We start from the raw sequence: 137,030 nt of genomic DNA, 5'->3' as shown, positions 1-137,030 counted from the left end.
TGTGATCTGAGCCATTAGTACTAGTGTGAGTTGCATGGATTATCTGAAAATACTAGATTTTTGGATAAATTTAGCATATTTTTGATATTATTTATTGTAAAAATCCAAAAAAGTTAGAAAAAGCTTCTAGATTAGGATGGCATGCAAAAAGCTAGTTGCTTTTTTAGCTAATTAGGGGATTTTCACAAAAGGGACAGATGGACGAAATCGCGTGCATCGCGATCGCTGTAAACAGGCTGAAAACTGCAGATTGAATTGAAAGAATAAGAAAGAGTGATCTGGGAGATCCATGAGCAGGTGTCCTGCGGTTTTACCCCCCTTTTGGAGCCAACGGAGCCATCAGATTTGGGTTTCGAGCAGTAGAGAAGGAGCTGTAATTTTTATGCACGTTTTGTTCTACGAAGAAGCTCCCGGAGATGTAATGCGTGGATATTGCTTCTGAGTAGTACGAAGATTCGAGGTTCTTTCAATACATATTGATTCAATTCATTGTGATTTGTCTTTGTAGTGTTTACCACTTGGGTATCCTCTATCTTCTCTTCCATCTCCTATCTCTACTTCCTTCTACTTCTGATCCCCGGCAGATTCGACATTTCAACAAAAATCCCTCCAACATTGGTAATCCCAATGTGAAAGGTCGTCAGAAGAGGAAAGACAAGATGGGAGAATCTTTGAATACATTCTCGAGTGATGTTTTGCAACAGTTGGTGCAAAATATGAATATGCTTATGCAGGTACAACAACAACAACAACAACAACAGGTGATGGAAGCTTCAGCTCAAACAAAAAGTGTTGTGATGAATGCTTTGCAAGCAGTTGAGCGTGAGGTGAAGTTATTCAATGGCAGGAATGTATCTGCATATGTATATACCTATGCTCAGAAGATGAAATTCTTTGGGGTGGCTCAATCTGCATGGAGCCAGTATTTTGTACGTGTTACTGTTCATGAACTGAAAGCATGGATTACTGAATTATACTTGCAGGATGCAGACTGGGTAGCCTTCAAGAAGACACTCAGGGAAGAATTTTACATTGAGGACACCAGTTTGATTACATGCAAGAGTTTTTAAGAGTGGGTTTTACAACCCAATAAGGGTCTTGTGGCTACGGAATTGTTAAGAGAATTTGAAAGTCGATTTGAGCAGTTGGAACTTGCAGAACAGCAAGCTCTTGCGAGTCAAAAAATTGAATTGTTTCTACAAGCAGCTGATCCTAAGCTTCACGAGAAGCTTGATGATTTGTTGGAGGATCAGACTACAGAGACATGTTTGAAAATAGAGTGGAGACATGTCAAGGAAGCTGTTACTACACTTGTGAAGGAGCATAGAAGAAGAGAAAGATTGCATGTCTCTAGCTTGCCCACTGTTACGAGCAAGACAGTTGATGTATCCAATAAGTCACCTACTTCTATGGCTAACCCTATGGCTGTACCTGCTATTGTTCCCTCTGTTAGGGAAGTTGTCTTAGATGAATTGGTCAAAGGCATGCGGGATCTTCAATTGAAGGTTGCAAAATTGGACGAAAAAGGACAAGAGGAAAGGGGATGGGTAGTAGCCTCTAAGCCTGGAAAAAGATATATGTGGTGTGACAGTTTGCAGCACGAGAGAAAGGATTGTGCTGCCTATCAGGAGGCCTTGGCACGACAGCTTATCTTTTGGAAAGATGGCAAGATCCATGCACAAGAAATGGGATTGCCTCTTGCTTTGAATTTTGGAAAGGGAGATATGCAGAAGTTGTTGGAAGACTTGGCTGTTCGAAATGCTTATGCGGTGGTACATGCTTCTACTTTTGGTCTACAGTTGGATAGAATGCATGGCCAAGTGATGGTTGGTCCAAAGACTGAAATATGGACACATGCTTTACATGCATCTAAAAAGAGAAAGGTCACTGATAGTGAAATGTCTCATGTAGGGCAAGACATTCGTGGCATAACTGGTTGGGAATCACCGGTAGATGCATATTCAATGTATGCATATTTAGAAAAGGTACAAAACACGGATGTACTTGTGGAAGAAAAATGAAAAAGAGATGAAGATATTGCAGGGACATCTAAAAGAATGACAAGAAGAAGTGTGGATCAGCCTAAAGTTGCAAATTAGCCACCTCCCAAGTATATATGGAAGAGCTCAGTGAGGAGAAAAAATAGGATAACAAATAAGAGGGCAAAAAGAAGGGCAAGCAGCCAGGATATAAGTTGCAATCTGACATTGAGACAGCCACAGATCTTAAGAAGGTTCTTGAAGAACATATCTTAAACAGTCGGGTGGAATTTACCTTGGGAGAGGTGCTTGACATTGCCAAGCGAGAATTTCATGATGAGATCATTGACATAATTAAAAGGAAGCCTCAGTTTCTTGGTGATACCACTAGTGCATTGCTACAATTTGAAGAGGAAACAAGTTTGTTGGGTATTTGGGTTGAATATGAGCATGAAGTAAGTATAGGATTGTCTATGCAGGATGCTACTAATCAATGGACAGCATGTGGAAAAGAGAAGAAAGTGGCTGAAAATGCATTGTCTTGTAGCAATATGCACGGTGGAGTAAGGCAAATATGGAGAAGAGACTCTAGGATTTATTGCTCGAAGTCACTACACAAGAAATCATTGAGCTAGAGCTACCACTGAAACGATAGTGAAAATAGGGGAATGTGAAACTCCTTGTGTTGCTTTACTTGACCATGGGTTTGAGATAAATGTCATTGAGCGGGGATTGTATGAAAATAGTGCATGGCATGTAGACAATGGCCTGTAGACACTGATCATGGTTGGCAAATGAGGGCTACAAATAATTCTTCAGGGGAGCTCTATGCTGCATGTCCTGATGTAAAAGTGATGATTGGTGATGTACAAGAAGAGCAACACTTCTTTATGCAAGATAATTCCTCATATGCAGTGATTTTGGGACAGCCCTATATTACAGGTGTGCGTATGGAAACAAAGGTGCTTGATGATGGTTCTGCTTATGCAACAGTCAAAAGCAAGGATGGAAAAAAAGCAGTCCAATTTCTTACTGTTTGTGTCAATCATCCTAGAAATTGGGATACGCTTCGAGAGTCTCCTTTGGTTCCAAATGCAAGGGAATTCAAAGACTTGGATTTTCATTAAGCACTGCTGTAATGCGGGGCTATAGTAGTGCTGTTTAGTGGGTGTACTCGTCTCTTGATGAAATGAAGCATGCATTTACTATTGGTAATTCTCAGTTTACATTAAACAGTTCATGTTGGTTTAAGCCTATGGAAGCTATGTGTAGGGCTGAATGCATATCTATGAAATGGGCTACTAAGAAACTGAGAGCATTGGGGTTGTTAGCTGAAAATGATGGCATTTCAGGCATCTTTTATGGGCTGAATATTACTGACACTATGGCTGTAATTTCAGCAACTATACATGTAGAAAATGAGGCTGAAAACAGAGTGTTGTCAGTATGTTCTTTGGATATGTACGATGTTATAGCATTGTTTGCTTAGTAGGAAGATTACAATGGGCTAAAGCACTTGTGGAGACAAAGTATAAGATAGTTGACAAAAAGATGAAACCAATTGCTTTGCCCCTTCCACCAGAGAGTGAGGGTGTGTATGAAAAAGTGTCAAGGCAGCCAAGCTTACGGGATCCAAAAAAAAGATATAGGTCATTAATTTACATCTAAAACATTACAGGAATTGAAAGTTGGTGCAGAAGGGTTTCTTTTGCCTATTGAGAGAGACTATTTTATGCGGATGTTGGCTAGACATGGGAAGGCATTTGCATTTCAGCCAAGTGAAATAGGTTGTGTGGATCCAAATGTTGTCTCTCCTATGGTTATATTTATTGTGCCACACGTACCATGGAACTTGAGGCCTATTCCAGTGCTCAAAGCTTACTTGCCAAAACTGATGGATTTGCTAAATGAAAAGATTCCCATGAAGATCTTGAAGCCTTCTTCAGCCCCGTACTCAAATTGTTGGTTTATTGTGCCCAAAAAGAATGGGGCTTTGAGATTTATTCAAGACATGCAACCGGTCAATAAAGTGACCATAAGAAATGTCGGTGCAGGTCCTGTGGTTGATGAAAATGAAAAGGCTTTTGCAGGTAGAGCGATCTATTCTTTAGGTGATCTTTACTCGGGTTATGATCAGTTTCAGCTTGTAATTGAAAGTAGGGATATCACAACCATGAAGACTCCTTTGGGGTTAGTATGGGTGTGTACTCTCCCACAGGGTGCAACAACCTCAGTGGTGGCACACATGACAAATGCTATGAATAGGGTACTCAGGGATTTTATATCACAATTGACTATGCCCTTTTTGGATGATGTTCCAATCAAAGGGTGTGTAGTGGATGAAAAGAATGAAGAGATGGATGCTCATGGATATAGATAATTTGCTGCAGACCATATTGTGGATTGTGAGAGGATTTTGACACGTCTAGAAGAGGTGCATTTAAGTCTTTCTGGACAAAAGTTTGTCTTTGGAGTTGCCATCACCAGCAAAAATAGATGGGATTGATAGAATGCAAGATGTATGCACGAATGTATCAGAGGTGCGTAGATTCTTGGGTGCATGTGTGTTCTATTTGATATGGATTCCTCACTTTGCACATGTAGCTGATGCTCTTTATCAGCTTCTAAGGAAATGTCAAAAATTTCATTGGGAAACGAAGCATCAGAAAGCAATGAAGAAATTGAATTAACTCTTAAAATCAGCTCCTACATTGAGAAAGGCCGACTATTCACATGGAAAGCCTATCATTATTACTGTTGATAAGGAGTATTTTATGGGTGCTCATGAAGTCATTGAGACCAATTGTTTACCGGTATTGGGTATGATTACTAGTTGTGCTACTCTGGACATGGCTATGCTCCGATGGATTGCATACATAAAATCTTTGAACCCTGAATTTCAATATATTGTAGGAAGAGATAACCCAGTGGTAGACATGTTATCTCGAGCACATTATGAGAATGAAGATGGGATGATGGATGAGGAGGAAGAAGATGACTTTCTTATGGTTGAAAATGATGTTGTAAGAGTGAATTTAGCAATGCAAGGTGTTGCTTGCCCAACATGGCAAAATAATAGGTAGCACTATATCTTGGTGAGTAAACTTTCTTATTTCCACTTCCTTATAAGAGGCTGCTTATGCATGCTCTTTTGCTTGAAGATCATATCATTAAACTATGGAAAATCTTTCCATCTTCTCAATCCCAAAGGTGAAAACCCACCTTGTGTGCCCATAGTCCAAAAAGATACATTTATTGGATTATTGCTCTAACTTGTTGTGCTTTTCCTTTAGTAAACATACATAAGCTTCACCACCAAATACTCTCAAGTGATCATAAGAGGGCTTTTTGTCTGATCATGCCTCTTTAAGAATGCCATCATCCAAAGTATTCTAGGCAATCTATTCATCAAATATACAACAAATATAATAACCTTAGCCTAAATCCTTAAGTAAGTCTAGCACTAGATAACATACTCAAGATCTTTTATCTATTGTCCTATTCATACACTCTACAACACCATTTTGGATAGGATTACTAGGTGTAGTGAGTTCTCTTTTTATCCCATATGCTTCACACAAAATTTTGAACTCATGAGAGACATATTCTCCACCATTATCAATTTTGAGATACTAAGTTTCTTGCCAAATTGATTTTTTGCTAGTGCTAGAAATTTATGAAAACAAGACAAAGCCTTATCTTTCTTACCCATCAAGAAAGCCCATGCTTTTCTAGTTGTATTGTTAATGAATATGATAAAATAGGATGCCTCTCTCCCCTCACATAGACTTTGTAAGCATAGGCCCACAAATATTGTTATGCGCTAAGTCCTTTTTTTGTTTAAGTTTAGGTAAGTAATCCAAATGAGATAGCATTTCCATTCCTTTTCTAGACATATGTTCCAATTGGTGATGCAAAAAATATACATTTGGCTACTCGGGTATTGGAATTACGCAATTTTTTATAGAAGATACATGAAGGGGATACACAATGCCACATTTGGCTCCTTTAGCAACAACAAATGGTCCCTTGTAGACTTTCCACGATTGACTTCCAAAAGGAGTAGAGTATCCCACTGACTAGTACATATCAAGCTCTTATTAAGCTTGGATACATGGCGTACATTCTGAAGAGTAAAGGTAGATCCGTCCTAAAAAGAAAATTGCACATCACCTACACCAACCATGGCATATGTATAGTTGTTGCTAAGATGGGTTGATCCACATCTACTACTATTACATAAGCATAACCACTCCTTATGAGCAATTATATGAAAAGATGCACCAGAATCAAGTGTCCAATTGCTAGATTGTCAATGTGTTGTAACTAGCATATGTAGAAGAAGAGTAGAAGTAAAGAGATTGCACCTTCATTATTATGCATGGTCTTGCATTTCTTTAATCTTGACATTTTCTTTACTTTCTTTTTTGTCAATATTCTTATCCTTGTTCTTTTTTTCTTTTTACTTCTGCTTCCATTTATAACGAACATTCTTGATATGACCTATTTTACTATGGAAGCATTCAATGTCTTTCTTGGACTTGGATTTTTTGTGTCACCACCCATGATCCTAGCTTTTGCCTCATACTATTTTTTGCCTCTTTCTTCTTGAGTTACCAAAGCCTAACCTTTTTTTTTTTTGATCCATGGATTTTCTACATGTCCACAATATTATTCAACCTCCATTCACCATTAGGAGTTGAATTATTGATGGCTATCTGAAAGGTATCCCATGATGCATGCAACGAGCACAATAAAAACATTGCCTCAATCTCATATTTGAACTTCAACTTTCTACATCTGACCAAATATGATGTTGATTTCATTAAGGGGGGAAGCAATGGTAGTATCCTTCTTTATTTATATCTCAAACAACTTTTCAATGAGATACACCTTATTAGATGTAGTTTTCTTTTGATAAGTGTCACATAGCTTCTTCTATAAGTTGTAGAGTAGACTCATTTACAACTATTAAATACATAGATTCTACCATTTGCAACATATTAGTGGATTTGGCCAATTATCAAGCTTTGATCAATGCTCTTTAAATATGTATGTTGGTTTTGCCTCTATGCCTCTTATGTGTCTCAAATGCTTCTTCTAAAAAAGAACATCTTGATCTCCTCCTTTCACACACTAAAGTTAGTAACATCAAAATTCGTGATATAATAAATGTCCCTATCCATTATATATAATGAAGTCATTTGCACAAAATAGCAAGTAACTATCAAGTAATAGTAATATAGAACCAACCAACTATATAGCAAAACTAATAGAATTTTTGTAGCACTTATGCAATATAAGAAAAATTGAAAGAAGATAGCAAATAAATCATTGCTTAGTAGTAATACATATATTATTGTCCAAACATTATGAAAATCACCGTATATAGTTAAAACATTATATTATTGCATTAATAGTTTCTCACAAATATAGTAATATAGTATCCAAGTATTTAGAGTATATTAGTAGACCAATCTCTCTAAAACCATTGCATTACATCAAAGAAGGACATTCTTGCTCATTCATGAGTAAATATGTATAGATGGTATGGTAGTACACATAGTTCAAAATCTCTCCTTTAGTAATACTTATTGTACATAGTAGTAGCTAACATATTAATGGATTTAACTTGAAACTGCTTATTTCTAAAGTCTATCACTACTTACCAATGCTTGATAACCTATATACAACATCTCTATAGGGAACATTGCAAGCATGCGCCTATTTTGTAGGTTCTCAACAATCTATACAAAATTGCAAAAAAAAAAAAACACAACAACTCGTAAAAGAGAATGGTGATTAACACACGCACGCACGCACGCACGCGCACGCACGCACGCACGCACGCACGCACGCACGCACGCACGCACACACACACACACACACACACACACACACACACACACACACACACACACACACACACACACACACACACACACACACACACACACACACACACACATATGCATATACAAATAGAGATGCTAGGTTTGTGGTGTCTCCAAAATTGTGGAGTTAAAACTCCCAATACTGAGCAATGTTTTGCTTGAACAAAACCAAAATATAATGTGCTTTGACGAATGCTTAGGCATGGGAACTTTGTGGATTTCCTATTCCTTCAAAAGCTATCACTCTACTCTCAATTATCTTATACCTCTCACTCAAGATGTAGAATCCTACTTGATCTATTTCTTATTATCCTCCTTTGTCTACAAGAGACAAAAGTAAAAGATGATCAAGAGATGAAGAAAAAACTCACCATCACTTCCTTGCATTAGGGCCAATTTTGAGGCCAAAAGGTCCTTGTAAGGATTTGTATTAATTCTTAATCACATTTGAATTAGAAAAAAATAGGGGAAGAAGGATGCCTGATTAATTACTTATTTTTCTCTAATTTTATGACTAACTAGCATTAAAGAATGGCAACACCCTTTTCTTTTCTCTCTCTTCTTTTGTTTTTATGTTTAATAACCTCATTTCCAAATATTTCAACTAAGAGCTTGATAGTGATACCACATCTCCCAAGACATTTGATAACAACCTCTAGATACCTATTTTTCAAGTTTAAATTACATTTTATTTTTGAACTAATACTAATTTAATTCTTTTACTTTTTTAGGCTGTCTTTGTGTTCCACATATTCTTTTATTACTTTGTTTATTGTTTCCTTTCCTTCATCCTCTTAGCATTCCCCTTCTTTGTGTTTGTCCATGCCATTAGAAGAACCTTGAGAAATCATTTTGCATGCCCTATTGAAAGATGAAAGAAAGTTGGCAAAGGTAATTGCAATGTAAACATTTTAATGGTTTTAGAAGTCATTTTCATGGTAAAGGGCCTTGCTTATTACCTTGATTCTTACTTAGTGTTACTTTTGCTCTTTTTTTGTATTGCTCTTTTACTTTTTATGTATTCTTATGTTTTCTTTAAAAAATTGCTATTTTGCTTTTTATGTATTCTTATGCTCTATTGGTAAAATCCTTAGTGTGCCAATTAGATTAGATGAATCAAGGAATTTATTGAGGTAGCAGGGATGCTAAAGTATTTTCTATTCACGTTCGCCCTTGCATTAGTTAAGGAAGTCACTTGTAACCATGTCTTTCAATATTGTAGATATTCCACTCTCTTTTGCTTTTGAGAAACATGGACGAAGCTCCAATGAAAAAGAGGAGTCATATTCATATGTGTGGAAGAAGAATATTCCACATGGATAGGAAATAACCATAAGGTGCTTTGTGATGAAGTTGAGAGACCGAAAGGTTGAGAGATGAATTCAAGAAGTACATTGATTTGTGGGTAAATGGAGGCTTATATCCAATGGATCCATTAACATGTTAACCTTCCAAAAATTGGATTCTTCATGACACAATGAGGTTAATTGGAGATGGAAAGGATGGCTTTTTGGGGGTTGTGTAATCCTTTGGAGTCTCAACATGTAAGTGAGGTTCAAAATTTGAGGCAATTACTTTATCACAACTATTCTTCTTGGGAGGTGAAGTATGGATAACAAGCAAATAGATAAAGTCAAAAATAATAAATGAGAAAATGGAGAAGCTCAAGGAGGAAAATAAATCACAAAAGGATCAAGTGGAAAAATTGAAAGCCTCACTTACATTGACTGGTTTTAGGTTTAGGTAAAGGCATTTCAAAAGCCTTAACAATTTAGCATCGAAGAGCAAAGGTTTTAAGTGAAGAATAAAAAATAATATAACAAGTATTGACTTTAAGAATTTTCATTTCATGAGGCAAATATCACAAAAAAATAAAGAGGACATGATCAATTTGCTATGGAACCCGACTTCAATCTCAATGTGGAAAGATGTGTGGAAGGAGCTAAGCAAGGATTTTTAGAACATAGTTGTACTAGGGAAAGTTTTGGAAGCATGTGACAACGCTTTAACATTTTAAGGTAGTAATGAAAAACCTTCATCAACATCGTTAGAGTGGTTTGTTTTTTCTTGGAACATATATGACTACAGAAGAGAGGCAAAGGCAAAACATGGCAAACAAAAGGCTCTTAGGTGTCTACAAGTATATTAAAGATTCAGTGCATTTTACAAAGGGAAAGAAAAAAGATATGTTGACTTTTCAGTATAATAAATTTAACAATGTATGGGTGGATCTAGAGAGTATTTAGGTTGCAATGGTACATGCTTATGTTATGACCATAGAGAATACAAAGGGTAGACTTGTATTTGTATTGAAATTAGATGAGGCACAAATATTAAAACACCAAAAGATGGAACGCATGAGTATTGCACTTATAAACATGGCTTTGTAACATGCAAGGAATCTGCCATCATAGTAGGGAAAGATTAAAAGCACTCAATCAAAAAGTGACCTATGGTGGCTCAGTATTGCTGTTTGCACATTGTAGAGTCTGATTCTTGAATAATTGGCTTTTGAGAAAGTTGATAGGAGGGATAAGTAGGCTTTGCATTGGATTCATTTCGTCAAAAAGTACCTCATTGGACAAGTGCCTTGGTACACTACATTCCATCCCTTTCAAAAATAAATGCCTACATTATGTTCCATCCATGTACTCGTAGCAACATGGCATGATTGTTTATTAGTCAATTAAAGCTTGTATCTATAGTTTGGAAGTGATGATAGTGGTCATGTTTAAATTGGAAGGGTCAAGGAGGCAACATTCTAAATGAATGGCATATATGATTGACTGAACCACATAAGACAAATCTTAGAGGTTGAATGCATAGCTCACATTGACTAGTCATGCAACATATATTTTCATCCTCATTTTTTGTTTACAGTGAGTACTATTACCCCATTAGGAAGCATGACACATAAGCACGAGAAAACATCACGAGAAGGAAGGACCTCTTATAACTAGCTAAATTTTTTGTAGAGTGAAAAAAAAATGTTCTTATCTTAATAAAAACAATTGGGAAAAAATGTCAAGGAGCATAAAGAGATTGGACCTCATGGTGTGCTTGAGGTTGATTGGATAAGGAGAAACTTGATAGTTGTGTGTCGTGTGGTTTGAGTGGGTAAAAAGGACTTATGCCATAGATTGTGTATATTTATAGAGTGTGGTAAATGTGATGAGGTCGATGGCCTAGAGTTCCATAAACTGTGGGATGAGTGCCATGTGGACAACGGTTTGTTGAGATTTGCCACGTGGACAATGGTTTGACATGTAGTAAACTGAAAAAAAATGACATGGTTTGCCACATCACAACCTAGGATTTTTGGCATGTTTGCCACATGGCAATCCATGACATCCACTTTTCTTGACATGTGGCAGAGTGACGTTGTGTAGCACATATTGTTCCCATGCATAAATATCAACCATATTACTTTTTCAATATACACTTGCTATTCACATTCAAGAATTCGTGTCTACTATTCAAACTATTCACATCCACTTTTCAAGTAAACTTTTTGTGAAATATAGATATTGTTCTTTCACATTCTCTATGCTTGTACAAGCCAGAGACCCAAGTAGTGTAAAATGGGGTTTTATTTCAATGAAACCAATGTTTTGCGCACCATGTGGTACAAAAATTCGAATTGTCTTGTTAAGGAAAAGTGGTGATCACACACAAAATGAACACCCATCCACTTTGGAAGTCCCTCATGTGTGTCCTTGAGTTCGAGTCATCAAGATACTTAGATCCTATGATGCACAAAATGACTTATTGTCCACTTTGGAAGTGCCTTTGAGCTACTAGACCCTACGATGTAAAAAAACAATCATGCCATCCACTTTGGAAGTGTCTATGCGTTGTTGAGTTTGGGGCATCAAGATACATGAACCCTATGGCACGCAAAATGCTTGCCCATCCACTTTGGAAGCACCTCATGCACATTGTTGAGTTCAGGTTATCAAGACACCTGGACTCTATAGTGTGCAAAATGATTGCCCGTTCATTGTGGAATTCCCTCATGCATGTCATTGAGTTGAAGTCATTTATATCCTTTGTTTTCAATTTTTGTTAATCATAGTTCCTATACAATCATGTCCAAGTGTCTTATTCTTACACTCCCAGTTGATAAGATCAACAAGGTTTATGTTGTTGATCCCCTTATTGATCTTGCAGGCCATACCTTAAAGATCTGGTTGTCAACTCTAGCTTCCTTTTCATTCTCTCCATTGAATCCTCATGAAAGATGAAGTTTAGATTTGTAAACAAATGCATTGACATTGTTTTGGATGGTTACAAACAAGGAATGCATTCTATGACATTGTCTGTTGAAGACAGAGTGTCTATGGTTGTATGTATGGTCATGTATTGATCCCTACATTTGATAGCACATGTATGAAGTACTTTGAGGACATTTTGGAGCTGGATAAACCTATTTTGACTGAGTATTGACTAACTGCAACCTGCAAGCAAGGTATTTAACACTTCTACTTGATGTATATGCACTGAACTGTGCGCCCATGATCATGTATGGACTCCTACATGTACTAGCAAATTTGCAACCAAGCTCGGTGCGCTTGTCTCTGATCAGTTGTAGGAGTCCTCTCTAGGATTTTAGGTTCAGCTTCAACACCTATCACCAAGTCCCAATATCCTTTACCTATCAAGAAGTTCTCCATGTGGAACTTCCATATGTCATAATTATTGCTATCAAGATTTCCCCCCACTATTTGGGTTATGTTGTCGATCTTGTCTGCATTGGCCAAATTGTAACAGACAATGGGTAGTTAGTGCCTACTTCCAGCAAGCCAACAAGTCTAACTGACCTACTGCAATCTTTCACTGTTTATGACCATTTTTTGCGATTAAATATCTATTGTAATCAAGATATTTCGGCCAATTAACATCTCAAAACCATCCACAAACATGTGGCATAACGTGTAGATACATCAGTCAACACATAAACCATGTAGTTGTTGTAACTCTATATCATGCAACCTTATTGCAATCAACCAAACATGTAGTCTGAAATCTACAGATTATCAATGACCACCAACTCTTTCAAGGCCAAAACTAAGATGTATACATGTCATACATGCTCCAAAAACTCATTCTTGTCCATTTTATTCTCATGCAAATAAAGTGTTTACTCATTGCTAATATATCATGCTCAAATATCTTTCAATATGCACTTCACACTGGAATACATTAGTTTTGGATCTCAAATTCAAGAAAATTTACCTTAGGAATTCCCTCAGTGGTTTCCATGGTGAAGTTAGACTCTAAGTATGAATTGAATTTTCTTCTACTAGTGTTTTCCAAATGAACTTCTAATGATTGCCAAAATGGGACAAAGTGGTATTCCTCTACAACTTGTAAGTCCCACACCAGCATTGACACCTCTTCTTATGGATGGAGGGTTATTGCAAACGCATGTAGATTTCTTCAAGCAAAGTTCATGCTTGAAAAAAAGTCAATAAATGTAAGTGAAGTTCAAGTTTTTAATTGTGGTATAGCAAAATTTGTTGAGTATTGGATACTCATCCATTTTGTATTTCTGTACAATGCAACAAATAAAATACTTGATTGCCAAATATGCTCACAAAGCATTCAATTAGTTATAGTATAGCATCAAAATTCATATTATAACTACCTTTTATCATGCAATTGATGATGCAACTAGCATGCACATAATGTCTTCATAAAAAATGGCACACCAAACCAAATCCATTGCACATAGTATGCCAAACATGCACAATTTACAAAAATCTAGTAGAAATCATAGATAAGAACCAACTCCAATGTAGAAATTAGGAAATAATATGATAATTCTTATCCCTTTTCTTTATTTTTAAATCTATTCTCCCACACAAATGAAGATTTTCCTATTATCTCCACTAAGAAAGTATTATATCTACTTAGAGGATTGGTTGATGTCTTGCCCCACTTTAGGTGCTATACAACTTGTGCTATTGCTACGACAGTCCTTTTGGTGTAAGGCTCTTTGCATCTATTACTAGGTGTTTTTCTCCCCTTCATTTGGAATTGTTGCTTTGTAGTGGCTTTCAAGGCCACCCTAAGTGTGCATTTGCACATTGGTGTCCTCATCTTAGGTGGTAAGGGCTCACAAGAGTAATGAGCAAGTGCAACCCTATAGAAGGACCCATCAAAGTCAAGGAGGTCAATCTAATTGAGGAAAGGGAGACGCCCGACCTATTTTTATGGCCGAAGACTTGACTGAAGGAAGAGGAGAAAACCCTTATTGCCCTCTTATGAGAGTACATAGACATATTCGCCTAGTCCCTCAATGAGCCAAAAGGGATACATCTGAGTGTAGTGACTCATAATATCCTGATGACACCCGGTGCAATGTCGGTTAGGCAGTGATCGTATCCGATAAATCCCAATAAGAGGAAATCGATAAGCTACTAAGAGCAAGATTCATTTATGAAATCAAGCACATAGTCTGGTATCACCCATAGTGATTATAGTGAGAAATAATGGAAAAATCAAAGTGTGCATCAATTACAAGAAAGTCAATGCTACCACGAAGAGAGACAATCATCCACTACCATACATTGAGCATATGCTCAAGAGGGTGGTTGGTAAACAGGCCTACAGTTTCTTGGATGGCTTCTCTGGATACAATCAAGTGCAAGTGCATCTCAATGATAGGCATAAGACCGCATTAGCTACCAAGTGGGGCATCTTTGTCTATGTAGTCATGCCCTTCGAGTTGACGAATGCCCCAATCACATTTCAAAGGCTCGTGTGTGCCATTTTCAAAGACATGCTTAGACGAGAGTTAGGCGAGAGTTAGAGGTATTTGTTGATGATTTATGTGTCCACTCTAATTGGAAGGCACACCTAGGCAAGCTCCAAGCAATCTTTGAAAGATGTAGACTGTATCAGTTAAACCCCTTGAAGTGCCACTTTTGGGTTGTTAACCCCAAGTCGAGATGGTGGAAAAATGGAGGAAAAAGCAAAAGGAAGATGGTAAAAGAGCAAAGACACGCAGGCGGCCTCTAAAGATGAACTGGGGCAAAAAGTGCAACCTTAAATGAAAAGGCACCTCAGAAAACTCAGAAAACTCTTGTAAAAGAGCGCCAGGCTCCTCCTGTGCCAATTGTAAAATATTAGATGGGTGTAGGCTAGAGGCACAAGGCTAGAAGAGGGAAATGAAAAAAGGACCTTGCCACAATGGCCGATCATGTAAAAAAAGGGATGAGTGCCCATGGGATTTTAAGGTTTGTATATATAAAGTTCAAAAAGTGAATAAGAGATCATTCTTTGGTGTGTGGCAAAAAGAGTCTTCTTCTTCTTCTCTCCTTCTCATCTTCTTTCTTGTGTGTGCTCTTGAGAGAGGGAGTGTGAGAGTGTGAGGGAGTGAGTGTGTGAGAGTGAGGGATCAAGAGGGTGAAGCTCTTCACCATCTTCTCTTCTTCTCTTCTCTTCTCCTTTCTTGTGCACACGACTATGAAGGATGGAGCTTGGAGGTGGAGGAGGCTTGAGGATGCTTGAGCTAACATCTAGGATCGTGGAGCTACCGGCATGTGTGAGAGAGGAGGATACTCATATCGGCACTAAGGTAAGCTCACTACACTCGTAGGATCGACGGCGCGTCGGCTAGATGAGAGATAGCCATTAGAGCTCGCTTAGAACGCTTGAAACAATAAGCGGTCCATGGGTCTTGGCGGTTGAGCGAAAGCTCCCACATGGGTAAAGTACGAATGCATCCTAGGGCAGGTGGTGTCAAAGAATGGTATTGCCACCTACTTCTCAAAAGTTAGGATTATCGTCGTCCTTCCACCACCAACCAACTGCAAAGGAGTTCAGTGCTTCCGCGGCTATATAGGGTACTATTGAAAACTTGTGTCAAACCATGCATTAATTGCTAGGCCTTTATACAAATTGCTGGTGATATTTGAATGGATCGAGGAATGCCAATGTGCATAGGAAGAGTTGAAGAATGCTCTAACCACGACACCAATCCTATGAGCCTCAGACTGGATCATAACCTTTTACATTCACATTGACACCTTGAAGTTTTCCATGGGAGTTGTGTTGTGCTAGTCACGTGAACACAATTTAGACTATCTAGTGAGCTTTGCTAGCAGACAAGTCGCAGACACTTAAATGAACTAGTCCACCATGGAGAGAGAAGGGTCAGCCATGGTGTTTGCTACTATAAGGAAATTTTGGCATTATCTTTTGGCCACACATTTTGTCTTCTTCATTGACCATCAATCCTTGCTTTATCTTGTTAAAAAACCTTGTGCTATGGGACATATCGCTCAATGGTTACTTTTGCTTCTCGAGATTGACTTCTCTCTGGTTGTACACAAAGGGAAGTAGCACTACATGGTTGACCATATGTCTCGCATACCCACCGGAGAAGCTGCTTGACACAGGGCATCACAAACAACTTGTCGGATGCATGTTTTTAACCTGTCTAGTGAAAGGGACTTGTTTAGAACTGACTTGTTGCCATATTGGACAGACGACATAGTCCAAGTACTTGAGCATGGACTACTTGAAAGACCCATCAAGATGGCCGGATTTAAGCAACTCATCCTTAAAATACAACCCTATTAGTTGATAGCATGATAACTTTATAAGTTAGGGCATGATGACTTGCTGTGTAGATACGTGTGCAAACGTGAGATACATGACCCGCTTGCTGAAGCACATGGCAGAACTATAGGAGGGCACTTTAATGGAGACACGATGGCCCGCAAGGTGCTACAGTCGCAATTGTGGTGGCCTACTCTTTTTCGAGATGCAAAACAATTAGTAAAGCACTGTGATAAGTGTCAACGGACCAAGGTACCCATTCTCAAGGACAAAATGGAGCTAAGTCCAATCATTGCAAGACAACCATTCGAGAAATGGAAATTTGACTTCATTGGATCGATTAGTCCTACGACACAGTACTCGCAGGCCAAGTATATCATCGTTGCTATAGACTATCTCACAAAGTGGGTAGACGGGCGAGCCACAAGGAGAAATGATGTTAGAACCACTGCTAAGTTCCTTTAGGAGCAGGTGATCTCACGATTTGGCCACCCCATTGAACTAGTTAATGATCAAGGCACGCACTTCATTAATGAAGTGGTCGCTCACCTCCTGTCAAATTTTCTAATCATCCATAAAAAATCCTCACCATACTACCCTGAAGCAAATGGCCAAATTGAGTTTACTAATAAGATCTTAATGAACGTCCTTGTAATAAATGAAGTTGAGAGGAGAAAGGAGAAGAGCTGAAGAGAGAGAAAGAGAGCAAGAAGAAGAGAAAAGAAGATTAGAAGAGAAGAGAGAAGACAGAAAAGAGGAGAAAAGGAAGGAGGAAGCCATGGAAGCTAGAGGTGAAGGTGAAGAGTATGTTCTTGATAATAATTGTTGCCCTAATCTGGGACTCTTACACCTTATATACCCTAGTCAGTGTGACTAGGTGTCTAACCCCTAGTCAGTGTGTATCTCGCTTGTTACAATTCATCCTCACCCTAAAGGTTTTTACCCTAAAAAACAAGGAGAAGTAGAGGGGAGTGATGGGTGGGCTAAGGGAGGGTTGCAAAGTACTACTCTAAGCCCTTTTACAACGAAAAATGGGTGGGTAAAGACTAGGGATGGCATGTAGGATCGGCCTACTAAAGTAAATGGGTCATAACTTTTGATAGGTTTCTCCAAACGGGGCATACCGCATGTCAAAACGGAGCTTATGACGAGTACTTTCAGGCTATGTAGGATGCACATGCTGTAGATTTGGATAAGTACAAGACTATTCTAAAACAGTGCGCAGTCTACAGGCAAAGGGTGGTCAAATGGGGCATGATCGGCTAGTCTTTAGGTTGTGGGGCCTCTTGGAGGTAGGAAAATTCAATGACAATGGTTTCCAGGCGCCAAGAGGCTTCTTCCAAGGGTAGGCCTTGCCATTTGATGATGTATTCTTTAATGGATCGAGACCGTAAGTGCTTATCTTGCTACCCAATGATTGCCTCAAGGATATACGGAGTGATGCCTTCTTCATCTATGGAGGGAAGTTCTTCCACATAGTCCACTGAGGAGCCTATGAAGGGTTTTAGCTAGCTAGCATGAAACACATTATGGATTTTGGTGGTAGGGGGAAGTTATAAGCGGTAGGCCAAGTCACCAACTCTCTTCAGAATCTGGCATGGGCCATAGAAGCAGTGGGCTAGCTTGTTACTGTTGCCCTCTTTGAGAGTTGAGTAGCGAGACTTAGGCACTTTCAAAGGACCAATTCCCCTTCCTGGAATTCCAAATGTCTTCTTTTCTCATTAGCATAGAGTTTCATGTGCGTTTGGGCCTTTTGAAGGTTCACTTTACATTGCTAAAGTAAGGCTTGCATGTGATCCACTCAGCCTCTGTGACTTTGAGGGTTGATCTTATCTTTAAATAAGGTTGGGAGGAGGGGAACCTTATACCCATATAAGGCCTCAAAAGGGAAAACTCCAATACTAGAGTGTGTGGAGTTATTATATGCAAACTCAGTCAAGTGGAGCCACGTATCCCAACTATGTTGTACATCATGGAAAAAGTGGAGCCACGTATCCCAACTATGCAAACTCAGTCAAGTGGAGCCATGTATCCCAACAACTGTGTTGTACATCATGGCAAAAGTGCAAATATTCGAATGGACCAAGGAATGCCAATGTGCATACGAAGAATTGAAAAGGGCTCTAACAACTGTGACAATACTATGAGCCCCATACTGGACCATAACCTTCCACTTCCACATGGACACCTCGAAGTTCGTCGTGGGAGTAGTATTGTGCCAGCCTGGCGAACACAATCTAGACTATCCCGTGAGTTTCACTAACAAACAACTCACAGACACCGAAATGAATTATTCCACTATGGAAAGAGAAGGTTTAGCCATGATGTTTGATGTGAAGAAATTTTGACATTATCTGTTGGCTATGCCTTTTACTTTCTGTGTTGACCATCAAGCGTTGCATTATCTTATTAATAAACCTTGTGCTACATGACGCATTACTTGATGGTTACTTCTGTTGTTAGAGTTCGACTTCTTTGTGGTTGTGCATAAGGGAAAACAACATTACATGGCTGACCACATGTCTTGCATATCCACAAGAGAAGTCGCTAGGGACAAGGTATCACCGATGATTTGCCAGACGTGCATCTCTTTAACTTGTCTGGTGAGAAAGACTTGTTTAGAGCTGACTTGACACCATATTGGGCAGATGACATAGTCCAAGTGCTTGAATACGAACTGCCTGAAATACCCTTCAAAAAGGCCCGACTTAGGTGACTCATCCTCAAGATGTAGCCCTATTAGTTAATAAAAGGATAGCTTTATAGGTTAGGGCAGGATGGCTTGCTACGTAGATGCGTGTGCAAGCATGAAATGCATGATGTACTTGCAGAAGCACATAGTGGAATTGCTGGAGGACACTTTAGTGGAGACACGACAGCCTGCAAGGTGATGCAGTCTCAACTATGGGGGCCTATACTTTTTTGAGACGCAATATGATTTGCAAAGCACTGCAATGAGTGCCAACGGACCAAGGTACTTGTTTGCAAAGACAAGATGGAGGTAACCCCAATGATTGCAAGGCAGCCTTTCAAAAAGTGGACGCAGCACAATATTCGCAAGCCAAGTACATCATAGTTGCTACCGACTACCTCACAAAGTGGGCAGAAGCATGAGCCACTAGAAAGAATGATATTAGAACCACATCTAAGTTCCCGTGGAAGTAGGTGATCTCGCAATTCCGCTACCCCATTGAACTAGTTAGTGATCAAGGCACTCATTTCATCAATGAAGTGATTGCTCACCTCATGTCTACATTTCTAATTGTACATCGAAAATCCTTTCCTTACTACCCTGAAGCGAACGACCAAGCAGAATCCATGAATAAGATATTAGTGAATGTCTTGACCAAAGTTGTCTCTACTTCATGCAGCAGCTAGGACAAGCTGATGGCAACCTTGTGGGCCTATCAAATGGCCTATAAAACGGCTACAAGACAGACTTCCTTTAGGTTGACCTACGGAACTGATGCCATTTTACCAATGGAGTTCTTTGTCCCTAGCCTCACGGTGGCCATTCATGAGAGATGGGATGGGAAGGAGGCATGGATAGAACGCCTATCGGAGACTCGACTTCTGGCTACCCATCCACTGATTTGTGAGAGAAGGCGCGATCTAAGAGCTGGTTTGACAAGCATGTCAAGCAGCGAGACTTCAATCAGGGTGACCTCGTGCTGTTATACTCAGTGAAAGGCCACAAGCAGAAGATGAAATTTAGGGGATTGGGGCCTTTCCAAGTTTGCACCATCAACCAAACCGGTAATGTAGAGCTCGAGACCCTAGATGGAGAGGGCATAGGCTTCTTCAATGGTAGCTGCATAAAGAAGTATCACCCTCCCACACATCCACTACACGAGCCTCCCATGCTAGAATCCCCTGTCAAAGTTGAAGTTGCCGCAATTATGGAAGTTGAAGACAAGGATGAAGAAGCAGTAAAACCTGCTTACCTCTGCATAACAGTCACTATCCAACGAGCACATATTTTCGATGAATTGATCGATGAGGAGCTGATTTCAATATCTTAACTCACGATCATTGGGCTCAAATCAACTGACCACAACTATATCCCACAAGCACTAAACTCAGCCCTTTTGGGAGCCAATCATATGCACTTTTAGGAAAGTGCAAAGTCACAGTCTCTATTGAGTTTGAAAGCATACCCATAATCTTTTATGTGTTGCCAAACACAAAAGCTGTTGGTAAGGAATTGTTGCTAGGGTGCGCCTTTAAAAAATAGGTGCATCAACTATGATTCATAGTGCATTCACCTCGCCATAAACAATGTACACATCATGGCAACTTTTAGCAAGGGTAGCATGGCTCCATCCGAAAACCCACGAAGCCACCCATAGAGGGATCCACCACCAAGTTTAAGGAGGGGGGTCGTGACTTGTCACAACCCACCAAGCCTCAATGTTAGCGAATCATAGAGATGAAGGACAAAGCCTGTGAACCCAAGTTTAAATACCTAAACATCAAGGACTGCCACCAAGAAAGCAACCAGCCATGACCTCGCAAGGCTAGGAACTCATACTTGAAACCTAGGAAATAGAGAAGAAGCTATAGGCATTGACAAACGGTCCAAGACACGCTGGGTCCCCAAGACATTATTGCAAGTGCAAGGCTATTACGGGGGCAACACTTGGATATGGATACCCAAACCCACGACTACCAAGCAACCCTCGAGCTTACCCACACAAGCTCGCATGGCAGATCAAAAACTGAAATCCCAAACAACTCAAGCTACCAAGCCCATAGAGCCCAAACCCACTACGCTTGCAGAACCTCAACAAGTCTCTCGATCGAAACTGCAACTTGATGCCTCCACACCACCTCAACCTAGCACTGCTAGTGCCCCCAAGGCCTCCCAAGCATCTGTTGTTGGCAACACAACATCTACATACCAACCCTCGCCTAGTGCGCAAGTGATTGTACCACTTCCTCAAAAGTAGCCAACATCGATAGTCTCAGCTGTAGACTTATCTAGCCCAGTCAGCCAAAACCTCGACCTCCCATCGGCCTAAAACCCTCTTATGAGCAACGATCAATTCTTACATTGACCTTGGACTTGGTTGAAAATACGGATGATGATGTGGTCACTTGCCTTCGATGCTTGGCTGCTACATTTACTACACTTGCAAAAAGCTATGATCGACTAGACCTAGGCCTTTTGGAAGAGCCTTTAGCCACGGAGGTACGTACGTTGCATTGCTCTTGGAAAGAATTAGAATTCGCATTCGTTAAGGCTCCCCAAGAATTTGAGGAGCTAATTGCCATCGAGATTTCTCACGAGCAAGGGTAGAAAAGATGGCTCATCACCTCACATAATAAGAGCACAACCTCTACCACCACTGATCGGGAAATTGAAGAGTTGAAACAACTTGCTGACAACCACTCCTCTTTCTTGCGAAAATGGTATGCTCTCTAACTTCAATGGGAGCTAGAGGGCTGTCAAATAATGACCAACACTAAGCAGAGACCTGCCATCAAAACCTCAGGATACAACCCAACTTATATAGCTCCAACCTCCTATAGTGTTTTGACCACCATTCACAACCAACCCCTAGAAGAGTACATCATGACCCACCTCTAATTAGATCGCATGTTGACTGAGGAAGAGCTACACATTGCTAGCCAAATAGACTCCATTGACTTCCTAATGGATGTCCTCACTTACCTTACCGACGTAAGCATTTGACCTATCGACATGGACCACTATGCTCAAATGGAGCACAACCCAAACTTCTACGCTTGGCTCATGCGGAGATGAAACAACATGAGCATGCACTGAATAGCCTTCATCCTTCAACCTCTAATCCTAGGAAGGATTCTTCTCATCTCCGAGGGGGACGGGGTAAGATATGGAACATAAAAAGAAACCCTAAACCTCAATCAACATCCAAAAGCAAAAAATAATGGATAAAAATCAACTTATGATTGAGGAAAAGGGTCATAAATTTTTTGAGGAATGCATGGACTATTTAAAGGAAATTTTCCTTTCTATATTTGAGCATTTTAGTTTTCATAAGCATTTTCTCCATTTCCTATGTGTCTTTTCACAAAATTACCTGAAGAATACTGATGGTGAGTTATGGTTTCATGATACGCACCTACAATGGCAAGATATGAGAAAACCAGCAAGTTATCATTTTTCAGAGGAAGAGTAAGCAAGGTATGGCCTCTTGGTGGAGACAAGGGCCTACAATCAGTTCAAGTTTGGGCACATCCTGAATTTGGAAGACATAGTCATGGAGGAGCAAGCCATCAGGCGAATCGTGAATCAATGCAAGTTGCAAAAGTATGTGGAGAAGGTTGGCCAGGCCATGGATTATGAAAATTGTGTGGAGTTCCTCCGTACCTTCAATAGGAATTGTTGCATTGTGACTATGCAACAAGGAGAGGCCGCCCGCCAAGTAGAAGTTATGTTGATCCCAGAGCTGGCGGAGAGAGCATTGGGCCTAACCAACAAAGTTGAAAGACGGTGAAAAAGGGACATGTATAGCATGTTGGGAATGGACAAAGTACTGGTACACACCAATGATGGCATCAGCTTAGCTAATATCCTCGACCCCGAAGTCCAGCTATAGACCAAAATGGTGCATGCCTTGTTTTCCAGCCAAAGGTACAACACATTGATGACAAGAAACAATGTCAATGCTAGAGCATTGCAGCCAAATCTTTCGATGAAGTGAACTTGAACAGCTTCGTGTAGAAGACCATCGAGACTGCAACTAAGTAGCTAGAGGTGGAAGACTCGCGGGCGGAGAGTCCCTGGCCTCCAAGGCAAGAAAGAAATCATCATCTAGGGCCTCGACCATTGGATTTGGTGGGGTCTTGACTGCCATCCTTAGGGAGGCATTAGGGGAAGCACAAGACAACAAAGGAGTTTGCGAAACACCAAACAAGTCCCCTCTCCACCAAGAGTAGGAACAATCCAGTGAGAGAATCGTGAGTGATGAGGAAGGACAACATGAGACACGGTCACAAAAGGGCCAAGAAGTCGAAGAAGGAGACCCCCAAAAAGGAGAGCAGAAGAGGAGAGAAGGAAGAAAGAAAGAGATGACTATCTCAAGGCCCAAAGGGAGTCCAAGGAGGTGGAAGAAGAACGAAAGAGAAAAGCAATGAGGCGGAGGAGCTCAAAAGGAGAGAAGAAGAGGACATAGCTAGGGGCATCCTCCTATCAGTGGAGCAGCCCTCCAAAGAAGAGGAGCTGGCTACCATGAGCTCACACGGAAAAGAACGCCCGGGGACAAGCTACCAAGTACCGAAAACCATGCCAGTCCTAGCAGCAAAAGGCAAGGGCAAGGGATTGATTGACCCCATTCCACTTGTCCTAGTGCCTACCACCCTAGTCGCCGCACCCACAGTAGATGCTAGTAACCTTATGGCCTGGGTGTAGTTCTGGTCAATAAAGAGATAACTCAAGGTGCAAGTGGAGGAACCCCAGTGATGGGAACAAAGAGATCGACAATTGCTACAAATGCAAAATCATGACAAGATCCTAAGAGATAGAATTAGAAGCATCCACAACAACTATCCCTACAGCACTGTCGTCTCTACAAATTATGATGATTATGTTAAGGAACTCATTTCCCAATTGGAGAGAGCAAAGGAGGAAAAGAAGATGGTTGTGGCTAAGCTAGAAGCAGAGAAAGACACATTAGCGACTTTCCAGCTTAAGAAAACCAGCCAAGTAGCCGAATATCAACGAGAAATAAGTGAGCTAAAGGCGTCGCTCAAAGCTAAGGAGGAGCAAGAGGACAGTTGGTTTACGAAACTTGAAGATGAGAATCAGGAGCTAATGGGACTTGAAAGGGAGTGCAAGCTCTTGATTCTACAATAAGAAGAGCTGCAAGGACAGATGAAGAGGGTCCAGGACACCATGGAGGAACTTGCAGCCGAAGAAGGAGAGGGCCCAAAGGTACCAGGAAAACATGGACAAGTTGGAGAAGAGGGTGGATGTGGAGCTAGAAGAGCAGAAGAGACTAGAAAGAGAAATCGAGGAACAAGAGCGGAGAATAAGGGCCTTAGCCTAAATGCATAATGAAAGCTTGGAAGAGATGAAAAGAAGAGTAGATGAATGGGTGGGTAGGAGTGAAGGAAGGGTAAGAGACTTAGTGAGCTGACTAGCCCTTGCAGAAGGTGAGAAGGTACTAGTAGAAAGTAGGGCGCCAGAGGCTGCGCAAATAAGCTTGGAAGCCCAACAACATGCCTTCCTCAACACTCTCTTAGATGCCACATAATCTGAAGAGGAGGAGGCCATTGAATCATTGGAGAAAGCTTGAGATCGCCCGTAGGCCTCTGAGATACGGGCTGCACATCCAAGCACAAGCAATAGGGCCCAAGGAAGTAGAGCCACAAGAGCACAGGGGAGAGGAGATACAAAGGCCGACTGAAGAAGTAGGGCCAAGCCTTGAAATGGGGCAACAAGACGAGAAATTAGTCCCACATTCCCCCTCTCCATGGCTTGAAGTATAGTAGGAGGTAGATACCACTGCTGAGAGAAAAGCAGAGATCAAAATGAAGAGAACAAACATGCTAGACCAAGCACACAGAGGAGGCTAAAAGCTCAACCAGTAGTGGCTCCAAAAGTGCCCATCCCTCCAAGTGAATACTATTTTCCACTAGAATGGAATGAAAAACTCATAGTATGGGAACAAAAAGAGAATGGCCGTGACCCCTTCGACTTTTCGATTCCCCACTACATTGAGCAGAGTGTTATTAACCAAGGTGGTGGAAGAGGTGATTAATGTAGGAAGAAGGTTGGGAGACAGGTGGTTGACCAAAAGAGAGAGGAATCCCACCTTATGGAGGAACGGAGACTCGTGACTATTGGGAGAAAAAGTCATGGAGGTACCCAAAATAGGGAAGGGCTACGAGTGCCAGCCAAGATGGAGAAGGCGCATTTGGAACATCAACATGGATGTCTGGATGTTGTTATGCAACACCCTATCCTTCCAGAAGAATAACCCCACCTACATGCCATATCCTAGAAGGGTAGGATTGGACTTCAATCCAGACGTCCATGGCCGATATGACTTTCCAAAAATTTACAATGTCAATGTCACTAAGCCCGAAGAAGCACTCACCTTCTCTGAGCAGGACTTTATGCCTCCATTGATCACTTTCTCAATGAATTTAGCTCTTGCTCAGTACCGCCTTCCTAAAAACTTGTAATTACCTTATGCTCCTTAGAATATTATTAAGGCAAGACCCTACTCTGCAAGAATACCGCCTCTTGCTACTCTTTTTTTATCTCAATGCCGGCATAGATAGATGTGCAATGGCTAGGCTAATGATGTGTGTTGCCCTCTTGCCATCTTTTTACGTAGCTCTCTTAGAGGACATGAGCGACAACTATTTCACTAGGTGCAACCATCCCTTTTTGTCCACCACCCCTCTCAACGTTCGAATGAGCCTAAAAGGGCATATGCATGGGAAAAGCTTTCTTAGTAGGTCCCTTAAACCCCCCACTTCTCCCTCTCATGTCCACGATGATGAAGACTAGCTTCTCATCACAATTTGTTTCAAAAAAAACAAAGAGAAAAAGAAAAAAGAGAGAAAAAGAAGAAGAAAGACAGAAAAAGAAAGAGAAGAGAGAGGAGGAAAGGACAAGAACAAGACAACAAAGAAGAAAATCACAAGAAAAAGTAAGAAACTCATGAGGGTTATGATCACTGCACCTAGGGGTCCTCAAGTTGGGTGCGCCCGGTGTGTGGCTTTGGTCGCTCGGCTCTGTCCTAATCCCCTAGTCCATTTTGATCCCCCACTTCACGCTTAGGGTACATCAAGGGCAAGGCACACCTAGGGAGGTTAACCTCGCCTATGGTTAGACATGTCTCCCTAAGTTGCACCCATCGTGCCTCCCTACCGCCTCAAGTGTGGGACATCACCCAGCCCCTCTGGTTTCTTGCATACATTCGAATGTTCCTAACCAGCAACATCAGAGGCCCCGCCATCCACTCGACATCCCCTCAATCTCCACCACTACCATCAATTGACAAGCTTCTCTCCCATGACCAACCTCCACAAGGCCCCATCATCAACTCACACGACTGCCCTTCAAATCATCGAGCCTCACCAACAAAGGCCCGTAAGTGCCATGGGACTGGCACTTGACTAGGAGGGGGTAATGGTATCCCCAATGTGGGACAAAAAATAATAATTCAAAATAAGGAATAATGCTGAAAAAGATAGCTCATCAAACGAATAAGAGAGGAAAAGCCAAAAGCGCAAAAGGTCAAGTCGAAGGTAAATGCACATTTTAAATTACAAAGGTGTTACCAATATTTGTAAAAGAGCACCAAGTTTAAGGGATAAGGCAACTAGAAGGGAATAGGGAAAGAGAACCTTGGTAAGATGCCCGGTCATGTAAAAAAGGAGATGGGTGCCCAAGGGATTTAAGGCTTGTATATAAACTCAAAAAGTGAATGAGAAGCTCATTCTTTGGTGTGTGGCTAAAGTGGCTTCTTCTTCCTGTCTTCTTCTCTCCTTCTTGCTTGTGTGGGAGTGTGAGGGAGTAAGGGAGTGTGTGAGGGTGAGAGACTGTTGTGGAGAAGCTCTCCATCTTCTCCTCTCTTCTTCTTCTTCTTCTTCTTCTTCTTCTTCTTCTCTTGACCTATGCACGGCTATAGAGGATGGAGCTCGAAGAAGGAGGCATGAGGTTGCTTGAGCTTGTAACTAGGATCGTGGAGCTACCGGAGTGTTGGCAGGAGGAGGCCACTCATTTAGGCATCAAGGTAAGCTCACTATACCTTTGGGATAGGAGGTGTGTCGGCTAGGTGAGAGTAGCAATTAGAGCTCGCTTGAAATGCTTGAACAATAAGAGGTCCGTGGATCTTGGCGGTTGAGCGTGAGCTCCCACTACACTTCTCCTCTCCTAACCGATTTGCCTTTAGCCCTATTCACACTATACTAGATCAAATTTAAGATGTGTTCACATTGCATAATTTGAACTAATGGTTTATTATAAGGACTTTTACTAGTAAAATGTCTATATTCACACTTGTCTCAAATAAAATATTATAAAAGCATAAAGGGATATTTGTATGCAAGTTTCCTCATTAATTTGTAATCTCTTGAATATCCTCACTTCTATTTGTAAATCGGAGCTAGACATTTCCATGTGAGTCACTGTTAAGACCTCTCCGTTTCCAAAATGTCGGAAATAGAAGTAGTGGGAAAATTCAATGGCAATGGTTTTCACACTTGGAAATGAAAACCATGTTGTTGGGGTAAAATGCCCTTGGGCCTGCCCATGTATAGTGACCGCACATATTCTTTATTCATATATATATATATATATATATATATATATATATATATATATATATATATATATATATATATATATATATATATATATATATATATATATATATATATATATATATATATATATATATATATATATATATATATATATATATGAGATAGTATAATAAGGTTGTCATATCACTCTTGATAGCACCTACATTGTGTGTGCTCTTCTCTTCCGCATCATCCTCTTCTCCTTCTCCACTGTCATTGCATCCCCTTCAACTGGTATTTAGAGCTTGATCATCTTTGGAGTGCGATCTAGCCTTCCACTCGAGGTTTGAGACCATCTCCCTCAATCACATTTAGCTCAGCAAGAACTTGGAGCAAGGCAGCCATGGCTTCTTCCACTTAGGTATGTTCATATGCTTCCATTGCTTCTCCCCTTGCACTAGCCTTGAATACGCTTGGTTTGCCACTTGTGTGGGCTTCTTTGAGCACCATTGGTGCCTCCCATATGCCCCATAACCCTCAGCATAGGTGGCAACAAATCTAGCAACAGCAAGCGTGATTGCGCCTGTTTGGGCTATCGACTCCACCTGTCAGATTTCCTCACTCCTAGGCTTCTCTACAGCTTGGCAATGGTCTTTGGCACCTTGGCAATGATTGCTAACCACCCCGGCATTCATCCTTCGGATTTGAGCTCCATTTTGACATGTTGAGCTTCATCCCTTGACTGTGAGAATAAGGCAGATTGTTGTTACTCTTCTAGGACAACATGTTTTGTTATACCCACAGCTTGTATTATGCTACGGGGATGCTATTATTGTGCATGGACCTTATTGAATGCTTTGGAAAAATTGTGAGATTCTTTGAGCCTTGATAGCTCATTTTTTCATAGGGTTTATGGCTGTATATAGTTTTGGAAAGCAAGCATTTACAAGGGAGTTTATGCCTAATGCCTATGGGTATGGTTTGGGAGCTTCATGATGTCCCATGTATGTGGAGTATGCCACATGTTGCCTATGCCTTTGATATTTATTTGAGCTTGGATTGAGCACTGTTTAGATTAGTTTTTGGATAGTTATTTGCTTGACATTCTACTTGTTTTCTGCATCAAGAAAGAGGTATTACCCTCATTGTCCAACTCTACATCAAGTCAAACATGTATTCTGTCTTGAATAGCCATTAAGGCTCAATTCAGGGGCTTCTATTATTAGATTTGGATGCATTTGGGGAATAGTGGTGTCTAAAAATCAAGTCAAATAGCTTGGTTTTAAATGCTTGCCATGTTTATATCAAAGAGAGAAAGAGAGGAAATATCTCAACCATTATATTCATTTTGGATCTTTGAGGCTATCTCACTTCGATTGCATAAGAGCAGAAGTCAACGCGTGCAAATTTGAGGCTTTGAAATCCATTTTACCCTCCTTTAGAAAATGTGTGACATCGTTGCAATATTGGCCATGTTTTTAAACAATTAAGATCTTGAGCCTTTATCCTTAAGAACTAAGGCTTGAATAAAATACTCGTTACAGTTGATAATCTCTGTAATTATCTTTTGGACTTTATGTGCGAGAGATATTCATGTTGTATCATGCTCTTCTTGTTGTGATTATGCCAGTTGTATTGGAATTAAAAATATAGTTTACATGTGTTTCATCCTGGGTGGCTATTTCATGCTCAAAAAATAATCAAAAAAATATGAAAAATTTGCAAGGAATTCATATGTATATAGGAGTGTTGGAACATCAATTTTGCATCAATTTTGGGTTGGTTTGATATTGATTTAGCCGTTGTTTACATTTGTGGGGTATTCCTTTTATAATAAATTGATCTTTTTCAGCTTACACTAGGGTACATCTCCCTATTTTGGTATGCATGACAAAGTGTAGCTATTATGGCTCTTTCATCCACATTTGAAAATGTATTATTTACTATCAATAAACTAGATGGCACCAATCTCTCTCTCTAAAAAGAGAATATCTATAATGTATTAGTTTAGAAGAAGTAGATAAAGCTAATCAAATGCAATGGGGTTAAGCTTGAGGGTATGGATGAAAATGTATATGAAGAAATGGATGAGTTGGCATGCTCCACTATCATGTCGACATGCCCAAAGTTTATTTTAATATAAAAGAAACAAAAGGTAGTGCATTTGGTGTATGGAGGAAGCTTCATGACTTGTATGAGAAAGAAAGTGTTGCTTCATAAGTTTATTGGTTGAAACAAATCATCAGTCTTTTGCATAAAAGAGGGGGCTTCTATGTCCAATCATTCAAAGTTTTTAATACTATTTTTAGTCAAATGACATCATAGAATATAACTTTTTACATTATAATTGAGGCCATGTTCTTGTTGGTCACCTTCCTTGAGAGTTGGGACACTTTCAAGACAACCATTTGCACCTATAGGTGGTTTTATGAGTGCTACTGTTGAGAACACTTTCATTAAGGATATGTACACAAAGAATAATATTGGGTTAAAGAGCTCGAGTACAGTCATTGTGAGAGAAAGGTCAAATGCTTGGGAAACTCTCCTAAGAGAGGCAAGCCAAGAACTCAATGTTGCAAAAAGAAGAATTTAAAATGCTTGTTTTGTAATAAGAAAGGACGTATAAAGAGACATTACTATGAGTAAAAGAGCAAGCAAATGGGCAAAAAGAAAAATGAAGATGATGGCAAAAAGGAAGACAGTGGCAAGCTAAATATAAAGGAGAGTAATACATGTAGCAATGATGATGGAGATGTTTTATATGTATCCTCTTTTGGTGATGCATTCTTCTTTTCCATGGACAATGGCATGTCATTGAATTGGCTTTTGGATTCATGAATAGCACCATTCCAATTGCTCCACATAGAGAGTGGTTCACTACTTATGATACTAGAGATGAAGGATATGTTAGCCTTGGTAATAACTATGCATGCGGAATTATTGGTATTAGGAATATACATTTGACACTTTCTAATGGATCTTCTTTTGTCTTGCAAAATATATGGCATGTTCCAAACTTGACTAAGAAGAGTATAGGACATCTTAATGACTATGGTTATAGAGAGTGATTTTTGGAGATTATGTATGGGAACTTTGTTAAGTGTCTCTTGTTGTTGCCAAAGAGTCTAAATCTGGTACTTTGTATTCTTTGCATGTTTCTTGAATTAAAGGCCATGTTGTAGGTATCATTAAATAACTATTAATTTATTTACGGCATTGTCGTTTGGGATATGTTAGTTATGGGAACGAAACTTTTGTGTCTTTTGAATTATCTTCCATGTTAGAACTTCTCTAATCTAGGTTTTTGTGAGAATTGTCTTTTTGGTCAACAAACTAAATTGTTATATAAGAGAAGTGATCGTACTAGAAGATTAGTCTACCTTGAATTTTTTCATAATGATTTGTATGGGTGGAAGGTTTGGGCTTACCCTCTTTGCAAGAAGAATGATGTGCTAGATATATTTCAAATTTTATTAACAGTTGTAGAGAACTAGTTTTAAAAAAAACTCAAGTGCTTAAGGATTGAAAATGATGGTGAATATATCTTGCCTTCATGAACATTTGTGGTAGCCACAATATCAAAAGAGAGTTATCAACTCTTGAAAATCCTACTCAAAATGGTATGAATAAGCGGTTGAATAGGACCATGTAGGAAAGGGTTTGTAGAATGCTCTCTAATGCCAAGCTCATTAATGAGTTTTAGGCTAAAGTTGTTAAGATTATAGTATAATTATCAACAAGTTTCCTCGTAAGCCATTGGATGGCAAATTCTAGAGGACTTATGGTTTGGAAACATGCCTAGTAAGTCATTGGATGACAAAATTCTAGAGGAGTTATGGTATGGGAACATGCCTAGGTATGATCACTTGCATGTCTTTGGCTGTGAGGCATTTATGCATGTACCTAGGGACAAGCAGAGTAAACTCGACCCTAAGTCCAAGAAGTGTATGTGTCTTGGACATGGGGAGCTAGGAGAAATGGACTATTACATACACAATCCTCGGTCGAAGAAGATAGTACACATCAATGTTGCCATTATTAATGAGGATAAGATGCATAGGTAACCTATTAAAATACTTGAGATCTATAAGGTAGTGTTCCAAGAGGGTGCACAACCATCACATGAGTTGTATGTATGGTTGATTCCACATGATGAAAGGCCTAGATAGCCAACTAATGTTGACTTGACAGGGTCCAAGTATATGGACAGCCTCATGTTTTATAGGATGGAAAAGTGGAATAACTTCCATAGGCTCTTATTGAATCAAAGCCTATATGAGGGTTTCTAGACCACCAAATAGATACACTCCACCTCTAGACTGTGCCATGGTTATGAATTGCAGTGAGCCTTATTGTTATGCTTATACTATGACTAAGAATGATAGTCATAAGTGAAAGAAGGATATGCAATCAAAGATGGATTCTTTGGTGAAAAATGCTACTTGGGAGTTAGTTCATTTGCTTAAGGGCAAACATGCATCGCCATGCAAGTGGACTTTAATGAGATTTTCTCACCAATAGTTAAGATAACCACCCTTCATATGGTACTTGCACACTCGTTACCAAGGAAGACATGGAGCTTCTTCAAATGGATGTAAAGACGCCTTTCTTGCATGGAGATTTACATGAGGATATTTATATGCAACAACATACAATGTTTATGTGGAAGGTAAGGAATAGGTGGTGGTGTAAGCCACATAAGAGCTTATATGATTTAAAATAAAGCAAGATCCACTAAAATTGTTATCATAAGTTTGATGCCAGTATGCAATCTTAAGAATACACTAGAATTTTGGCACCTTTATGCAATCTCAAGGATATACTAGAAAGGCTGGAAATGCCACCCTTATGATTTTTGTCCTCTTTATGGATGACATATAGATTGCTATAGGAAGTCAATCATGGATGTGGGTGCATTAAAAGAAAAGATTGTATGACACCTTTGACATCAAGGACTCTATGTGAGATAGAGATAAAATGATACTCTATTTGTCTCAAAAGAAATACATTAGGATGGTATTTGAGTGTTTCAATATGGAGAGGGAAAGGTAATGAGTGTTTCATTGCCTCCATATTTGAAACTTAGCCAAGAGGACAACCCCAATTAGCAAAAGTCTAAATTGACCAAGGTTTCATATGCATCCGCACTTGGTAGCTTGATGCATGCCATGGTTGCTACATGTCTAGACATTATCTATGTTGTGGGAATGCTTAACAAGTATATAGCAAATCCTGGCAAGAAGCATTGGGAGACAGTGAAGAGTATCATGAGGTGCTTGAACGGCACTAGAGCTATGTACATATGCTTCAAAAGAAAGGATGAAACTGTTCTTGGATATGTAGATGTTGATTTTGTAGGGAGTGTGGACGCTAGGAGGTCTACTACAAGTTTTGGTACATATGCTTTGAAAAGAAAGGAGGCATCTATTCTTGGATATGTAGATGTTGATTTTGTAGAGAGTGTAGACTCTAGGAATTCTATTACAAGTTTTGTCTTTCAGGTGATGTAGTCCCCTGGGTCTCTCAATTGTAGCCATGCACAACTTTATCTACCATTGAGGTTGAGTATGTTGCAGCCACTAATGCATGTAAGAAAGCTATATGGCTTTCACATTTAGTGGGATACTTTGGTATCACAAGAGCGGTGCCTATATTGTACTACAATAGTCTAAGTATCATTTAATTGGCAAAGAATCTCATCTTTCATGCAATACAAAGCACATTGAGGTGAAGCATCACTTCATCAAGAAGGTGCTTGAGGACAAGCGCATTGAGTTTATCAAGGTCCATGTGCATAATAAGCATGTAGATCTTCTCACAAAGAGTTTACCTTACGAGTGCTTTGCACACTGCAAAGTGAAAATGGGGATTGAATAGTATCTTCACTTTCTTATTATACTCCCATAAAGGCACATTGGCCTTTTAAGTGGGAGGTAGTTGGAGTAAAGACCAATGGCCAATACCCAATAGCGGACACCCCTTATATAAGTATACACTATGCAATTATATATAAGTGAAGATAACAAAGACTAAGTGTACCATTCAATATACTCACTAAATTCTCTCGTGCACTCCTCTCTCTTAACCCTCATACACTCCATAGCTTCTATCATCCCACCATTGCTTCCATCTCACTTTGGGTCCATACTTTGGCCATAATATTATATGTTCCATCAATCATTGTCAAGGGGCATTATTATTAGGGGAAACCATTAAATGATCAATTTCGTATTTGCAAACTTCAAAATAACTTGATCATGCATATATTCACCTTGCTTGCAACATATCTTTGTTTCTATAATGATTTAAGAAATTTCATCTCTCTCAAGCAAGCACCCCATAGTTCTTGAAATATCTCACTTGGTAACCCATCAAGGGTTGGGGCTTGTTAGGTTTGTTTATCCTTGTGTGTGAATACACATTGTTGTGTGTAAACGTGTGTTTAGGTGTGAATACCTTTTACACCACTTAGCATTAAATAAGGGTCAAAGGTGTAGGTGGATACCTCAACCTATATATTCAAGCCCTATCACTTGTACTTTCATCTTGCATATCTCATTTATCATATCAATCCTTTTCTTTCAGTTTGTGTACATGCAAGAGCTCTCTCTCTCTCTCTCTCTCTCTCTCTCTCTCTCTCTCTCTCTCTCTCTCTCTCTCTCTCTCTCTCTCTCTCTCTCTCTCTCTCTCTCTCTCCATGGAGTTCCATCTGTCATAGCCTGTTAGTCACATGCGAGCTCCATTATCCAACAATGGTATTAGAAAGGGTTCGACCTCAAGTTCACTTGTGGCTATCCAATCTTTTGCCAATTCTCTTTTCCCATCTTTCTACATGCCTTGCACCTTGTCCATTGACCAAGCCCTCCACTTGCTACCTTGATTATAAGCATTGTCCACAATAATTGACCCATGTAATTTTTTAGTATCCATGTCAAACAAGTTGTTATCATATGTTATGCATCATCTTGCCTCAGCTATCAATGCTTCATCCTTGATTAAGGTGTCCCATGATCTAGTTGTCTTGTCTCACACATCATGGCCATGTTATCAAATCTACTTCACATCAGCACCTAGTTGGTCTATCATTATGTGTTACGAGGATGTGGAATCTTTGAGATTCTTTATTCTTGCTAGTAACATGTGATTAATTTAATTATAAAATGTGGAATGTTATAAAGTACGTGTGATGCGCATGGCAATTATTCCATGGTAACACAACAAGAACCCCGAGAAAGCAATGGGGATTTGAAAGGCAAAAGTTGTAACAAGTTATACTAGCTAGGCTTTAAATGTCAATTGGTATCAATTTTGGCCCTCAGATAATTAGTTAGCCAATAAGTGTTAGTGGTGACACAAGGGACTAGGCATTAGTTAATTAAATAATGTCATTCTAAAGGTCAATTAAGGTAAGGGCCCAATTAGGGTTGCAATTTTCCTAGCCAATTAAACTATGACCTTAGACACGAAATTGTTTCACACACAAATAGATATTTTTTTTCCAAAGCAAGCTTCAATCCCCTGTAGAAGGCTACTACTTTGCACAAATGCCCATGCAATGTGAGAAAAGGCTATATAGCAGTTGGGGGAGACTCATTTAGTGTGTATGTTAGCTCAGAGAGAGAAGGAGGTATTGTTGATAGGTTTGGAGGCTATAGGCACCTACTCAAGGTAGCATGCCATAGCATTTATGGCACCAGGGCCTGTTGGTGACAACATTACATGCAAGCGAAAGCTGGTTTGAATGCCCATGCAATATTTGATAACATTAAATGCTAATCATGTAGGACAACAATCAATTTTGAAGAATTTCTTATGAAGAAACTCTGATTTTCCTCACATCTCAACAATCCCTAACCTTCTCCAATCCATTCTCTAAAAAACACAATATTTTCTTAGCCAATTGAAGGTACTGTCACTCAAATTTGGTGGACAGCAATGAGAATTTTAGTGTAAATCCTAACTCTTTGTAGAAATTAGGGTCTAGCAACCACCTCATGACCCATGACAGTGGATAAAGGCATCACCCACTAAAATCAGCACGATTGAAATTCAAGGAATTATCAAAGATTTTAGTTGCCAATACATCCCATTTGATTTGGGGTAGCATTTGGCTTGTTCACAGTTCCATTTATACAAGTCCTACATGAAAATCAATGGGAAAATTGCTTGATTTGATTGCCGGTCGGTTGTGACAACAAGGGGCTTTTGGATCAATGGAGAAGATTGTGAAATCTTAGTTGTACTCTATCCAAAACCAATACAAATTAAAGAAATACCACAAGGAACACCAGTTTTGGAGCCAACAAGGTATCCAATATCCAAGAATGTTATGGTAAAGTGTGCATTTCAATCTATGTTCATTTGTGAATTGATGTAATTAAGTGCTTGATCAGGTTTTACCATCCTCTCCAAGAAGGAAGCCTTGTTTCATGGTTTCATTGCTAGAAAACCACTCAATCCTTTGATTTGATGGGCCCAAGGTACCTGATTGCAATTCAAAATTTTATCCTAGTATTGTTTTTGTGCTCAACTCAAAAATTACAACAAGATGTCTTCATACAATGAGATGGAATCAAGCAATAATGATGTGTCTTAGTATGGGCAATCACATAGGAAAGAAGGAAATGCAATGCCTGATCTTGGACACGGCTCACACAATAAAGAGTAACTTGAAAATATTGCTATTAGGCAAAATGATGTTGATTATAAGCATAAGGAAAAGAGGAATTCGATGACCAGTTCAAGAACCGAATGAGATCAGTAACAAATCTCTTTGCTAAATTGGCAAATAATCATCAATTTGTTCAATTTTTAAATGTTCTTACGAAGGATAGCAAGGACAAGAAGAAAAAGTCATCTTCTATACATTTGAGACAACAAGGTGCACCAAAGATGATGCCAAAGCGTTCACTTGAAACTCCCAAAGAAGCCAATGAAGAAAAACAATTGGTTGTCTACTCAAAAAATGAGGTAGAGCATAGAAAGTATTTGGGCATTGTGTTCAATGAGTTGTGTAAGCACAAGTTGGTCATTAATGATGACAAAAGTGAATTCATTTTGCATAAAATCTACTTTTTGGGGCACATTGTATGGGTTGATGGTATTCGTATGAACCGTGCAAAGGTTGAGGCAATACCCTCATGGCCACCATTGAAGAATATACATGAAATCCTCTCTCTCTCTCTCTCTCTCTCTCTCTCTCTCTCTCTCTCTCTCTCTCTCTCTCTCTCTCTCTCTCTCTCTCTCTCTCTCTCTCTCTCTTCGTGGAGCCCCATCCGCCATAGCTTACTAGTCACATGTAAGATCCAGTACCCAACAAGAACTTATCTCTTTTTATCCTATGAACCATATATTCCAATTCCTCCTTAAAGGAGGACCTGGCTAGGAGTGATATCCCAATCGTACTATAAAGATTGCTCAATTGAGAAAATGTCAACTTAGTTTTATACTCCTTGGGTTGTAAATGCTAATTGTCAATGATGCCATTAGTATACTTACTGAACATATTGTCAATGATGGCAAAATGCTTGCAATGGTATTGCCATTACTAAAGACATTTCCATAGGTGTCCTTAATTTGAGCAACATTCTCCTTCTTATGCTTTAATTTCAAAACATCAAAGTAGGAGGTAAGAGCATTAGCAAAATTTTCCAATTAGCCCTTAGTTATACCTTTGGTCATAGCTTGAATTAGATGCTCCTATTAGTCTTTAATGTAGTCTTTTGCTTCTTATAAGATACTAAGAAGAACCATGTCGCTAGGAGTAAGCACAAGAACATTAATAACAATATCTACACATCCTACACACAATTAGCACCCAATCTTCTCTACATGCACACCTTATGTTTGTCATACTTCTTGGCAGCCCGATTATTCGCACTAATACAAAAAACCAACAATTCCTTTTAGGGTAGGCACAATCTTTTTTAATGTTAAGTCTCTTGGTATTGAATGTAATCTTTAATGTTAAGTCACTTGGTATTGAATGTAATCTTTAGCTACTTATAAGATCCTAAGAAAAATCCAATCACCAGGAGTAAGCACAATAACATTAATAATAGCGCCTATGCATCCTAAACAATTAACATACAATCTGCTTTCGAATGCAAGCTTGATGTTCGCAATAATTCTTAGCAACTTCAATGTCTGAGACGTTCCTTTTTGTTTTAGTCCATAACGACTTCAATCTTTCACAACTCCTCTTATTACTAAAGAAATAACCATTAAAGTTTGAAACATTGCTCACTTTAGCTCTCAGCCATAACCCTTGTCAAACCCTTTTCAAGACACAATCAAGCCTTAAGCAAGTTTCATACTCATCCAAACGAGTTGTGGCTACATGAGCATTTGGCTTACGTGTCAACTATAGAGCTCCCAAAAAATGTCCACCATGTTGAAACGTAAGCAATATGGGGCATTTCACACTCATCTAGACGTCCAACATACCCACTTAAAAAGAGAAGTGTGCTTCCATACAGTCCAGATGGACAAACTAAATTTAAATGTGAACGTGTTTCAAACACATAAAGCTGATTGGCAAGTCGTGTTGTTTTCAAGACTTCATATCCATGTGGCTTAAGCTCAAATCTCCCCAAGCCAAACATGTTAAATGCAAAGCTCCTTTAAAAAATGTTCACCATATTAAAACCTGATCAATATGTCCCCATGACCAAGTGGGCAGATTTCTTGAACATGTGTTGGGGGAGGTTTAAACTCGTTCTATGCGGATATGAAGTCTACAATAAAGCAACTTGCCAATCAGCTTAATGTGTTTGAAACATGTTTGCATTTAAATTTAGTTTGTCCATCTGGACTGTGTGGAAGCACGCTTCTCTTTTTAAGTGGGTATGTTGGACGTCTAGATGAGTGTGAAATGCCCCATATTGCTTACGTTTCAACATGGTGGACATTTTTTGGGAGCTCTATAGTTGACACGTAAGCCAAATGCTCATGTAGCCACAACTCGTTTGGATGAGTATGAAACTTGCTTAAGACTTGATTGTGTCTTGAAAAGGGTTTGACAAGGGTTATGGCTGAGAGCTAAAGTGAGCAATGTTTCAAACTTTAATGGTTATTTCTATCTCCCCAAGCTAAACATGTTAAATGCAAAGCTCCTTTAAAAAATGTTCGCCATGTTAAAACGTGACCAATATGTCCCATGGCCAAGTGGGCAGATTTCTTGAACATGTGTTGGGGGAGATTTAAACTCCTTTAGGAACTTGCCAATCAGCTTTATGTGTTGAAAGCACGTTCACATTTAAATTTATCTGGTCAATCTGGACTGTGTGGAAGCACACTTCTATTTTCAGGCAGGTCTGTTCGGACGTCCGGATGGGTGTGAAACGTCCCTTAGATCGAAATGATCTCGAGAGCCTCACCCGAATAGCTGCCGAGGCTGCTACAGGTATTCCATCTCTCCCGCCCACTCTAGCTCAGGCTGTATGGATTCCTCCAACAGTAATAGGCCTCTCTTTCCATTCCTACACGGGTCACCGAATGACCCATAGCCCGATACCTGTAATTTTTGCCTGTTACGCAGTTTTCTTGTTAGGCAGTCACGTTAGGCTTCCGTCACTTAATTACTGAGATGCATACCACTTCCTTCCTTTCAGACCCCACGCATCTAACCTTTTAGCATACCACATTGAGGTTGCCCAAAGGCATCTGCATGTAAATAGGGCAAATCAAGATCCACAGGCTCTTTGCCCCCTCACAGGACTCCATAGAAGTTCCTGTCAGCCAACAGTGCGCATGCCAGTTTGTGGAGGAATATCCTGCCCTTGTCCTCCTTTGGCAGCGGATCACCATGGGCTTGGCCTTGTTGCCATCAATCTCTTCAGAGGCTTCCTCCCTCCCTCAGCTTTAGGTGTATCCTTCTGAGTACCACTCTTGCCCTCATTGGGGTCTTTAGAACCAGAAGACTATCCACCCATCCTAAGGCCTCAGACTTGACGCACGAAGGGAAAAGGAAGATGATAAGTATCCTAGGAATTGATGGTTCAATATTTACCCATACTAAAGGGAAGGTAAAATTATGGAGGAATGGGGCAATACTCGTGCTCAAATAATACCATAGAACGAAAAGTATATGAGTAGTAACTCAAGCCTATACCACATGTGATAAGTTATATGATATCTATTATCTTATTTGACGCTTACAAAGGTCTACATTAGTAGTTCCATCAGTAGAAGGGAACTGCACACTGATTGGCAATGCAAATTTTGCCATTTCTAGGCGACAGCTAAGCTCCGGAAATGCATGTCTAGAGAAAATTGAAGGTGCATGTCAAATCCACCATTGGTGCCAAGGGCTCCCAAAAACACGACCTAGACTTAGCAATAATCATTCGTGATGCAAGATTTGAGATATTGGCATAACTCACAATATAACTTGCAAAGGCCAATTTGGAAATGAAAGTTTGCTAAGACACTCGAGCGATTGATATAAACTTTTCCTTGATTTATCCCTTTCTCTTCATGCTTTTATTGAACTTCACCCTTTGCATATTGAGGGATGCCCTTGTAGATACTATTATCCTTTTGAAAGAGAACATTACAATGTTAAAATCTCCTCGGTGAACAGGTATAATATACATTGACATGCAGACAGAGATTCAGATCAGAGAAAGGACCTGATTCTCAGTCTGGCTTTGATGTCGAATGTCATGGCAAAGAAATCAAGATTATTCACAAAACGTAAGGGCAAGGATGAGTGAATCATTGAATAAGGAAATGATTCTCCGTAATTCTCATATTACAACGGACTACGCGACTTGTGTAAAGAAGCACGAGCCTGGTGTGCTGCTGCCAATAGGGTTAAGCTTTTATGTTACTTCTGATGCCCCAACAACTGACAACCCGATCATGTAAGTACATACATATCCTACAGATCAGCAGCTTTTCTCCTCAGTTCATTCAATTCTCTTTCTATTTCTGAATCTTGGAAAGGATTTGAATTACTTCTCACAGTTGTGCGCCCAGGTGGAAGCTCCCCAGATGTCTGGATATAGCAGTGGCACAAACGAGTCAGGTTTGAAGTAATGTGCACAGCGGCATAGGTGTGAATTTGGTCAATCACATCCCAAAAACTGCTGTGAAGTTTAAAAGCTCCTAGTGCATTTCTGGTGAACTTCGATAAGCGTTTTCACCGTCCAGCATAAAATGGTACGGAAGACACTTGGATGCTGGCTGTTGACGAGGACAAGAAGAAAGATACATATGTTTTAAGTACTTACTTTTGTTGATCCAATCATCTCTTGTTTCAGAGCAGCAAGGTCATCATCCACTGAACCACTCTCCAAAAGAGCAAACTGTAAAAGTAATTATGCAAGGGATTGGTGATAGAGAAAATTCCAGTTTAATATGATTACTGTACCCCAAACAACTAACTGCAGTACCTTCCCCGCAAGGTCATCTGTATTGAGCTGATTGATCGATTCAGCCTCTGCCTCCAAGGCATTCACTGCACAGTCGTGCAATTTCCATAAATAAGAGAATAACTCCAAAGTGTCATGCTTGTTGGAATGAGACAAAACCAGTTTACAAACAACTGGTTCATTTTAAACCTGGAAGCGTCCCTTTCTCGTAAAAATAAGGACCGTAAATGATCAAAGGAAAGCTTCCATTCAGATATGGGTTTGATGCTAGTCAAATGGATCAAGTTAGGAAAAAAGAGCTTACATTAATCGATTTCATACCACTACAGATACACATTTCTTATCGAAGAATTATAACATCAGATATTCTATTGACCAGATTCTTTACCCTGCCGAGTTTGATTCTGTGTCTGCCATAAATCCTCCAAACATGGAAACAAAGTGGCAATCAAGCTTTCTCATACACATTAGTCAATGTTTGGAAAGATGCACCCACACAATCCTGTTCAAGAGAGAATGATGGAACTTGCAGTAGCTTGAAATGAAGAGAGCATCCAAAATGTGGTTCTTCAATATGCAAAACTCAAACCCTACATGCGCATATGCTTCCCTAGCAACCATGCAAAAAAAGCCATTGAGAGAAAAAATCTCCATGCACTACAAAAGGCCTGCATCCACCCAATCCAAATGCTCTAGAAGCCCTAGACTCTACCACCCCCTCACAGTACACCATCATCAGCATATGAAGTCACCAGCAATGCTCCCATCCTCCTCTGTAATTTCGTACCTCGTTACAATACATTCTCCAAGGATGCCTCCTTTGATCAGCAACCACAAGAACCTTGAGACAGGTCTACTTCCTTGCAATGCCAAATGACTAGAGAATGCAGGATTGAACCATGACCATTCCATTGTACAGGACACTAGATCTCTTCAGATTACCAACATCTCCCTCATATTTCTAATTGTCACAGACCCTCGTAATTGCTGAGGCAGCCCAATCATCCAATAAGAAGACCGATGTCATCCATCGTGGGAAATCAGATTCCATCAGCACCAATTTGTCCACTCCAAAGCTTGCATAACCATGTAGATGTCAGATAGAAATGAAGATATTGAAGTTGATCAAAGCAGTTTGTGGCAGTACCTGCACAATAAAATCACTCGCCCAAATGTATAACAAGTGGAACCACTCACCAAATGCAAGTGGAAGAAATGGGCATTGGTCTCCATCATGTAAGAATGGGGCGAGGTGATTTTTGACCTAGTCTTGTTGCTAAGGCAACTGCATTTTTTGTTGTTTCCCGTTTCCTGGCTATTGTTTAGGTTCTGGTAGAATTCAAGACTGCATGAAGAAAGGAATGTACTGTACATATGATCCTGGAAGCTGTTCCAGGTCAGTGTAGGATTGTGATTTCTTGGCTCTGATCTTGGATCCCTCCCTGTTTCCTCGTGCAGCTTTTGTAAGTGGTAAGCATTTCATGGGTGTTAGGCTCTTTACTAAGCTTGTTATGGGTTCACTTAGGGTTAGTCCATTTGTTTTGAGTGTCATCCTGAAGTCTGTATATACCACTCCTCCATTCTTGTGCTATCACATCACATCCACTTGGAGACTGAAAGTACTATTGGAAATCACACGAGCCATCACCTTGGGTGTTAGAAATCAAGCTCACCGTCAGTGTGTCTTCATCTATGACAGCTAGTGTGTACAGTTGTCTACATGTGACTACATTAAATAAGTCGGGTTAGTAGTCAATCAGTGACCTGACTAGAGTTAGTTAGTCTAGTCTACATTTACACTAGGTCACTTTATCTTGTAGTGTGGGTGTGTGCTTTTCAGTTTAGTGTGTGGAAATGAAGGAATGAGCTTGAGAGCCTGAAGGCTCATGGATATGGAGTCTTTCCCTTTCTCTCTCTCTACTCTTTGAACATGGTATCAGAGCTTCATCCATGAGGCTGTGGGAGAATGGGCATGACAACCTGCAAATGAAGCCATAGTCAAAGGAAGGAATCAGCGTGGACTGCCTTCTGAAAATCGTGGACTGCCTCCTGCAAATCAGCAACCTGTGTCTGAAAATCGTGGACTGTCTCCTGAAAATCAGCAACCTGTGTCTGAAAATCGTGGACTGTCTCCTGAAAATCGTGGACTGCCTCCTGCAAATCAGCAACCTGTGTCTGAAAATCGTGGACTGTCTCCTGAAAATCAGCAACTTGTATCTGAAAATCTGCGCCTGCTGATCTGAATGGACATCAACCTGTATCTGAAAATCTGCGCCTGCTGATCTGAGTGGAAAGCAACCTGTCAATCTTCAGTGGGGCACCTGGACAAGGTTCATAGAGCATGTATGCTCACTATTGAAGGTATTTGAAGTGTGCAAGGAGTAAATGCTTGTGTGGGAGCTCTGTTATGAGCTGGAGTGACAGACACAGACCTGTAATCATTTCTGAACTGCTGTAAACATGAATGGACAGCATGCATTCAGTCATTACTGACACACAGGAGCCTTGTACTACACTCAGAAGGCATCTTTGGAGCACAAGAATGTGTCAAAGCATGTATACATTGAATCAAATGTCTTGAAGCTGAGATATCTTGCTCAGAATACTCAGATCTGAAAATCAATGACAGGCTGAAAACTGTCATACACAGTTGCTCAGAATACTCAGATCTGAAAATCAATGACAGGCTGAAAACTGTCATACACAGTTGCTCAGAATACTCAGATCTGAAAATCAATGACAGGCTGAAAATTGTCATACACAGTCAATGACAAGTACTGTGCATTACTGAAGCAATACAGGTCATCTTGGGGGTTCCATCATCTATATGAACTGGCCTATACATGCTGAATGCATGGAGAATTGAAGCAAGCAATGAGCATCATTGAAAACTGAATTTTGAAGCTGAAATAAATGCAGTTACACTGTCCTGGTTAATTACAAACAGCTCATGAGGTTTATGCCATTGGTCAATGAAGACAGGTGGTCTATGCCTACTCAGATGCTCATGTATTGAACTTGCCACTACAAAGTAAATGTATGACATGGTCAAAAGACATTTTGGAGCTGCTTGGAGCTTGGTATGCTGAATTCTGGTTGACTGCAACCTAAAACTGAATTTGTTGACACACTCAGTTTTGGACTTGAAATTGCTGCTGGTTACTCACAATTTACAGTTTTCAGACTGCATGTATGTACCCTGGCAGTGAGGTTACATAAGCTTAAGCTTAAGCAAACACATAGCTTATGTATTGACAGTTATATCTACAGTTGAGACCACTTGTTTGAGGGTTGTTTTGGGGTGTCAGTGGGCTGAAATACCCTGGTTTTTTTCTGCAATTTAGTGCAGAAAACTGTCATAAACTGTTACGGACTGAACTTAGTCAGTCATACTTATTGGACTGTAGGGAGTCAGGCACTTGATAGACAATCTATTGCATCATGGCTAATGCACATGGAACTGACAATATCACTCAGATAGTTGGAGAGAAGTTGGATAATAAGAACTTTACATTATGGAAATTCAAAATGAAAAACTTTCTGGTTGGCAGAGGTTATTGGGATTTATGTACAGGAGATGAAGTTGCTCCTGAGTTGCCTGCACACAATCCAACAAATGAACAGAAAAGAGCCTACAGGCTATGGAATGAAAGAGCAGCAAGGTGTTGCATTGGTTTTCCTTATGTATATCTGATGCTATGGTAATTCAAATCACTGGATGTGAGACTTCGAAGGATGCTTGGGACATACTGATGAAAAATTATGGAACCATGACACATGCAAGAAAGATCCAGTTGAAACAGCAGTTCAACAACATGTCTAGGAATGGCAAGAGCATCCAGATGTATACCACGGAGATTAAGACCATAGCTGATCAACTTGCTACTATTGGCTCAAGTGTATCAAAATATGATATGATTGCTGTTGCTTTGAATGGCTTGGGCAAAGAGTACAAAGCTTTTGACACTTCCATTTTTGTCAGAGAAGAGCCCCCTAGCTGGGAAGAGCTAGTTGCTTTGTTGCTGCATGAGGAAGTCAAACTTGGTTTGAATACAGGTTCTAGTGCACCTCAGAGTAGAGACAGTGTGCTGTACTCTAGCCAGAGAGGTCGTGGTTCATTTCGAGGTCGTGGTGACACTCGTAATACTTATGGACAGCAGCAGCAGCAGAGTAATTGGCATGGTGCAAATACACAAGGCCAGCGTGGATCTGGTGGGTTTAGAGGCAAGGGGAGATCACCCCGAGGTAGAGGTGGTGGTTCTGGTTCATGGCAGTCGTCTGATCAGTCCAACAAGGACAAGGACTGCCATTATTGTGGCCGGTATGGACATATTGCAAAGGATTGTTACAAGAAGCAAGGAGATATGAAGGCAAAGGGCAGACAGCATGGACACTATGCATCTTCCAGTGGTGCTCATGATGAGTCAGTTGATAGACTCTTTGCCATGCAGCATGTATCTAAAAATGCATCGAGACATGATAGAGATGATAGATGGTACATTGACTCTGGAGCGTCAAACCACATGACCCCGCATGGAGAGTGGTTTGATGAGATAGTTGCAGATACACATGGTCATGTATGTACTGGGGATGATACCCAACATGACATAAAGCATAAAGGGATTGTTCCATTGATGATGCCTGATGGCAAGAAGAAAGGCCTGCATGATGTCTTACATGTACCGACCATAACAAAGAATTTGTTGCCTGTGGGTCAAATGGCAGAACAGAATCTGCAAGTGAGGTTTAACAAGGATGGATGTTTCATTGAGGAGTATGAAAATGGCTGCAAGCTAATTGCCAAGGGCAGAAGGGATGGCAGGATGTTTACTTTGGAAGCGACCATTCCTGAACTTAAAGCAGCTATGTTTGCTCATGATGAGAGTGCCATCAGAGATGTAGAGATCTGGCACAAGAGAATCGGACATGTCAATGTACAAAAGCTGAAATCTATGCAACAGAAAAAAGTAGTACTTGGATTACCTAAATTCAAGTATAATGATTTTGGTCATGTATGCCCTGCATGTCAGTTTGGGAAGCTGGCATGGTTTCCTTTCATGAGACATGTAAAAAACAGCACTAGGCCTTTACAGTTGGTACACTCTGATGTCTGGGGTCCTTCACATAATGCTTCTTTTGGCGGTGCACGATATTATGTCTCATTTATTGATGATTTCAACAGGTACACTTGGCTTTATATCTTGAAACATAAGGATGATGTGTTTGATGCATTCAAAGACTTCAAGAAACATGCTGAAAATGAATTGGGCTGTTACATATCATGTTTGAGATCAGATGGAGGAGGTGAATATGTCTCAAACTACTTTGACAGGTATCTTGCTAAACATGGGATCAGAAGACAGTTCACATGCAGTTATACACCGCAGCAAAACGGTGTTGCAAAGAGGAAAAAAAGGGTTTTGATGGAGTCAGCTAGAGCTATGCTGAATGAAAAATGTCTGCCAAATGGTTATTGGGCTGAAGCAGTGGTGACTGCTGTATATGTGCTGAATCAAACCCCTACAGCAGGGATTCATGATGTCACTCTGTATGAACGGCTGTATGGTCATAAACCTGATATTTCACACTTGAAGGTATTTGGCAGCATTGCATATGTGCATATACCGGATGAGAAGAGGAAGAAATTGGATCCTAAGGCAATGAAAAGTGTGTTTATTGGATATGCACAAGAACGGAAAGCTTATAAGTGTTATGTACCTTCTACGCATGAGATACTCATAAGCAGAGATGTGGTATTTGATGAGTTAGCATCTTGGTATGGGAATCCTGTTGCAGTGCCTACTGATGGCTCACCCAGTATAAGTCATGCTGAAAATACTCCTGCAGAGAGTACTTCCATGACTGGTCAGACATGTGATGTATCATCTACAGTGAATCCTTGGACAGGACGATTACGGAGTCGCACTACTGCATCCACTGACACGGATATGTCAGTGAGGGGGAGAACAGATAAGGGAAAAGAAAAGGTTTTTGAAGATGTAACAGGTCCACTCACTGCAGGTTATGATTCATCTAGCAGTGACAGCTTAGATAGTGAATTGGGGATTCCGTCTGTTATGACGCCAGGTGCTAGATAGAGCCGTTATGTGCCGCCTTATGAGAGGCAAGGTCACAGTGAGCCACAGCTCAGGAGATCAGAGAGGGTCAGACGACCTGTTGACAGGTATACTTACACTGGATATTCAGCCCGTCATTATGCTTATATGACGAAAGTAACAGGTTTTAGAGAATCAAGTAAGTTTGATGAGGCAGTTTCAGATGAGAATTGGCGTGCTGCTATGGATGAGGAATATTCAGCTTTGGCTGAAAATGGTACATGGGATTTGGTACAGTTGCCTAAGGGCAAAACACCTATTGGATGCAAGTGGGTGTATAAGGTAAAATGTAAATCAGATGGATCATTGGAAAGATATAAGGCCAGGCTGGTTGCAAAAGGGTATGCGCAGCAGTATGGTCTTGATTATGAGGAGACTTTCAGTCCTGTAGCAAAGATGGCTACTGTTAGAATTGTGATTGCTTTGGCAACAGCTAGAGGCTGGAAACTATGGCAGATGGATGTAAAGAATGCATTTCTCAATGGAGAATTACAGGAAGAGGTTTACATGGAACAGCCTGAAGGCTATGTACATCCAGAATTTCCAGCACATGTATGTCGGCTGAAAAAGGCATTATATGGGTTGAAACAGGCACCCAGAGCATGGAATGCTCGCATCAGCAGTTATTTACAGCAACATGGTTTCCGATTGGGAGATGCTGATCATAGTCTGTTTGCGAAGAAGACAGATAGTGGCTATGTTTTTCTAGTTGTCTATGTTAATGACTTAATCATTACAGGAGATGATGAAAATGGGATTGCTGAAATAAAGACATGTTTACAGACTGAATTTAAGGTCAAGGACCTTGGAGAGTTGAAATACTTTTTGGGGATTGAGGTTGTCTCTACACCTCAAGGCATATGGCTGCTACAGAAGCAGTATGCTCATGACATGTTACAGAAATATGGTATGGCTGATTGCAAGCCTATGGATACGCCTTTGGAGCAGAATGTCAAGCTGCAGATTGATGTTGGGACAGAGATTGAGAATGTTACTATGTACAGACAGATGGTAGACAGCTTGATCTATCTCACGATCACTAGACCTGACTTGAGTTATGCTGTGGGACTGATCAGTCAGTTCATGCAAAAGCCTCGCAAACCACACTTGGATGCAGTCAGAAGAATTCTGAGATATGTAAAGGGTACCACAGATCATGGGCTGTTTTATGCATATGGGAAAACCCTTGACTTGATGGGGTACACTGATGCTGACTGGGCTGGTTGCACATATGACAGGAGGTCAACCAGTGGCTATGCATTTGGATTGGGTAGTAGCATGATCAGTTGGCAGAGTAAGAAACAGCCTACAGTTGCATTGTCCAGTACGGAAGCAGAGTATCGTGGTACGGCCTTAGCGGCCTGTGAAGCTAAGTGGTTACAGAAGTTACTGAATGACTTGGGAGTACACTTGGACAGCAAAGTCAAGCTGTACTATGACAATTTGAGCAGTGTTATGTTAGCAAGCAATCCTGTTTATCATGCAAGATCAAAACACATTGAGGTTCACTACCATTTCATCAGGGAAATGGTTTTAGCAGATCAGATTGACTTGGAGCATGTGAAGACTGAAGACCAGGTAGCAGACATCTTTACCAAATCACTTGGTAAAGATAAGTTCATTCACGTTAGACAGCTACTTGGAGTGATGCAGATGATTTGAGTTTTGTTTTTGAGCTTGAGGGGGAGTGTTAGAAATCAAGCTCACCGTCAGTGTGTCTTCATCTATGACCGACATCTATGACAGCTAGTGTGTACAGTTGTCTACATGTGATTACATTAAATAAGTCGGGTTAGTAGTCAGTCAGTGACCTGACTAGAGTTAGTCAGTCTAGTCTACATTTACACTAGGTCACTTTATCTTGTAGTGTGGGTGTGTGCTTTTCAGTTTAGTGTGTGGAAATGAAGGAATGAGCTTGAGAGCCTGAAGGCTCATGGATATGGAGTCTTTCCCTTTCTCTCTCTCTACTCTTTGAACATTGGGTTTATAAGGTACATCTCATGTATTGTGTTATCCATTGCCCATTATTCATTGTTTTGAGTTCCTGTATTCTCTCTTTCACAGTTCATTCCTCTTAGTGTTCGGCAGTTGTGTTCCTCTGCTTCCATTGCTCTCTCACATGTATTGTGTTATCCATTGCCCATTATTCATTGTTTTGAGTTCCTGTATTCTCTCTTTCACAATTCATTCCTCTTAGTGTTCAGTAGTTGTGTTCCTCTGCTTCCATTGCTCTCTCACATGGTATCAAATGACTTGTATTGTTAATTTTTGGTGCTTTGTGCTTCTGTACTTGCTGTGAGGGGTTTTCCACAGGCTGATCTACTGCTCAAGAGACTGTCAATGATTGTATTCTGCTGCTGTCATAGTTTGACTTGGGTTACATGCTGTGCATGCTACGTTTTGAGGTGGGTTACTTTATTCCTGCTGGATGACATGCATTTTCACCAAAGTGACCTGTCTTTGAGCTCAACAAGCTGTTTCCAGTTTTTGCCTGGTACAACTTCTTAATGCTTTAGCTGCTCATAGAGTTTCCTGTGCAATTGCCAGTCGTAGCACGGATACATCTTCGAGCAACTTCTTTCGGAGTTTGGTATGGCCAAGTATTGGCCTATTTCATGCCCCATGGACCTACAGTCCAAGCTTTTGGTAGCAGGCGATTCCCTTAGTGATGCCACCCGTTACAGGTGCCTCGTTGGCTCTTTGATCTGGTTGATCCATGCTTGGGCGGACATCTCTTTTGTGGTAGCTTTGTTGTCTTCTTTCATGAAGACTCTTACTTAGGCTCACTGGAGAGCGGCCTTGTGCATTCTCAGCTACCTATAGGGGACTCGCCCATGGAATCATATTGTTAAGTATTGAATTGTGTAAGGACATTGTGTGCTAAAGGTCAAAGCCAAGATGGATTGCTTTGACACGGGCTCTTTTGCATTGCAACTAGATTGCCAATACACATGAGCTAAAGCTTAGATCAATTGCTAGAGAAGCGTAATTGGCGAGATTGTTTGGAGTGGAGGTGACGAGGCCAATGCCTCTCTATGTTGGAGGATATAGGTCTAAAAAATGCATCTCAAGAGTGAGCTTGAGGATGATGATCTCGGGAAATCATGGAGTGACTTGGATTGGGCAAGTGATGTGGGCTCACCACAATTCACTATTGGTTATGTCTTTTCTCTTGAATCAAGTGCTATTTGTTGAAGCAATAAGAAGCAGCCTACAGCGGCTCTTTCCTCTACAAAGGATGAGTACCGTGCCCTTTGTTCTACAGCTATGAAGATAGTTTGGCTCTGTTGTTTGTTGGCAGAGATTGGCTTTCCATAGACAAGACCTATGGAGTTGCACGTGGACAACTAGAGTGCCCTTGCTCTAGCAAAGTACCCTGTGTTTCGTGCTCGCACAAAGCACATTGAAGTTTAGTACCTTTGTGTTCGAGAGCGGATCGTGGATTCCGAGTTAGTGGTGCCTACTGTCCTATTGTGGACACTGTGGCGGATCTCTTTACGAAGCCTTTGCCCAAGGCTTCTATGCTTCATCACATGAGATTGTTGGGTCTCCAAACACTCCCGGGATTTGAGCGGAGGTGTTGGCATGACACTTTTAGTGTTATCAGTCTATCATCTCCTGGTTATGAGCTCTTGTCAGAGTCTAACAGAGACATGGAAGCTCTAGCATTTTAGTGTGCATTCCCCGAGTTTTGTGAGCATTTTCAGCATTCCCTAGCTTGGACCACTCTGTCAAATTTTTCTCTCCCCTTGAATTTTTGCCACGCCAGCTGTATTATTTGATAAAAATGCCTTGAGCCATCTAATAGATCTTCAATCCAAGGAAGAAGTATAGGATCCTAAGATCTGTCATGTTGAACTCCTAACCCAATATTTATCGAGTATGATAAACCTCCTATGTCACTCCCTGTAATGATAAGGTCATCAACATAAAAGATGGCCAAGACGCGCCCATCCTTAGCAACCTTGTAATAAAGGTTGGGTCATGATCCGATCGATGGAAGCCATTGTCCAAGAAGAATCGTTCAATCCGTTGATACCAAGTCCCAAGAGCTTGCTTTAGGTCATAAAGGGCCTTTTGCCAACCTATAGACATGATCCTTCTTTCCCTACACAAGGTTGTGAGACATAAAATCTGAAAGATAGACTTCACGGCCATTTGATAAACGGGCCAACGATGATGGACAGCCAAAGCCACAATAGCTCGAATAGTGGGCATCCAAACTCTTGGTACGAAAGTCTCAAAATAATCCAAGCCTACCCTCTAAGAAAAACCCTTGGCAGCAAGTCGTGCCTTATGCTTGTCCAAGGTTCCATCTACAAGATACTTGGTCTTAAATACCCACTTCACACCAATCACCTTCTGCTTCTTCGAACGAGGAACCAACTCCCAAGTCTGGTTCTGCTCAATAGAATCGAGCTCAAACTGCATTGCATTGTGCCAAACATCCTGTGCAAGAGCCTCATCAACAGTAGAAGAATCATGATCCTAAAGAATCTAAGACATAAGAGCACAGTTCACACAGAGTAAACTATCCCATCGGCCCTATAACCTGGCTAACCTCCAAGAGACATCTCAAGAAACTAAGTAATCCTTGAATCCTGCATGAACTACCAATACCACCAAGGAATGGGGATAGGGTTATCCTACTGCGAAGGAGACCAAGAAGCCTATGATACCTATAAAGCACCAGTCCGTGGAAGGGACTCCCCCTCACTAAGGGAAGGTGGATACTCCTCACCCAATGAAGAGAGCTCCCCCTCTAATGACTCAATCCCCCCAGAGGAAACCTAAGGAGATTGAGAAGGGATAGGAATACTCGATGAGGAAGTAGTCAATGAAGGAGCCGTCAAGGCTGGAAGGGGAGAGGGTGTGGGAGAAGGAGGGGGAGGGGTAGGTGTTGCAAACGAAGAAGGGGTGCCAAGGAGCAACCTAGAAGAAAGAGGAGGAGCTGATCGTGAGGGGGATTAGTCAAAGACAAAGAATCACCTGTAGCTAAAGCACCATCAATAGAATCCTCGGAGGCTATAGCCTTGTCGAAGATCGCATCCCTGCTCACCTCGATCTTTTGTGTCATCGGGCCATAGAGCCAATAGCCCTTCGTGGTCTTGCTATAACCAATGAAGATAAGCTTCTTCAACTTGGAATCAAGTTTGCTCCGCCTTTTCTTCTTGTCAACATAGACATATGCCTCACATCCAAAGATACAAAAGTGGGAAACAAAAGGCTTCTTCCCAAAGAAAGCTTGGTAGGGAGTCATATCCTACAATGCCTAAGTAGGTGACCTATTGCGGATGTGAATTGCAATAGCCATAGCCTCATCCCATAAGCAATGGGCAAGACCCTTGTGCTCCAACATCAAGCGGACCATCTCAAGCATGGTACAATTGGCATGCTCCACCACATCATTTTCAAACGGTGTGTTCGGATGAAAATATTCCATCCGAATACCTTGATCCCTACACAACTCAAAAAAGAGATTAGAACAAAACTCACCATTGTGATCAGCTTGAACACCGCAAACTTTAAAGAAGGTTTGCTTCTCCATAGATACCTTCCATTCGTAGAAACGGGAGTACGCCTCGCTCTTGTGCTCCAAGAAATAGGGCCACACATAACAACCAAAGTTGTCAACAATCAACATGAGGTACTTGGTCTTCCCAAGGGAGGCCGTGCCCATAGGTTTGCAAAGGCCAATGTAAACCAACTCAAGTGTGTAGAAGCCCTCCAACTAGCAATTTGTGGATGAGGCTGCTAATGCTACTTGCCCCTCAAGCAACTGGGACAGTGTGTGTACACGAGAGGGAAATTTGAAAGTTCCTCAATCATCTTCTTCCTCAAAGCCTACCGAATAGTATCAAGATTCAAATGCCCATAACAACCAAGCCAAGGTAGTCCAAGCTCTGTGAAGATCGTGCAGCAAGGGCTATGAGTGTGTAGAGTCGGACTGTACCCATCCAAATAGCAGCACATGAAAAGCATCCTCCACCATAACTGCATCCTCGGTAAGAATGACTCAAGTATCTAGCTATGTAAGACCGTAAACAAATAGAAGGTTAAAGCCCAAAGCTGGTAGATAGAGGACTTTGGCTAAAGAAAAACACCAATTGGGCAACTAAGGAATGGTTCCCACTCCACATACAAGGACTAAAGAATTATCTGCAATGGTGATAGATCCCCCTCTAGATCACATATCCTCAAGCCAATCATGTCGGTAAGCCATGTGGAAAAAGGCCCCACACTCCATGAGCCAAGGCTTCTCCTCAGAGGAACAAGTAAAAGTTGTGTCCTCCACCTCAAACAAGTGTACAAAGACGGACTCGATGATAGTGAGTGTAGCCTTCGAATCCTTGGACCCCACCTTAGGCTTCAAATGGGCGTACTTTGCCATCACTTCTCCTCAAGATGAGTATCCTTCCCACAATGTGAACACTTGGGCTTTTTCTTCTTCTCATCCTTAGAATCATCCTTCATATCCTCCTATTTCTTAGCCTAAGGTTTCCCCTTCTTCTTCCCACCCCCAACACTTGCAAGAAAAGCCTTCGTGGAAGCTCAACCCACTAGTCCCCACCTCTCTGAGACGCTCATCATGCTTCAAGGCAGGCGGTAAAAGCTTCTCCGAAAGAAGAGTATCTCAAGTCCTCGAAGTCAAACGGCTAGTAAAGAAGACATCATACTTAGAATATGGTGGTTGAGTCAATAGAATCATAGCCATACCCCCTCTGAAGATACCATCCTCCCGAGAAACGCAAGCTCATCCCTCATATCCTTCAGTTTGTTGATGTGATCCTTTATGGAAGGAGAGTCATCAACTCTAAGCATCTGAAGCTTTTTCTCCAAAGAGATCTTGTGGGCAACGTCCTCTGAAGCTAAAGAGACAAAAGTTTCTTCCACACCTCCGTCATAGTCTTCAATCAACGAACATGAACCAAGACAAAATCCTATAAACTCATAAAGAGAAAGCATCGGGCTCTAGAGTTGAGTTGATCCCAAAGGGCTACAAGATCCATTAATGGCCCAAGGGAAAGGTCTTCCACAAGCCACAGAACAGTGAGAGAAATAAACTCCCAGAGGTCAAACGTATCGAGAATACACTCCACCTTGCACGACCAAAGAGAATAGTTGGAACCATCTAACTTGTCTTCTTTAGGCAGGGAAGGAAGCATCGGTACCTATACAGTGGGTGCCATGTAAGACATCTTCACACCAATAGACCACACCTTATGAGAAACATGAAGAGGGAGAGAAGAAGAGGGGCACTCCAAATGGGGAGTCCACACACAATGGACTCAGACCTCCGCTAATCTTGTTGTCGCTGAGAAGAATGATTGAGAGACCTCATCCTCAGAGTCAATAAAGCTAAAAAACTCGTGTTGAGACATCTTCAAGTGTCAAAAAAATGATTAACACAAGAAGGCTCTAATACCATGTCAAAAAATGACAAAGAAACTAGAGAGACAGTAGGGTTTGCATGGAGAAACATAGTGTGTTTACGGCAAACACTAAGAGAGAAGAGAAACTCAAAAACATAAGAAGAACATTGTGATGATGCATTGAATCATGCTATGAGAAGAAAAGCTAATATAGTGGAGCCGAAGCTCATCACCTGTGAAGATCTACACACTGAAGGGAGAGGGAACGCAGTCCTCCGGATAGTGGGATATGAAAGTAATCACTGAAAGATGAAAGACAGTTGTCGACCAAGTGAACTGCACTCCTTGGATGCTGTTGGAGATAAAGAAGATAATCACCTAGCTGCCGAGGGAGTGAACTACAGTCCTCTGATGCTAGGGAGATAGCTAGGTAGCAAAACACCAAATGGAAGATAACGCTAGAAGCCTGGGAGCTACAAATATAGATGTCTAGGAGTGATGAGCTACAACCCCAAGTGTCTAAGCCCTAAAAAACTAATGTCAATGATATGTGAGTTGATGCCAGGCAGGAGAGAGAATATCCATGCTTAAAACACAGATGTGGACAACATTGGAGATTATGCCAATAGCCTGTAGGAGTGCCACCATGTGGAGAATCCCAAAATGCAAGTAGTATGGTTGCTGCCAAGTGGGAGATAATGATGAGAGTAGTCTAAAGATGATGCCAACAGGGATGGAAACCTCCAAATGTAGCCTGAAAGGTGATGGGAACAGGGCGCCTGAAGAAGGAGGAAGGGTGACCATGAACTGCAATGTCCTCCAATAGGGGTACGGGCAGCAGTAATATTTCCGCACAAAGTATTAATGACCCTAGACCCCACACATCCCGCACAAGAGCAATTTCGAGTGATCTCCTGCAACAAAAAAACTTTGGGCTAAGTGTTCCCTCTGTGTGCATCAACAAACACCAGCCCCGCGTTGTGTATAGGAAGCCGTGGCTAAAAAACCGTAGCCCACGCGGGAACACCCCTTCATGGGATAAAGAGATAATGAATTAAGTGCAAAAAAAAATTTATTAAACCCTCTCCCCTTCAGCCGTTGCATGGCGGGGAGAGGGAGTACGAGTAATGTCATGGAGGGGCATGGGGGAGGAAGGCATGCAATTGCCACTTGTGTGGCTACCCCCCCCCCCCTTCTACCTATATGAACCCCCTCTCCCAAGCTTGAGGGGAGGAGGGAAGAGGATCGTGCTGCCCGCTGCCCGTCGCCTGTCTACCTACCGCCGCCACGCTGCCGCTGCCGCTGCTGCCGTCATCGCCTTCAGCATCATCATCATCATCACCATCAATCATCATCGTCGTCATCTTCACCTCCATTGTCATCATCATCTCCACCCAATCATTTTTTTTTCCACGTCATCTGCCTGTAAACAAAGGCTTGGAAGCTTCTATTGAAGCTTCCATAGGCCTTGTTTACCCGTGCCTTCCCCGGTTTTTAAAAAACCGTGTCTTGCCAGGCCCAATTTCTACGCAGGGAAGAAATCTTGGCCTAGTAGGTAGTTTTGTAAATCGGATAAAGGACAAGGAGAGTTCACGGAGTCGAAGTCTACTGAACCGATGGCTCCTAAGCAAAAGTCGAGAGGAGCGCATGCGGGAGCTTCCACCCCGAGTACGCGAGTGGACAACGCCCCGATTCTTAATGCCCAGGTTCCGAAAATTAATTCCGCATGGAAAGGATGCATTAAGCATGTTCTAATTCTCGTAGGCAAGATGCACCGGGAAATTTATATACTCATTCGATCTACAAAAATTCAGCTGCATGTCAAGTATTTGCAATTGCTTGCACTTCCGTGGTTAAGGGTGGTTGAAATTCTGAACATATGATGCATAAGTAAAAAGATGGGATTATGCAAAGGCATCCGTGTTGCATCTCGCAAAGGATAGGGCTTATGACACATAATGCACTTATGAAATAAATTCTTGGTTGTGACTCATGTAGAAGATAATCGTAGACGGTCATTAAATGATGTCCAAAAAGTCGCAATGCATGAAAAGGAATTATGAACTTTGCAAATTGCATGCGATGATAGTTACATTTTAGGTCGGGTTAAGTGGTAAAGGAAGGTTTAAATCGGTGATGGACTCATGGCATTCGCTCATGCATGGAGTTCTTTATCAAAGTTTGAATGCATCTTCATTAAAAATATTAAAGCTTTGATTTCATTGCATCAACGTAGGGTTTATAAAAGTTAGCTCTGAATGCCAATCATTATAGTATAGGGCAAGGAAAAGAAAGATCTCTGTAGATCCTTTAAGCTTCATAAAGGCAAAAAGGTCTATGGTCTCGAAATTGCATGGAATGATGCATCTCACCTATCTTGCAGTTACTTGCATCTTTAGGAGAAAGTACTTGCAAATTTAGAAGAAAGTATTTGCATCTTTAAAAGGAAAGATCATCTTAAATCGTGGGTTGGTTAGATCAACTAAGTAATTCGCGTATAATTGAATAGCTTACATGAGAATCATAAAGGTATGATTAGTTAGTATATGACGATCACCTCAATGTGCTAGGTAGGGTTAAGCTATGATAAAATTCTGCCTAGTATCGCACTTGGGTTGCCGACTTAATACTTCCAATCTTAAGGGTCCTACCCACATCCACGAAATCTTAGGATTATCTAAACGCCATGCAAGAATGAACTAGGGTTCTCACCCTAAGGATCAATTAACCAAATACTAGACTTCCGTATGAATTTAGAAACCCTAGGGCCAAAGCGTTATCGGCCTAGTAGGGTTAGGGTTGGGTTGGGTCAAGAGGACTCCCAAGCCCTTATCTTGATCAACGGTATTCTTGATCAAGAAAGACCGCACGAAGAAAGATATAATCCCACAAGTCAGATACTGTCACCTATCTCGTGCTACGAGCTGCAACGCCGTATGATCTTGTGTCTAAATCACAAAATAGTATTGTTACTCCTTAGACCAAGTTTGGCAAGTTCTAATAGCAAGTCAAATTTCCTAAGAATTGAGAAGTCGTCCCGCTTCAACACTCTTCTTTGAACACTGATTTGTCAAGCCAAGGTAGCAATGAATTGCCAAGGAAAGCAATTGACCAACTAAGTTAGGGCGACGAGGTTGCCCAGGATTTATTGTCTATAATTTAAGGATACCTAAGGTAGTGACAATTTGGGTCAACAAGGTATAAACCCTAAACCAAGGAAAAAGGGGTAAACAAGCAACTTAGCTTAGGAAACCCTTGGGATCTTGCCAAGTCGCGATTAATCCAAGATCGAATGCTGGAAGTATTCGAGGAGACGGAATTACACCTTAGCAATTGGCCGTACAAACGACCACTGGAATGCTCGTGATTGTACACTTAGGAGCACTGTTTGTACTTCTTTGCTCAAGAAACTAACGCTTCAGGTTGAAAGCCTGGAGGGAGAGGCAGCATCAGTTACCTCCGACTGTCTGCCTAACCCTATCCAAGGGGGTTGTTAGCATCCCTCTCATTTCCCTCTTGTTTCCCATTCTCCTTGAACCAAGTGCAATATAAATCCACTTCGACCCGGACGTTTCTACGCAAAGTAGTTCGCCTAGGGCTCGACGCTAGCTACCTCCGAGGAACTTGACCATTAGAAAAACCCTGATTCAGGTCGGTCCTAAGCGGGAACGGTCGGAATGTTTCCGCTTCGTGGCAGACTTGGGAAGACCTAGATCGCAAAACCCGTGACATTCCTTGGGAGTGCCGGGCGGCGCTTTCTAGACTCTCTTCCCGATGGGCTGCTAAGACGTGTCCACAAGCGGACAGGGAGACACGTTACAGTTGGTATCAAAGCGAACCAACGAAATCTAATATTTACAAGAAAACTTAATGAGGGAAAGTAGAGCAATGTTGCCGTTAAGAACATTTCCTTACTTACTTATCGATGCTAGCCTACAGAGTCACGAAGCATGAAACAAATTCTTGGTGTTCCAGGTTATGTTTATGACTGCAATGGATGCTTCGGATTATCGACGGAGGCTAGGCGTGATGAATATTCTAGACCATATCTACAATCCTTCACCCCTGTACGTAGAACGGAGATGGACGGGTGAATCAGGAATTTATTACATAGCTGCCCACCGACTCGCGTACCTTCAAACCAACTTGAAGAGAATCAAGTGAATGGAGGATTTAAAGATCGTGAAGCTGTTCATCTTTATCGAGGCTCACGCAAACATAACCCTACATGTCGGCGGTCCAAAGGTCAAGCAGAATAAGTATGTGCATGAGGAAGTGACTCGAGTAATCCCTGCCGACAGAATCAAGGTGCTGGGACGTTATGAGAAAAAAGGGTATCAAAGGAAAGGATACCCTAAGCTTCCTATGACCTATCGATTCCTGAAAATCCATGACCCCTCTCCATATTATTACTCAGTTCCCGTAGCTGAATGTAACACAATCTTATTCTCCCCAAATTGATGTGCCAATCAGCTTGTTCTACCTTCTCAAAATAAATGTACTCGAAAGGGCTATGCCCATATGAATGAAATAGACTTTTTATCACTGTCAGTCATGGCTATAAGTGTTGGTAAAGGAGTTAAGTGATTAGGTCACTTGGCTAAAAGTTGAACTGGGCATGTAATGTAATATGAGAAACGTCTAGCAAGTTTTAACGTAAAGAATTTTATTTCCCAGGTGTAACCTCAAGTGCAGATTCCTAGTCCGATCCCTGCACCAAGTACAGCCGTAATTCAGGAGAAGAAGTTTCTTCTCAAACAAATCAAGCCACCTGAATTCGATGGAAAGGGAAAGACTGTCCAAACTGACGCCAAGGTCTGGATCGAATCCATAGAGGATTATTTCGAAGCAGCAGGTACTGCACCCGCTAACCAAGCTATGCTCGCCAAACTGAAGCTTACCAGCGAAGCAAGACTGTGGTGGAAACAATGGTGCAGAGACCGGTCTATCCCTTAATGCATATTATTCAAAGTTCGTCTCTCTTTTAAAGTACGCGCCACAAATGGATATGACACAACAGGTGTCAAAGTTTTGTGCTGGGTTAAATCCACCTATAAACACCCGCCAGGAATCAATGCGACCAACAGACCTTCAAGACGCGCTCATTCGAGCTGCACCCATAATACAGGAGGTGCAGGCAAAGCCAAGAAATAACAGGACTTGGTCTTACAAGGATCTGAACAAGGGAGTGTATAGGTCTCAGATTAAGAGAGCGCAGGGCCATAATCAGGGACAAAGAAAGAAAGCTAGGGCCAACACTGTCAATAACTTCGTTCCTACCCAAGGTAATGGCTGCAATCTCCGTTGCTTCCATTGCAACGAGCCTGGTCACTTCAAAAGATAGTGTCCCAAGCTTAGCAGAGGACAACATCAAGGGCCATTTCAAGGAGCCGTCCATGGCCAAGGAGCCACCGTCATGGCCAGAGGGAGAACCTCCAATGTTACCAACAAGGAGCTGGGTGATGAAGAAGATCCAACCATGGAAGCCGACATCGAGAGGGCAACGGTTCATGCGGCTCTTCACAAGAAAGACCCGAATCGCCAATTCTCGATGATTCAAACACCATCGAATTATCAAGGTAAAAGCTTCAAAACCTTGATTGATTGTGGCAGTACACATTCCTTCATTTCACCAGCCTATGCAAAAAGATTAGGAATAGCCACAATAGATGCACCTACCTTACTTGTGGAATTAGCAAATGGTCGTGAGGTCTCTTGTATCAGGCAAACTGCTAAGGTGAGATTCCTACTGGGTGGAAAGTCGACTTCGGTCAGATTCAGGGTAACGAACCTAGGTGTCCACGAATGTTTGCTCAGAATGGATTAGCTAATACCCAATGACGCCCACATTTACTGTGGAAAGAGCCAAGTCTCCTTCTGAAATTCTAAAGGGGAACTAGTCACAACTCAAGGAGAGACTGGGAAGCCAAAAATTCAACTGGCCAAAGCAACACGGATAATAAAAGGAGTTAGAAAGGGGCTACCTGTCTATTTGATTAAACTAAATAAGCTAGATCAAAATCAGGAATTTAGGGAAGAAGCTTCACGGTTAAAGGAATACGCAGACGTATTTCCTGAAGAGTTGACAGAGCTTCCTCCTCAAAGGGAAGTCGATCACGAATTCAAGCTGGTGCTAGGAGCTGCACCAATCGCAAAGAGACCATATAGAATGTCCATCCCGGAAGCGATTGAGCTGAAGGAGCAACTCAAGCAACTGTTAGACCAAGGCTACATCTATCCTAGCAGTTCACCCTGGGGAGCTCCAGTGCTGTTCCAGAAGAAGAAAGATGGAACGCTTTGGTTATGCATTGACTACAGAGGGTTGAATCAATCAACCATTAAAAACAAATACCCCATTCCAAGAATAGATGAACTTCTTGACCATCTTCAAGGTGCGAAGATCTTCTCTAAGATAGATCTCAGGTCTGGATATTACCAGATAAGGATCAAGGAAGAAGATATTCCAAAGACGGCATTCAGCACTAGGTATGGATACTTTGAATTCCTAGTCATGTCATTCGGGTTGACAAATGCTCCTGCTATCTTCAACAGGCTAATGCAGGATATCTTTAGGCCCTATCTTGATGACTTCGTACTTGTCTTCTTTAACGATACCCTAGTTTACTCCAAACAAGAAGAAGATCATGAACCCCAGCTTCACATTGTTCTTGAAACAAGGAGAGCACACAAGCTTTATGCCAAGAAGAAGAAGTGTACATTTTTCAAGCAACAGATTGAATATCTGGGATTCATTGTATCAACGGAAGGAATTTCAGTAGATCTGGCCAAGGTCAGAGACGTTTTGGAGTGGCCAACACCAACTTCTGTCAAAGAAATACAAAGTTTTCTTGGATTGACAGGATGGTACAGGGTCTTTATGAAAAACTATGCTTTGATTACAGCGTCTCTGACTGATCTACTAAAGAAGTAAGTATCAACTGTATGGTCACCTGCTGAACAGTCCAGCTTTGAAAAGCTAAAGCAAAGCTTGGTATCAGCACCCATCCCGAAACTTCCGGATCTTGGCAAGGAGTTTGAAGTGATAACTGATGCTAGCGCACTTGCCTTAGGATGTGTGCTTATGCAAGAAGGTCCTCTCGTAGCATACTCTTCAAGGAAACTGAAAAGCCATGAAAGGAATTATGCTACCTACGATCTGGAGCTGTTGGCTGTCATCCATGCTCTCAAACTTTGGAGACACTACTTGCTGGGTAACAAATTTACCTTAGTGATAGACCACAAAAGTCTTGAATGGATTTTTACCCAGAATGAGCTCAATATGAGGCAACGTCAATGGATTGAAGTGTTGGAAGAATATGATTTTGAAATCAAATACTGGCCTGGAAAGGAGAATATAGTTGCTGATGCACTCAATCGCAAGGCATTTCTGAATTCTCTAATTTTGCAAGATCCATCAACAACCAGATCTCTAGCCACAAAGGTATCCATGCCAAACAACCCAATTCTTGAGCTAGCTAAAGAAAAGGCATGCCATGACCCAACCTATCAGAAATTGCTAAGGGAGATCCCCATCAAGGATCAAGCCCCAAAGCTACAAACAAAGTATCAAGAATTCTCTATCAATAGTGGACTTGTCTACTATAGGACGAGATTATGTATACCGGCAAGCCAATCACTCAAGCAAAAGATACTTTGGGAAGCCCATGATTCCCCTTTCTCAGGACATCCTGGCTATGCCAAGACCCTTAATGCGATCAGGAAGAGCTATTATTGGGATAGGCTTAAAGGTGACGTTCTCAAATATGTCACGGAATGTTTGTCTTATCAACGCATTAAGGCCGAACATGTCAAAATGCCAGGGAAATTGCAACCACTTGACATTCCCCAAATGAAATGGGAATTCATTAGTATGGACTTTGTCGTTGGCCTGCCCCAAGTTCAGGGAGGATACAACTCCATTATGGTCATGGTAGATATGCTTACCAATGTTGCACATCTTATCCCTGTTAAGACAAACTATAAAGCCTCAGACATCGCAAGGCTATTCATCAAGGAAATATTCAAACTACATGGGTTACCCAGAAGAATCATCAGTGATCGTGACTCTCTCTTCACATCACACTTCTGGAGGGCTATCTTCGAGGCCATTGGGACTCAACTCTGTTTCAGTACAGCTTATCATCCTCAAACTAATGGTCAAACAGAACGAGTCAACCAAGTCATTGAAGATATGCTTAGGGCACACTGTAGTCGCGAACCCAAAAAGTGGATTCAATATTTGCCACTGGTTGAGTTTGCCTACAATGCTTCTTACCAACAAAGCATTCAGATGACCCCTTTTCAAGCATTCTATGGGCAGGATTGTCGCGCTCCTTTAAGCTTTTCGGATCCAACCTTGAGGGTTGAAGCTTCAAAGCGGATGCTGGAAGACATAGATGACCAAATCAAGTCAATAAGACAAGACATCCAAGCCGCCAAGGAATGACAGAAGACTCACGCGGACCTAAAACGGCAAGACAGATCCTTCGTTGAAGGTGATATGATCTTCATTCGCGTACGTCCAAAGAAGAGTTCCCTATCCTTGGGTAAATGCAAAAAGCTAAGTCCAAGGTATTGTGGACTCTACAAGATTCTCAAGTGCCTAGGGCCCAATGCTTACAAACTTCAACTCCCTGAAAACCTAAAAGTTCATAATGTATTCCATATCAGCCTGTTGAAAAAGTATGTGCCTAACCCTAGTCACGTGCTTAATGATCAACAAGTTGTAATGTCTAGCCAAGGAGTCCTTGAGCTACGGCCTGACAGTATCTTAGATGTTAGGGAGATGCATTTGAGATCCAGAACCTTGAGAGAATACATCGTCCAGTGGAAAGATTACCCTGAAGAGGATGCTACTTGGATGGATGAAACTACTCTCAACCAACAATACCCCCATATCTTCTCGAGATGAGGACATCTCGATTCCTCTAAGGGGGAGAGAATGTAATATTTCCGCACGAAATATTAATGACCCTAGACCCCGCACATCCCGCGCAAGAGCAATTTCGAGTGATCTCCTGCAACAAAAAAACTTTGGGCTAAGTGCTCCCTCCGCTTGCATCAACAAACACCAGCCCCGCGTCGTGTACAGGAAGCCATGACTAAAAACCATAGCCCACGCGGGAACACCCCTTCATGGGACAAAAAGATAATGAATTAAGTACAAATTTCTTTTTATTAAACCCCCTCCCCTTCAGCCGTTGCATGGCGGGGAGAAGGAGTACGAGTAATGTCATAAAGGGGCATCGGGGAGGGAGGCATGCAATTGCCACTTGTGTGGCTACCCTCCCCCCTTCTACCTATATGAACCCCCCCTCCCAACCTTGAGGAAGGGAGGGAAGAGGATCGTGTTGCCCGCTGCCCGTCGCTTGTCTGCCTGCCGCCGCCACGCTGCCGCTGCTGCCGTCATCGCCTTCAACATCATCATCATCATCATCATCATCATCATCATCATCATCATCATCATCGTCGTCGTCATCTTCACCTCCATCGTCATCATCTCCACCCAATCATTTTTTTTCCACGTCATCTGCCTGTAAACAGAGGCTTGGAAGCTTCTATTGAAGCTTCCATAGGCCTTGTTTACCCGTGCCTTCCCCGGTTTTTAAAAAACCGTGTCTTCCCACGCCCAATTTTTGCGCAGGGAAGAAATCTCAGCCTAGTAGGCAGTTTTGGAAATCGGATAAAGGACAAGGAGAGTTCGCGGAGTCAAAGTCTACTGCCCCAATGGCTCCTAAGCAAAAGTCAAGAGGAGCGCACGCGGGAGCTTCCACCCCGAGTACGCGAGTGGACAACGCCCCGATTCTTAATGCCCAGGTTCCGAAAATTAATTCCGCATGGAAAGGATGCATTAAGCATATTCTAATTCTCGTAGGCAAGATGCACCGGGAAATTTATATACTCATTCGATCTACAAAAATTCAGTTGCATGTCAAGTATTTACAATTGCTTGCACTTCCGTGGTTAAGGGTGGTTGAAATTCTGAACGTATGATGCATGAGTAAAAAGATGGGATTGTGCAAAGACATCCGTGTTGCATCTCGCAAAGGATAGGGCTTATGACACATAATGCGCTTATGAAATAAATTCCTGGTTGTGACTCATGTAGAAGATAATCGTAGACGATCATTAAATGATGTCCAAATAGTCGCAATGCATGAAAAGGAATTATGAACTTTGCAAATTGCATGCGATGATAGTTACATTTTAGGTCGGGTTAAGTGGTAAAGGAAGGTTTAAATCGGTGATGGACTCATGGCATTCGCTCATGCATGGAGTTCTTTATCAAAGTTTGAATGCATCTTCATTAAAAATATTAAAGCTTTGATTTCGTTGCATCAACGTAGGGTTTATAAAAGTTAGCTCTGAATGCCAATCATTCTAGTATAGGGCAAGAAAAAGAAAGATCTATGTAGATCCTTTAAGTTGCATAAAGGCAAAAAGGTCTATGGTCTCGAAATTGCATGGAATGATACATCTCACCTATCTTGCAGTTACTTGCATCTTTAGGGGAAAGTACTTGCAAATTTAGAAGAAAGTATTTGCATCTTTAAAAGAAAAGATCATCTTAAATCATGGGTTGGTTAGATCAACTAAGTAATTCGCGTATAATTGAATAGCTTACATGAGAATCATAAAGGTATGATTAGTTAGTATATGAGGATCACCTCAATGTGCTAGGTAGGGTTAAGCTATGATAAAATTCTGCCTAGTATCGCACTTGGGTTGCCGACTTAATACTTCCAATCTTAAGGATCCTACCCACATCCACGAAATGTTAGGATTATCTAAACGCTATGTAAGAATGATCTAGGGTTCTCACCCTAATGATCAATTGACAAAATACTAAACTTCCGTATGAATTTAGGAACCCTAGGGCCAAAGCGTTATCGGCCTAGTAGGGTTAGGGTTGGGTTGGGTCAAGAGGACTCCCAAGCCCTTATCTTAATCAATGGTATTCTTGATCAAGAAAGACCGCACGAAGAAAGATATAATCCCACAAGTCAGATACTGACACCTATCTCGTGCTACGAGCTGCAACGCCGTACGATCTTGTGTCTAAATCACAAAATAGTATTGTTACTCCTTAGACCAAGTTTGGCGAGTTCTAATCGCAAGTCAAATTTCCTAAGAATTGAGAAGTCGTCCCACTTCAACACTCTTCCTTGAAGACTGATTTGTCAAGCCAAGGTAGCAATGAATTGCCAAGGAAAGCAATTGATCAACTAAGTTAGGGCAACGAGATTGCCCAGGATTTATTGTCTATAATTATCTCCGACTGTCTGTCTGACCCTATCCAAGGGGGTTGTTAGCCGCGCCGGGTACGTGGACCGAACCCACCACAAGAGGTCTCTCCGTGGGCGCTACTTGGAGCAGGAGGACACTTGGGTGCTAGGGGAGGCTCTGGCCGTAAATCCCTTGCCTCCGGATCCTGCACAAGAGGCAGACGTGACTCGAGATGGGATCTCGAGGCCCGCATATTAGTCAACGGACGGAACTTGGAATAGCGATCCCTGAGGATTGCTAGAATAGCCTTCGAGCAGATTATTTGATGTACTCCAAAGACTGATAAATAAAGATCAAATATTGAAAAGGAACTTGCTTGACACTGTTTTTCTATGTCAGTGTCTAAGTTACGTGAAGGAACTTGTGATTAATTAGTTAATTAAGGAAGCTGTTTTTGCTTGTCAAACTAAATGTGGTAGGTAATTAGATAACTAAAGCAACCTGAGAAAAGTGCGTGGATGTGACCCTGGGTCCATCCTACGGAAGGGTGGTCTCGGTTGGCCGGAAACTTTTCTCAAAGGAATTGACAGCGAGGTAATAATGACCTAGAATCTAGAAAGCTAGAGTCCCGATTTATACTGTTTGAGGGGAGCGGAATGGGACTATGCCTTGCGGGCAGAGAGGTCGAGCTTTGCATCCCTCTCGTTTCCCATTCTCCTTGAACCAAGTGCAGTATAAATCCGCTTCGACCCGGACCTTTTTACACAAAGTAGTTCGTCTAGGGCTCGACGCTAGCTACCTCCGAGGAACTTGACCATTAGGAAAACCCTGATTCAGGTCGGTCCTAAGTGGGAACGGCCGGAATGCTTCCGCTTCGTGGCAGACTCGAGAAGACCTAGATTGCAAAACCCATGACATTCCTTGGGAGTGCCGGGTGGCACTTTCTGGACTCTCTTCCCAATGGGCTGCTAAGACGTGTCCACAAGCGGACAGGGGGACACGTTACACCAGCAGTGGAGTGAAGAGGAAAGAGTGTCAAACTGACGAAAGAAGAGGAGTGGAGAATGATTAAAGTGGTGGTGGTGACCAAGAAAGGTGGTGATAATGAATGAAGTGACTATCTATGTATATACAAAAGTTGTCTAGGGTGCCACACCAATGTGTAAGCGCCCACTAAAAAGTAAACAAAAAATAGACACCAGTCCTTTTGGGGCTATCATTGCAAAACCCTAAATAAAGTGTCTAAACTGAACAAGTGGTTTCTCAATATCAAGAATCTACAAGCAACCCCAAAACTGCGTTTGACGAGCAAATAATAGAAAAACAAGAAAAATTAGCTATTGCCTGCACCCAAATAGTATCGCTTGTGTCTATATGGTGTTGCCTATGTCTAGGAGCAATCGCCTATATTGAGAAGCAGTCGTCTACAATCAAAGACTGTCACCAAGGGGCAAAAGAGCAAAAAAATCTGTGTTTTGCTACCAAATGATGTCACCTAGCTTGGAGGAAAGCGCTTGGATAGCAAAGAAGACCGGAAGCAGGGGAAGCAATTGTCTAAACCCTTGAAGGCTGCGTTTGTAGCAAACACAAATCTTGGGAAGTATGCCAATCAGTTCGGGTGGTCTTCGCAATGAAAAGCTCCTCTGTGATCTCTCGTTTCGCAATGATACTAGGTGCGAGTGTGCAACCGAAGAAGAGACTTGGACAAATTGATCTACTTCATGTGAAGACAGAAGACCAGGTAGCCGATATCTTTACCAAATCACTTGGTAAAGAGAAATTCATTCGTTTCAGGGATCTACTTGGAGTACAGCAACTAGTCTGAGCTCAAGAAATGGAGTTTGAGAAGGGGGAGGATGAGCTTGATTCTTTTGATCTTAAAACACCTCCATCCATTGAGATTGAGGGTGAAGACAAGAAATAAGAGATGGAAGATGACTTAGATGTAGGTAAAAACAAAAAGGAAGAAGTAGAGCTTAGAGACACTACCACTCCCTATATAAGTGTTTTTGGCTCCAACACCATGGTATAACTCTTACAGATGTCCAAATGCTCCCCCAAAAAGACTTGAATAAGTTTGGAATAAGCTAGAGTGAGCAGAAGATCAATGGGACTTATTCATTCCTCAATGTCCTAACTATAATGAAAGCTTGAAGTGAAGCTCTTCTTCTTGGGCCTAACAAGTGATAAAAAAGCTCCTTGAGTAATACTTTTTTGAATTGATTATATCGACCTTTTGCAATCACAAGCTCTTTTTCTTCTCGGGCCTAAGCAAGTAATGAAAAAGCTCCTTGCAAAATACCTTTTTGAATTAATTATATCGAGCTTTTGCAATCAAAGGATTCAGTTTTTTTTTTAAATCAGCAAGAAGATAAAGGGAAAAAAAAAACTGCACTTACTAAAATAAATGGTGAATACAAGTAGATGGATTGATCAGACCCAGCAAGCAACCTGAGGCATCAGTGTGAGGGCACCACATCTAGCCTAAAATGATGACAGCAGCAGCACCACTAAAGAGTTACAGGCTAACAGGTACGGAACATAAATTATGCCAAACAAAAGAGCTACCTGAGGCAAATTGCAATCTAACATCCCCAATGCCAATGATATCCAATGCAATGTCATTTCCCAATCTCACAAAACCTGTAATGCTACAATAGATATGAAACCAATCGTCTTGATGCAAGGTAACATGGAAAGAAGCCCCTAATCAAGCATAGTTGTCAAGTACAAAAGGTACGATACGGTACAATACGATAAAATACAATACTAAATGGTACCTTAAGTTTTTATAAGGTACGGTACGATATTAGTATTTTTTAAAAATAACTTGATTATTTTGGACTAAAAATAATAGAATAGATATTTAAGGTTTAAATAGCAATGCTATTAGAGTATATAAGATGAATATTTAAGGATAATATGCCAAAACCTCATGCCACATGCACAACATGTACTACTGTTACCTACGAGTTACAAGTACATAGATGGAAGTGGATACATCATATGTGAAGGATCATACAAATAAAAGTAGGCATGAGAAAGAGAAGATTGAGAAAGAGAGAGGCTTGAGAGAGAGAGAGAGAGAGGCTTAAGAGAAGGGGAGAGAGAGAGAGAGAGAGAGAAGAAAAAGAAAAAAAAAAAAAAAGACAGAAAGAAATACATAGGCTTGGGAGAGAGTGGCCAAAAAGGACCGATTCTTTCATACTAAATCATATGAATACGTACGATACGATACATAGATAGGGGTGGATATATCATATATGCAGGATCATACAAATAAGAGTAGGCTTAAGAGAAGATTGAGAAAGAGAGATGCTAGAGAGAGAGAGAGAGAGGCTTCAGAGAAGATTGAGAAAGAGAGAGGCTAGAGAGAGAGAGAGAGAGGCTTGAGAGAGTTAGAGAGACTTGAGAGAAAAAGAGGGTGTGAGAGGCTTGAGAGAGAGGGAGAGAGAGACTTGGGGAGAGAGAAAGAAAAAAGAAAGAAGAGCAAAAAAGAAAGAAAGAAAGAAAGAAGGAAAGTTTTAGTCTTAGGGAAGAGTAGCCAAAAAGTCCCAGTTTTACCATACTAAATCATACAAATACGTATGATATGGTATCATACAGATTGTACCATATGAATTAGTACGTACTATCTACAGAGACAATAATGGTATCAAAGAGACAAAGCAGCTAAGATATAGTCATCATCAAATTCTGGGTACACTACATTTATCTCTTCAATCTTTACATGGACTTACTAGGGATAATGCTATGATTATCAACTTTGCATTATCCTCTGCTTTCCCCTAGTCTTTCCCATTGTGTGTTTTATGGCACTGCGGCCTAATATAATCTTGTTGCCCACAATAATGATATATCAAAGAGGACTTACATCCACAATTTACTACGAGATTGCCCACAACACCGAGACTTACCCCTATTGGACTATGAGTCTCTACCACCGTTATTATTGCCATTACTACCATTTCTGTCTCTAGTAGCCAATGCATAAGAAGTGCGGGGCGCATCAATGTTCTTGTTTACCTCTTCTATTAGTAGAGCACCCTCTACATCATTACATTTAAAACCACCTTCACAAGGATGAGCACTCGTAGCAATACAAAAGGTATCCTATGACTCAAGCAATGTAATAAGCAAGAACAAAGACTTGATATTATCTTCAAATTGAATGTCGTACGATACAAGCTGGTTGAAAATCAAATGAAACTCATTCAAATGAGTAGACATAGCCATGTGAAGAAATACCCTAACACAGAAACACAAATAACACCATACAACAAAGCACAGACTGATAGAAGGGCACACTTAGGGTTAGGGTAACTCAGAGACAATGAACACGAAGAATGAATGAGATGATATGACTATTGAATATACAATGCTTATGCAACAAATACACTATGTAGTGAATGAATATTGTACCTCGAACTCTTGTATCTCAAGGATCAAGGCAAGGGTAATGAGCTAGAGAGTGTGTCATACAGACGGCAATGCAAGAGAGAGAAAGACTAAAAACGCAGGTGAGGAGAAAAAGACTTAAAAAGTCTACTCCAAGAGAGAGAAAACAGTAAATGCAAGCTGCAGGAGAGAGAAATACTAAAAACGTAGGAAAAACCAACAGCAACAATCAGCATGCCCGAATCAGCTCTAAACAGTGTGTGATAGGCTGGAAACAGGCACCAAACTGTTGTAGACAGCAATGGCCAGCATGCCCGAATCAGCTCTAAACAGTGTGTGATAGGCTGGAAACAGGCACCAAACTGTTGTAGACAGCAATGGCCAGCTTGGACCGCAATGTCCTTCGTTCCGAGGTGTGAGCAACAAGCTGATATACCTCAAATCTACAAAAACGAGGTTATGGTTGAATGGAGGACAACATGCCTATTTATAGAAAATTTGGGCCCTCCCAAGTGGGTTTATGCTTATGGGATACAGACACTCTCTATGAACACATTTATTTTTAAATAAACAAGGTTTCTTACTTAATTAAGCATATTTTAGGGTTGTTTAAATAAGGCTAATGCATTTTTAGCCCAACATGCCCTCTCAGGCCCAACAATGGTGCCACGAGAAGTAGGCCAACCAAGCCCCCCTTTTTTTTCTTTATCTTTTACCCCAAGGCGTCCCACCCCAAAGCAGCTAGAGCATCAAACAAAGGGCACGTGTCGGCTGCCCAATGGCCTACTAAGACTACAAAGACGATGATTATCTTACCAAGGGAACCCAAGTGATCACCCCATAAGGAAGGCCAAAACATCGGACAAAGGGTGCACGTTAGCTGCCCAATGGCCTACCAAGTCCTGCAAAGGCGGATGGAATCAACGATGGACCCTTTTTTTTTAGGGCTTTGTAGTTTTAATAGATTTAACATTAAGCGAGAGTTTCAAATCAGTTTTCGTTCTATTGAGCATCCGTGTCCCAAACAGGAGAATGATAAGGGATGGGCAAACCCCAAGACCTTCACAAAACAAGCATACTATCCCTACAATCTATCATTACTAGGTGTTGGTGGAAAAAGAAAATGGCTAAGGTGTAGGTGACACAAACATAGCAAAGAGATGAAGCAAGCAAAACAAGCAAAGCAAGCAAGCAAGCTAGGAAAAACTGCCTTGAAGACTACCATATGCAATGCCACGAATGTGGTGGATCCAGAATCAACCACTCCAAAAGACCGAAAAGTGATAAATGCACACAGATCCATGTTTGCATAAACAAGATGCCAATGCATGGAGTAATGCAAAGGGAGATACAAGCTGCCATGCTCACGCAAAATGCAATGCAACGATGCTACTTGAACAGTGCTCTCGCAAGGGAATTGTTCACTTACCTAAGTGCCCTTTTACAATCATGTCATCTTGATAGTGTGGATGAAGTTACAAATGTCCATAAGTACAATACAAAAGAATAAATAAATGAATGAATGTCTAATCATTATAAGCATCATCACTATCACTATCAAGAGAAGTAGCTGCCCCCTCTCAAACTAGAAGGGAAAGCAAGAGGGAAGCACCCTCTCCTCATCAAACTAAAGAAGTAGGGAAGGATGTACCCAAGCTGATCCTAAGTAAAAGAGACTAAAGAACCGGTCGGTTAATCACTTTGGTCAAAATGTCTGCAAAATTGCTTGATGAAGGCACAAACTCTAGGCAGATGGTGCCTAGCTCAACCTGCTCTTCTCTGGAAAAGTGGAAGTGGACTCCCACATGCCGCGTCCGTGGTGTGATGATTGGATTGCCTGCAAGGACAATGGCACCCTGGTTGTCGCAATAGACAATGGTGGGAGAGTCATAAGGAAAGCAAAGCGCCGCCAATAAGCTCCTCAGGTAGATGGCCTCGAGGGTGCCATCCAAGAGAGCTCTATACTCAGCCTCGGTCATGGAAGCAACCACAGTCTCTTGCTTACGGCTAGACCAAGAAATGGGAGCCATGTCCAAGGTGAAGAGATAGCCGCCATGGAAACGCAGAGTGCCAAGATCTCCTGCCCAACCAAAATCAATGTATCTCTGCAAACATAAACCAAAACCATAAGTAAAGCCATAAGTACATCATAAATAACACAACACATGAAGACATGCAATCCAATGTGATATCTTAGGTACTGTGAAATACTGACTTGGAATGTTGAGTAAGCAAGCTAAGTTTTGCCTAGTATGAATTAACCAAAATGTTAGCAGCCTCAACCTAAAGGTGCTCAAGAAGCTCTGCTACGAACAGCATAGAGCGTGCCATTTCCATGACTGTCTGGTTCCTACACTCTATAACTTCATTCTGAGAGAAGTTGGTAGAGGTGAGCTGGCGAAATGACGAGCTGTTGTAAAAACTCGAAAAACTTGTGGAAGATGAACTCACCACCGCTGTCACTCCTTATGCAACCAACATGACGATCCGTCTAGTTATAAACCAGTAGCACCCAAGCAGAGAAATATGTGAAAGCAATGGACTTATGCTTGAGAAAGTACGCCCACATGTATCTCAAATGATAATCCACTATCAAAAAGAAGTACAGTGCGTCGTTCAAGGCAGCAGTGGATGTGGGTCCACAAATATCAACGTGAATCAATCTAAGAGGCGTCTCAGCTCTATGTGTAGACTGCTAAGGAAATGGGGTACGGTGCTACTTTCCAAGCTCACATGCTTTACAGACATCTCGAGCTAGCTTCAAGCAAGGAGGACCCTCAACCATCTCATAGCGAGACAACTCATAAACAGAGTCATAGCCAAGATGCCCTAGACGGAAATGCCAAAGATACTCATTGTTCGTAGTCTCCCGAGATGTGGCTAATGCCTAGAAGCTATAGAATACGAAGCCCTCGGGGTTGTCGCCTTGGTAAAAAAATGGCTCATGTGGTATAGGCCATTCGGCTGTGTCTCACCGCGAGCAATCACTAAACCAGTCATCTAAGAGTTAAGGACCTCAACTGTGTTCGCTGTAAAGAAAACTACTCATCCCAACTAGCAAGGTTGTTAAACACATAACAAATTCATCCCAAGCTAAGGGACATGGTATACATTGTCCAACAAAGCCAAATCCAAACCCTTGTCAGTGGCAAAATTGACGCAACCTTGAGCCTTGATCTTGACCGAGGAGGTGTTTCCTATGCAAGTCCGCCCAGCGAGGCTCAAGTACGGAAGATGTCCTCTATAGGAGTCATGTGATGTGTAGCTCAACTATCCACAATCCAAACAGGTACTGATATGCTCAGCTGTGAGACCAGTGGGCCTCTGTAGTAACCTCGTTGAGAGGCAACTCACAGATGTGGATGAGACTCACATCGAAAGTCCCTACAGAGACGATGTGGGCCTCAGCAGACTAGTCAGACAAGCCCTCTAGAGTTGAGAACGTTGTCGACTAAGATGGTTGACCGGTGGCAATGTAAGTCTAACCTTTCCACTGCCCCTTGCCATCACCCTGTCTCCTCTGATGGGGGTTGCCTAAATGAGGGCGAGGATCTGTGACTTGAGTTTTGGTGTTGTGTCTCTTACCTTTGATCAACACTCATTGTCAAAATGGCTAGCCCGAATGTTGACAATACCTATTCTTCTTAGATACATTCTGCCACCCAACTTTGAAACAAGGTTTCTTCCTTAATTAAGCATGTTTTGGGGCCGTTTAAGTAAAGCTAATGCATTTTTAGCTCAACAAGTCATACCCTCCTTCATGCGGAGGTCCACAAGCTTTTTCAACCAATATAACTGACATGTAAGACTTCGCTTGTAATAAAGATTTTGCATAGCTCATCAACTTTTTCCCAATCCTTTGCATCATAAAGCTCAAGCTTTAGGCCCTCTAACTTCAATGGTTTAATATGTCTCTTCTGCACCAAGACTTGCCATACCTACATCTTCCAATATTGAAAGTTATTGCCATCAAGCTTTTCATATTGAAAATAGCATTATCTGTTGATGAACCTACCATAATGACTGCAAATATCTGCAAATGACAAGAGGATGGGCTACTATAAATTCAGCAAAACAACCCCAAAACTTATACAAAGGGCAAGCAAAAGAATGAGAACAAATGAGGGTATAGCTATTCACATAGTACAATCAATAGTATCAACTATCTTCTCTTCAAAAGAATGTTGAAAACTATAATTACAGCAATGCTGAAATAAAGACAACAACATATGTTAATCCGACTGTAGAAAAATAGCCAAGAAAGCAAGCTTCCATTGCCAGAGATATCCGAGTAGCAATCTCAGATATATAGAATGCAATTAGCAGTATAGCAACCAAGTACCAACATCTCTCAAAGCATAGGGAATTAAATTAGTCCACAAGTGGAGGTAACTGCATCCAATAGCATACAAGAGAGCATATACATGAACCAAGAGTCCCACTATCTCAAAGCTAAGTAAGTACAACCATCTCCCCCTAGAAGCAAATTAGGAATGCAAAGTGTTCAAGCAAATCTCAAGACATATACATCAAAGCATCTGGAAAGCCCAAGCGCATCACAAATACATCCGAGAGTATAAGTGTCCAATAAAGCTTCAATATCCGTAAGTAAGTAAGCACGGAAGCTCAAAGCAACTGACCAAAGTCCAAGTACATTAAATATAGCTCAAATCCAAGTGTCAAAGCATGTCATAGCCATATCCAGGCTCATACATCAATGATAGATATCACCATAGACATGTAGCTGAAATACCATATAGGCACAATAAGCATTCAAAGCATGAAGCTCGTTGTTGTATGCTTGCTGCCCACATTGTTATTACTGCAATAAACACTTCAATAATTGAGTTTATCAAGCTCTAATCAGCCCAAAAACCTTTCCGAAGCATCAATGTATCATCCAAGCATTGTATACATTCCCCATAAGCATCAATAGAACATAAACCAATCAAATGCATGATCTCTGAACCAAAACTGTTTTATTCTGTATAAAACAAAGAGCTAAAAAACTACGTAGAATTAACTCTGTGAGTACTCAAATCTATAGCTCTCATCGCACTCTTCGTTTCTAGCTATAGAACACTTACATCCCATTTGTATGCAAAACTTATGGCCAAAATATGAAAGTGCTATCAAGCTACCATAGTTGTCCACAACTTCTACAACATGCTCTATATCCACTCAAAATGGAAAGAACGGCTGCTTCTCAACTCAATAAGCACTCAACAAGGCTTAACTAAGACCTAGAAAGCTCTCGACAAGCCAAAGCAAGCTAGCACAAGCCAGAAGAAGGGAAAACTCAATGCATACCTCACTAATAAGAAACAATGTGTCCCACGAAACCTTGAGCTGAAGCTTTTTCACGAGCTTAAGCGAATGATTTGTGAAGCTCCTCAAGTCCAAGGTCTAATGCTAGTTGAAAGGTAGAGCCCGAGTGGAAACACACAAGCGTAAGCAAGAGCATATCAAGAGCTATAGCACATGGAGTAAGAGAGCAAGAGAGAGAGAGACACTGTATGTGGCAACTCCAACAGTCACAATGTGTGACCGGCCTTCTCTTATTCAATAGTCGTTGAAAGAATAAAGAATGAAGCAACAATGATGGGTGCTAGCCACCTACAGTGTACAGGTATGCAGGTTTGTATACAATAAATATAGATGACTAGGCACAATCGACCTTTAACCACACACACACACACACTCATACACATGTATGTATATCTATACATGTATATATCTATATGTGTATATATATACATGTAGATATATATACATGTAGATGTATATCCGTATACATATACATGTGTGTGCATGCGCGTGTATGTGTGTGTATAAACATATATATGTATGTAAATACACACACACACACACACACACTCTATATATATATATATATATATAGTACACACACAAGGAAAAAAGAAAACTCTATTAATCACACGTCAAAGGAAAAATCCCCTTGAGGTAAAGCAATACAAAATACAAAGAAGGCCTTGTGAATATCAATGGTTGCTTGAGTAACCAATCTAATGAGCTATAGACTAGAGTGTCATACCATGTGAGGCTAGGAGAAAGAAGGTGTCTGAATTTCACGTCTGCATGTGCACATGCACATACACTTGCACACATGCATGCACATGCACACGCATGCGCACAAGTACACATACACACCATTGAGAACACATAAAATTTCATTTGCCATAGATTTGCCAATGAGTTTCAGGCAGCAACTTACTTAAGTTGAAGTTCCAACCTTTGCACATGATTTTAGCGATTTCTTCAGCTTTGAATTGAATCAAACTTTGTTTCCAAGTGCGTAGAAGCATCTTGTAATTGCAGTTTGCAAAACAAACACAGACTATAAAACATTAAATTGCAGGCCATAGATCCAAATACCTTTCTCTTCCATTTTTTCAAAAGCTGCCAATGCACTGCTTGTATTTATGTTTCCCAGCATTGCATTCACCTTTTGAGCAGTCCTACATTTGAGACACAATGCTCCATGAGACCAGCTCATACTATCACTCTACCCTTCCTAACCATGGCAGAGACATGTTATAATAAAACAGTAGAAAGAAATCAAAAACAGACTTAGCAGACTGTGCACGAGCTTTTAATGTATCCTTTTTGGATTTTGCCTCCTGAATCTTACTTTCCAGTAGCTGCATGCCAATACATTAATGAAAAATTGAGCATTTAATCTTCCAGCACCAAATCCCCCACAATTCAACAAACCATTAATTGGTTGGGTGGAGAAATTGTTTCTTGTTACCCTAGTGTTTGAAATAAGTTTCTCAACAACTGATGTCTGTTGGTCAAGTTGGGATTTTAAAGCTATAGCATTGTCCTGCAAATTAGAACTTAATGGTTGGAAAATCTCTCTCTCTCTCTCTCTCTCTCTCTCTCTCTCTCTCTCTCTCTCTCTCTCGTAATGGATGTTATATTTATAATTAGAACTTAATGGTTGGAAAATCTCTCTCTCTCTCTCTCTCTCTCTCTCTCTCTCTCTCTTTTTTCGTAAACTCTCTTTCTCTCCTTTTTTTTTTCGTAAATCTCTCTCTCTTTTTTTTTCGTAAAAGATAAATCTCTCTCTCTCTCTCTCTCTCTCTCTCTCTCTCTCTCTCTCTCTCTCTCTCTCTCTCTCAGATAATTGAATTAAGAAGTAAATATCTACATCAGACCATCAGGTCAGCAAAGAAAAAACAGACCCAAATGAAAGTCTACCAAGACTCTAGCACAGAAATATCACACAGAAAGGAAGGACTAGATCAACTGACAGCATAGAGGAGATTTGCCATAACACTAAACCACGAACACGGGCCACATGACCATGGATGCCCGATGCTGAATTTAAAATAAAGGCATTCCGAGTATACCAAATATGCCACAGGGCTATCCATTTAAGGAAATGGAAGAGGCAGGAATAATCTGAATGTAAAGAAGACATAGAGGTCATCTTTCCCATATTCCACGAACGAGCTAATATCCGATGTTGAGTCCCAGAGGACCACACACCGGAAACAAAACTCCAAATCTATAGAGCAACAGGGCAAGAGACAAAGAGATGAAGCAATGTCTCATCACATGTAGTGCAAAATATACAACGACCAGCACAGATCTTGCGAGCATGCAACACATCCCCAGTTGGAAGACCCCCAATAAGCAACCTCCACATTAACACTTTACCCTAATAAGGAACCTTTGACTTCCAGAGTTGGATGAATCTTTCCTACCACTTCTTTTTGCTATCACGAATATGCTATAATTTATTAGCCTATACAGTGACCCATCTCTTGGCCTCCACCATCTGATGATATATCTAAATAGCTGACCTTTTCTCGAAATCATCAAGAAGCACAAACATCCAATCTTGCCAGGGAGACGATGGCTGTAACACAAGCAAAGGAGAGAACCTAAAAAGCATGTCTTGTATGGATGACCAAATGTCGTAATATCCTCAAGGCACCCGAAAGTGCTGATGAATACGCCGCAAAGAATAAAGATGGGGCTGCCCAAGAACAACACCATCAAGGACTGTCTGCAATACCAAATGAGCCATCCGATTAAAGTTGTCTCGCTGCAAATCTTTATCAGGCCAATCCAACAACCTGGACGTAGCCAGTACTTCTCCTTGCAGTGAATTCTCCTCCTCACGAAAATCAGGGGGGCGCCAAACTGCAAAACGTAACATCTCCTACCAAGATGCAATCAAAAAAGAAAGGAGAAAAGACTAGGAAACCTTAATACGCCTCCTGTAATTAAGCATATGCCACCAAAAAGTGTGAATAATCGTGCTACCATGAGAGATGCCAGCCCTTTCTATGAAAAATTTGGTAATATCCGACCAGGGATGACTCTCTACACATAGTGCCTACAAAAGAGCCAATCTCAAAGTAGCCATATGCAAATTAACATCCAATGAAGCTACTCCCCCCATCCTTTTAGGAGTAGTCACATGCTGCCACGAAATCCACACTTGGCCCAAACGATTCCCTTTCTTTTTCCACAACATGAATCGGATAGAGGTTGAACCAATTCCAAAAGAGACTTCTTAGTCCAAGGAAGCAATGGCCGAAAAAACGAAATCATACTGATCATGATACATTGAGCAACTTTAAGTCTCACATGAAGAGGCCGGCCTTAAGATTTCCAATACATGAACCGATCATGAATACCGAATGATATCCAATCAAGCAAGGCACGGGGACCTACATCCACACCAATAGGATAACCCAAGTGTCTGGTTATATCTCCCTTAGAAATCACAACTCCATGCCAACCCAAGGCCTACAAATCATTCTCCGTACAAGAAAGCAGTGTAGATTTCTGAGCATTAATATGAACTCCTAATGCCGAAGTAAAAAGATTCCACGCAACCATTGCCCAATTAACATTAGTGCAATCAACCTTGAGGAACATAAAGGAATCATCAGCGAAAGATTGACCCAAAAATTGAGCACCGTTGAGAAGAGACAAACCAACAATCTCACCTTGATCCGCCAACGTATCCAACAATGAGAGCATCAAGTAAGTGACTAAAGCAAATAGCAAAGGGCTGAGAGGGAAGCCTTGCCAAAGAGACCAAGACAAGGCAATTTTATCTATGATCTCTCCATTAAGTCCAATACGAGCCACAACACCCTAACTAATGGTATCAACAAGAGAAATCATGCGAGGACCAAATCCCATGGTGGACATTAGCTGCCACAAAAAAGACCAACTAACATGATCAAATGCCTTTTCAAGATCAAGTTGAAGCATAACAACCTCCTGGCCTAAAGCTTTGGCATAATCAATCCCCAGTTGAACATTCAAAATGTTATGCATTATATTCCGACCCTTAACGAAACCATATTAATGTAGATGAACCAAGTGCGGAAACACTTTTTGCAATCTGTTGGCAATGATTTTGGAGAGGATTTTATATAAAAAACCCATAATAGAAATGGGTCTCCATTGTTTTAAATAGGTTAGAGAGGGAACCTTAGACAATAAGCGAATGACAGCAATCTTCCAGTCTGAAGGCATCATACCAGAATTCCACACTTGCTAACACAAGCGAATTAATGGGTCCTTGAGCTGCTCAACATGGGCTGAAAACAGCTCATTAAGAAGCCCATCCCAGCCAAGGCTTTTTCTTGGAGGCAAATGGGACAACACATCTTCCACTTCATCCTCTAAAATATCAACCTCCATCAAATCAGCCCATTCTGGCTTAACCTCATTACTAAACAAATCGCAAATATATGAGCGAGCAGAGTAAATATCATCGGGAGTTTGGGTAGACAAAAAGTATTAGCAATCTAGTCAGCTCATGTGCAATCTAGGCTATGCTTGATATTACTAGGTAATTTAGGCATTTTATAGCAGTCATTTCAATGACTATTTAGGCATTTATTGCTGGCCGACCAGCTGCCATATTTGGCATATTTTGGGCCTATTTATTTAGTGGCTCCTCCTCTCTTTTGGTCATCATCATTCTTCAGGTGGTCTCCCTGTTGGAGGGAGGGCCAGTGCCAGTGCCCACGCAGCTAGTGACTCACTGTTGTATGCGTCATTCTTGTGTTTGGTATATGGATTCCATTTCCTAAGCACATCTCTAAGTTCTCTTCGTTTGCAATGTTATTTTGTTCTTTTGTTTTCTTTCTCTTTTGTCTTGTATTTAGGAGTTTAATTCAGCACTTGTCTATGCTTCCATTGGCGCACCACTTCTGACATGGTATCAAATTGCATGATCTTGGTTCCTGTTGCGATTTTTCTAATGATTACATGTCTTTCTTCCCCCTGCTGATCAAGCCTACGTTTTTCAAACCAACAACCTACGTTTTCAGCCTGCAATCGCGTCAATTTGATGCATTAAGTACTCCAACCGCCTATGCTTTTGGTTTTCAGCCCCTGTGGCTAGGCAACTATTTGTACAAGCCGTTTTTGCTACTTTTAGCAGTTTTTTCTGGTTTTTTCTTCATTTTGCACCAGTTGGCTTCCATTGTTTATCAGATTTTTAGTTACACTGCATGTGAACTCTCATTTTGTGTAGCCTTTGCTGTTGGTTTGGCTGTATTCCCTCTCCGTATACCCTCTATCCTCCATCTTCTCTTCTTCTCCTCTCCAACTGGCTCCTTTGTGCACTTCTACAAATGATAAGTTACATGAACCTAACTATCTTACATGGAGTGTTGTGATGAAAGCTTGATTTGTGCAGAAGCGGATTTGATACATTGTATGTGGAGCTATTCCTCGGCCTCAACGTCCTTTTCCTCTTCCTGATGATTTTGATGAGGACAACCATGAGGAAGCTGTGCTTGCATGGGATTCGGACAATGTACGTGCATATTCTACGCTACTTCCGTGTATTTCTAAAGAAGTTCTACCGATGGTTACCTCCTATAGGACATCACTTTGAAATATAGTCGAAGCTTCAGATGTTGTATGAGGCACCTTCCCCCCGTGCGTTCTATGACCCTTTATGGACAGCCTTTAGTAGATGAGGTTTGAGTCCAAGGATACCATTCAATCATTTTTGCTCCGTGTTACACAAGTACACGACCACCTTCGACACATACAGTCTACCCTCCCAGAGGCACATCTAGTGGACACAGTACTCTACAAGCTCTCCCCGAAATTTAATGGAGAGGTGAATGCTTTGAGGATGCAAACATCCTCTACACTTGTGAGCTTTACCCATATGTCCTCGATGCTGCTTGAGCATGAGACATCCCTGCATTTACAAGGGCGGCTCTCATCTCATTATGGCGGATCCAATGAGGCCTTTACAACTTCAAAGAGGGGTGATAAGATGAAGCAATTGAAGGCCCAGTGTTATCACTGTAGTAAGAAGGGCCACTTGTGGCAAGATTGCAAGGAGTTAGCAACCCCACGGAAGAAGAAGAAGAAGAAGCGGGCTACGGACTCCTCTGACAAGCCATCCTCTTTCTCAAACTCTGATTGCGATCCTCTGGCCAAGGAGAAGTCTACAACACAGAAAAGATCCGCTTCTTTAGACCACCGAAAGGGCTTCATTGCTCCTTCCTCAACTGCTTTCTAATCCAAGTGATGCAATCATCCCTCACAACTATCTGGCGCCAGAGAAGGAGTGTGAGAGGGTGGTGAGATGGGGTAATCGAACCTCATCTATACAAGTATACAGGTGCATAGGTTCCCGAGAGAGATGTTCTTGACACATCGACCGATGTCTAGCAAGTTCAAATCCTGGAGCTGGGATTGACATCCAAGTTCACGATGAGTTGTTTCTTTACCAAAGAGTGGGATTGGCTCCTAATCTTGAGCTCACATGAGGGGACACTTTGGTGGTCTTGGCCAAAGGCGGCGGGGAATCCATGGTCACATATGTTCAAAGGCATTTTTGACAAAAAAGTCTTGTCATAGTTACCAAGAACGGGAACAGAGGAAATGGCACTTATTTATTTATTTATTTATTATTATATAGATAGATAGATAGATAGATAGATAGATAGAGAGAGAGAGAGAGAGAGAGAGAGAGTCAACACTTAAGTCTTAGAATCTAGAGAGATATATCATATCAACCATAATTCGTGAAATTAGAGACATAATAATCAAGTTTCAACAATAAGAAAGATTCAAAGCATTTTAATCAGCAATGGATTGTCGCATTCATGATTCAACATTGTAATCAACAATGTTGCATAAATCCAACAAGTGTACATTGCAAAGACACAAAATATGCACTAAACTTTAAAGTCTAAAGATCCAAGTTACAAGAGCCCCAATTTCCAAGTCAATACTCTAAAGTTCCAAAAGGCTAGCTGCTAAGTGCTCTAATTCATGGAAGATGGCTCCACTGTGCCTGAATGCTCATCTTGCTGAACAACATCCTCGCCATCACCATCACCATCATCATCATCATCATCATCGTCATCTTTTTCCCAACATATAAAAGAATCAGCCTTTGCAACTGATGTACGAGCTAGAAAGCGAAGATTGGAGCTCACATAAACTAGGTCATTCGTCTTCATTGTACCAATATGATTTCTCTTCTTTGAGTGAATGTGATTGAATTAGCTCCATAGTTGCTCTAAACAAAAAGAGCTAATTGTTTGGCTAAGAATACGAATAGTCAAACTCTGCAACTCTGGAGCTTTTGCCCCGTAGTCCTCCCACCATAAAGCAGCCCCAATATTTGTCCTCTCCTCTAATGCATCCTCTATACCAAACATCCCTAATGTTTGCCAATACACAGAGAGTTGATTTTAATTTTGCGTTGCATTTCACAGCTAGGATAAAGCCTTGCAAGCAATGTATTCCAAGCCTTGACCACCTCAAGGTCTCTTTCTTGCATCTTTCCTTGAATCTCAAGATCAAGCACATATGTTACAGCATACATAGGAGAGTCATACTCATTCCATCTGTTGATGCATAACTCCTTGAACTGCCCATACCTGTCTGCATTTGGTTCCAAACTCTCCAACCTCTCAATCATGCAATCCATACCTTCATAGATCATTCCAATGCATAGATCCATGCCATCTGCAAGCCTCAACATGTGCATAATAGGATCAACCATTTGGTTGGTGCAATTCACCTCATCCCAAAAATCTCTATCAAAGACATATGCATTACATAACACAGCAGTAGCAGTGGCAGCCCCAGTCCAATTTTCATACTCATCACTAGCAAATAGCTCTGCACCTTTGCAATAGTGCAATCGACCAAGCATAAGAAAGTTATATGCAAATCGTGTATCCGAGTATTTTAGAAGTTCTTTGTCACTTCTCTTGCGAAACTAAGCATGCAAGTACTAATGATTGCATATAAATGCGATAATCTTGTTGCCTTTTGCAACAAGAGATGCAATCCATGGCAAGTCCCCAATATCCTTCAACAAGTTATTCAAGCAATGCGACATGCATGGGCTAAAGGTGATATATGGATACATTGCCATTAAAATGTTTCCTGCTGCCCTATTTGTAGGTTCACCATCTGCCACAAACTACACTACACTTTCTGCCCCAACAGCCTACACTGCCTCACACCACTCGGATGCCAATACATCTGCACTCTTTCCAGTCTCTGAAGCATCATGGCTACCAATAAAGTATACATCCCCACGAGAATATGCGACAATGCCATGTATGGACCTATGGCGTGTGTCACTCCATTTCTTGCCCATTGATTGCAAATATTTGCTGTTGCAATCTCCATGGTTGCTTTCTCCTTCTGAAGCAATGTAGTCCTGATAGTTTCTAATGAAGGGGGCTTATATGTGGGTCCATACTCTGCAATCTTTGTCACCATATTTAAAAAATAAGGTGACCTGGCTGATTTGAATGCAATATGGTCATGGCAAAAAAAGCGTGCCACTACTATATCTATTTCCTCTTTTTTATTTGGTTCCCATGAAGTGTGCAATGAACTCTGTCTAACGCCACCACCTACTGCCACTGATGGCCCACGAGAAGACTGCATAGCCACTAGTCCTGGTGATCTTCTACATGAAGCACCATGCCCTGCTGGCCTTGGAGTCCATGTGGTTGGATCCACTGCTTTATTTGGAGTCCTCCTGGCATGTGAATTCCCATAGAAGTGGCGATGCGGTCAAGTAACTCCTGCCTTTTCTCAATTGATAAATTGGTGCAAAAACGCACCTCTTTCCCCTCTTCGTGTAGAAGATGGGCTCTCACTTTATCAGCCCTACTAGTGCGAGCATAAGAGCAAAGTTTGCATTTCCAAGGGTGAGCCCCTCCACCTCTCAATGGCATCCCTGCATCTACCTCATCCCACCATGACCAAGCAGTGCTTCGACTTCGTCCAATTGTTGACGAAGTACTTGCTGAGGATGATGAAGATCCCATAGATGTCAATACTACCATCTATATAAAAGTGACAAATAATCAGTAAAGTTCAATGAAATTGCAGAAATTTGCAGCCAAAATTTCACATGTGTGTGTTAAATGTTTGCTAAAAATGCCTAAACTTTGGTGCTACTTCAGCCTGCATTCCTTTTACTGAAAATGCCACAAATTTGGGGCATTCCAGCCTGCATTCCCTTGCTGAAAATGCCCCAAAATTTGGCGTATTTTCAGCTCCCAAATTTGGGGTAATGAATGATTCAAAATGCCACAAATTTGGGGCATTCTAGCATGCATTCCCTTGCTGAAAATGCCCCAAATTTTGGTGCATTTTCAGCTCCCAAATTTGGGGCAATGACTAATTTAAAAAGCCCCAAATTTGGGGGCTCTTTTAGATCCCGGGATGATGGATTCCAATGCCCCAAATTTGGGGACATTGCAGCCAAATTTGGGTCCCAAATTCCAATCCTTGAGAAAGGCCCAAATTTTGGGGCAACTACCAACAACTGAAGTCTAATCCAAAATGCCCCAAATTTGGGGGAGATAATGATCCTCACCTGATCGCAAGCAGGAGTCAAGCCAGGCAAGAGAGGCGGGCCATGTAGGCGGGAGCAGGTGGGAGTAGGCAGTTGGGGCAGGCAAGAGCAAGCGGGAGAGGCGGGAGCAGCAGGAGCAGCGGAAGCAACAAGGCAGGAGAGGCGGAGCAACGGGAGCAGCGAGACGGGAAAGGCATGCTAGCAAGCGAGAGAGGCAAGACAAGCAGGAGAGTCAGGCGACTAAACGGGCGACTTCAGGCCAGGGAGTCGCGCCCGCTCAAATGAATCACGATAATTTTTCTTTTTTAAGGTCCACTGCTGGAACAACCGTTCCAAATAGGAAACGGGCCTGGAACGGCCAGGGAACGGCTCAGAACAGGAGGGAACGAGCTAGAATGTTCCGCCAACGTTTCCTGGGCTCAGAACTCCCGGAATGCGTTAATCCGTTCCTATGTGCCGAAACGGGCATTCCCTGTCTCTATGAGTCTTATATGCTACTACAAGACATTGTTGACAAACACGGAGATCTATTATGACTCTTCTCTATTTTCAAGAGTTGGTACAATCGACATTGACCTCAAGTTCTCTCCGAGGCACCTTGGTGATGGCTTGATCCACTACTTGGGTATCCATGGTTCTACTCTAGTGGTTCTTTGTTGTATATGATTATCATTGTATCATTGTATTGTATCAGATCACCCATGACCTAAGAGAGGGTGTTCGCAATCTAGTCAAGTCATGTGTGTCTAGGCTATGTTTGATATTACTAGGTAATTTAGGTATTTTATAGTGGCCATTTTAGTGATTATTTAGGCATTTATTGCTGGCCGGCCAGCATTAAATGTTGATCGAATAGCTGCCATATTTGGCATATTTTGGGCCTACTTATTCAGTGGCTCCTCCTCTCATTCAATCATCATCATTCTTCAAGTGGTCTTCCTGTTGGAGAGAGGAGCTAGTGTTGGTGCCCACACAGCTAATGACTCACTGTTGTACGCGACATTCTCGTGTTTGGTATATGGATTCCATTTCCCGAGCACACCTTTGAGTTCTCTTCTTTTGTAGTGTTCTTTTGTTTCCTTTCTCTTCTATCTTGCATTCAGCAGTTTATTTCAGCACTTGTCTATGCTTCCATTGCTGCACCACTTCTAACAAAAAGGGATTTTCTACAATGTGGAGAAAGCAACTACTTGAGATTGCTACAACTTTGGATAAGGCGGTTTGTTCTTCCAAACTACTGGATCTATCAATTGTTTACGTACTTTCTATGATGGTGGTATTCTTACTCCAAACGATCTTGCCATCAAAACAAACAATGGAGGAAACCTTCCAAACTCACTGAAACTATCAATTTTTTATGTACTTTCTATGATGGTGACATTCTCACTCCAAAGGATTTTGCATTCAAAACAAATAATGGAGAACTGCAAGTAAGAGCTTTTAGGAAAATCTTGTTGCAAAGGATTTTGCTAACAAAACAAGTCATGGAGAACTGCAAGTATGAACTTTTAGGAAAATCTGGTGTGTTTATTTCACCATCATAAAATTGGATGCATGCAACTGGATGGCCAGCATTGCTTAATCAGCCTTATCCTGCAGTTACAGCTGCTTATGAAATGCAGACAAACCTTGGGGAAAAAAATGAACAAAGAAGACAGTTATATTATGTAAACAAATCAACAGGATAAGCTCCAAGCAGGCTGGAAAGCTTCCTATGGACAAGGGAAAATGTAAAATGCATTGAGTACATCCTTGCATATAGATATTTTAAGTTCAGTTTTGTTTATATATCAAGATACATGTAATCACAGTGATTAAAGTAGTGTACACATCCTTGGGATTTTGAGTACATCTAGGATGATCATTCAAAAATATAGATGTTATTTCACTATCCTTACCCTCAAAAAGAAATTTGGACATCAGCTTTGATCCAGCAGTTCCTTCAACCCTTAGCTTTTACAAGATACATGCACATCCTTAAAGAATCTCTCTGATAGATGAGTTTTCTAGTCCACCACTTTGGTCTGCACACCTGATGCTATCGTTCCTTTTTGCATGGGTAATATCTCTGAACCAATCAATATCATCTCCTTGTGGACTGTGCTGATATAAAATTGTGTTGATGATATCACAGATTGGAAAAGAGAAAATTCCAAAGATGGCACCCTTAGCTTAGATGGTGGATGAGTAATGAGGTGCACACCAGCTCAATGTTTCAGGTAATAGTGCTGTATGAAAAAATCAAGGTCCATTTCACATGTCACCAGAAGCTTCCAATCTGGCTGCTAAAGAGTAATGAAGAAGTCACCATTCATTATTATCGTATCTTAGCCAATACTACACCTACATTGCTTGGCTTTGTTACTTCAAGATGTGGAATAGTTTAGAGTAAAACAAGGTTTCCAAATATTATTATCTCATGGCATAACCATGACTAGCACTCGAAAGCCTCATATCCTTGTGTTTCTAAGAAATTGTAGGATGCAGGTGGTAATAAATCCAGAAGTACACACTATTTCCTAAACACACTCACTGTGCTATTCGCCAAACATGTTTAAGATGAGATTTATAAGATGCCCAAGGCTGCATTATGAGTCTCCATCCAAAACTGTCTTAGATAGCCCTACTATAGCTCTTGCACATACATCTCATACTCACTCAAAGTCAACCTTCTCATAATGTATTCCCTTGGCCTTTAAGGATTACATATTTCCTCCAACATTATACCATGCACTCTCGAACCAAGATTGGTTCGAGGGTATCACGGAGCATGTTGCTTTACAATGCAATATGAGAAAGTTTCAAGGTTGCAGTTTACAGCAGCCACCATACATATGCTTGCATGAACCTGCTGAAAAGTTATGCATTCTGAAAGAAGAGGTTGGTAGTATGTATGCAGCAGTTCAGCAAGAAGATAAAAGCACTCAAATTATGACTGAGTTTTTGAGCTCATAGTACATGTCTCAGTACTTCTCAGTCTTATTGTACTACCAATGCTGGGGATTCAGCTTAAGTAGATTGAACCCCAAATGTCGCAGAAGGTTTGACTTTGAGTGTATTGATCAGCACCCCATGTATGTATACAACCTCTTAACTCTCTTCTCAAACCTCAATTTAAACTCCAACACATGGAGACTTGACAGTGCTTTATTTGGAACCCCGACCAGTATACACCCTCTTCCAACTCTCAACAGTTACTTTAAGCTAGAATAAGTACGAGTCAGTCATAAGGGCCACAGTAAAAGACTCTAAATGCATTTCAACACACCTCATAATCTTTCCTCCTCTTTAGTGCTTCCCGTGCAAGTTCCTCCTCTCCTTTTTCAAGTGCCAGCTTTGCTCTTCTGTACCTGACGATTTAGGGCATTATGTAAAGATAAGCATCATCCATTCATCACACAAGGATATAAAGGAAGAAACATTTAAACTGAAGAACTTACCAGTCATTGGCAGTCTGTTGTGCAGCCTTGTACTTATTTTCTAGTTGCTTTTGAGATGCAAGTACCTTGGTACAAAAAGCAAAGACAAAATGTCAAGGAAAACGGCAAGATGTTACTTCAGGTTTCAGAAGAGCAAAGAAACATCCAATAATAAATGCATGAATGCTTACATGATAAGAAGAAGAAGAACACCTGTGCAGAAGCTTGCCTCAGTTTTGTCAAATCTTCATTCATCTCTAAAACTGTTTGATCAAGAAGCTTTTCAGGATCTTCAGCTGAACTTACAATGGCATTGGCATAAGACTAGCATGCAAACAGATCGTGCAAGTTAGACCCAATATTCGAAAGCTATACAAAACAATACAATTGTATATTGACATACCTTCACAACTCGGACGACACGCTCAAATATATTCATTTGGCACCCAACAGCTCCTTTGCTTTCACCAGTGCTTAGAGAACAGGCCAGTACAGATAGACTTTCTGAATAAGCACAGAGGTCAATCTCCCTCCCTCACTGCTGCTGAGAGAGCTGCTTCTCTCTCTCTCTCTCTCTCTCTCTCTCTCTCTCTCTCTCTCTTTTTCGTAATGGATGTTATATTTATAAAGTACTACATGACAAAAGAGTTACAAAAGTCATGGCAAAGACGCAGAGGAAATTGCCATATGCCAGGGAAGTAAGTTCCCCTGAGGGAGTAAGTCAGAGTGCCGAATGAGATCTATCTGCCAATGCAAGAGACCATTAAGCCTAGCAATATGTCCCTGAACATTAGAGGCTGAATCAAAAAGAAAAGCATTCCGAATGGTCCAATTGTGCCAACAGCCCCACTATCTAAGAAAGTGAAACAAGATCTTCATATGCGACTGTGCCGGTGTGGGCCCTTCAATGGTCCATCTTCTTATTCTAGTCGACTGGCTATGGATGAGGTTGTACCAGCAGTTGGACAAGTCACCTGATGTGCATGTCAGTAACCAAGTCATAGAAGTCAAAACAAGGTGAGGATACCTCCAAACAGGAAGAAACTAGTAGCTGATGTGAGTGATGACGATGGTGTGACAGTTGATGCAAAAGATAGGCAAAGGGATCAAGAGTCTATGCACAGTGAGTCAGATGCCCTTTTGGGGCTGTTTTAATTATCCCAAAAATGACAAAAAAATAAGATAATGTAAAGCCAAGTTGTGGTGGCTCAACAACTTATCAATAGAGAACCCAAACCAATCATATGGCCATCCAATAAAGAAATTTGATAGTGATTTTTAAAGAGCTGTGTTTAGGAAGTTGGATACTAAACTTAGCATAGTATCCACAACTAACGGGCGAACAGAATGGCTTAACCACATCCTAGATTAAAGGCCAGTATATGCAACTAAAAGCTAAACTAATTGGAAAGAATACTTACCAATAGTAGAGTTTGCATACACAGTACCAAGCACTCTTCTACTGGATATATTCAATGACATGTCGATCTACTGGTTTCCACCTAGAGCTCCTTATACACTGGGATTGCAAAAGGAAAAGGTTCATGAAACTAAAGGTTTCTTTGAAGATATATTAGATGCTAAGATTAACTCAAAGCTACATAAGAAAGGCTCAAGATATAGAACCTACATTGACACAAATAGAAGGCATCTTCTATTTGAAGAGGGGGAGAAAGTTTTCCTCACAATGCATAAATATTCTAAAACCATGAAAATGGGACCATCTCCAAACTTATCACCAAAGCTATTATGGTCCATTCGCAATACTTGAGCAACTAGGAATGGCCTACAAGATCTGCTAAAAATTGCATTATTACTCAATTAGCTCTAAATTACAGCCCCAAAACTCAAAATTACCAAACGCTAATTATAAGGAAGCGTGATCCTAGAGAGTGTGTATCCCATAAGCCAAACCCTAATTTGTGTTGGCGCCTGCTATTTAGGCCTCCACATCAGCTGGCACCCTGATTCAGCCTGCATTTACTGCCTAATGATCATCTACTCCTGCTGTTCAGATCCTTATCAGTTGTCGCTAGCCTGCCATGTCTCCTGTCAGCCCCACATTTGACTATTCCAGCTGCCATACAGCCTGCCACATGGCAGGTTCTGCGGTGTTTTGCTGACTCCACACTCTGCTTGCCTGCCATGTCATCAGATCATCAGCATTTTGCTGTTTCTGACCAAGTCTGCTCCCATCCAACCATCATCAAAGTTGTGTTTGTTGCTGCCAAACACTTTCTGAGGCTGTTTGCTACAATTTGGGATCCATTAGAGTACAACATACTCTCCAGCTCATACTCTCTATCATGGTCCTAGAGACGTGGGAGTTCGGGGTCAGTATTTCACATTTGCATAGTGTGTTTGTTGAACATTGTACATATTCAGCATTCATTCATTCATTATCTTCTTCAATGTTTGTTGTCTCTGAGTTACCCAAACCCTAGCTATGTTATATCAGTTTGTGCTTTGTTGTTTGTTATCTATAGATGAGTCTTTCTTCACATGGTATCAGAGCTAGGCACCCATAGAAGAAACCTAGGCTTTTGATTGGAGAGCTCATCATCAAAAAACAGGTTCACACAGGGAAGATGACTTAGAGCATTTCCACACAGCTTCAATTTCCCTAACCCTCCATGCACAAGCCCGGAGCAAGAGTGGGCCTCACAGCTTGGTCCGCAAGGATCAAATACAAGTGGAGAAGCATCAGACCACCATTGAGACCGTATGAGATTACACCAGCCAAGTATGATCTCATTCTTATGCACCGGGCTCAACAGCTACTGAAAGGTAAACCTATGTTATCCCCTTTAGATTCGATGCACAAATTTTGCAACAAGAATGAACACTTCATGTGGGACAAGCCATTCCCCTAAGAAGCCAACACGGAGTACAAGCCTCAATTTTCTGCCCCTCCTTTTACTCGTATGTCAAGTATGCCCATTTACACTTCATCTTATTTTGTTCCTATTTCCTTGCGAGATTCTGGTGATACCCATGAGGATAAAGGACTTGTTCAATCAATCCACAAAAAGGTAAGTGCTGAAAGGGACCGTTATCTTTATATAAACACAAGAAGAGGAGCCTATAAGAAAAAGTATGTAAACCATTCTATAAGTTTTCCTTCTCCTACTTTTCCTTCAAGTTTTGCTTCTCAAGGTCAATAAGTAGGTGGAACATTTCATTCTTCTTTTCTATCTTCATCCACATTTGAATTCCAAAGATTAAATCCAAAAAATCAATTGAAGAACTTCACTTATATATCATCATCACCTCAACTAAATTCTCCACCCATCCCACCCACTTTTTCCATTGCATCAACCTTCACACCATTCACCTTTCCTATGCATACACCACTAGTGACATCTCACATCACACCGCAGGGTTCATCAAACATAGACACATCCTTTAGGACCTTTTCTTTTTCAGGTGGCAACGTAAGTGTTGTGGGGGACTATTATAAACACAAAAAGAGGAGACTATAAGAAAAAATATGTAAACCCTTCTGTAAGTTTTCCTTCTCCTACTTTTCCTTCAAGTTTTGCTCCTCAATGTCAATAAATAGGTGAAACGTTTCATTCTTCTTTTCCATCTTTATCCACATTTCAATTCCAAAGATTAAATTCAGAAAATCAATTGAATGACTTCACTCATACATCATCATCGCCTCAACTAAATTTTCCACCCATCCCACCCACTTCTTCCATTGCATTAACCTTCATATCATTCACCTTTCCTATGCATACACCACTAGTGACATCTCACATCACATCACAGGGTTCATCAAACATAAATACATCCTTATGGACCTTTTCTTTTTCGGGTGGCAAAGATGCACCTATGGAGGAGGCTCGACCTCCGTCTTAAACACAACCTACTTTACGTGTGTGGAACACCCTCTCAAGCTTTCCTATGTGTGGATCAATTGGTACCACTGTATATGGCTTTACCTAGGGGACCAACTAGTTATGTTCCCATGCCTCAACCTACGATTGGGCAAGGCTACATATTTCCTATGCCTCCTCAAGTGGCACCTTTTGGACTATCACAAAAATAGACCTATTGCTACCTGCCCATCTCATTCTCCTTATTACCCTCCTTGACCCTCTTATCCCACACCTCATAGTTATTCCTCCTCGCCAATCAAATATGCATTAACTAATAAGACTCATTTCAACGGGTCTAACTTCACCACTTGATCAAACCTGTTGAGGCATCCTTAGACTCTCAAAACTTGCCCAACATCGTATAAGGGCTAGAACCCCAACCAAACTCTCACCTTGTTCCATACGAGGTTGTCCGTTCTTGGAAGGCTAGAAACACCTCCCCCATCATTGAGTTGATGCAAGGATTACTCCCAAACTTTCATTCCTAATTACAGCATTTTGACCTTGGATTGGAGCAATGGAAACACTTGTCTAACCACTATGTGGTTGGAGATAGGACCCATCATATAAATCTTGACCATGAACTCCAAGAATTCAAGGTCACAAAACGGGATGATTTGGGTCAAGTTGGCTGAATATTGGTGATAACTCACCATGTTCACCACCACATGGGCTCCTAAGTCCCCTACCGACCAAGTCACACTATTCATTAATAAGCTACCAAAAAAATATGTCAATTTCATTCAGCAAGTGATTTCACAACCGACTATACCCACATTCTCTGAGTTCGCATGTCAACTACTGCATTACGCTCAACTGTTTGGTCAATTCCATAGCACGTCTTCCTTGAAGGGGCCTCTTCTCAACACTTCTCAAAGGGGGCAACAAGGCACAAAACCAAAAAAAAAGATCGCTCCAGTAAATCACAAGGGAACACCCAACCTACTCTCAAATCTGGGTAGCATAATGTATTGCCATTGCTATAAAAAGATTGGCCATTTTGACAACAAGTATTGATCAAAGGCAAGATGCGCAACACAACCTAATCCAAAGAATCAAATCCCCACCCCTCAATCAAGTAACCTCTACTAGAGAAGGCAAGGTGGTGGCAACCAAAATCAAGGGCAAAGGACCCACACTACCACTAGTCGACCATCACAAACAAATTAATTCTCAACTCCGAAGGGCATGTACAACTAGTCTATAAGACTGCAAGCCCACCTCGTCTCTATTTAGACATTAAAGGATATGAGCTTAATCCATATTCACGAGCTAACTCCTAACGAGGCAACCACAAAGGCCCACTCTACCCGACCGAGCACATCTACACCTCTTTAGATTGCGGATAGTGGAACCACTCATCACATGAATGTCCAATAAGGCAACGACTCATCAATCAAGATCCATGGTCGAGGTTGCATCAAATTTGATACTAACAAGAGTCAAGATCTAACTTCACTAGACAATGTGCACTATGCCCCCAATTTGGGGTGAATGTCATGAGGACATATATTTTTGAAACCTCACTTAACATATGGATTAATTTTTTATCACATGATTAAGTAAATGTTGCACATGTGAGGTGCAAATAGGTAAATTTACGAGCCTGGGACCTGAGAAAATCACAGGATGTCAAAAGCAAAATTTGCTATAAGTTATGATGCACAGGTACTTGGTGGTATTTGGTGTCAATTGTTGGCCTAGGTCATTCATTTGGCCATAAGTGTCAGTAGATGACACTAGAAATATGGCGTATAATGGTACCTAACGCCGATCTAATGGTCAAAGATGACACAGAGAGACTTGGGACTGGAAGATGCCTAGCCAATTTAATTATTGACCAGTCATATTATTTTTTTGGGCACTGAAATAATTCTAGATTAATTTTCAGTAATTAAAGGCTGAAAATTAATATTTAATAATGGATAATGTTGAAAAAACCATTTGGGAAGGCTGCCACTTTGCAAACTTGCCCATACAGGCTGGTAAAAGACTGAAGAAGAGGAAAAACGAGATCATTCTTGCTGTAGCAAATGTGAAAGAGCTGTGAGTAGCCATGGCCACCCTATTTTCAACCATTGCAGCCAATCACAAGTAAGTTTTGAGGAGGCAATTGCAGATTCGGACCCTCCATAGCTGGGCGATTACATCCAGGTACAAGGTGACGTATGATAGCTGATTTGGATGTCTCAGCTGTAAGCGACAGCATTTAATGCTGTTGTGACAAGGCAGCAGCTGCATTTGACTGATTTTCGATCATTCTTCGCGTCAAAACTCTAAATTTTCTCTCTCCAGCCATTTCACAGCCTTGCGCCGAATATCTCAGCATTTGGACCCTTAGAGGCTAAGAAATTGCAAATTTCTCTCCTGTAAACCCTAATTTACCGCAGAGATTAGGGTTTAGCAACAGCCTTGGGAAGCATGCCCAAAATTGGAAGCTCCAAGACTTGGATTTTTCAGGGCTGAAGGTGAATTTCAGTTGAATTCAAGTGGAGGACTAGCCAGCCATTGAATTTGGGGCATTTCCATCGTCTATGAAGTGGGTGAAGGCCAATTTAGTACTCGAATCAAGGGGCAAAACAAATTGAAGACTTGCTGGTCACTTTGGACAGCAAGGGGAGTTTGGATTGCCAGGGGATTGGGAAAATCCCATTGTAAATCGACTTCTTCTTCAATAAAGCTAAAGAAATAACGAAAGGAGTGCTTATTTTGGGGCCAATCGGGTGTGCATTGTCCAAGATCACTAGGTAAATTTTTATTTTTCAGATTTGCATTTATTATTTGCTGCTGTAATTAAGTTGTAATCAGGGATTTACCACCCATCCACAGAAGGAAAACTGGTTTTAGTGAACCTTTTATCCATTTAGCAATTCTGTTCATTAGGGTGAGCAAAATTCTTTGCTACGACCACAATCGAGGTCATAGACTCTCAAACCAATTTAGTGATTGCTCACAGTGAGCACAACCTACTGCCCTCTATATGATGACCTAGTTCCTCTCCCAACTAACTGTTAAGAACATTGAGTTCCATTGTTTCCAAGCTTTAGCTGTTAGCCTACCTATGTTAGTCATGTTAGTCTGTTATCTCCTGGTTGTGAGCTCCTATCAAAGTCTAATGAAGACATATGAGCTCTAGCAATTTAGGTGGATTTTCTTCAGTTGTTAGCTTCCTGTATACATTCCTGAGCCTTTCCTTCTTCTTTTTTTGGCATTCATGTGCCTTTACCTAGCGAACATTGTCATTGCCATCTAGGATTTTTTCAAGGCCTCTCCTCCTTTTTTTGGTATTTTTTAGTGTGACCAGCATTTAATGTTGGTCAGTCGGCTTTTTGGGCACCTACAAGTGCAGGTTGGCCAGATTTGGGCATTTGTGGCTATTTATAGCCCATCCCCCCTCCCCCCCCCACTTGGCAGCCACACACTGTTCACTCTTCAACCTTTCGTTTGCAAGTGCACAATCCAACACTCTATTCTTGGTGCTGCCATCATCATCAACTTGATCTACTGCCCCCACTGATGTCATGGGCTATGTGCAAGGACTGATCAACCCCCCCATTGTATCAGCAATCTTCTTCAATCAATGCAATATTCTTCCTTCATCTTCTGCTTCTCTCTCTCTCTCCCTTTGCTTCTCTCTATGTGTGTGTTTCTCTTTTGTTGCACTCTCACATGGTATCATCACCTAAGTGAGGGCACAGTCTATAGATTTTCACATAGGAACAAGTGTTTTTCGCGGAGGAGCAGCCTTGATCACAAAACACAGATTTTCAGCTTGCATTTGTTGCAAACGCAGCCCCTATTGGTGGTTTTGTGCCCAATCGCCCTTATTGGTGGCAACCAAGCGACGTCCCCTAGAGGCTAGGTTACATCACCCAAGGCAAGGTGACAACCACGCAACAGTCAGCCCCTTCTTGCATTTTTCTGAAAACGCAAATTTGTTGCCGTAGGGACCTACTCCTTGGTATAGGCGACTACTTCCTCGTGCAAGCAACAGCTCTGGTGCAAGTGACTCCTTTTTTCGTAGCACGCGACGGCTCTCTACAGATAGACGACACATCTACAAACATTGTAGGTGACTGCCTTTTGTCTCCCGCACAGTTTCCATCCAAACACAGCTTTTTGGGTGATTGCAGGATCAAAGATGTCATATCAATTTATGCGCTTTGATAACTCAGAGAATGAGCTTCTTTCCACACACTCCTCTGAGCAAAGACACAATTATCGTCAACGAGAGGAGACTCCCATCCCTCTTTTATTCATCTGCCACACAGAGGACTCCATCCAAAGTGAAGATGTCGTCCTTGATACCCTCAATGCATGTGTCTGTCGTCTTACCTTCATTACCCAAAGAAGACAAACTCAATGGTTCCAAATATTTGTTGTGGTTGTGTATGGTGGAGTGCATACTCAACAACTTCAATTTTTGGCCTCTGTTTTCTAATTCTATCCCCCATCCTAAGGAGAATCCAACAGATGGGACATCTATGGACCGAGCAGCCTTGTGGGATTGGCTCAACTCTCAAGCCTCATCCTTTTTCTTTATGAGTTTGCAAGGTTCTGTCCTTGTGCATGTTCGCAGGTTGAAGACCACAACGGAAGTGTGAAAGAAGCTTGCATATTTGTATCAGCATAGAACATTTGTCCACAGGTGAAGAACCCTATGTTTCACGCTCACACAAAGCACATAGAGGTCTGGTATCACTATGTTCGAGAGCGGATCATGGATTCCAAGTTGACAATGGTCTACTATTCCACAGCAGACAACGCAACGGATCTCTTCACGAAGCCTTTACCCAAGGCTTCTATGCTTCATCACATGAGATTGTTGGGTCTTCAAACACTCCCAAGATCTAAGAGGGGGTATTACCCTACCTATATTAGTCATGTCAATCTATCATCTTCTACTTGTGAGCTCCTGTCAAAATCTAACAAAGTCATAGGAGCTCTGACAGTTTAGGTGCATTTTCTTCAGTTGTCGACTTCTTGTGTACATTCTTAGGCCAGTTTCTGCTTTTTATACTTTGCCTCTCCCTGGTGGACATTGTCATTGTCATCTGGGATTTTTTCGAGGCCTTCTCTTTTTTTTTTAGCATCTTCTTTACTACCTAACATTTAATACCGGTCGGTTAGCTTTTTGGGCACCTACAAGCACAGGTCAACCAAATTTGGACATTTATGGCTATTTATAGCCAACCTCTCCCACTTGGCAGACACATACTCTTCAATCTTCAATCTTCTGTTTGCAAGTACGCACTCCGACACTCCGTGCTTGGTGCTTCCATCGTCATTAGCCTAATCTGGTGCCCTCATTGATACTATGGGCTGAGTGCAAGAACTAATCAATCCATCCCCATTATATCAGCATTCTTCTTCAATCGATGCAATATTCTTTCTTCATCTTTTACCCCACTCTTTCTCTCTCTCTGCTTCTCTCTGCGACATCCAAGAAATAGCACCTCCAACACGAAAATGAAAACATAGCCTGAGGTGGACTTCCTACTATCAACATGTCCTATATAACCAAAGTCAGTGTACCCCACAACTCCTGTATCCTGGCCAACCATAACATATGCACATATTTGCAAAGCCCTTAAGGTACTTTATGATACCCTTCACAGCATCCCAATGCCGCCTACCAAGTGTAGCCATATACCATGCCACAAATCCCACTGCAAATGCTATGTCAAGATGAGTAGCTATCATGGCATAAATCAAACTGCCCACTACCAATGTATAAGGGATCTTGGCCATCTCTGCCTTCTATTCATCAAACTGTGGACAATCAGCCTAACCAACCTTCACATGAGAAGGCAAATGACAATCAATAGACTTAACATCCTACATATGAAATCGCTTAAGGACCTTCCAGATGTACTCCTAAGATAAGTAAAGGAGCCCCTTAGAGTGATTGTGTGTGATGCATATCCCAAGAATATGTGAGGCATGTCCCATGTCCTTCATCTCAAAGCTCTTCTTGAGCTGACTTTTCAAGGCATCCAGACAATCATGAGCTCTCCCAACAATCAACATATCATCCACATAGAGTACCAAAATCATAAGGCTACCATCCCGGGCCTTCTTTGTGTATAAACAAGGATCCATATCACTGTGATTATATCCATATGAATGCATAAAAGCATCAAACTTATGGTACCAATTCCTTAGGTGCTTGCTTAAGGCCATAAAAGCTCTTTCTCAAACTTGCACACTTGGTGTTCTCTACATTTTTTCTCAAAGCCCTTTGGCTACTACATATAAATCTCATCATGCAAGTTAGCATATAAGAAAGCCATCTTTACATCCATCTAATGAAGGTCCTAACTGCAAAACCAAAGCCAATACCAAGTATAGAGTAGTCATCTTGACTATATGAGAAAAGCCTTCATTAAAATCAACACCATGCTCTTGCTTAAAACTTGTAGTAACCAATCTGGCATTATACGTTGACTTAAGGTATCTAAGGGTACTCTTCAACTTGTACACCAATTTACATAGCAAAACGCGCTTTTCATTAGGCAAAGGAACCAAATCCCACATATGATCTTTTTGCAATGAGTCATACTCTAACTATATAGCCCTCTCCAAGAGTGACTATCACCTCTATGCATGGCCTTATCATAAGTAAGAGGCTCCCTAACATTTGCTATCATAACATAATCCATGACGGATACAAACCCATCAGGCTGATGTCTATCTCTAGTAGACCACCTCAACATAGGCTATGGGGCCTATATATCCTATCGAACATCATGGTCAAGGGCCACTAGAGCATCAGTGCTACTACACACTATCTAGCTAGTTGTACGAAAGCAAGAGGCTCCTTTTGAAATATCTCCCTATGTACCTCAACTACCTGCCCATGCTGCTTATGCATTTTTTTCTCATGGAAAACAACATCATGGTTGCAGATGACCTGATCATGCGGAACCCATAGGCGATAGCCCATCTCACCTACATCCCCATAACCAAGAAAGATACATTTAACTAACTTAGGATTCAGCTTATTGTGCTTGTCCTTGAAAACGTAGCAGAAAACCTCACAACTAAAGATACGCAAATAAACATATGATGAAGGTTTTCCAAACCATGCCTCCTCTACAATATGATAGTCAAGAGCAATGCATGGGAATCAATTAATCAAATGTATGACAGTTGTGATTGCCTCAATCTAGAAGTATTGCGGTAAGCCTACCTAGCTAAGCATACTACGGACTCTCTTGAATCGTCTTATTTATGCACTTCATACCATCTAGGATGGGATATATGGAGCAATCAACTGACGTTTAAAGCCCCTCTCATCACAAAATTGCTCAAAGGCTTTAGATACATACTCATCTCCACTGTCCAATCGTAGGCATTTCAACCTATACCTAGATTGATTCTCAATAAGAGCAAGCCAACACTGAAATGTAGCCAATACTTCTAATTTTTACTTTATGGGATATGCCCAAAACTTATATAAGTAATCATAAATGAAAGTAACAAAATACCTTGCACCACCTAACAACTAATAAGACATAGGTCCATAAACATCAAAATGAACAAGAGCCAAAGGCTCAACATGCGCATAATGCCAAACCTCTTATATGAGCTATGTATCTACCTGCTATAAAGACAGTGATTATAAGAATCAAAATATTTATAGTCAAAGGCATAAGATATTGCAAACGGATAAGCATTATCATATTCTTTAATGACATGTGCCCAAGGCAATGATGCCATAACGATACATGTGATACTACAGTCACTATCAAAACATGGACGATAGACCCAAATACAAGTAAGGAATAAAGAGTACCAAACTTGGAACCTTATACAAGAACAAGATTTCACAAGTAATCTTCCATGAGAAATCACCAAAAAAAACAAAGTATCCTTCATCCAACTGTCCAGTGCAAAATAGACTTTTCGTCAAAACAGGAACATGGCCTATATTATACAAAGTAAAGATGTTGGTTGAAGCAAATTGTAGTTGTACATCTCTAATACCAACAATATCCAATGCCAAGTCATTACCCAATCTAACAAATCTGGTCATGCTATGAAAGGAATGGAACCACTCTAGATAAGGGATAACATAAAATAAAGCTCCTAAATCAATAAGCCAACACTGAGCATAAGCAAAGGTATCAATCAACAGTAAAACATCAAGAGACAATGCTGCAAGGATGTAATCATCATTCGAATTAGTCTACACTACATTAATCTCTTTAATCTTGACGCTAGACTTACTGGAGACAATGCTATGATTATCATTATTTTCTTGCACTTTGTCCTTTCCCTTTTCCTTGAGCTTGTCATTGTGCATTTTATGGCATTGCAACCGAAAATAACCCTACTTCCCACAATGCATACTTATGGCCACAGGACTTATTGCGAAACTATCCACGTAACTGAGAACAAACCTTCTGAGTATCTTGCCTACGACGATTGTTACCATTCTTAACATTAATGCCTCTGACTGTCAAAGCATAAGAGCGATAGGAAGTATTAACATTCTTTCTATTAATTTCTTCATTCCATAATGCACCCTTTGTATCTTGAAATTTTAGCCCAACAACAAGCATATTTGCACACATAGCAATATGGAATGTGGCCTCTGATTCAAGCAATGTAACTAGCAAGAACAATGATGAAATATTCTCTTTAAAGTCAATCCCCTCCGAAGACAACTGGCTGAAAATAGCATGAAACTCATTTAAGTGGACGGACATGGAAGTCCCCCCCTTTATATGGAGGTCCATGAGTTGCTTTAACCAATACATCTAAGAGACAAGGCTTTGCTTGTCATAGATATTATAAATCTTGTCCCATAACTTCCACGTGGTCTGCCCTTCAAAGACAACATTATAGAAAATATGCGTAGAGAGTGACAAAATGATTGTAGAATTACATAACTCATCCAATTCACCCCAATCCTCTGGATCAACGTGTTCAACCTTTACACCCTCATGTCTCAATGGCTTAATCTGCAATTTCTGCACCAAAACTTACCATATCTATGCCTTCCAATAGCTATAGTTAGTGACATCCAATTTGTCAAAGATAGCACTATCTTGATCCACCAGCCATCATGCCAACAAATGAAAGCACAGTACAAGAAGATGGGCTATTGTAAATAACTGCAAATTAGCCCCAAATCAAAATTAAGACAAGGTCTAAACAGAAGAAAATACTAAAGTCGAGGACTATCCACTAAATATCAGTAAGAAATGGTCAAATCAATGCATCTGCTCTCATAAATAATGTGTAAACCTGCAATTACAACGCTGCTATAATAGATGCAGTAATAAATCCAACACCAATGGTGAGTAATAACCAAGAAAAGCCAAGCTTCCATTGCTAGGTATATCGGGCAACAAATGGGATATGTAAACGCAACTAGCAGTGAGGATGCATACAACCGGTACCAAGATTTGACACACCTCAATGTGTTAATAAGCTATACATCCAATAGACATAGACATCATGCATATAGTAGGTCTCAGGAGGAATAAAAGAAAACTACCAAATGCACAACCGACTAAGCAAGGGTAATGAAGCTCAATACATAGCAAAGCAGTGTGTATACATCACTGACATCACATTGACAGAGAAAAGTGCCAATGTCCAAAACATGAATCAAATCAACCCACTAAAAGGTAATTGCATCCAAAAAGCATCAAGAAAGCATGTACATATTTCAATGAGTCCCACTATCTCAATAGACTAGGCTCAACTACATAAATCCAAAGCTCTGCTTAAATGCAAAGTATCCAAGTAGTTCAAAGTAACTCCCATTGGAGCAAAATTGAATGCCAACTGAGTAAAACAAGCTCAATAGATCATATACATGGCATCTAAGCATCTAGGATAAATCAAGTAGATAGTCGGGAGCATAAAACCCAATAACATCTTCAAGCCCATAAAAGTGAATGATCATCACCATAGAAACTGACAAAGCTCCAATACATGTAACCAAGCTCAAATATGATGCTCAAATGTCACCATAGACACACCGGGATACATACATGAATGATAAACACTGATACATCCAAGTGGTGTACCCGTATAGCTTCAAAGCATAATAGGCATAGCCTTGTCCCAAATAAGTGCTTGCTACCCACTGTGTACAGCAGTAAAATGGCCTCTGAAATCTGAACTTTAATCAGCTCAATGAATCCACAAAACATTCCCAAGACATTTACCAAGCATCTAGCACTGAACCTAGTACTAATGGGCATGAATAGAATCATAAGTAAGCTTTAGGTTATGAAGAAAAGACACTTCACAAGCAAGTAACTTGCTGCCCACTATGTTACAACATGAAAAAGACCTGTCAAAACTAAACTAAGCTATTCGAGCTCAATCCAATCCACAAGGCACTCCCAAGCATTAGGTGTTAGATTACGGGAGATAGATTTCTTGAAACTGATGGAAGCACGAGTGTTCTTCACCTCCCAGCCACGCCTAGATAAGTGCTGGCCCTCAAGCTTATCTCTTTGCCAGCCGTCAACTTGCTGGAGTCCTACTATTTCTGGACTCCCTTAACCTCTAGGCTCCCCTTAACCCCGTTCGGGCGCCCAAGAGCCCGGACGGTCTTTCTCGTGCATGTTCCCCTAAATTTACCTTAATGTAACATTAAATATTCCTTTTAATGTCACATTCTCCACTTATGACCTTAATGTGACATTAAATATCCCTTTTAATGTCACATTAATGTCACATTTCCTTCCCCTTAAAAATCGTTTTCGTCCTCGAAAACGATATTTGGAAGGTCTAACTGTAAATCGGGAAACCTTTTCTTTAAAGTACTTACTCGCTCCCATGTTGAGCTTTCCTCTGAACAATCTTTCCACTTAACCAAACATTCTTGATAAATAGTATTCCTCGTTCGTCTATTACGAACATTTAATATTTTTTCTGGTTCATGTGGATTAGATTGGTCATAGAATAACTCCTCAATATCATCATTTAAGATTAGATTATCCAAATCACCCAGCTTCTTCCTTAATTTGCTTACATGAAAAACTGGATGTATTTTACTACCAGCAGGTAGTTGGAGCTTGTAAGCCAATTCTCCCACCCTTTTAAGTATTATGAAAGGACCACAATACCTTGGTGAAAGCTTTGGACAATGTCCCTTTTTCATAGTTTTAGTTTGTTCAGGCACCTTAAGATAGACCAATTCTCCTTCTTCAAAGGAGATGTCTCTTCGGTGAGGATCTGCATATGCTCTAGCTCGACTTTGAGCCTTTTTAATATTTTCTTGAGCAAATTTTAACATATTATTCATATCCTCCAAAAAGTCTTTAGCTGCCTGAACCTTTTCCTTATGCAGTCCTACTGCAAAAGGAGCTCTGGGCTGAAACCCATACATCAACATAAATGGACTATATCCAGTGGAAGAGTGTTTGGCACTGTTATATGCAAACTCTGCTATCGGTAAATACTCTTCCCAATTAGTTTGCCTTTTACTTACATATGCCCTAAGCATATCTTCAAGAATTTGGTTAACCCTTTCAGTTTGCCCATCTGTTTGCGGATGATCCGCCGTACTCATGCTGAGTTTAGTATCCAATTTCCTAAATACCGCACGCCAAAAATGGCTATCAAATTTTCTATCCCGATCAGAAACTATATTTGCCGGAAGGCCATACAATCGGTATATGTTCTCTACGAACAATCTAGCCAATTCTGGTGTTTTAACATCAGTTGAAGTTGGAATAAACCTAGCCATTTTGGTTAACCTATCCACAATTACCCACACAGAGTCGTGCCCCCTCTGTGTTCTAGGTAAAGCAACAATAAAATCCATGGAGATACTCTCCCATTTTCCCGAAGGAATTTCTAATGGATGGAGAAGTCCTCCCATTTTTAATTTTTCAGCTTTATTAACCTGGCATTTATTACATTTGACCACATAGTCAAGGACGTCCTTATTCATTCCAGGCCAATAGAACTGCCTTTTAATAAGACTATAAGTCTTATTAACTCCTGGATGTCCCGCACTAGGGGTATCGTGACACTCAAAGAGTATCTGGCGCCTTATTTCTATATCTTTCGGGACACATACCCTACCCTTGTAGAGTAAATAACCATTATCAATGGTAAAATTCTTCCACTTGAATCCAGTTTGAGCAACCCCTGATGCTCCATTTCCTAGTTGAACATCCTCAGATATTCCTTCCTCAGTAGAAGCACTTTCATTTGGATCCCCATTTTTTATTGCTTCCCATATGTTGGAATATGCCGGATCAACCTGGCATTTCCCTTTTAAAGATTCAAGCAAGCTGGAAGTGAACTGAGTAAAACTCAATTCATTAATGATGGGCATTCTGCTGAGTGCATCAGCTACTATATTATACTTTCCTTTTCTATATCTTATTTCATAGTCGAACTCTTGGAGGAGTTCGGCCCATCTGGCTTTACGCCCATGTAAATCTGGTTGATCATTAAGCCACTTAATGCTTTCATGATCCGATAGGATCAAAAGTTTGGCACCATACAAATAATGCCTCCATTTCTTCATTGCATGTACTATTGCATACAGCTCCCTCTCATAAACAGAATAATTCTGTTTTGCACGATCTAATTTTTTGCTTTCAAAAGCAACTGGTCGACCTTCTTGTAATAAGACCGTGCCTATTGCCTTGTCACTGGCATCAGCTTCAACCACAAATGGTTTATTGGGATCCACTATTAATAATACTGGAGCTGTAGCAATAGCTACCTTAAGTTTTTGAAAACTTTCATTTTGGTCTGTTCCCCAATTAAAACTTTTCCCTTTCCCTTTAAGTTGGTCTGTCATTGGAACAGCTATTTTGGCATAATCTTGAATGAATCTACGATAAAATCCAGATAAACCTAGGAAGATCTGCAGCTCTTCCAGGTTCCGTGGAGGTGGCCATTCAGTAATTGCCCTTACTTTTTCTGGATCCATGTTGATTCCCTCTTTCGAGATTATATGCCCTAAATATTTGACCTGTTGTGCAAAGAATTCACATTTAGTTTTCTTCGCATAAAGGGAATGTGTTCTTAACAGTTGGAATACTAATAATAAGTGTTCCAAATGTTCTTCTCTTGATTTACTAAAGATCAAGATATCATCCAAAAAGACTACTACAAAATGTCCTAGATAGGGCCGTAAAACGCTATTCATCAGCTTCATAAAAGTAGCTGGTGCATTAGTGAGACCAAAAGGCATCACTAAAAAATCATAATGCCCGTATCTAGTACGAAATGCCGTTTTGGAAATATCTTGTGCCTTAATTCTTATTTGGTGATAACCTGATCTTAAGTCTATCTTTGTGAAGAATTTTGCCCCTTGCAATTGATCAAAAAGATCTTTCATTCTGGGCATAGGAAATTTATTCTTCACCGTTATTTTATTAAGTGCTCTATAGTCAACACAAAGTCGCATAGAACCATCTTTTTTCTTTACCAATAAAATTGATGAAGCCCAAGGTGAATTACTGGGTTGAATAAACCCTTTATCCAGGTAATCCTTAATTTGTCTGTCAACTTCTTGATGCTGTGTTTCACTTAACCTATATGGTGGTTTTGAAATTGGGTGTGTATCCTTATTTATATCAATTGGATGATTTATTTCACCCCTATCTGGTGGAAGGCCACTTGGTAAGTCAGAAGGAAACACATCTTTAAAATCATCTAACAAACTGTTCAATTCATTATTTACATTTAATTCGCAAACATAAGAAAATTGTTGCTTTATATTACAGAAAGTAAAAGTACTCTGTACAGAAAGAGACCATAACATATATACCTCACAAACTTCCTTCTTTATCAGCTTCTGAACTTCAGTAGAACACAGCAAAGGATTATCAGATACTTCATGTTCACCTTGAATGACAAAAATCTTACCATCCCTTTCAAATTCCAGTGTATTATGGTGATAGCTACGTTTTAAGGATGGTTCCAATCCCCATAGCCACTCCCTCCCTAGAGCAATATCAGCTCTTTCCATGTTCATTATTTGGAAATCAAGCTTATCTTTATATCCTTGAATCTCGATTTCCAAATTGGATACCATTGTATCCCATATTTTATTGTCTTGGCCTTGCATCATACGCACAACGTATTGATGCTCACTGTTTTGTTGGGGAAGTTTCAATTTTTTGACAAGTGCATAATTAATAAAATTATGTGTGGCAGAGTCATCAATCATGACTCTAACCCGTTTTCCAGCTATCAATCCATGTACTCTAAGTAAATCATGTGGCCCAAAGGTAGGCTGCCACAAAGAAGTTGACATACAACACTTATGTTGTACATCCATGTGCAAGACCTCTAAAGATTTATACTTTTCATGGCCCTTTAATTCTAAGGTCTGCACTACATGGATTTGTTTTTCTTTTCCCTTGCCCTTGTCCTTTTCTTTATCTTCCCCCTTTTTCTTTTGAGGGCAATTCCAAGCAGCATGGTTAGGGGATAGGCAATTAAAACACAATTTTTGTTTTTTGGCCTTATCAAAGTCATCAGGACTTAGCTTTGGCCTCATATATGGTTTCTTTTCAAAAGGTTGTTTTTTACCTTTGAAAAATGGCATTTTTCTTTTAAATTTGCCCACAAATTTTGAGGTTTCTAATTCCTTAGACTTGGGCTCCATATCAGTGAGACTGGTGAGTGTACCTGGACGTGTACTATCTTCATAAATTAATGCAAATTTAATTGCCTCTTCAAGCGTCTTAGGTAAACTCCGTTTTACTTCCTTTTTACAGGCTTTATCCAGTCCCCTAATGAATCCTCTTGTTTTTTGGAATTCATCAATTCCTTCCAGTTTGAGGATTATCTCACGATATTCCTCCAGATATGTCAGTAGGGGTCGTCCCTTTTGTCTGACATAATCCCAATCTTCCCAATTTCTTTCCATTTCATTTTCAGGAAGAAATTCTTTTAAAAATACGGATTCAAATTGAGCCCAAGTTTCAGGTATTTTATTCGCCTCCTTTAAAGTTCGCCACCACTTATATGCTTTGGGCCCCAAAGTTAAACTGGCCTCCAGTGCTTGGAGATGTGGTGGTGTATTTTTTAATTTATGTAAATCTTCCCATTTTTGGAGGAAATTAAAGATTGTATCTTTATTCCTATCTTTTTCCTCCCCGTAAAATTGAGGTGGCTCTGATACTAATGTTAGATTACGGGAGATAGATTTCTTGAAACTGATGGAAGCACGAGTGTTCTTCACCTCCCAGCCACGCCTAGATAAGTGCTGGCCCTCAAGCTTATCTCTTTGCCAGCCGTCAACTTGCTGGAGTCCTACTATTTCTGGACTCCCTTAACCTCTAGGCTCCCCTTAACCCCGTTCGGGCGCCCAAGAGCCCGGACGGTCTTTCTCGTGCATGTTCCCCTAAATTTACCTTAATGTAACATTAAATATTCCTTTTAATGTCACATTCTCCACTTATGACCTTAATGTGACATTAAATATCCCTTTTAATGTCACATTAATGTCACATTAGGTAACCATCCAGGCATCAAAACCAAGCAGCATAAGCATCGCAAAACTATGTTAGAATGAATTACAGGCTGTCCAAACCTGTATACAGCAGGTCTATCTGAGTATCCAACTAATGTATGAGCATATACCGTTGAAGGGGATGCTTGAACTAATTAGAGACGAGGGAGTTGCTGGCGCAATCACGCCATTTGCTATCCCTGTTGCTGCTACTAATGCTGAAGGGAATGGGGTTGAGGGAGCACTTCCAAGTGCTCAAGCAAGCCTATTCAAGGCCTAGAAGAAGCCCACACAAGCAAGGAAGAAGCGAGAGATCAATGCTCACCTCGAATGGAGGAAACCATAGCTGCCACAACTCTTAGAGCTATAGGTGTTGAGTCTGGGCTGAAGCAATCATGATGAAGCTCTTTGATCAAGGGCTCTAATACCGGTTGAAGAAAGAAGCACGAGTGAGAGCACAAGCAACCGAAAGCAAGGGAGGTGTGAGCTATGGCAGATGGAGCAAGAGAACGAGAGAGAGAGAGAGACAAAGAGAGAGAGAGAGAGAGAGAGAGAGAGACTCGCAATATGGGAACTCCAATAGTCACAATGTGGGACCGGCCTTCCCTTATTCATTAGTTACCGAAAGAATAAAGAATGAAGTGACAGTGATGGGGACCTACCACCTACAATGTACAATGCACAAGTATTGTCAATGTAGTTAATACAGAGGCGATGTAGGCACTGTCGCCCTTTACTTCCAACATTCTATATGATTTATCAGAGACGGTTTGATTCTAACTACAACACCTTTGCTTAAAGGGTCCTTCAATGTTACTCGTACTAAGATCAACTTCATGGGTTTTCGTGCTTGGAAGATTGTTCCTTGAGTGACCTTTGGGCTTGCGTTTAGAGCTTTGAGAAAGGTTAAGTGTGGATGAAGAACCAACTCCATTGTGCCTCTAACTAGTAGCTACAGTTATAGTGCAGCTTGTTTGAACTAGATATAATAGTGGCTACTAATTAGTTGGTGATATGTATAGGCCTAGGAGTGTAATACTTTGATACCAAATATTGCTATGTGAGGCTTCAAAGTTACGGAACCAAGGGTATGGTGGACACCATAAGAGCACATCCATAATGGTATGCTTGTGTGCATGTGTGTGTGTGTGTGTGTGTGTGTGTGTGTGTGTGTGTGTGTGGTAGGCATTGTTAGATACACAAATGGGCCTTCGTTCTATGATAAAATGCCATTATATAAGGCTTTTACAAGCTTATGCGACCCGTTGGGTCGCCTCAACCCTCAATGATAGCTACTTCTAAGAAAGATGTCCAGATCTGCCTCCCTTTCCGCTAGATGTAGAGGGGTAGTTCACATGCCTTATGAAGACTAAGATGGGCTTTCGTAGTGCCCTCATCATAGTCGTGGCATTAGGAGGGTGGTTATAAGAAGGGCTTTGTCACTTCAAGGATTTCTCCAGCTGCAACAAGTGACCCAACAATGAAGCGTCCAAGCCTGAGATGGCACCGAAGGAGCGCCGAAGCACCAACCATTTTCATAACATCAGGACTAAACCTTGTAACTTAACCATATGACAACTGCAGAAACTGATCTACTTGCCATGCTCCCTCGTTCGTCTATGTGTGCACCGATATGGCTCTCGTGACCTCCTCTATTAGACAGACTCACAGACTACATGCCATCACATGGATGCCATGAATCTGCTTCATTACACACACATACACAGAATACGTTGTCCCGTTGATGACTCGAGGACTGAGAATACGTTGTACTGTCATATTCCTGCTGTCGATAAAGAAACTCACCTCAGCCATTGATGAAGCTGGAATGTGTCTCGTGAATGTGCTCTATTGCATGCGCTCACAAATTACCAAACATCTGCTGTCCCGTTTAAACACATTCAGTAACACGAGGACTGAGGAAATACGTCGTCCTGTCATATTGCTATTGTCGATAAAGAAACTCACCTCCGCCATTGAAGAAGCTGGAATGTGTCGTCACTGCTACAAAAGAACTCTGCAGGGAGACACGCTTGGAGGTGGGGATAGGTGAGGATACACTCGTCGACATGAAAGCACAGGGAGGCGCAACAGCAGCCAGCGCCATTAGTGGATGATGACGACGACGACAGACGACGAAGACCAACGCTGATGCCGGAGCAATCAAAAAATGGCTTATATCCACTTCATCAAGATCGTCGAGCAATGAAAAAATGGTCTATATCTAGTCTATTTTGACTAATGTATTAATATCAAATATCAATAACAATATCCAATTTCCGCAAAATAAAATATCTTGGTTCCAAGGAGATTTATTATTTCTCATTGACATTATTAAGATTTCTATTTTCTAGATGCATGAGGAAGAGAACATTGGTGCGAATGGGAAGGATTGAGCTTTGCATTGTCGTGTGGGCAGCTAGGTGTGGCGAGTTCCTCCCACACAAAGAACAAACATGTCAGCCAATGGTGTTGCCCTACCCCCCCCCCCCACCACACCATTGCGGGTGGTAATAGCCATGTACACATATCAACTCAGCTCCTCTACCCCCAGGTATGACTCTATCCCCTCATGTCTTTTTGTCTACAATGGTGCACGCCAATGTTGGCTTTTCACAGCCTACGACCTATTGGATAGACCCGTCCGCCCATAAGTCGAAGGCCTAGGTCATGTCAAGGTATCTCCCAATCTTCATTGGAATGTTCAAAGCATGGATCTAGCTCTCATTGGCTCTATACCTACAAATCTCCTGATTCCGCATAATAATAGGCCTCCCTCAGGTTTGCATGATATTCTGCATTTCTCTTCCCCTTTGTCCAATGTAATCCTCTCTTTTGACATCTTTGCTCAAGATTCTAGCGAACGCCCAAGTGGATTCACCTTTGGTATTATTGAGCTCCAAGCTAGGTGCAAAGGCAAGGCCTCGTGACCTAGACCCCTAGCCCAAAAGCTCCCAAAACATGGTGCCTCAAGGAGGATGACCCAGCAGGATAAACTAGGAAGCCACCCCCTGGTCAAAGTGCATTGTGTGCCCTCCTAGCAAACGTCATGGAGACTCCACAAGGGGCTCTAGGAGCAACTCTTAATTAAAACCGAGAAATAGGAGGATCAATTGAAGACTCTGAAATAGGAGGTGCATGCTATATTTACTTCTCTAATGAAACCCTTGGCATTGTTTTTGTTTACCAAGAAAAATCCCTAATAGGCCTCTACCATGGCCCCCACCTCTCCCCATTGAAATATTGTATTGTTGGTTCAAGGACAATTAGACCCCTTTAGGCATCTGAGTCCTTTCTATTAGATATCTCCCAAACAACTACTTCATTTTCCTATTCAAATCCAAATAGATGGTGATTAACCTCCTCCTATCTACGAGCAATGGATCCATCATAACTCCCCTCTCACCCTCTTCAAGTGGACCCTAGACTTCTCTCCCCATGGACCGAGACCCACCCGCATCCCTATCTAGGTTGAATTCCTAGATCTATCAGAACCCTATTACCAATGCTTGGGCTCCATAGCTACCCACTAAATAAGTAAGGTACTTGGACAAAGGCCCTAATCAAATATAAACCTTGGTGTCACCCTTAGGTCCTAGTCAAGCTAAATGTCAGCAAGAGGCTTAAGGAAGTCATCACCTTTTGAAACCCTAGAGGCCATGTCATTCATATGTAGAAGTTTCTCCACAAGAATCTTCTTAATTCCTGCTTCAAATGTCTAAAGCAAGGGCACTTCCTAAGAGACTACCCTAACTGGGGAAAGCATAAACAGAAGCATGACCCTTCTAAAGTCCCCCATCCTAGCTAGTTTGAGGAAGACTGGCAAGGTTGCCAATAATTACAATCAAAAAAATCTAGAGGGAAAAAAGGGAAGAGTAGTCCCTCCAATAAATCCCCCAATTCAAAGCCCAACCACAATAGATAGGCATGCCCAACCTAGTTTTAGACTTCAGCTAAAGAACAACCCTCAAAACTCCCTAGTGACTCAAAAGGAGAGAAGAAATTTGTGAACGGGATCCAATTCTTCAATGATGCCAAAATGCAAGAAGTCAAATTCAAAGCAAAGATCAACCACCACAGCCTTCACCATCCAACTAAGGATTTCTCCGCTTTGGGATCTCAAAAAAAATCCCAGGCAAAGGAGTCACTTTCCCTAGCTCAATGCCCCTACCTAAGGTGAAACCCCCAAAAGTTATCGATGGGACCCCAAGGACCTACCTAAGTGTAAGAAGCTAGGAAGAAGAGATGTTTAGTGTAGAAATAGTAATAATATCTTGTCCAACTGACATAGGTATAAAAGAGAGAGGTATGTAAATTTTCACATCTTTTTGGAACATTAATACATTATTGTCTCTTTCCTCATCACCTTGCTCACAGCATCTATGGCTTCTCTTCTTTTTTTGTCTTTCTCTCTCCTTTCCCAGTCATTCTCTCTCATCATCACTCTCTTTCTTTCTCTTATGTAGTATTCTCTCTCCTCTTTCTCTCTCTCTCTAGTCCTCTCCTTGACAAGTGGTATCAGAGCATTGGTCTTTGATCCATTTTTCTCCTCTTTTTCTTCATATTTAGTCCAATTTTTCATCATAAAAACCAATTTCAGACAAGTACTATAGGTACAAGACATGGATAGTGACTAGCAATGGCTTGTAGGATATCTTTAGTTGGAAGAAGACTAAATCTAGATATCTTTGGGACAGATATAGTGGTGGAAGGATAAAATAACAAGTTGTCATCAAATTTTCATGCAATTTTGAAGGTAACATGGTCAAATAGGAGTTAATTTCGAAGGGAAACAATTTGATAGAGGGTTCTTTTTCTCTTTCTTGGAGCTTTTCTACAAGTTCCATGGAGTTTCTAGCCAAGATCTCTTCTTACCACACAAATTTGAGCCTACAGACTTAATCTAAGTTGAGAATCAATTGCTTTAGCTCTCAAGCTTCAAGCTTATAACCATTGTGCAAGATCAGTGCTATCCAAGCAGGCCAAACTATTTGAAAATTACGGTGCAATTTTTGGGGTAATTCGTGCTTAATCTCTCTCCCTAGAGAGTACCAGAGAGAGAGAAAGATGAGAGAGAATACTGCATAAGAGAGAGAATATGAGGTGCAGATGAGAAGAGATGACCCTTAGAGTTCCAAGAAGGAAAATTAGTTTTGTCAAAAGTACCCAAGTCTCATTATTCTACCTTGAAGGATGGATCCAATAACAAGCTTGCTCACAGGTTCTATAGACCGTATAGGATCCTGAAGCACATTGGAGACTTAGCATATAGATTGGAACTACCCTCTTCCACTAAGATTCATAATGTATTCCATGTTAATCAACTCAAACATTTCTATGGTGCTCCTATGGATACAATTGATGAACTGCCACCTATAAACGAAGAAGGTCTTATTCAGTACATTCTTGAGGCTATCATAGGCCTGTGTGAGAAGAAGCTTCGCTCTCACTCTATTATTGAATAATTGATTAGATGGAGAGGTTTACCACCTGAAAAAGCTTCTTGAAGGCCCGAATGTATATTAGACGATTTTCCTTACCTACGGGACACATTGGTGGGGCTAAAGCATAATTATTGTGGAGCCAGTTATGGTGCAGTCAGAGTCATGGCAGTAGTCTGTTTTAGACTAGTTTTTATTCAACCAAATTTTCAAAACTATGCCACCTACATAGAGTCAAAGTACTCTTTAAAAGCTACATTTTGACATGTGGCATGCTTCGTTTGGATACTCCTATCAAAAGTTATGGCAGATTTGGTTCAACAGGGTCTATTCTTACAGCAAGCTATCTTCTTCATTTTGAGTCTATTTCTTGAATACTTTAAGGCTCAAACTCTTTTGAAGAACTCATGCTCATGGATATAGCTAAGGCTTACTTTCATTTCTTCGTTTCAATCCATATGTCTTCAATCTTTCATTCTTTTCCCTACTTTGTATAGCTGAAAACAGAGTAGTACTTTGTTTCATCCATCCTTTCCAACTTTTGTAAGTTTGGTTTTAAGGGCAAAAACCTTTGGGACGGGATGGATTGTAAGAAGCTAGAAAGAAGAGATGTTTAGTGTAGAAATAGTAATAATACTGTGTCACACTGAGATAGGTATAAAAGGGAGAGAGATGTAAATTTTCACATATTTTTGGAACCTTAATATATTATTGTCTCTTTCCTTATCACCTTGCTCACATCTTCTATGGCTTCTCTTTTTCTATCTTTCTTTCTCCTCATCACTCTCTTTCTCTCTCTTCTGATGTCTTCTCTCTCCTCTTTCTCTCTCTCCAGTCCTCTCATTGACAACAGGGCCCTCTAATGGAAGCAAAAAAACATAGTCCAAAGCATATACGAGCCAAGCCAACCCTATTAGCACACCGACAAGAGCCAGAAGGGGAGAGATGGTGATAAGAAACAAAGTAAGAAGTAATGCCCAAATCATATAGAATTATCTTCTATGACATGAAGGGTCTGATATATACCCTTTGAGCAAGAATCGTACATGACTGGCTTCTCCAAGAGGCCTTGACACCCAATTTTCTATGCCTCCAAGACATTAAGGCTTAAGGAGCTAATTTAGACAAAAATCTTTGAGCTATCTCCCATGACCACTCTTAGCACTCCGCCAACCATGAGGAAGGAAGTGGAGGCACCACCCTAGGAGTGCACAATAGGTTAAAGGGAAAAATCATGGAGATAGTAAGAAATATTGAACATAAATGGGTAGGAACAATAATTAAAGGGGACGAGAAAATTACCATCACCTCAATCTACACTAAGGGATGGTAGGGCGAGACTATGAAATTCCCTCAAATGTCTGCAATACACCATTACATAGTAATAGGAGACTTCAACATGGTGGAATCCTTAGGGGATAGATTCAAGGGAAGAGGATTGGTAATTTCTAGGTGGGAAAAGGAGTGGACTAGTGGAAAAGGATTCCATGGCTTAGCTGACATGGGACCCTATTCAAGATATACATAATAGTCAAAGGCCTTCCCACCTCTGTAAAGACTTGATAGGTGCTATATATTGGCAGGGCTCCTTGGGACCTGTATGGACTACGAACAAAGGGTCACCAATGTATCATCCTCTCGAACCACCATCCCATCCTTATCTCCTTAATCTGAAAAACCTTGCCAATATGAGGGCAGGCTAGTTTCATGCAAATCCATCTTTGTTCCAATTTCATCATACATAGAAAGGCATACCAGTCATTTGGAGGAAGCATTTTCCCTCTCAAGTAGGGGAGCCTTACTAAAGCGTGGACCTAGGCAGTCAACATTGACCAACATTAGATAACAACATAGGGCTAAAGCATATTAGGAGGTAATCAAGTTGGAGACATGTATTACGGCAAGGGAATCCCTACTTCTAGCTAGGGCAGACATGTGCTGAGAGAGGAGATCATAGAAGCAGAAACCCTCTACAGATTTATTAAGGATTGGTGGTGTGATAAACTTGATAGATTGACCAAGGAAAACTTCCTTCTATTTAGGCAAAACAAAGAAAAGAAAGAATCCCCCTCCTAAGGAAGGAGCATGGTTCTCATGCCCTTTCCCACAGGAAGAAAACCTATCCTTAGTTCATGACCACTTCATTTCCATATTTAGTCAGCCCAAGCCATCCTCTTTCCACTTGATAGAAGCAAAAGCAAAATTCTCGAGCTATCACAAAAAGTTGGTTTTGCAAGAGTTGGTTTCCCTCCTAGACATTGACCTACTAAAGTTTAAATAGAAGACACTATCAAATCCCTAGCTAAGGGTGAATTTCAAGGCTCAATGGGCTCCCAAACAAGTTCTTCCAGACCTTCCAAGAAGTGAAGGAAGTGAGCTCGGAGTGGAAGCACGTGAGCAGAAGCAAGAGCTATGGTGGAAGAACCAAGAGTGCGTATCCATATAGTATGCCATAACTCTCACTGCAAATGCTATGTTAGGACAAGTGGCTATCATGGTACACATCAAATTACCCATGGCAAATGCACAAGGGATCTTGGCCATCTCGGTCTTTTTCTCATTAAACTAAAGACAATTGGCCTCACTAACCTTCACATGAGAAGGTAGAGGACAACCAATAGGCTTAACATCCTACATATGAAACTTCTCAACGACTTTCTAGATATACTCCTTTTGTGACAAATAAAGGAGCCCCTTAGAGCAATTGTGTGTGATGTGCATCCCAAGAATGTGCAAGGCATTGTCCCATGTCCTTCATCTCAAAGCTCTTCTTGAGTTGAGTTTTCAAAGCATCCAGCTCATTATGAGCTCTCCCAGCAATGAGCATGCCATCCATATAAAGTACCAAAATCAAAAGGCTACTATCACGAGCCTTCTTCATGCATAAACACGAATCCATAGCACTACAACTATATCCTTGTGAATGCATGAAAGTATCAAATTTGTGGTACCGTTCCCTGGGTGCCTGCTTAAGGCTATAAAGGCTCTTTCTCAACTTGCACACTAGGTGTTCCTTGTCTTTTTCTTCAAAGCCCTTAGGCTGCTGCATATAGATCTCATCATGTAAGCCCCCATGTAAAAAAGTCGTCTTTACATCCATCTAATAAAGGTCTAGATCTAGCTGAGCAACCAATGCTAGTACCAAGAGTAGGGTTGTCATTTAACCACAGGAGAAAAGACTTTATTGAATTCAACACCATATTCCAATTAAAACCCTTAGCTACCAATTTTGGCCTTATAAGTGGACTTGGGGTATCCAAGGATACTTTTCAACTTGTATACCCACTTGCATGGCAATGTCTTCTTGCTATTAGGAAAAGAAACCAAATCCTATGTATAGTTAGTCTGTAAGGACTCAAATTCCGACTACATAGCCTTGTCCCATGAGTGACTATCATCTCTATGCATTCTCTCATTATAAGAGAGAGGCCCACCTACATATGTCACCATAACATAATCCATGGAGGGCGTAAGTGCTCAAACTAATGTCTAGCTCTAGCAGAGTGTCTCTCAAGGCAAGTTGATCCTGGACAATAGACGGGGGCTTGGGCCACTAGAGCATCAAGTGCTATAGGCTATTTAGATGGTTGCACAAGAGCAAGAGGCTCCTCCTAAAAGATCACCATGTGCACCCCAACCATTTGCTCAGGCTGCTTATGCATCTTGTTCTCATGGAAAATGACATCATGGTTGTGGATAACCTTGCAGGCCTATGGATCCCATAGGCGATATCCCATCTCAAATGCATCCCCATAACCAAGATAGATGCATTTCATGGACTTAATATCTAGCTTATTGTTCTTGTCATTGGGAACATGGCAGCATGCCTCACAACCAAAGACATGCAAATGAGCATATAATGGAGGTTTTCTAGTCCATACCTCGTCTACAACCTGGCAATCAATAGTAGTACAAGGGGACCGTTTAATCAATTGTACATCAATATAGTAATTGTTGTAGCCCCAAAGTGTTGTGGTAAGCCTGCCTAGCCACCCATGTATTACTACACTGATAGTACCCACGCTTGCACATTGCAAGTGGCGGGCGCCCATCACTGTCACTTCATTATTTATTCTTTCAATGACATTTGAATAAAGGGAAGGTCGGTTACACATTGTGACTGTTGGAGTTCCCACATTGTGTGTGTCCCTCTCTCTTGCTCTTGCTCCTTCCACCATAGCTCTTGCTCTCGGTCGTGCTTCCACTTCACGGCTCACCTCCCCTTCAATTCTTTCACTTGACTAATCTTGTTCATGGGTTGGTGATCTCTTAGGGGTCTCCCCCACTTCCACTTCACCTTTCACCTCTCCCACCGCCTCTTGGATAATAACTATTAGCACCCCGCCAACCCCTACAGTCGATGCTTTGGATGTAAGTATTCTGTGATTAAATTTGGAGGTGGCAGCTGGTGAATCACCCCTTGCCGGTGGACACTAGTGCCTTGGCTGAAGATTCAATGGTTCTCTGGACATAAGCATTCAATTTGACTTCATCTAGGGCTCCCTATTGTGATGCTTTCAAGCATAGGCACTTGGATTCTCATCATAAGCACGTTGTACCTATTGACTAGAGAAGAGTGCATGCACCGTTTTCGCTTACAGTTGGACAATAGCGTCAGGAATGTCTACTAAACTAATTCCATCGTTAGTGTGCACCCTTGCCTTTTTCATATTTAACATGCTATAGACATCCCTCTTCAGTCTTTTTCCTTGGACATTTTCCAGCCTTAATGCTTTCTCCGCTAGTTCCGGCCTTAATGCAACTTCAACCTTCCTAGGAGAACCTTCTCGCTAGACAGAGTCACTATGTCATTACCCTTGCTTGCATCTCCTATGGTCGATTTCTTGGCTAGATTTTTCCACATATATTGTGAAGGTTGTACTAGTCAATCATCCTCTTCACCGCATCTTCAATATCTATTAGTTCCCTCAAGTTGCCGATGCTACAGTACTTGAGTTGGTCAAAGACTCTTGTCTCAATAGCCAACCAGTACCTAATATGCTCTTCTTTTGAGAATGGAAGTTGTGCTACCATTTTGGGTTCCTGCCAAGATGAAACGACTTCTATTAGTTCACTTGCAAGGCCATTTTCCAACATGAAGGTAAAAAGGCTACAACTTTATGCAATGAAACAAAGAAACTTCAAAGATAGAATTGAAATTTTTGCTTCAAACAGTTCGTAAATTCCAAGCAAGCATTTCCTAAATATTCTTCTTAAGTGCAAAGTTTCTTTATCCATATTTTTGCTTTTGGGTTTTGATTTTAAATTTTTCTTCATGTTTTCTTTCCCTTTTTATGCTTTTATTATTTGTGTTTCTATGAGGTTTTGTTTTCCACCTTGCCCCTTTCTTTTCCAACTTACCCCCTCCCCCCAGGAATGATACGAATCCTTCCCAGGATTGGAGGATGAAGGGTTAAGGGAATTAAGCGCATGGGTGTGATGCTTTTACCTTTTCTTGAGCCAAGCATAAAACAGTGGATTGTACTCTAAGGTAGGATGACGGTCCATGTGCTAAGGTCTAATGCCGATGTGCGCAATGTAGATTAAGACATGAGTTTGAAAGTCACCAAAGTTGATGTAGCTAGCAACGTGTAGTTCTTCCTCACTCAAGATGCGATCCAAGTAAGGATGGGCCATAACATGATCTTCTAAGGGTCGACTATAGGTGATGGCCAATACTCTAAATGAGGTAGGAGTCACATAAGTTGGATCATACTTTGTGGTTTTGATGGCACATCTCTGCTCAGCATTGGTCATGATTTGGCAGCCCTCCCGTTTCCATTAGAGATGGAGAGCATACCATTTTCGTAGAAAAGAAGAGTCAGACTCAACCAATGTTTTCAACTCTTCTAGTTCCTAACTAGTTGTAGAGACTTTACTCTTTCTATAGGATGTGATTAGTCATTGTGAGCTTGCTTGTAAGAAATTTCATTGCCAATCAACTTCTTAGCTCCCATAGAGACTTTAACAAATATGAATTCTGATTCTTCCCACGTGCATGGCAGTGTGCGTATGTCCATTACTAAAGGCTTGTCTAAGAGACTTAAGTCCAACCGATCATAGCTTTTAGCAAGCATGGTGCAGGGTGGCATCCAAGCATCTAATGCATGTGACCAAGTCATCCCTCGTGTTCTCAACTAGATTAGAGGCCAAGGTAAGAATGGATCTCCATTCATAAGAGGGTCTAAGACTTGCAAGAGATTGGGGTTTGACTGGGCTAGATAACTTATCAATTGGTGTCAACTCAACCGGTCGATCCTTACGGCATGTGTTAGCCACTTGTGTAATAGATATGGTTTGTGGTGCAAATGTTGTGCTACTTACTGCTTGTGAAGCTGTTGGAATACTAGTAGCATTAGGTTGAGTCAGTGTAGGGGCAGTAGGTTGCAGTATTGGTTGAGAGACCTGTTGCAATTCTATCAGTTTGGTGGCTTTTGGCTCAAGCAGCTTGTCAGTTTTGGGTGGCTCACAAGGTCAGAGATGGGCTAATAGTAGACGGTTAAGGTGCACATATACCACTCGTGGGCTTAGGCAACCAAATTCAGTTTTTGCCTTCATAATAGCCTTAGGGGCACGCAACATGGCTTTAGGCACCCATCGCAACTTGGCCGTTTGTTTGGTTCTATAGTGCCAACTGTGTCTCCTAGTTTTAGGGCATAATGTTCTAGGATGATGGACCCGTGAGGGTTGGCTTTTGGGTGGTCGTGGGTGTCATTTAGGTACCCATTGGAGTTGTGGCTTTATGGGCTTGCTTGTGTTTTCTTTGGGTTACGGTTCGTTGGTCTTGGCAGGGCAAGACAAGGCACGACCCCCCTCCTTAGACTTTGCGCTAGGTACTTCTATCAATGGCACTGCAGGCTTTGATGGGGCCACATTGCCCTTACTAAGAGTTGTCATTATTCATACATTGCCAATAGCAAGGTGAATGTGCTACAAGTCGTAGTCAACATTGCAATGTGTTTGCTTTTTGAATGCGCATCCTAGCAGCAATGCCTTAGAGTTAGATAACACATAGAAAATCATAGGTAGGCTCTTCAGTCTCAATAGAGACCACTACTTTACAGATTCCTAATAGTGGGTAGGATTGTTCCCCAAATGGGTTGAGCTTTGCATTGGTGGGCTGCAATTGGGTCTGACGAATGAGAGTCCAATGTTTATGGGTAAGGATGTTGAAGTTAGCTCCCTCGTCAATAAGCACATCGAAGGTGTGCATTTTTTGAGCAATGTGACTATGATTTCCAAGTAAGCAGGTCTCATTGCTTCCTCGTCCGTATCCTCAATTTCTGTGATGGTGGCTGCTCTCACATTGACAAGTGGTTGCAACATTGGTAGCTCATCTAATGGAAGGGTTGGAGGGTAGTACTTCTTGAGGTGACTGCCATTAAAGACGCCCATACTCTCTCCCTCTCTAAGGTCTCGAGATCTATTTTGCTGGTTAGACTAATGTTACAGACTTTGAACGGCCCTAATCCTCTGAATTTCATCCTCTACTTATGACCCTTCACTGAGTATAGCAACACTAGGTCGTCTTGCTTAAAGTCACATTTTTGACATGCTTGTCAAACCAACTCTTGCATCTTGCATTCTCACAGATTACCGCATGTGCAGCTAAAAGTCGTGTCTCAAAGAGACATTTTGGCTCTACTAGGTGTTTCACCCATGCCTCCTTTCCATCCTATCTCTCTTGCACTGCTACTCTTAGGTTAAGAATGAAAAACTCTATTGACAAGATCGCTTTGGTCCCGTAAGTGAACTTGAAGGGTGTTTACTTGACTTCCGTCTTATAGGCTGTCCTATAGGCCCACAGTGCTACCATGAGCTTATTGTCCTAGTCACCGCACGAGATAGAGACTACTTTAGTAAGCACATTCACTAGGATCATTAAGAAGGTGGAAAGTAGGTGGGCAATTACTTTATTAATGAAGTGAGTGCCTTGGTCACTAACTAGTTCAATGGGGCAGCCGAATCGTGAGATCACCTACTCCCAAAGAAACTTAGTCGTACTCCTAGCATCATTCTTCTTGGTGGCTCAAGCTTTGGTCTAATTCGTGAGGTAATCTGTTGCTGCAATGATGTACTTGACCTAGGAGTATTGTGCCGCGAGGCTGATTGGCCCAATGAAGTCAATGCTCTATTTTTTTGAGAATTGTCGTGCTATGACTGGGGTCAACTTCATATTATCTTTACGAATTTGAATATTGGTCCTTTGGCACTCATCACAATGCTTAACAAACTTAGCAGTATGGCAAAAAAGGGTGGGCCACCACAATTGAAATGGTAGCACCTTGCAAACTGAAGTATTTTCACCGAAGTATCCTCCAGCAATTCCACCATGCGCTTCAATCAGCACATCATGCACTCCGATCTGTACCAACAAACTTGATGGGCAGTAATTGTAAGATGTAGAGAGTGCTCTTTTGACTGAAGAAATTAATAGGAAAAACAATTATGCTTCCCAGTTCACATGCTTTATCAGTTAGAGGTGTCTGAAGTGGCAAGAAAGATAATGATCGTCATGGAAAGGACTCTTAGAAGTCCCAATCTAAGTCACGTGGATGTAGCTAGTCCCATGGACGTAAGTCTAATCTTACATACCATTATTGTGGAAAAGTAGAACACATACGACTGTAGTACCATAAGATGCGTGATGATAAGCACAAGGAAAAGGGGAAAGAAAAAGTGCAGGAAAAATCCAATGATCACAACATTATACCTACAAAGTCCAGCATAAAGATTAAGAAGATAAATGTTATGCAGCCTGAGGAGTCCGATGGTGACTACATCTTAGCAGCCTCTTCATGTGATGCCTCTCAACAGACTGAGACTCCTAATCAAGGCTCAGTCTATTCATGCACAGTGTTGGCTCTTGGATTCGGGTGCCTCTTTTTATGTGACCCCCTACTGTGAGTAGTTTCATACCTACTATCGTAGTGTATTTGGTATTCTGCTCTTATGTGATGATCGGTCTCTTGCTATTATTGGCATTGGTGATGTCAGTCTACAATTTTCCTCTGGTAGCACTTTTATTCTACATAATGTACATCATATACCTACACTGACTAAAAGCCTTATGTCTGGGCAGCTTGATGATGCAAGTTATCATATATGCTTTGGTGATTCTGTATGGAAGATAACTCGTGGTAGGCTTGTTCTTGCAACAGGTGCCAAGTCTGGCAACCTCTATCCCTTGGTTGTATCTGGTACTATTGACCATGTTTTGTCAGTGGATCTCACATGTATCTCTCTGGCATGCTCGTCTCGGGCATATGTCACTTAAGAGAATGAAAATGCTTAGTACTTTGTAGTATCTTCCACCTTTTGACTACTAGCATTTTGAGTCGTGTGATCATTGTTTATATGGCAAGCAGACTAGGAAGTCGCATAAAAAGTCTGGTATTCCACGCATGGGTGAGCCTTTGTCTCTTGTGCATTCAGATATATGTAACCCATGCCTTGTGAGTCATTAGGGGGTGAGAAGTACTTTGTCACATTTATTGACGATTATTCACGTAAGGTTTGGGCTTATTCCATAAAGCATAAATTTGATGCCTTGGTTGTCTTTTCAGTGTTGGCTTGCTTTAGTAGAGAACCAGTCTTGGCATAGGCTAAAATGCCTAAGGACCAATAACGGGGGTGAGTATGTCTCGCATCCCTTTGAGCAATTTTGTGATGAGTAGGGTATTAAATGTTAGTTGACTGCCCCTTACACCCCTCCCTAGAATGGTATGGCTGAGCATATGAATAGGACTATCTAGAAGAGGGTCCAGAATATGCTTAGCCAAGCAAGATTACCACAACATTTTTGGGCTGAGGTAGTCTCTACTACCGTGCATCTCATTAACAAGTCACCTAACAATGGTATTGACTTCCAGGTTGCAGAGGAGGTATGGACATGAAAGTCTCCCTCATATGCTCATTTGGGTGTCTTTGGATGTGAGGCCTTTTGCCATATGCCCAAGGATAAATGCAATAAGCTGGATCCTAAAAGTGTGAAATGCATTTTCCTTGGCTATGGAGATGTAGGTGAGATGGGATATCATCTTTGGGATCCGCATGCACGAAAAGTGATCTACAGCCAACAGATGTTGTATTCCATGAGGACAAAATGCATATGCAACCTGAGAAAGTTGTTGAGATACACATGATTATCTTTCAAGAGGAGGCCCCTGCTCCCACATGGCTAGTTAGACAACCTGCACCAACTGATCCTCATGGCCAAGATGTTAGACAAGATGTTAGGATGTTACACAAGATGTTAGATAAGATATTGGACATGCAACACAGCTTGCGTTGGGGCATTCTACTAGAGATAGACAACCTCCTGACTGCTATGAGCCCTTCATAAATTATGTATTGGTTACATATGCAGGAGAGTCTCTCACCTATGATGAGGCTATGCATAGGGGTGACAATCACTCATGGGAGAGGGCTATGCAAATTGAGATTGACTTGTCGCATAAGAATCGTATATGGGATTTGGTTTCCTTGCCTAGTGGCAAGAGGGCTTTGCCTTGCAAGTGGATGTACAAGTTGAAAAGTACCCTTGGGCACCCAACGCCAATATACAAGGCCAGATTGGTAACAAAGGGTTTTAAGGAGGAGTATGGTGTTGAATTTGATGAGGTCTTCTCTCCTATGGTTAAGATGACCACCCTATGCTTAGTCTTGGCTTTGGCTACACAACTTGACTTGGACTTGTATCAATTGGATATCAAGATGGCTTTCTGACATGGGGACTTGCATGATAAGATTTACATGGAGCAGCCTAAGGGCTTTGCAGAGCCTGGCAGGGAACACCTAGTGTGCAGATCGAGGAAAAGTCTTTATGGCTTGAAGCATGCACCTAGGGAATGGTATCATAAGTTCGATGGATTAATGCAGTCACAAGGCTACATTCATAGTGCTATGGATCCATGCTTGTACAGAAGAAAGCCCATGATGGATCTTTATTGATTTTGGTACTCTATGTGGATAACATGCTTCTGGCAAGGAAAGCTCATGATGAGCTAGATGCTCTTAAGGCTTAGCTCAAGAAGAGCTTTGAGATGAAAGATCTGGAATAGACCTCTCATATTCTTGGTATGTGCATTAGGTGTGATAGGCATCAAGGACTACATAATCTATCATAGAGAGAGTACAATCATAAAGTCCTTGAGTGCTTCCGTATGCAGGATGTAAAACCTATTGGCTGTCCATTGCCTTCTCATGTGAAGATATCATGGGTCCATTGTCCGCAAACTTGTCCACAGATAGATGAGTAGAGGCCCAAGATGGCCAAGATTCCCTATGCATCCGCAGTGGGTAGTCTTATGTATGCCATGATAGCCACTCGTCCAGTTATTGCTTTTGCAGTTGGTGTTGTGGCATGTTATATGGCTACACCTGGCAAGAGGCATTGGGATGCCTTGAAGGGTATCATGAGGTACCTGAAGGGCACTACTGATATGTACATATGTTATGGTAGCCATGATACAGGAGTTGTGGGATACCGTCCAAGGTGTAGAAATGCACGACCCTTTCTACTACAGAGGCCAAGTATGTTGTAGCCAATAAGGCTTGCAAGGAGGCCATTTGGTTGGGTCGTTTGGTTACTGACCTTGGTATTGCAAATGCTATCCCTACATTGTATTTGGATTCTATGAGTGCTATCCAGTTAGCCAAGAATCGGGTCTTTCATGCGAAGACAAAACACATTGAGGTGAGGTATCGCTTCATTCATGGGGTCATTGAGGACAAGTCTATTGACCTTGTTAAGATCTCGATTGACCAAAATCTTGCAGACTTGTTTACAAAAAGCCTCTTTACAAAGAGTTTTGCCTTCCTTAGGAAGTTGATGGGTGTTGGATGAGATGACTTCTTTCCTCATCCTCTTGTATCTATATACATGTTGTACTGTCTTTTTTCTTTTTTATCCTCACTCATCACTTTGTTTTGAAGTGTGATTGCATTTTGTTCTAAAGACTCCCTTCTCGATTCTAAAGGTGTTGACTTTTTGTGGCTTGGAGTCCACTCTTATTTGTTTGACGGTTTGTGTCATACTCTATCGTCTCAGCCTCTTCTTCACTTTCCTCATTCATGGAGTAGTAGTCTTCGTACTCGTTATCTAAATCGCTACATTCTGATTGCCCTAAAAGGGAGAGAAGGATTGAAGCTTAGACTCGAGAGCTATGGCGGGTGAGCAAGAGCAAGAAAGCCTCAGTGGCTGCAACATACTCGGCCTCTGTAGTAGAAAGGGCCTGCATTTTTGCACCCTGGACATCCAAGAAACGACACCTCCAACATAGGTGAATACATAGCCGGAAGTGGACTTCCTATTATCAGCATGTCCTACATAATCAGAGTCACTGTACCCCATGACTCCTGTATCCTAGCTACCATAGCATATGCACATATCTGCAGTGCCCTTCAAGTACCTCATGATACCCTTCACGGCATCCCAATTCTTCTTGCCAGGTGTAGCCATATAGCGTGCCACAACACCAATTGCAAAGGCAATATCTGGACGAGTGGCTATCATGGCATACATAAGACTGCCCATTGCGGATCCATAGGGAATCTTGGCCATCTCAGCCCTCTGCTCATCTGTTTGCGGACAATCAGCCTGTGATACCTTCACATAAGAAGGCAATGGACATCCAATAGGCTTTACGTCTTGCATGCGGAAGTGCTCAAGGACTTTATGAATGTACTCCCTCTGTGACAAGTAGAGGAGCCCCTGATGCCTGTCGTGTCTAATGCGCATACCAAGTATGTGAGCGGCCTATCCCATATCTTTCATCTCAAAGCTCTTCTTGAGCTGAGCCTTAAGAGCATCTAGCTCATCATGAGCTTTCCCTGCTATTAGTATATCATCCACATAGAGGACCAAAATCAATAAAGAACCATCATGGGCTTTCTTCGTGTAAAGACACAGATCCATAGTACTCTTTCTGTAGCCTTGTGACTGCATAAAGGCATCAAACTTATGATACCACTCCCTAGGTGTCTAATTCAAGCCATAAAGACTTTTCTTCAATTTGCACACTAGATGCTCCCTGCCAGGTTCTGCAAAGCCCTTAGGCTGCTCCATATAAAGCTCATCATGCAAGTCCCCATGTAAGAAAGCCGTCTTGACATCCATTTGGTATAAATCCAAGTCAAGTTGAGCAACCAAAGCCAAGACTAAGTGTAGGGTGGTCATCTTAACCACATGAGAAAAGACCTTGCCGGCTTGGGGTGTCCAAGGGTACTTTTCAGCTTGTACACCCACTTGCATGGCAAAGCCTTCTTGCCCGTAGGCAAGGAAACCAAATCCCAAGTCTCATTCTTATGCAAGGAGTCTATCTCAAACTGCATAGCCCTCTCCCAGGAGTGACTGTCACCCCTGCGCATAGCCTCATCATAAGTGAAAGGCTCTCCTGCATCTATAACCAAGACATAATGCATCGAGGGCTAAAATCTATTAGGTGGACGTCTGTCTCTAGTAGACTGTCTCACGGTAGGCTCTGTTGCCTGCCCAGCTGCCTGTCCAACACCCTGACCATGAGCATCTGCTGCAGCTATAGGCTATCCAACTGGCTGTGTGGAAGCTCTCGGTTCCTTCTGAAATATAACCCTGCGGATCTCAACAACTCTCTCATGCTGCCTATGCATCTTGTCTTCATGGAAGACTACATCATGACTGCGGATGACTTTCCGTGCCTGCGGATCCCAGAGACGGTAACACATCTCGCCTGCATCCCCATAACTAAGGAAAATGCATCTGACACTCTTAGGATCCAGCTTACTTCTCTTGTCCCTGGGCACATGGCAAAATGCCTCACATCCAAAGACACGGAGATGCGCATAAGAGGGAGGTTTTCTAGTCCATACCTCCTCAGCAACCTGGAAATCCAAACCACTAGAAGGTGATCTATTTATGATATGCACAGCTATACTAACTGCCTCAGCCCAAAAGCTTTGTGATAGGCCTATGTGGCTAAGCATACTACGTACACGCTCCTAGATGGTTCTATTCATCCGCTCAGCCAAACCATTCTGGGGGGGGTGTAGGGGGTGGTCAACTGACGCTTAATACCCCTCTCATCACATAACTGCTCAAAAGCACGTGAGACATACTCACCCCCATTATCTGTCCTTAGGCATTTTAGCCTATACCCAGACTGGTTCTCAACCAATGCAAGCCATCTCTGAAACACAGCCATGACATCGGATTTCAGCTTAATGGGATAAGCCCAAACTTTTCGTAAAAAATCATCTATGAAAGTAACAAAATACTTGGCACCACCCATAGACTGACAAGGCCGCCCACAGACATCCGAATGTACCAATGCCAAGGGCTCACTCATGCGTGGCCTACCAGACTTCTTATGTGTAGACCTAGTCTACCTGCCATAAAGACAATGCTCACATGAATCAAAACATGCATAATCAGGGGAGATAAGTATTGCAAACCAGAAAGCATTTTCATTCCCTTCAAAGACATATGGCCCAAACGGGCATGCCAAAGAGATACATGTGGGATAGAACCCACAGACAAAACATGATCAAGGGAAGAAGCGGATACAATCAAGGGATAGAGGCTCCCAGCCTTGGCACCTCTCGCAATCACAAGTCTGCCACGAGTGACCTTCCATGCAGAGTCTCGAAAAGATACATGATAACCTGCGTCATCAAGCTGTCCAGCTGACATGAGACTGCGTGTCAAAGCAGGTACATGATGCACATCCTTCATAAAAAAACTGATGCCAGAAGGAAACTACAGCCTAACATCACCAATGCTCACAATATCAATATCAAGAGAGTTGTCATCACCCAAGCGCACAGAACCCGAAACAGTATGGTATGAATGAAACCACTCTTGGCAATGTGTCACATGAAAGGACGCACTTGAGTCCAAGAGCCAACACTGTGCATACATAGAGTGTATCTATGTCATCTGCGAAGCACTAGAAGAAGCTGCAATGATATAATCATCATCAACATCCTCAGGCTGCATAACATTGATCTCTTCAATTTTAACACTGGACTTTGCAGGCACTATGCTGCGATCAAAAGACTTATCCTGCACTTTGTCTTTCCCCTTATCTTTGCGCCTTTCATTGCGCAATTCATGGCATTGTGGCCTAATATGGCCCTTTTTCCCACAATGGTGACAAGTAACATCTACATTCCTGCCACAGGATTTGCTACATGACTTCCCACGAGACTTGGATCGAGATTTCTGAGAATCTCGTTCACGGCCCCCCACTGCCACTGCCATGCTTTCCATATCCATCATTCCTGCCTCTAACTGTCATAGCATGCGACACAGAGAGGCATCCAAATTCTTACGGTTAACCTCTTCCTGCAGAAGAGCACTCTCAACGTCAGATAATTTCAAGGTAGCAGTAGAGGCACATAATGCAATGCGGAATACATCCCATGACTCATTAAGGATACCAAGCAAGAAAAGAGGAGTGACATCCTCTACAAAAGTGATGTCCTGCGAAGTCAAGTTCTTGAGTATAGCATGGAACTGACTCAAGTGAGCAGACATAGTCACATTCTCCTTCATGCGTAGATCCATAAGCTACTTCAGCCAATACATCTGACTCGCTGGACTTTTCTTATCATAGAGATTCTTGATTTTATCTCACAACTGCCATGCACTCTGTTCTTCCTTAAATACATTGTAGTGAACCTGTTCTATGAGAGATAATACAATAGTGGACTTGCATAACTCATCAAGCTCAAGCCATTCCTCATCTGGCATAGTTGCAGGCGGATGCCCGCTCAACCTCAAAGGTTTGATCTGCGATTTTTGCACCAACACCTGCCAAATCTGGCTCTTTCAATAAGAGTAATTCGTACCATCAAGCTTAGTGTTGTTGAAAATAGCACGATCAGTGAACGAACTCGCCATAATGCAGGTTGGAAGACTGTAGACTATTCAAAATTGCTTGCTATTTACTGCAAAAAATGACCAAAAATCACCAAAATCGAGAGAAAATGGCGAGAAAAGTGGAACCAAAGCTGCTACCCACCAAGTACTAGTGAAAGTACATCATTTCAGAATGTTTCAGCATGAAAAATCCATGTCAGTCCATACATATATGCTTGCTGTAATAAATTACAGATTTTAGTAAATGAGAGCTAACAGTGCCAAAATCGGATCCCAGGTCAATCAAACACTTCTAAGACCAAAACCGGCATCATGAGGGCATAACATAGGCATATGACAGTCGATAAGCATGAATCCAACACCCAAACATGTCATACAAATATCTGCCTGTGAGTAGGCACACTCCCCAGTGGGGCAAAGTGTTCCTACCACTACCAAAACTTGACACAAGTAGGTGTCAGCTCACAAAGATACGGATCCAAATCTGAGACTCAGCTCATATGCATACACTGAACCAAGACATATAATGTATCATCCCAAAGGGTAAGAAATCCCAAAGTCTCAAGTGTCTGTAATTGCTCAATAGCATGTAACTGCTCAGTGCATAAAAGCACCACTTGCTCAATGTCTGATAAGCATTCAAGAATGCTCCCACTAGCACAAAAGCCGTATGTATGAGCTCAAGAACTCAAACCAAGGCAAGACATAGTGCCAATGACATAAGTCCAAGACAATACATCAATAGTACATCCCGAACATGTAGGTGGTAGAGCATCCGTATATAGCATCCATAAGCATGTAAGACATCAAGTACATCCCAATCCAAACTCTGACAAGCCAAGTAACATCCAAGACAACTCCTGATATTCCAAAATGCATCCAAGGTAGAGCTTCAATGAGCACTCAAGCTCAACGTATGCATAGGGTAATCAATCGGGACATGAGTATCAAGCCGTAGGCAACGGGTATGCATAAACCCAAGGAGCATCACTGTCAAAGCATATACCACTGTAAAGCGTGAACCATGTCAATGAGTGTGTAATGTCAAAGCTCTTCCAAAAGCATTTGGAATGAAATCCAAGCTCGAAGTCATACCTCGAAGATCAATACTTCATGGCATATATCCAAGACATAGGCCAGAACCAATAGGCATAACCCAAGGCATGTGTAATAGCTTCAGCCTGCTTTTATTACAACATGAAATGACTATAAAAAACTGGGAAATTTTAGTCCCAAATCAATGCCAAAATGATGGCATAACATGTGCAATCCATCCCCAAGTCGATCGGCATCCAATAGGCATCAAACCAGTTGACTATGTATGCCTAGACAAGCATAGCATTTACTGTCAATGTAGCATCAGCATAACATGACTGTGAACTACTGTAAACAATTACAAATAGTGTTTGAATCAGTCCCAAATCAATGTCCAATGCTCAAGCCTTCAAGACCAAGGCATAGACCATGTCAAGAGTGCATTATGAAGCCCAAACATCATGCCAATGACCACTAGGAAGTAGGGGGCTGCTTTGGTGCTGTACACAGGCTACAGGAAAATGATGCAAACTGTTCAGATTTGTAGGGGAGGCCTGCTGCTCACACGGCTGAAGTTTGAGGTGTTGGGGGGCAAGAGAAGTGGCCAATGGTGGCCCACAATGAGCCCCAACAAGTCTTGTTCAAAGGCAAGTGAGATATGAAGCAAGGGAGCTTCAATGGTGGCTGCCCCAATCTTGTTTACAGCCTGTGAGACCTGAGAACTGAAGTAAACCCTAAAGAAAATGATCAAATACCTTTGCTTGAATGCCCTGAGGGTGCCTCAATAGGCCGAGGAGAAGCTCGGGAAGTCGGGGAGTGACGGGAGCTCGAAGGAGTTGGATATGGCTGCCGAGAATACCACGAACCAAGCTCAAGAGTCGGGAAGCTAAGCTCTGATACCAGTTGAAAGGGAGAGAAGGATTGAAGCTTAGACTCGAGAGCTATGGCGGGTGAGCAAGAGCAAGAAAGAGAGAGATAAAAAATGGGAGCTCCAACAGTCACAATGTGTGACTGGGCCTTCCTTTATTCAAATTGTCACTAAAAGAATAAAGAATAAAGTGACGGTGACGGGCACCCGCCACCTGTAGTGTACAGTGGCGGTGATTGGCAGTGTAGTAATACATGGGCGGCTAGGCGGAGGCGCTTTTACCCCCAACATGCCCATCATTGTCTAGGCCTCTATTCTCATCCATGACTAATGCCCAATTGTACATTAGGTTTAGGTTATGCACTTTAGTCCATTGCTATTTCGGTTCATCCATGAGGTATTGGAGTGGCTTAAGATTTGGCAGTTGGGTGACTAGCTAGCTCCCTTGTCAAATACTCAAGTTTATTAGATGGGATGTGGAAAGGAGTAGGTGTTGGTTGTCTGATAGGGCTTTTGGCCATCTCTGTTACTTAGGAATATAATACCGTTACCCTAGTTTTCGATTACTCATACGTTCCACATCCAAGGTCGGCCTAGCAAAATATCATAGCCTACTCCCTTCATAACTATGAAGTTCACTAAGAACTGGACACCTGGTATTTTCAAGGGTCACCAATCCTTCAATACTCCAAAAGGTTTAACTCTCATGCCATTAGCTAGTGTGACGTTAAACCTTGCTATCTCCACCGATGGGTTACCTCAAGCCTACAGGACTGCATGGCTAAGCATACTGACTCCTGCTCCTGTATCTACGATCCCCTTTCTTGTGACGTCTCCTAATGCTACCACTAGTAGGATTGCATGCATCTTTGTGCCCTCCTAGAAAGCCTTTACATATAAGAACTTAGGTACTAAGTTCAGTGTTAGGCTAGGTATCTGAGTGGCTGCTTTGTGTTCGTGCAAGTTGGTTGCTCTTGACTCATTAGATCCCTCTACCTACTGCTTTAACTCTTGCCATAATGAGGGACGCTTCTTAAGTAGATCCCCTATTGACAAAGTTACAAGGGCTGATATCAATGTTGTAAGCAGACTGCTAGCTGCTTGCCTTTCGTCATGCCCTATACTCTTTTGCCATTGATCTTGGGTAGTTTTCGTATCTATGGCATCTAGGCCTTGTCTTCGTGGTATTGCATGAGGTGCAAATACATCTCTTGATTCTATGCATGTTAGTGAGACAGACGTGCTTACACTAGAGAGTTTGTCAATATCGTCTTCTAGGATGGGCTCGACATCCTTTAGATGCTCTTGGGCTTCTCTCACCCCCTGCTTAACCTTGTCAACTACTTCTAATTGGTGCCTTGGATCAAGATATTCTCCAATCTTGGAACTCCCCTTCTCTGCTGTCTTGGATGTTGAAGTCTAAGCCTCTGCATCTATGACTCACTTCCCTCTCGTTAGCATGGTCACACTGTCCGTTTACAATGTTACTTTGGCGTCAACCCTCTTTTTCTTCCTTCGGTGAGTCTTCCTTTCCATTGAGGCTGTATGTAGATTGCTAGGTCTTGGCAAAAGCCCTAGTCATGGCATTCAATCAGATGGGAGTGGCCTTGCCATCAAGTGTTTTGACTCCAAATAGTCCCAAAGGTACAGATGGCATGATAGTCGCAAGCTAGTGGTTAGTTTTTGCCTAGGGCATTCGGCATACAAATGAGTGATTCCACACTTAGGGCATCTCAGGTGGCTGACCTTTTCTTGATTGGCTTGCTCTCATTCACGCCATGAGATGAGATGTGCCCTAGGTGGCCACAAGTCTAGCATGCGATTGGTTCTCGATTTTGTCCTCTTAGGCCTCTACCCCTTCCCTGACCTAACGCCATCACTAGTACTAGTCTAAAATCCATAAGAATGTGGTTGTCCTCTTCATTGTAAGAGATGTAAGGGTTTACGTATGTGTCGTCCTCGTTCAACTCCTCTACATAGTGTATCGGAGCGTTACTTGGAGGAAGGGTCACAAAGGGTCCATGTGGTCTAGGTATACCTGTGGGGTTAATGTCCATCATGGGGACAGCTAGCTTGACATAATTAGGCATTGGGAGAGCTAATGGAGCTCCCCTTCCAAAGTGTGGTGATCTATTTCCTAAGTAGTATGGCTGACTATATGGCTGTGGGTATGGTAATATCCTTGGTAAATAGCAATACATAGTATCACAGCCAAACCTACCACAGTAGTTGGCACAAGGTTTGAATCTAGGATCCATGCACTTGGTTGGGAGATGGTTCCCTTTGCAATGCACACATTGCATGTGAGGTTGAGTAGGTGTTCTTATTTTCTCTTGGAGCTTGGCCAGCTTTAACTTTACATCTTCCAACTCTTGGATTGAGTCAACACTCTTTCCTTTCTCTTAGTTACTCTGGCTAGATCTATTGCTAACAGTTGTAGCTCTCTCTAAGGTTCTAGAGGCTGCACTATCTTGGCTTGTGGCCCTCAAGCCTCTCTCTTTGACTAGGTCATCCACATGTATGGCTTCTTCGAAGACCCTAGCTAGCATATCCCTTTGCAAGTTCAAGTTGCTCACCAAGGCTTTGTAAAGCTCTTCACTTCTAATTCCACTTATGAATATGGTAGAGACTGCTCGCTTGATGGGTCACTTTGTGAGGTTGGGATTCTCTTAAAGAGACTCTGCACATGGGTGACATAATCTCAAATATCCTCCTTATCTTTTTGACTAACATTCATTAGTTGGACAATAAGGTTATTGAAGTACCCTACCTCAAAGAATCTCTTAATGAAGAGACTCTTGAGATTGTTGAAGTTGTTGCATTCGGCATTATCTAGATTAGTGTACCATGTTCACTGTCCTTTGTCCCCAAGGTAGAGACCAAAGCTTACGCATGCTGAGTAGGGTCCATTAGGCCGTTTGCCTCGCATACCTGCTCGAACTATTGTACGAAGCCATATGGGTTGTTATCGGGCTGATTCTTGTTGAGTTGCTTAGTAACTATGGGTATCTTCGTTTGGCTCTTCAAATTCAGAGCAATTCCTAGTCCTGCTAGCAACGAAGTTGCTAAGGCCATTCCACTATGCTTTGCAATGGTGTTATCTAAGAGTTGCTTCGTGACTAGAAGCTCACTTAGCACAAGGTTAGCTTCTAGCACGCTCTCCCTCTCTATATTGGGTCTTATCCTATTTCGGTTAGGAAGCACTAAGATGCATGTGGACCTCTCGCATTTCTATTTCTTGCCTTCGCCTTGGAGCTCGCTATTCTTGATTGTAAGCAACTATGCCTTGTAGTGCTTTTCTTACCAATTTTCACTCTTCCTCAAGGTCAGCTGTGATATCCTCAGTTGGCCTAGCGTGATGCTCCATGTTGGTTTGCAAGTCATATCAATTGATCATTTGCTGAATATTGACTAGAAAATCTCCCATGTCAAGCTCATCATTTTCGCAATTGGTGCTAGGGCCAGACACATCGGTTGTTTCTTGAACCACTAAGGTGTCGATTAGGTTAATCAGGTCATGCAATGTCAAGTCCCTAATGGTGTTGTTCCTCTTTTTCTCCAAGCAGTTTAGCTCCTTGAGTCTCTTACTTGAAAGTCTAGGTTCTTCTTCTAATGGTAGGTTCATTTAGTTTACATTATCTTGTATGAGTTCCTTGTTATTTCAAACAATCCTCTAATTAAAGCAACTGCCTTCTTGTGAATAGTGCTCTTGACTGTGCACCATACGAAATCATGCTTTTAACTTTTCATGTGCATTTCAAGTGATTAAATATTGTGATGTGCGAATGTAGCAAATTCAATACAAGTCTCGATCTCCCCCTTCATTTGGTTTCGGCCCAATGTGGCTCTAAGGAATGGATTGTGACCGTCCTCTTGGTTTGCTCTGGGTCTCTATTGGGCACGGTTAGCAATCATTGTTATTCCTAGACTGTTGGGTGCCAAGCCTTTGGGAGAATTTGCTCTTTATCCTATCTACTTACCTGGGAGCACACTAGGGTGTCCTACGGCTAGGGTTTGGCCCCTATTTGGGTTTGGTCAGGTCAAAGCATGTCAAAATTTGTGTTTTGTTCATATGTCTGATTTCTAGAATCAAGCATTTCATTTCAAATTTTTTATTTTCAATTTTTGACTTCGATTTTGATTTTCGATTTTGGAGCATCTAATCAGATAATAACCGTCAATTTTCGATTTTGGTGTCCGATTTTTGATTTTGATTCCGATTTTTTTATTTTGGTGTGGATGTCCGATCGGATAGATGGCCTACTCCGATTTCAATTTTGAAAATTGGATGTTTCTGATCAGATCAGACCCTTCAATTCTGGGAATCGGATTGTCCGATCTCGTCTATGCAAAGCACACAATGCGGCACTAAATCAATGTATTTGGTTTCGATTCTCAACCCTAGGGTCCTACAAACCCCAGACATAATCTATAGCATATTAACAACAGAGGCCCCTCACGTGTAGGCGTCGTATGCACTTGAATCGTGCGAATCAATGCAATCTCCACTCCCTTGGTCTCCTGAAGCAACCTGTCAGCTCTCTCTCTCTCTCTCTCTAACCCTGTAAGTGAAAATGAGCTCTCTCTCCCTTCCTCATTCCCCCTTTTCAACACTCCTTCGATGCCCCTTTCTCTTTCTTCCCGGATTCCAACCTTGTTTTTCTCTTTTGCACCCTGATTTAGGCATGTTGTTTTATAACAAAACCCTACTATGTTTTTCTTTTTTTCTTCCCTTATTTCTCCTACCTAAATGCCTATAAATCACAAGCAAATACTGATGCTAATCAAACCAACCTATCTAAACTGCAAGAATCGAAAACACTTACTGATCAAACGCCCTTTCTTCCTACATATCTACCTTAAGAACCGGTTCGGGAAAGACCTTACTCCAACACTCGATTTGGGTGCACAAGCACTTAAGGCTCGAATCCATTGGTCTCGACAATGGAACCAAAATGTGGGAGCTTTCACTCAATAGCTAAGACCCATGGACTGGTTATTGCTCAAGTGTTTCGAGTCAAATGCTAATGGCTACCTCTCACATAACTGTATGCACCCTCTACCCTACTATGAGTGTAGTGAGCTTACCTCCATGCCGGATCAAGTACCATTCTCTCTCGAACCTTCTGGTAGCTTCACGATCCAAGATGTGAGCTCAAGCAACCTCAATCCACCTTCAAGCTTCATGCTCCATAGCTGTGCAAGATAAGAGATGAGAAGAATAAGGTTAAAAGAAGAAGAGAGAAACCCTCACACCCTCACCCTCTCACACTCTCTTACTTACTCTCTCAAGCACAAGTATGAATAAGAAGAAGAGAAGAAGAAGAGGAGAGCCACTTTTTGCCACACACCAAGAATGAGCTTCTCTATTCACTTTTTGGCTTTTATATATACCCTAATTCTTTTGGGTACCCATCCCATTTTTTACATGATTGGCCATCTTGCCCATGTTCTCTTTTCCTATTCCCTTCTATTTACACTATCCCTTCACCTATGCCCATGTGTGTATATTTTACAAATTGCATAGGAGGGAGCCTTGCGCTCTTTTACAAAAATTTAGGGGCTCTTTTGCAAAATGCGACTTTCCCTTTTTGCATTTGCCTTGAACTTCTAAGGTTGCCCTTGTGCTTTTGGCCTTTTCTCCTCTTATTCCTTCCGTTGAACTGCCTTTTTTTGTATTTTTGAATTTTCTCAAAAAAAAATTTACTTCCTTTTTCTCTGTCTTGCACTGGGGTTAACATTGAGCTTGTGAGGATCTCCTGTGTGCCACCTTCGGGATGCATGTCAAGATGATGCAACTTTGGGCAAGCCTGACTAGATGTCAAGCAGATCGCCAAGGTATGGTGGCAGGGGCTTTGGTGCAGCCCCAGGCAAGGCCATTTGGAGCTACCTCATTGATGATGCAGTGAAAAACCAAGTGGTTGGGGCACAATTGGTAGCCCATTGAGAGAGAGAGAGAGAGAGAGAGAGAGAGAGAGAGAGAGAGAGAGAGAGAGAGAGAGAGAGAGTTGCTTGTTGACGACG

General features: G+C 41.4%; 1 protein-coding gene across 2 annotated transcripts; it reads right to left on the bottom strand.

The window, feature by feature from the left end:
- Positions 1-40,124: 40,124 nt before the first annotated feature.
- PTAC4 (plastid transcriptionally active 4) lies at positions 40,125-110,010 on the bottom strand. Of its 2 annotated transcripts, XM_087700428.1 has the most exons (12): positions 109,769-109,906; positions 109,607-109,679; positions 88,863-88,963; positions 88,673-88,783; positions 88,481-88,545; positions 88,309-88,390; positions 76,950-77,024; positions 76,769-76,839; positions 76,574-76,656; positions 41,086-41,150; positions 40,924-40,998; positions 40,125-40,688 (listed from the first exon to the last, which is right to left on the bottom strand). In XM_087700428.1, the coding sequence occupies exons 3-12, from the start codon at positions 88,896-88,898 to the stop codon at positions 40,572-40,574; spliced, it is 780 nt and encodes a 259-aa protein (XP_087556554.1). In that variant the 5' UTR covers positions 88,899-88,963; positions 109,607-109,679; positions 109,769-109,906; the 3' UTR covers positions 40,125-40,571. The 2 variants fall into 2 exon arrangements, with proteins under 2 accessions (XP_087556554.1, XP_087556553.1); XM_087700427.1 differs by lacking the exon at positions 109,607-109,679 and having other exon boundaries at positions 40,126-40,688; positions 109,769-110,010.
- Between the last annotated feature and the right edge of the window lie 27,020 nt (positions 110,011-137,030).

Source organism: Lygodium microphyllum, chromosome 19, assembly GCF_053477565.2.
Source record: "Lygodium microphyllum isolate KBCC chromosome 19, Lygodium_microphyllum_v1.1.10, whole genome shotgun sequence".
Classification (NCBI taxonomy): Eukaryota; Viridiplantae; Streptophyta; class Polypodiopsida; order Schizaeales; family Lygodiaceae; genus Lygodium; species Lygodium microphyllum.
This window is presented reverse-complemented; position numbering and strand designations above follow the sequence as displayed.

Coding starts and splice junctions, on each gene's coding strand:
- PTAC4 (XM_087700427.1), bottom strand. CDS start 109,907: ATGGCGCTGGCTGCTGTTGCGCCTCCCTGTGCTTTCATGTCGACGAGT. Junction 88,964..109,768: donor CAGCTTCTTCAATGGCGGAG/GTGAGTTTCTTT, acceptor GTGCTTATTCAG/AAAGTCTATCTGTACTGGCC. Junction 76,657..76,768: donor GCTCGTGCACAGTCTGCTAA/GTCTGTTTTTGA, acceptor TCTCAAATGTAG/GACTGCTCAAAAGGTGAATG.